The 144,179-nt window shown below is 37.2% G+C and overlaps 2 protein-coding genes across 2 annotated transcripts; one reads left to right on the top strand and one right to left on the bottom strand.

Annotated features, from left to right (window-relative positions):
- Positions 1-29,728: 29,728 nt before the first annotated feature.
- Positions 29,729-59,653, bottom strand: KIF18A (kinesin family member 18A). Its single transcript, XM_066320519.1, has 16 exons — positions 59,278-59,653; positions 58,450-58,607; positions 57,668-57,772; positions 56,588-56,698; positions 53,121-53,318; positions 51,665-51,838; positions 50,700-50,774; positions 50,340-50,449; positions 46,997-47,159; positions 46,275-46,439; positions 45,721-45,842; positions 45,300-45,538; positions 35,429-35,912; positions 34,793-34,897; positions 32,119-32,225; positions 29,729-30,338 (listed from the first exon to the last, which is right to left on the bottom strand). The coding sequence occupies exons 1-16, from the start codon at positions 59,603-59,605 to the stop codon at positions 30,190-30,192; spliced, it is 2,793 nt and encodes a 930-aa protein (XP_066176616.1). The 5' UTR covers positions 59,606-59,653; the 3' UTR covers positions 29,729-30,189.
- A 2,507-nt stretch (positions 59,654-62,160) lies between these two features.
- Positions 62,161-138,597, top strand: METTL15 (methyltransferase 15, mitochondrial 12S rRNA N4-cytidine). The gene is made up of 4 exons (XM_066320518.1): positions 62,161-62,605; positions 98,172-98,308; positions 135,610-135,801; positions 137,843-138,597. The coding sequence occupies exons 1-4, from the start codon at positions 62,342-62,344 to the stop codon at positions 138,033-138,035; spliced, it is 786 nt and encodes a 261-aa protein (XP_066176615.1). The 5' UTR covers positions 62,161-62,341; the 3' UTR covers positions 138,036-138,597.
- The last annotated feature ends 5,582 nt before the right edge of the window (positions 138,598-144,179 follow it).

The raw sequence follows: 144,179 nt of genomic DNA, 5'->3' as shown, positions 1-144,179 counted from the left end.
ATGCTCTGGGAAGTAGATTTCTTCAAGCAGGAAGATCTAAAAATGTAAGAGTCCTTTATTAAGTTTGATGAAAAAAAAAAGAGAGATATGTAAGATTTCACAACAAAGGGCAAAAATGCTGTTTAATGAATTATTCTAACAAAATTACCAAGGATTTTCTGCAGCTTTTCAGAAATGAGAAAACACATCATTAGTTACTCATCTTTGACAATTCATGCTACTACAAATCCCAGAGCATCACTTTGTTAGCCCTATCTCCCTTCCTTTTTGACAGATTACAGCAGTGCCTCAGCATGTTGCTAGAAGGTGATGGGATCTTGCAGGAAGCCCAGAAACAGAGTACTATAAAAGATGGGGAAACATATAAATAATTTACAACCAAAATAATGATGAAGAGATTTCTTAAATTAAGATTCAGGAAATTCAAAAGCAATTATTTAAAATATAAAAATTAAACAATAAATGACTTGTTTCCTCTGCCTTTCAGATCCTTTTGTCCTTTCTACATTGCCTTTTGATCCCTCCCACTGTAATAGAACCTTGTTACTAGGGTGAGAGAATTAAGTTTATTCCTGCTTTATGCATAGGAAACTGATTAACCTCTCATTTTAATGGTTGTAAAAGTTGGCATCTCTACTGCCAAGCAGCACTGGACAAGAACAACAGTTTTATTTCTCAGCTCACAGGTAGTCTCTGTTGATGCTACATTGAAATGCTGAACTAGTTTCCATTACTTCAGGACCTTAACCCACCATTTTTTACATGTGAGAACCATCTGAACAACTAAATCTAGCTGTCTCTCATAGGCTTTAGCTTAGTCATTTTGTTGCAAACTGGTCTAGTGAAAGGTATTCCTGCCCAAGGCAGGAAGTTTCAAACCTGTCCTTTCTATGATTCTACCACTCTTAACTTTATTTTGAATCATAGGCACACAAATAATTAATATGAGCATGGCTGGTGAAATCTGAAGCAAGTCCAATGTAAAAGAGAGGAAACCTACATTGTTCCTCTTCGGTCCCCTTGGCAAGTAAGAAAATTCCTGCACCTCTGCAACCACTTCTTTTGCTGAACGAGCCAAGTAAAATAGTTTCTAAACGGTCTTGCTCAAGGCAATGGGTAGGTTTGCTGTAGAGTAGAAGGTTGTGCTCAAAAACATTTTGGCAGATAGCAGGGTTAAGAGAATGCAGCAGGAGAGCCTGTGGAGCTACTGACACTCTGGAGTGCAATGTCAAACACCATGAGTGCAATGGTTATGTTCAACAATGCAGTTTAAAAGATATACCAATGGACTGCAATTTCAGCCCCTGTCATGAGAGGTTAGGGAGCACATGCTGAATACAGAGTCAGATGGAGACACAGTATTAAAGATGGATGTGGTACTGGATTAAGATTGTATTGGATTTATTTAGAGGGAGGTTCAAGCAAGAGATGTGAAGTGTATTAAAAAGAAAGAAGAGATGTTTAAGAAAGTAAACCCATAACCTTTGAGGGCATGCAATCACAAGCAGCTTTCCTGAGGTTGAGAAGTTAGTTTACATAACTCAAGCCATGTCTACACTGCCCAGTAAAGATGAACCCTTAACTAGAGTCAGTTGAGTAAATACCCTGGCAAAGACAAGGCGTCTAAAATTTCCCTGTGAATCATCAAGCAGAAGTGGAGTTTCTTATGATGTGAGCTTTTGACTCAACCTGGTAAATCACACAAAAATTACATCATGCTTCATTGTCCATAGGTTGTCTACCTGATGTTAAAACCCATACGTTGGGGGTTAGGTTTTGTTCCTTTTTACTCTAAAGAACTTTTTCCCCATAAGTTACCAAGGAGACTAAATGTCGTACTTAAGACTATTTAACAAAACAAAGAGATGGTCAAAGCTCGGAGGGGGGGTGGGGGTTTTGGGGCAGAAAAAAGGACAGAGTTTCAGGTAGCCAGGTGGTCTGGTTTTTGGCATTCGAGGAGAAAAGCACTGGTGCTCCTGCTGGAGGATTTCACTGCAGTTCAGTCTTGGGAAATCTGCCATCATCTGCTCCCCCTGGAACTGGGAGCTTCTCTGCACCCTGCGAGAGCTGGGCCAGCCCTGCCCCGCCGTCATGGTTCTATCAGCTATACTAGTAAAGAACTGTTCTTTCTATTTCTAAAATCTTTTGCCTAAAAGCTTTTAATTGAAAAAATTGTAATTGGAAAAAGGGTGGTGGTGGTGGTGGTTTACATTCTCCATTCCAAGAGAAGCTCCAGCTTTCCCTGGCAGATACCTGTCTTCCCAAACCAAGACACCATAACTTCTCAAAGAGTGAAGATGGAGCTCCATGTAGAAGACAAAGAGGTAGCTTTTGCAGGGATCTAGTTAAGTATTAATCAGTCTCATTTTTAAAATCTGGAGATTAAACCATAAATTCTTAACCAGATTATGAGTGCCCACACAAATATGTAAGTTTTGCATAAGCCTAGCTTTGGAAAAACCTAGGCTTTACTTTTGGTTTTACTGACAGTTCAGTGTGGAATTAATAAGCAGATTAATGAGATAATCAAGTAATTTATAGCTTGATGGTTCATTAAGGGATGGGATTAGGGCACCCACTAAATGCTAGTCAAGCTATTTCTTCAGGTGTACAGTAGCAAAAATATATGGGGAAACACCCTACATTTGCTAGGTATGGAAACAGAACTTTCCTGCTGTGAAGGGCCTTGAGGGGAAGTTGTGTGAAGAGTGGCTGAGGGCACTGGGTTTGTTCAGCCTGGAGGAGACTGAGGGGAAACCTCACTGCAGTTACCAATTCCTCATGAGGGGAAGAAGAGGGGCAGGCACTTATCTCTGCTCTGTGGTGACAGTGACAGGACTCAATGGCCTGAAGCTGAGTCAGGAGAGGTTTAAGCTGGATACCAGGAAAAGATTCTTCACCCAGAGGGAGGCTGGGCACTGGAACAGGCTCCTCAGGTCAAGCACCAGCCTGACAGGGCTCAAGGAATGTTAAGACAATGCTCTTGGGCAATTATGGGATTCTTGAGTTGTCCTGTGAAGGGCCAGGAGTTGGACTTCAGGATCTTCATGGGTCCCTTCCAACTCAGCATAATCTGAGATTCTGTGATACAATGTGTAGCTATGTAGCACAGTATGAAGATGCCAAATATTCTTTTAGGAATTTGTACCTACAAAAATACCAGCATAAAGTAATATTGGGATGCTTGGCTGGAAAGCACTGGTATCCATATGCTGGCCTGCGTAAAACTAAAACTGGCATTGCAGCAGTGCATGTTAGCAAATAAAAGGGCTATATGAACAAGTATGTATATAAACAATGAGAAGAAATGCTAGTCTGCAAGGATTTCTTGAAATGAATACTCTGTGTAACACAGCTTTCAGTAATTTGTCAGAAATAGAAATAAAGGCTAGCAGTCATTTTAGTTCCTCATATCTTTTGTTTACATTCCTCTCTTTCCCTATATACGGATATAAGTGCACATATGCAGACACTCAAGCCTTGCATCTGTATGGCATTATGTTCCCACTCCCATCTAGTCTACATCATCACACCTCTAAGTGGCAGGAGTAAGGCTAAGCTGTTTCAATCAAACCACATCTTTTATCTCTGTTTCCTGAGAGCTTGTGTTGGCACTATTGAAGGTGTTTCACCACAACTGTTTCTCTTGTCATAATATCTTTCCTTACAATGGCTACACTTCTAATCACACAGAGACATTTTCTTCCATCAACACAAGACTTGCAGAGACACTGCTTCCCTAGACTGTTAGTGAAATGATTCCCTCATTTGCCAAATGATGGATTTGTTAGAGGATAAAATATTTTGCAAACAATTTATTCAGTGCCACTGAGCACATGTCAAATCATGGCCCAGACCACTGAAAAAATCCATTACGAGACTTGTAACAGCAAACCCCAAATCTGAAACACATTTGTGTCTGCACAATTTGCCCTAGACAATCACCTAACGATTGAGCTGTACAAGGAACCCTGTCTTGTACTGCTGCTTTCATGTTATATCACCTAAAGTGTTCAGTTATTAGTTTACCAGATCAGGTTTCTCTCACTTTCATTATTTAGAAAGGCTCAAGCTACAAGGGGAAAAAAACCCAACATATAATTTGAGGAATTCAAGGCCTTAACCTGAAAGGGTACAAAGCAGCACCTAATCTGAGGCTGTCTCAATGTCCCTCAGACTCATCCACAAAGTTCTCTAGAAGGCAGACAGAGAGATGCTGGCAGATAATATTTCATTGTTCCTTTGATGTTATACATTTAAGTAAACCATGGCAAATGGTCCAATGGCAGCAGGACTGCAGCCCATGACACTGCAGGCAGGGCTTTTCTTGCTAGCACAGGGAAGGGTGACACAGAGCAGGTTAGTTCAGTGGAATGCTGCCTCAGGATCAGTCCAGCAAGGAGAGCAGCAGGTGCAGTATAAACACATACCTCCTGTCTCATGGATTTATTGTCTCATGATATGGTACAAAGAAAAATAATCACAGGAGCATTTGGAGCACTCCTGTCACCAAGCTACACTGTGCCTGAGAGCAGCAAAAAGCATTTGCTGTTTTGGAATAGGACACCAAGAAGCAGGCATGCCTACCATTGTATGGATAACCAGACCCTCTTCCCAGTTATGGAATGTTGGCTTGCTCTCCTCACACTGGACAAGAGTGACATCTGAAAGCTGGTGAGCAAAGCTATTGCACAACCAAACATGCAGCTTTCACCCACTGCCAAGGCCAACACAGCCTGAAAACACTTGTGTCCTTGTGACTTCAGGCTCCAATTATAGACCCAGCTGAGCTCAGGAACAGGAGGAAGGGAAGTGTGAAGCAGATGGACAGGTTATAGGTCACCTGAAAGTATTAAATGAACTGAATATCTCATTCAAACAAGAGTCTAATGCTGAGAAATACTTCTGCCCTCTGCTTTTGCCCTGTCGTCAAACTCCAACATGGTGATGCTCTGATGTTATGGATCAGTGCTGAATGAAAAATCCTTGACATAAAGTGAGACAGGTCATCAGGAAAACAAACACAATTTTAATGCACATTCTTGCACAGCAGTTACTTAGTGTCAGTGGCTGAAGTTCCCTGATATTTCTCCCTGAGCTGTCATAGACCCTGTGCATGCTTCCTAGACGCACAGAAGCTCCTGCTTCTCCCCTGCCCACAGAGGCTAAATCAAGCCTATCCCAGTGCTGTTTTTCATCATTTTCCCTCAGGACAATAAAGATAACTTGGGCAGAAACCCTTGCACTTCATGACAATTAGGAATAGAGGTCTTCCTCGAGGCCACCAGGGAGATCATTTTTCTGAGGCCAACCAAGCATACAGCAGGTGCCATCAGAACTGCTGTGACACCAGCAGAGAGCCCATCTGTTGGCATTGAGAAACTGGTCTTCACACGAAAGGGCGTTTGTGGTGGGGAAAAGTGTTTACTGGACAAACGAAATGCACAAAATCTCCGCATTAACATCGTTTCAGTATTATTTTGCTCATTACCTTCTGAAAGATTCCTCTCTGCCTCTCCTCTTGCTGGTTAGAACACCTTCACCTTGTCTGCATTAAAACAGAAAGTAAATTTACTGTTGAATACTAACCCAAAAAGAATGGAGATAATGCCTCTAGCCATGTTAAGAATAGCAGATGCTAAGCTATTGTAACTCACAACTAATACCTGTTACAAGAGTGAAACTAAATCCACTAACCTAAATCTGATCAATTATTTTTCAATATGTATTAACAAAAAGCAAAATTTGAATACCCTAAAACAGCATTTAGGCATGAACCATTGCTCTTAGCATAATGGTTTTATAAAATAAGTATGTTTGCAAAGTAAGGCAAAATCTTGGATGACTTTTGAGGGATATGAACTTACATATATATATATGCGTATATATACACATATGTATGTATATGTCTATATACACATACCTACACACTCTTCATTAGTTCTAGCAAGCCTGTTCAAAAAATTCCCATCTGCAAGGATCAATTTTTTCTTATCCATGTCAAAGCACCAGAAAAGAATGAGAAGGGTGACATGGTATTAGAAACAAGGTCTTGTGATTTCAACATTAACAATTTAACTTGCATTTTGAATGTTGCCTGATCTACTCTGAGTCTTTAGCCACGGCATGTTATACTCCAGCTTGTTGCTGTGCATGAGTTTTTGCATCTTCAAAAGAGAAAAAATACATCCCTAACTTATGTGGCATTTCTTTCTCATTCCACAAGGGAAAGCTTTGAGGTCCAAACTAAATTCAAACTGAGAGACAGAAAAATATTTTCAATGAGAGTAAAAACCATCAAAGTCTACATAGACACTACTTTTCCCTTAAAAATAATCAAGCAGAAACAACATGAGAAGGAGGCTTACTGTGCAGAATGAAACTCATTAAATCTTACTCTTTCTTGGATGTCCTGAAGCTGTCCTCAGAAGTTTAGTTATTGCATCCCTTGGTGGAAATCTTTTGCCTCTATTACATCTTCATGGCTTTCTGAAAAAAATGGCCTTGCAAGCTAGAACTCCTTCTCACAACTGACATGTCAGTACATTCACTTGGGAGCACCATGAAGCAGGTGGGGTTTAGTTGAGGTGTCAGTTCAGATCCACAGCCATGCAGTTGTCTGCCAGCTCGGCAATCACAAGTTTTTCCTTTACTCTCTTCCTTCTCTGGATAACAGCAGAATCAGTCAGCTATCCTGGCAAGGGAGGAAGGGACAAGTCTGCTGGCCACTGAGTCACTGAAAGATGCTGGGTAAAGACCATTAAGTATTTTCACATATGCCATGTCACTGCCATCGTTTAGTCGTGATATTATGCCCTCTAACAATATCAAGCTGTGACCTGTGGAAGGATCAGACTTCTACCCTTAGACATCACTGTACTAAAAAGCCACTGAAACGATTAATGTTGACACAAATACTTATGGCCAGATATTCAGGTGTGTATAGTGACCTGATGCACCTTTCATGTAACATTAGAAATCTGTACATGGGTCTAAGTTTAAATAACAAAATGTGTTAGACATCAATCACCCAGAGAAGTGATGATCACCTGTGTTGTGGTTTGAAAACAAACCAAGTGAGAGGCTCTAAGTCAGAAATACAATTTAATGAGAAGAATAGGAAAATAAAACAAATGCTGACAGAGTCAGAATATAACCTGATCAGGGTGATGGAAGCAGTCCAGGTGAGGTGGTCTTCCTGAAGCAGTGATCTCGTAGAAAGGTCTGGGAACTCTGGTCCTCTGGAAATCCAATGGGTGAGGGCTGCTTCTACTGTCCCAAATCCCAGCTTATATCCAGGTGAGAATGCTTGGCTCCTCCCCGTGGGCGGAGCATCTCACAATGGGATGATGAGTCATCCAGGAGGTCCTTGATGGCCCATTAAAGAGAGATAACTCCTGGAGGGAGTTCTCTATGAGTCATGCACAAGGCATTGATGGGCCATGAAGATGGTGATAGAATACATCCTAAACTACAACCCAGGACAAGAAGTGATGATCACCTGCATCCTCCTGCGGCGATCAGAAAGGCCTGTCCTCAGGCCTTAGGAAAAGTCAACTCTTGAAAATAAGTGCCAGTTATTTCTGCAATAGCACATGGCCAGTCTAAGCATTAAAAATGCAAAATAACAGCAATAAAAAATAATCTTTAGTTACACCTGTTCATTACAGAATAGTATCATCTTACACAAAGAAACTAACAAAGTAAATGGCTTAACAAAAGATGTCACTTACAGTTAGCAATGTCAAATAGGACAGTTTGCATTGGTTAACTTTTAGTAGGAATGTATTCAGTAATTGAAAGTCACAAAGGATTTATTTTGCTAATGGTTATGCATTCATTTTCCTCTGTTTCACAGGCTGTTAATCACTTGTGCATGGTTACAACTGGCACATGCCAGTTAGTACTTTAAACCTCTGTTGCTCATTCTGCTGGCAAGCAAAGACCTTCGAATGCTGCAGTGGTATTTCCTTTGGCCATTTAGTGACAGAAGATAAAATGAATGACCTAGCATTCCAGTGTCCAAATGAGGGAGCCAGGAAATCCTCAACAGCTTTTATTTGGCTGTTGAATTGAAGTTAACAGTAAACATGTAATATACTGGATTAGCACTTCAGCAGATTACTTTATTATTAATTGAGATACTGGAAATTAAGGGTCATCTGTATTATGCTCCCACACATGTTACTTGAGACTAAGACTTGGGTTTTACACGTGTCTATGATGCATGATAAATTTGAGGGAAAGCAGGCACGTTTTAGCTGTCTTACAGAGGTTAGAAAGACTGGATTTATGTCTCATGGCCAAACCCTAAGCTATGTTTACCTCTCCCAGCATTAAAAAGGCATCCAAAACAGAAAAAAAGGAGATTTCCCTCAGCTCAGATGTTTCTCATTCTTGAGTCCTAATTGTCAGTTTAAAGATGCAGTAGTTTTTACTTTTATTCTGAAAAGAATTACAGGCTGTGAATACATGTGTAGAATATTTGCCTAAATAAGGGGGGAAACAAAGAAAAATAGGCATGCAACAGCTAGGCAGAGTAAGTTGAGTTCTGATTAACACCAAATTGCAAAGATGGCCAGTACAGTTGTTCAGGTATCTGTCCACTAAGTTGTCACTATTTACAGATAATAGATAGTTTAAAATCCAAATTTATACATTTGGTGCTCTGTAATATATATTAAATTGGAGTATGAATAAAGTGAATACTGTGGCAAAAGACATGATGAAAGCATTGCCTAGAAAGCCTATCCTCCCACCAGGATTTCATTACATCTTTTGAAATACAGGAATTCTTGATAGAAATTCTTTCAAATTCTATCAATTGAAAAATTGATAGAATTCTGTCTATCAAGTATCTGTTTTCCCCTTAATGCATCCCAAATTCCTACCTTGGCCATACACAAGATAATACCAAAAGCCACATATATTTGGGCCATTCGTGGAGATCTCCTTCTTGCAGAGCTTTTCCTGCTTCTGGGAGACAAGGACAGGTACTTATAAGAAATTAGGAAAATGCATTGTGGGTACATTGTGGATGGTCTGGTCTTCTCCAGAATTTGCTAGCTTAGCCAAGCAATGTTTCACCTCCAGAAATAACAGGTATATACAATTTCACTTACATTAATAAGGTCTCCACATATGAAAAACAAACTCTTACTTCATTTTAGTAAGAAGTTTGTGGAACAGAATATACTTTGAGGTGTAGAATACATCAGCCTCAGAAACAGGCAGTCAATGCTCTCCTCCTCTTCCTCCAAATAAAAAAGCCAAACACAGAGGCAGAAACCCACTAGGGAAAGTATGGCAAAAGCAAGTGCTGTTGTTTGTCCCAAAGTTACAGTCAAAGAAGAGATGGAAAGAGAATACAGAGAGATCACAGCTGGTGCTGACCAAATCATCAAACCATTAAAAACTTTTAAACTTAAAAACTGGTTTCTTAGCAAAATAGAATCATTTGCATAATCACAGGAGTTCACAGATTATAGCAGTCTATCATGTAGTTATTTCAACAAAGGGAAATTGCTCAGGAAAGAGTGCATGTGCTGTATCCCTCTGACAAGAACAAAGGGTCAAGTCAACATCATCAACTGCTCATCTACCAGCAAAACCAGCAGTTATAAATCCCTTTTTATTCTTGAATTGAGTCTGGAATCCCACACACAAGTTAAAAATAACTAGGGCTTACCCAATACGCTGTTAAATGTTGGTGTTTATCTATATGAATATTTATTACACTACAGATAAAGGGAGGTGTCAGTCTTATTGACACATTATCAAGAATTTATTCATGATTATCAAACATTCTGATTAAAGAAGACAAAGAATGCTATTAGACTGCACAGAAGCATCATACTTTAACAGTATTGGCCACTTACAAGCATACCAAGATCCCAAACTAACAGCCAAGACAAGAAATCGGCCCCTTTTTCTGTTCTAAGAGGAAACCAAAACACACAGTATAATAACATGGTAAAATTCCAGACAAACTGTGTTTGTATAGGGAATGAAGATGAGAAAATTGGAGTATCCTCTGAAATACTTCCCAGTATGAGACAAGAAGACAAGAAAGAAGTCAAGTAGTCCTCATTGAAAAGATTTAATTACATTAAAACTTAACAACTATTTAGCTGTTTTTTAAAGTTTTTTTTTTTTCATTGGGGCCAAATAACGAGATTTCAGTACTAACAAAAATTAATTTTGATATTTAAGAAGATTTTAAAAGAAATATGTATTTTTATATTGACAGACATAAGATGACCCGTTTTATGATGGCTTTGTTAATAACAGTGAAAAATACTTTCTTTATAAGAAAACCAGGTGAACAAACCCAAGACGGGACCATACACATGTTGAATTTCTGAAAATTTTTCTGAGTTTGTGTTGTGGTTTTGAAAACAAACCAAGTGAGAGGCTCTAAATCAGAAATAAAATTTAATGAGAAGAAAAGGAAAATAAAATAGAATAAAATAAAAAAAATACAAAAAGAAAAACCACTGACAGAGTCAGAATACAACCTGATCAGGGTGATGGAAACAGTCCAGACGAGGTGGTCTTCTTGAAACAGAAATCTTGTAGAAAGGTCTGGTAGCTCCGGTCCTCTGGGAATCCAGTGGGTGAGGGCTGCTTCTACTGTCCCAAATCCCAGCTTATATCCAGGTGAGAATGCTTGGCTCTTCCCCATGGGCGGAGCATCTCACAATGGGATGATGAGTCATGGAAGAGAGCCTTAATGGCCCATTAAAGAGAGAGATAACTCCCGGAGGGAGTTATCTCTGAGTCATGCAAAAGGCATTGATGGGCCATTAACTCAAGATGGTGATAGAATACACCCTAAACTACAACCCAGGACAATCCACCCCTTATTCTATTACCATCTACAACATGCCTAAATCAATACATTCTTACAGATGAATGCATATATACATACAGAATGAAACCTTACACACTGCTCTCACTTAAAATTAAGTCTCCCTGTGGTACACAACGGGTTTCTCCATCTTTCTGCATTACCCACCAAGTGTAGCCAGGTCCTTGAGCAAAGACAATCCCATGGATGGGTCTGCCTTTGCCTGAAGTGGGATTAATCCAAACGCTCTTTCCTAAAATGCCCTTCATGTGTACCACAGGTACTTTGTCTCCATCCACTGTGTGTAAGGGTTCAGACTGGGCAGGACCACCTCGATTGATAGACCCTCGGGTGTTAACTATCCATGTGGCTTTGGCTAAGTTTAGTTCCCAATTCTTGAAGGTTCCCCCACCAAGTGCCTTCAGGGCAGTCTTTAATAGTCCGTTGCACCGTTCAACTTTCCCGGCAGCTGGTCCATGATAGGGAATGTGGTATATCCATTCAATACCATGTTCTCTAGCCCAGGTGTTTATAAGGTTGTTCTTGAAATGGGTCCCATTGTCCGACTCAATTCTCTCAGGGGTGCCGTGTCTCTACAGGATTTGTTTTTCAAGGCCCAGGATGGTGTTCCGGGCAGTGGCATGAGGCACAGGATGGGTTTCCAGCCATCCAGTGGTGACTTCCACCATGGTCAGCACGTACCGCTTTCCTTGGCGTGTTTGGGGAAGGGTAATATAGTCAATTTGCCAGGCTTCCCCGTACCTGTCCTTCAGCCATCGTCCACCATACCACAGAGGCTTCATTCGCTTGGCCTGTTTGATTGCAGCGCAGGTCTCACAGTTGTGGATGACCTGTGAGATGCTGTCCATAGTGAGGTCCACCCCTCGGTCACGGGCCCATCAATATGTTGCATCTCTTCCCTGATGACCAGAGGCATCGTGGGCCCAACGAGCTAGGAATAATTCTCCCTTGTGCTGCCAATCTAGATCCACTTGTGATACTTTCACCTTGGCAGCTTTGTCTACCTGCTCATTGTTGCGATGCTCCTCATTAGCCCGGCTTTTGGGTATATGCGCATCCACATGTCGAACCTTCACGGTCAGCCTCTCTACTCGGGCGGCAATGTCTTGCCAAATGTCAGCGGCCCAGATGGGTTTTCCTCTGCGCTGCCAATTGGCCTTTTTCCAGCGATTCAGCCATCTCCACAGAGCATTAGCTACCATCCATGAGTCAGTGTAGAGATAAAGCCTCGGCCACTTTTCTCGTTCAGCAATTTCCAAAGCCAGCTGGACAGCTTTAAGCTCTGCAACTTGACTCGATCCACCTTGTCCCTCGGTAGCTTGTGCAACTTGTCGTGTGGGGCTCCATGCTGCAGCTTTCCATTTCCGGTTAGCTCCTACAATTCGGCAGGAGCCATCAGTGAACAGAGCATATCGTCTTTCAGTCTCCGGTAGCTCATTATATGGTGGGGCCTCCTCAGCGCGTGTTACTTGCTTTTCTTCTTCTTCAGACGATAATCCAAAAGTTTCACCTTCCGGCCAGTTCGTTATAACTTCCAGAATCCCAGGGCGATTTGGGTTTCCAATGCGGGCGCGCTGTGTAATGAGGGCAATCCATTTGCTCCATGTGGTATTGGTGGCATGATGTGTGGAAGGAACCTTTCCCTTAAACATCCACCCCAGCACTGGCAGTCGGGGTGCCAAAGCAGCTGTGTTTCAGTGCCAATCACTTCTGAGGCGGCTTGAACTCCTTCATAGGCGGCCAAGATCTCCTTCTCTGTGGGAGTGTAGTTGGCCTCGGAGCCTCTGTAACTTCTGCTCCAGAATCCCAATGGTCGGCCTCGAGTCTCCCCAGGCACCTTCTGCCAAAGGCTCCAAGACAAACCATTGTTTCCAGCTGCGGAGTAAAGCACATTCCTCACATCTGGTCCTGTCCTGACTGGGCCCAGGGCTACTGCATGAGCAATCTCTTGCTTGATCTGAACAAAAGCTTGTTGCTGTTCAGGCCCCCAGTGGAAATCGTTCTTCTTGCGGGTCACCAAGTAGAGAGGGCTCACGATCTGACTGTACTCAGGAATGTGCATCCTCCAAAAGCCTATGGCACCTAGGAAAGCTTGTGTTTCCTTTTTGTTGGTAGGTGCGGACATGGCTGTGATCTTGTTGATTATCTCTGTGGGGATTTGGCGACGACCATCTTGCCATTTGACCCCCAAGAACTGAATTTCTTGAGCTGGTCCCTTAACCTTTCTTCTTTTAATGGCAAAACCAGCTTTCAGCAGAATTTGGATGATTTCCTCTCCTTTCTTGAAGACCTCCTCTGGTGTATTCCCCCATATGATGATGTCGTCAATGTACTGCAGATGCTCTGGAGCCTCACCCTTTTCCAGTGCAGATTGGATCAGTCCATGGCAGATGGTGGGGCTGTGTTTCCACCCCTGGGGCAGTCGGTTCCAGGTGTACTGCACGCCCCTCCAGGTGAAGGCAAACTGAGGTCTGCACTCCGCTGCCAAAGGAATGGAGAAGAAGGCATTGGCGATATCAATGGTTGCATACCACTTTGCTGCTTTGGACTCCAGCTCGTACTGAAGCTCTAACATGTCTGGCACAGCAGCGCTCAGTGGTGGCGTGACTTCATTCAGACCACGATAATCCACCGTCAGCCTCCATTCTCCACTGGACTTACGCACCGGCCAAATCGGGCTGTTGAATGGTGAACGGGCCTTACTGACCACCCCTTGACTTTCAGTTTACGGATCATCTCATGTAGGGGATCACAGAGTCTCTGTCTGTGCGGTATTGCCGACGGTGTACTGTTGCTGTGGCAATTGGTACTTGTTGTTCTTCTACTTTCAGCAGTCCACAGCAGAGGGGTCATCTGAGAGACCAGGCAAGGTATTCAATGTCTGATGTCTTCTTTCATCACTGCGGCTATCCCAAAAGCCCAACGATATCCTTTGGATCTTTGAAATATCCATTCCTGAGATAGTCTATGCCGAGGATGCATGGGGCCTCTGGGCCAGTTGCGATAGGGTGTTTCTGCCACTCGTTCCCAGTTAAACTCACTTCGGCCTCTAATACAGACAGTTCCTGGGACCCTCCTGTTACTCCTGTAATAGAAATGGATTCTGTTCCTACATACCTTGATGGCATCATGGTACATTGGGCCCCAGTGTCAACCAATGCCGTATATTTTTGTGGGTCAGATGTGCCAGGCCATCGGATCCACACAGTCCAGTAGATCCGATTGTCCCTTTCCTCTTCCTGGCTAGAGGCAGGGCCCCCCTATTCCTGGTCATCGCATACGTTGTTCTCTTCCTGTAAATGAGTTGCTGAGGTTCCTTCAAGAGGATCAGTCATATCATCATTCCTGTAACGTCTGGAGTTCTGTGCACGAGAGACTGGAGCAACACTGATTTTAGATGAGCTTTTTGTGGTAGGCATTTCTCTTTTCAGTTCACGTACCCGGGCTGCTAAGGAGGAGGTAGGTTTTCCATCCCACTTCTTCATATCTTCTCCATGCTCCCGAAGAAAAGACCAAAGGTTACCTCGGGGTGTGTATCCTCTCTCCCTGGCTGGGGGACGCCTGCTCCTAATCGCAGAGACTCTCGTCGGCTCTGGTGAAATATCGTAAATTTCTTCCTTAAGTTCTTTTTTCAGTTTCTGATGGCCTTCTTCAATTAAGTTCCTGACTTGCTCAGCCAGTCTTGTTTCCACAGATGAGACATGGGCACGAACTGGGGCGGTGACAGTGTCCTCGTAAATCCTTAGTTTATTAGCCAGGACACCCACCTTGTCCTCACCTTCTCTCCATTGCAGTGTTGCCAGGTAACGTGAGTACATCTCTGGTCCAAGCCGTGCAAATCTCAACCACATCCGTGATGTGCACTGGACATCATCTGGGCTCTTAGGAAATCTCTCATCTTCTGCAAAAATGATCTCCAGCACAGCCAATTCCCTTAGGCATCGGATACCTTGTCTATTGTGTTCCATTTTCCTTGGTGCACTAGGAGGTCTTCTTTACAAAGGTATCTGTCTTTCACACTTGTTAGCAGTCGCTGCCAGAGGCTGAGAGTTTCTTGGGTTTTTCCAATTCCCTGGTCAATGACCACATCCCGGGACAGTGATCCCAGTTGCCTGGCCTCAGTTCCATCCAGAATGGTGTCATTGGCTGCAGCATCCCAGATGCGGAGCAGCCAGGTGAGGATGGACTCGTTGGTCTGACGGGTGAATTCCTTTCGCAGGTCACGCAGCTCACCCAGATAGAGAGCGGGTGATGATCTCTGTCTCTGTCTCTTCAGCTGAGTGCGAAGGTCCTGCTCCATCCTCGTCAGTCGCTATGCGGACTGATTTGCTCCTTGATTTCTTCTTCTGAGTGGTGGCAACTGCTACTGGTTTAGGCTGTTCTGGTTCAGTGACGGTTTGTGTGGAGATGCTGACAGCACTTTTGGTTCCTTTCTCCTCTGTAACAGTCTGTGTAGTCGTCGATGCTGTTACTTTGCTTCTTTTTACCTCTTCTACTTCTTTAAGAACATGCTCCAACACACCATGTAGTGTTTTGATTCTAAGCATGGTGCAGAGAAAACAAAGCAGGACTAACAAGAACATTATGCTGTCCTTGGCATCCAGAGGGTACTCAATGTTTTCAAAAACTGCTGTGTCCTTCCTGAAAAGCTGGAAAAAATCATTCTTTACTCCTCCCCACAGGGGCTGGGTGAGATTGTTGAGGCTCCAGACGTAGCATCCTAGACTAGAACAAGAATACAAAACTGGGTATATATTCTGAATAATGTTCATTGCCTCAGATTTTATCAAGCAATGGACATAATAGACCAGTAAAGCAATTTTAGTACCATATCCTGGTCTACGCAGGAGTATTAATGCCGGCAGATAGTGCCCCACGTTTGGAAAAATATAGAGAGATAGGTATAAGACACATGTAAGCATGTTGGGCATCATAACAGACAGGTGTCTTCAATAAAATTGTAATTTCTGACTTTCTTATTGCCTCTGCCGCACGTTGGGCGCCAAAAATATGTTGTGGTTAAAAACAACCAAGTAAGAGGCTCTAAGTCAGAAATAAAATTTAATGAGAAGAAAAGGAAAAAATAAAATAGAATAAAATAAAATAAATACAAAAAAAGAAAAACCAGTGACAAAGTCAGAATACAACCCGATCAGGGTGATGGAAACAGTCCAGACGAGGTGGTCTTCTTGAAACAGAAATCTTGTAGAAAGGTCTGGTAGCTCCGGTCCTCTGGGAATCCAGTGGGTGAGGGCTGCTTCTACTGTCCCAAATCCCAGCTTATATCCAGGTGAGAATGCTTGGCTCTTCCCCATGGGCGGAGCATCTCACAATGGGATGATGAGTCATGGAAGAGAGCCTTAATGGCCCATTAAGGAGAGAGATAACTCCCGGAGGGAGTTATCTCTGAGTCATGCAAAAGGCATTGATGGGCCATTAACTCAAAATGGTGATAGAATACACCCTAAACTACAACCCAGGACAGTTTGCTTTAATTCTGCTCACTGCAGTTATTCCACACAATCAAAATAATTGCTCCAGTTGAGACTGGACACTATTTTCTCTATTTAAAATAATGAGACAAAAAAGGCCATAGAAGTTTCAAGTGGAGTAGGATGAGCCGTTGGCTCAGAAATTAATGTTATCACATAGTTAATTTACAAGAAGATAATCCTGCACAGCGATGTAGAGATGTTGTTAACATGGAGACAAACAGTTTTACCTTTACAACACTGGAAACATCAGTCCAGATGGAGCTGAGCTTCAGCCAGCTCAGTTTGCCATGGTTTCCACTCTGCAGCAGTTAACATTTGCCCTTCTTCCACAGGTTATGCTTCCTGCTTAACTTATCCTAGTTTTTCTGCTGTGCATTGCAAGGCACAGTTCTGAATTTTTAAAGAATTATAAGTTTTAACTGAGGGTTTTCCTTCAAGAATCTTCTATTCACCACAAATGAAATAAGTGTAGTCCTTTTAATAAGTGCTAATGAATTAACGTTCTGCCGATGATGTCAGTTGTAATATTTCAAGTGTATGATGTGTATGATATCTTCAAACGATTTACACATTGCTAATGACCAAAAACATATAACTCAGTTCATTATTTCAGAAAAAAAATAGACCCTAAATGTCTATAACACAGTTCTTCTAATAGAATTTGGTATACCAAAAGCAGAAAAATTCAGTAAAAGATTAAAAGACTATTAGTATCAATACCTAAGTTTTACTGCAGCATTCTTTCCTAAAGCTGAATGAAAGGTATTCATGCCTACCTGCTCAAGATGAAACACTTTCTTGCCTCTAAACGTAATCCAAAATGTAAATATTGTTTCATATGTTTTTTAGCGATATATCCTATCAGCAAATTCATGTCAATGGATGCCCTATTAATCATAGGGAATATTTCATCCAGCATAAATACTTCTGTTGACTGAAATGCTATTAGTAGAGTTGCAGACATCAAAAAGGTTCCTGTCTTTAAGCACATGATTATGGTAAGTGCTATGGGAAATGCACAGCGCATTTTCTTTTACACAGGTACACTAAGAACTGATCAAAAACTCCTCAAAAATTAATTTCTGAAAAAGTATTTAAATGCAAAGGATCAGAAATTTTTGCATTCTCTTCTGTTGTTGCCTTAATTTTGCGTCTTTTAAATCTACATATGTGTTTATGAATATTATAAAATATTTTTGTAGACTTCGGCATATTGAAAATGTGCTTTTTGGCAAATTAATTTTTAAATTATTTTAATTTTAGAAAAAATTCAGAAATTAATACTTGAAATACGGAGAAACTATAATTTTACCTTCATAGAAAAAAATGGAAATGGAGGCTATTAATCTATACCCCCTCCTTTTGTTATACTTTTTTCAATAGGTCCATATATTATTTAATGGGTTTTGTAGAGATACACTTACATGAGTTCTATATCACATTACAGCTGATGAATGCCCAACACACAGGTATGTTATGAAAGGTCATCAGCTACAAGGGAAACTGCATAATGTATGCCTACTGAATACATTTGCAAGTTCTCTACACGGACTCTGTATCCACTTTAGCAACAGCAAGAAGGGAATCTTGGAGCATGAGTGACCCACAACATTGTTTAACTTCAGGGGGCTACTGGGAGGTCTCTTGACTCAGAGGTTTCATTCAGCACAGGCAGGGTTAGGTCCAGTGGGCATCTGGGCTCCTCTAAAGAAGAGCCAATGAAAATGAACCCCAAAGTACTCTAATGCTACATCCTAAAAAGAGCACTAGAGAAATTCCCAAAGATATCCATAATCATTTCAAAAATTTCCCAACTCCTAAATTTTTCAGCTTTTCTTATTATAGAAAGAACCAAGGAACCATTCTGCATATAGATGGGAATGAAATGACCATGACTTCTGCTGTCTTGCTGTAATTTCATTCTGCAGCAATTTTTTGTCCCCTGATTATAAGAACTCCTTGTAGCTTATTCCTGACATGAGGGATGTGCTCTCTTTTGCTGTCCAATTCTGTTAAGAACAAAAAGCAATTTCCTGCACTCTCTCCCCTGCTTCTTGCCACTGTTAGCACTCATACAAACATTTTCCAGTCTGACCTACTGTTTCAAGGAACCCTTGAAGCATAAAAGGGTAGCCTCAGGGAGCTACAGTCACTCTTGCGTTAGTTGGAAGGATTTCCAACATGCCAAGAGGCATAAAAATAGCAAAGTAAACAAATGCTCCATCATCATTAGAAGATCATGTCTGCACACAGTATTTAAAAATTGGAATTTGATTCTGAAAAAAAAACCCCTGTATTCTGGAGAATTTTGGATGAGATTGAACTATCGTATAAAATTCTCTTGATTGTGTTCAGTCAACATGCTTGTGCAACCCCCACAGAGCTGAGCCTTGAGCGCCCAAATCAGGTCAAGTGAGGCTGAGACACGTGAGAGAAGGTGAGGTTAAAAGCAAAGCCCCCGGACTGCCAATTGCTCATCTTACCGTGAAATCCACCAGCCAGGAGGGTGCAATGCTAGTTGCTCTTTTTTCCAGCCTCTTGTAGGCATCAATCCCATTAGACTGTGAAAGTCTGCTTCATTATCCAGACATCTATTCATTATGAATATCTGTCTAGACCGTAGCAGAGATCAGAGTACAGCATCACTCATGGTCCACCACACAGCAAAAAGCTGTGCAGTGGCCTGAGCTAACTTCTGCCAGCTCCTGCCTGCAGAGAAAAACAAGGAGCAGCAGAGCAGCTGAGGACTCCTCATTGCTTGCATGAAGAATCTTCCTCCCCAGAACTGAAATGAAGAGTTGGCAGTATGTCTTTGGCATACTCTCATACCAGTGAGAGCAGAATTTAGAATGTTTTCTCCCTGTAACAATTGATGTGCTTTCAAAGAAGAAAAAATTAAAGTCTAATTAAAGAAGAAAGCAGATTTTGTTGCCGTAATATGTCAGTTTCCTATGGATTTCTGAAGGATAAAGAGGAAGAAACACGGGTTAATAGTTTAGCATATGTCTGAAAGCATTAACACCTTCTCAGAGTAATATCTGTCAACAGCAGTAACATTGTTAGTGGCAGGGTACACAGTGCAGCTGTAGGAACAGTTGTGCATTTTATCACCTTCATTCCCCCCAGAAGCCCAGTCCAACAGTTTGTTTCTTTCTTTGTTTTACTACACAGACTTCTTAAAAACTGTGTGTTGAGAAAAAAAATAAAATCTTGTAATACTCTGATAGCCTTTTCCTAATCTTTGCTTCATTGCCTTGTGAACATAATTGAATCAAGTAATTATAAATTTACTTTTTTCACCTACAGATTTTAGAAGCAAATTTTCATTGTTACAAGTCTACTCTTAAAATTATATATAAACACTTCCAAAAAATGTCTAGCCATGGATATGCACACATTAAAGAACACAAATTAATTTTCCCTTTGTTAACTTTTACTACCAATTAAATTAACTTAAAAATATTAATTTATTTGGTATTATATTTTGATGCTTGTTTGCTAATGAGTGTGACACTTTACATAACTCATGTAAAGGCCACCTAAAAATACTTTCTGGGTAACTGAGATTGTCTAGTGTGCAAAAACAAACACTAAAACACTTTTAGAAAATAACGATGATGATGCTGAGAGCAAAAAGACTAATTGCACAGGAATCTATAGGGGCAGTGCCTTACATGATCTAATTCTCTTCCTAAAAGTGAATGGCATCTAGAAAGTCTGTTCCCTTTTCTGCTTCAGGTTCCCCTTAGGAACTGAAAAAGTTGAGCCTTTTTTGGACTAATCTTTTTATAACATAGTTTAGTAAAACTTAAATAAAAATTTAAGCCCCCGAAGAGAAAATTAAATTAGGACACTTGGACTCTCAATTTTACTCTTTCAGCCCTGGATACAGTGGTATCTTTTGGCAGGGATGCATTCTACAGCTATTATTCTTGTTGAGTGTACAATTTAAAGGAGCAAATGTTTTGTCTTCACAAGAAAAAAACTTGAAATAAATATTGCAACAAAACCCCTTGGTTTCAAATTTGTCTTTTCCCTTCCCCTCTTATTTTTTTGACATCTGTATTACCAAAAATTGACAGGTGAAAATACCATTCTTCACAATTCTTAGTGCCTGCCTTACAGATGAAAAATCTGCTTGCTCTGCCACAACATAGCATCTTCTTCCTTCTGATACCTGGCAGTGCTCACAAACACACAGCAGACCTTGAACCTCTTAGAATTTGCCCAGTAAATATATATTTATTAAATTCTCAAGTCAATTTTGAGCATCTAATTGGCTAGATTGCTTAATGAAATAGTTCAAGAAATTGCCCTAAATTTCTACATGAATGTCTGTTTTGACATCTTTATATAATTGCCAAATGATTTTGTGTTTTGTGAGGAGTTTTTTTTGGCTTATTTTCTTATTTTATTTGTTTGGCTGGGCTTTTTTTTTAGCTTTATTGTCAGTGTCTGTACTGTCTTGTCTTTACCTACCCGTAGTCCAGAATGTCCCCATATAGGCCAGTTATTGTAGCACACATTTGATCATCTGACTTTCCACTAATAAACATGCTTTCTTAACAGCTCTCAACTTGCTGGACAGTTGTCATCATTGGCCTGAACATCTCATGCCTCCGCCAGAAGGTCATGTTCCCCCACCTCCCCTTCCTGCCTCTACTTTGCTCATCCAGACTGAGCTCCCATAGCATCAGCTTCTGCAGCCCTTGGTCCTTCAGCTGAGCAATGTGCTGACCATATGGATTAATAACACCTACAGGTTCCACTGATTTTAATGTTTTCTTCCATTCTTCATTCTTTAAATGTACACATTAAAAGGAGATGTTGAATAAAGTTCTGGAAACTGTGCGAACAGTTCTAGATTTCTGTCAGCCTCCTGATTTAATCTTCTGTTATAGCAGCTGGACAGGAATCAGCACAGTGCTTAACTGGAGTTTCTGCTTAAATGTTTACACCTTTTACAGCTCTGAATAGTTTGAACAACTCCAAGTGGCTTGTTTATTTTTACTCCATGAAACAAAGAACTTTGGTTTTGCCACATCTATAAATCCCCAGATTATCTGCTATAACGGGATCCTTGGGTTCATGACACACAATTTTAATGCATTTCTCAAGTTGTTTCTAGAAATCTTCATTTCTTGCAATCACTGTGTGCTGTGTAAAGCTCTCTGACAGGTACTTGAAATACAATGTGTGAAGTTCAAAAAGTGTAGGGTTGCTTTTAAACTGCATTTACCAAATTCTCTCAGTGGATGATTAAACAAATGCATCCCAGTTACTTGAAAACATATTAACAGCAGTAGCTAAATTTTTATACAAACAGAATATTTGACCATCAAATCAAAACCACATTTTTAAGGGTGCCTGTGCAATGTGAATGTGTCTCTGAGTCCCCATTCCCACAGTGTAGATGCCTTTCTCCATAGCTTCAATATTGCTTTCGGTACTGCTCCTTACACACAGAGTGCCTTGAGTGGACAGCACTTGCAGAAGGGAAGACCACTTTCCAAAAAAAAAATATTTTGACAACCCTCTCATGCAGTATATAATCTTATGTGTTATTGATTTACCATAACCCAAAGACTACAATGAATACAGAATTATCAATTTCCTTACGGGATTTTGTATGGTGATTTCACTACAGCATCTGAATTCTTTGAAAACATTAATGAACTGATCTTCCCAACATTCTTTTGAAGTTAGAGGATATTTTTATCACTATTTCACACAAGGGAATGGAATATTTAAGATAAAAGCCAAAATGTTCAGAGTGTCAGCTAATTTTGCTTGCCAATTTTTAAAGTCTAAGGTTCTGAGTTTTCCAAAAGCTAAGCGATTTTTTTAAGCCTTTTGACATGTTCAGAGCAAAGAGCCTGATTCCACAAGTTGCTGCTGTGAATGTAAAATATTGCATATGTTCAACATTTTTTGATAGCAAGCTTCAATTGTCTCAAAACAAGCACCCCAAACAGAGGAACTTGAAAAAGTTTGTTGTGAATGGTAAGCCCATTTCCTTAAAGGAACCATCATCACTTTGGCCAAAAACCAAAGTAGCATTCTTGACCTTCCCTTGAGTCTTTCACAAGATTACTTCCATCTTACACAATAAATGAGATTTTGTATAGAGCTCTATCCACTTCACTGAATGACTCCAGATCATGACCAAAGCAATTCTATCAAAGGGGCTCGATATTGAAGAAAAAAAATCCATCTTATCTGTTTAAACTGGAGACTAGGTAAGATGCCTGTGTGCAAATGGGAAGACATAGAGAGACAGAAATTATCCAGGGACTGAGGAACGGGAATTGATTCATTCTATAATTTCAGCATATTTTATCATATTCAGTACATATTTCTGTGAGTTTCCATAGCACCTTTAAATTCTGGATGCATGAATTGTGTGAAGGCAATAGAGCTTTTAGAGATTTCTAGTAGAACCTTCAGTGCTTAAAAATTTCTTAATCTTTGACGTTTCTATGAGTCTCAAATGAAATGTCCTAAAGCAATCACAAAATTAACTGTATCTTTCAGAATGTTCAACATATATTTTCTGTTCTATGTGTAAAAGAACAGAGGAGTGTCATAGAATGTTAGGAAGGCTAGGAAATGCATGACTTAAAGGTCAGCTGAAGGGAAGACAAACTGAACCAGATGAAAAAGCAAAGCCAGGCTATACAATAAGATTATGATGCAAGATGAAAAGATGCAAATCACTATTTTCAAGTTTCATAGTTACATTAGAATATATGTAGATTTTGGTTTTTTTTGTTGTTTTGGTTTGTTGTAGCTTTGTTCTGTCACTCTCCAAAACGGGAATTCCTAATTTACATTAATGCATTACCCTGCTGAGATCAGAAACTAGCACTTGGTGGCCATTATTGTTCCCAAACCTCTTAATCTCAACTAGGGTAGACTCTGAGAGAACATTTCTAATCTCAGAAAGATGCTCCAAGCAGGCTAAAAAGGTCAGAAACTTTAATCTATTCTTCTTTAAGGTGCATTATTATTTATTTGCAGAGTATATGGAGAGTAAACATAAAATTCATTTGGAAGGAGATATCTGGGATGCCAAACCCGAAGGTCCTCTAGGAAGAAGACTTAACTGCCAGGTGAGTGTGTTGCCAAAAGAATCCAAGCCAACTTCCCATTCTGAACTGCCGTCTGGAGGAGAGCTTCTTTTTCTCTGTTGACTACACAGGATGCCAAGAAGACTGCCCTCTTGGTATTAAGCAGTTAAGATACTAAAGAAAAACCCAGAATAGGTATAAATCCAGTAAGCCCTGTCTGCTCTCTTTACTAACATCCCTTAGCAGATACTAAAGGAAATACCAGAACCAAAGATAAGAATGACACTGAGCAAACCCTCCTGCCTCCTTCTTGGTTCACTGCTTTGAGCACCTGCACAACCAGTCTCTCTCTATTAAACAACTCTCCATACCCATTTCTTCCACAGATTTGAGTAACCCAGTTTTGAGCTCAACTCTTTTAACATCCATCACATGTTAAATTCCAGACTTTGTCATCAATTATGCTATTTAGGGAAGAAATGCTATGTGTTTTGAACCTACCATTAGCTCTCATACAGTAAGAAAGAGTGAATAATGGTTGCTTAGTGCCTTTTTCCATGACTCGTTATTTCATATACCTGGAACATAACTCCTCTCTTCCAGGGTGAAGTGCCCCTAAACTACATTACTTGTATTCAGGCTGTTCACTACTTTAATTGCTCCTCTCATCCATTTTTATACCCTTTGTAATTCAACTGCATTTATTTGAAATGTGTAGGACAACACGAAGATTCAGGCAAGGAATTTACACAATGGTTTGTTCTCCATCCATTTTTGTGCTATTTTGACCACAGAGACGATGTTTTCATTGCATTTTACAATAACTCCAAGGTCTCTTTCCTGAGTAATAATATCTATTTAAAAACTCATTGCCACGTACATTTAGGGCTGTTTTCCTTATTGTGCAATATTTTGCATTCATTGACATTGAGTTTCATTTGTTATTTTATTGCCCAGTCCTTCATCAACTGACATGCTTCTCCACCTCTTCATAGTTAGCTTTTGTTTCAGCTAACTGAATAATTCAATTTCAATATTTTTTGTCAGTTTATCTCAAAACCTCTTTTTGAAATAATCTGCAGATATATTAAAGCCTATGGATCTAGTATGCTTACCTGGACTGCACCAGCATTCTTTCCTCTGTTCTAAAAAGTGAACATGTATTCCTACCCTTTGGATTTGACTTCTAATTCGACAAATTAACTTTACATGGATTCCCCCTCGCCTTTTCCCCAAAGTAGCATCATTTTCTTAATAGTTACCATGAGCTATCTTCTGGCAGAGTTTGAAAATATAAGTGTGACTACACTGTGCAGTTACATCTCAATTATAAGCTCAGAGTCTGTGAAGCAATTTAATAGATTTGTGAGACCTGAATTCCCTCTAATGAAAGGCTAGACTTTAGACATGTTTTCTAATAGATTTCTTATCATATTCTTTATTTCTTGTATAGAATGCTACACCTTCTAAAAAGCCCAACCAACAAACCAAACTAAATGAACAATATTGCCTATTTACAAGTCATTGATACTAAGAACAACTGAAGCAATAGGTTTTATATCATAGTTATTCAGCTATCCTAAATTTGACCTTTAGTGCTTTTGGCTGGTGAGAACTGTATTAGTATTCCTTCCAAAAATTGTCTATAAAAATGTCTTTCATTTGATCTTCAGTCTGAGAATTCTTTCCTTCCTTTGAATAATAGAATGATTCAAGTTGGAAGAAGATTATAAGGTTCATCCAGGTCAGCCTAAAAGTTTTTCAATGCACAAAGCAGGGCCAACCCTAAGTCCCACAGGCTTTTGTCCAGTTCTTTGTTGACACCTCGAAGAACAGAGATTTGACAGACAGGCAACTTGTTCCAGTTATCTTTACCATTAGAAATACCTCCAGTTCAATTTAGGACCACCCCTTGATCTTCCACCATGCCCTGCAGCAGAGCATCACCCTGTCTTCTCAGACCCCTCTGATCTACAAACCAAAATCAAACCCTGCTCCCTCAGCCTTTGTCTTGTACTCCAGCCCTGCACCACAATGGTTACAAAGGTTCCTGCTGGTTATTTCCTTTAGCTCCAAATAGCAGTCCTGCTCTTGAGCTGCAGCTCTGACCCACCCCTTATCTTGGTGACCCCTGCCAAACTGACAAAGGTGCTTTTGATATTTGCAGCCTCAAATGACAAATTTACCAGTCTCTTGCCAAAAGAAGTTCTGACGAGTCTCATTTAACATATCTCAAGATTTCCTTTCAGATTTCTACCTCCTTTAAGATCTCTATCATGGCCTTTTTTATTTGACTACTTTATAACTCAACCACTATGCACCTGCTCCTCGGTGACTTATTTAATTAGTAGCTTTCACTTCCGGCAAATGATTCAAAAATTTTATTTAAAATTAATTTCTTTTCCCCTCTACAAAATACAGATTCCTTGTTTTTATTTCCATATTGAAAGACTCAGATTTTGACTTCTAACTATCTCCTTGTCTTTAAAGTATTTGTTCCCTTCTCATCCCACAAGATTGATTTGATAGATCTTCAGGTAAATAGCTTCAGCATTTATCTGCCCCTCATAGGTTATTTTAAAATATCATTAGTCTTAGTTTCCCCTCCCCTTCCCAGGTTAAATACTCAAGTGGTTTTTCTAGGCTTCCTTCCCCACTGACCCCAGGTTAGAAAAGCTGCTGCAATGTGAACATACTAAGAGAGTGATATATAAACTTTAAGACATCACCTATGTGCTGCTCAGGCAGCTTTTGGTGTCTAGAAGTGTAGTCTGCATCATAGTGTCAGGAGGGACTATCGGATCTACACATGATTAAGCATCTAATTACAATGGTGTCTTCTCATTTTTAAAGACTGTTTTCTCTTATGTCACTGTCTTGATGCAGTTTGGGATGAACAACAGGAATTTAGCTACTAACTTTCAATACAAATATGTTTCATGCTAATCGTACAGTTAACTCAATCACTGGTTTCTCAGTCTCCTTCAGAATACAGAAGTACTATTATACCTAAAGTTAGTCTAGCTGAATATCTTTTTGAGGACATCTTTAAGTAAATGAACCAACTGCTTCACTGAAATGCAAGGTGTCCATAGGCTAGCTACTGGTGAAAACAGCATTTTCATCATCTTACCATAATATTTTGTGAACTATAACTACAATTATGCAGTTAAAATAATGCCAGTGGTGTCGCAGACTAAAATTCAAACATGAAATGAAAATAATTTCAATTAAACTCTTTTAAAGCATAATTTATTCTACTGTTAGATTCAATCACTTGCTTGTAGATCTTAGATGTCCAATAGTCATGCTACATAAAACCTTTAGACGTGATGCAAATAGCATAATTAAATTTGAAACAACTGGGAAATCAGGAATAATTTTTCCAAGAGCACTACATAGTAGAAAAATTAAACAGGCCATTTACCATTGCATCTATTCTTTATTAATTCAGCTCTCGGAATTTCCTGCAGGGAATACTACATATTTCACACCTCCAATGGATGAATTTTCTGAAAATGTTTACTTTCTCTTATTGTTAAAACTAATTTCCTTATGCCTGTTTAGAGACTCACATTTTCAAAAATCCAATCAAAGTGAAAGAAAACTAATGAGAAGTCCAGATTATTTCCATGGTGGTCCACTTTGCTAACATAAATCTATTTCTGCATTATGTTGTCAGGCTTCCAAATAGTACCTGCTGTCTTCTGCAGCCAAAGGACCAAACTTACAAGTACAAGACACTCACTTGTCTCAGCAGAGGATATCCCAAAACGTTTCTTCCAATGAGCAGATGCCTCATTACCTTCAGACTGCTACAGAAATTTCTACCACCATGAACGACTTTTTCTAATAATCTGATCAAATTCTTGTTCTTTGTCAGTTTGACAGGACAGCAGATATAATTATTCTGAATGATCTTAACCTTATTACTCTGTGATCTTAATCACAGAGCATTCTGAGTTGGAAGCAAGCCATAGCAATGAGCAAATTTCAGCTCGTGGCCCTGCACAGTGCGACCTCAAGAACCACACCATTTCCAAGAGCCTGTTGTCAGAAAGATGGATGCCTCGAGACATGTTGGGATGCATGTGGGTGGGTAGGGCACAGGCCAGGCTTTGCCACGGTGAGGCAGTGAACTGCTCCACAGCCCCCAGCCCTCCAGCCTCGAGCCCAGCCTGGCAGTGGTGCCAAGCACAGGCACCCTGGAGGCAATGCTCCTCTCTGCCCCAACCCAGCTCCTGAGTGGCTGAATGACCAGAAGTCTCACCTGGGGGAAAGGCACGGGGGTATTTAAGGCCAAACATGAGGCAAAATTTTTGTCTTGACCTACCTTTATCGTGGCATTTCTACCTGAACAGGGCTGGAACCCAGAAACGGGCAGTTACATGTGTGCTTTTCTATCCTTCTTCTAATCCCCTCTCCTTGGAATTTCTTGAGTAACTAAAAAGCAAATTGGTTTAAAGTTTGCTAAGTTGAATGAGTCAAGTTAATGCTCTGAGAAGCATTTTATGTTGATTGAATGTTGTTATAAGTAAGTAAACGAGTAATTGTACAAACTAGACCCTGCAGCCTTTGTGTGTTTTCATAAGAATTTACCAGTGAGACAAGATCTTCAACACCCTTTTCACACTTGCAACATTAACACAATTTAACTCTGCATGGTACAACAGTGAAATCGACGAATTGTGTGCTTCAGATAGATGCTATTACTTCAACTAGTTTGTAAAGACAACCCAGCAGGTAGCAAAGTAGATTCATTTTGTTGCCAAATGGGCTATATAATTCCTCCACTGCTTCCCAAATACACTTTGCTTTCTACCTAACTGGAAATCTGACAAAAAAAATTATTAGGCAATGAAAAGTTATGAAAAGTTTTGTGCCAGGAATATGTGTTCAACGTGTTGCAAAGGACTTTCTGCTTATGAAGTCTAGATACGTTCACAGTATGTAAGAAAACAAATGTATGTACAATTAATAGTGCAGAGTATTAATAGCAAAATCCCGTGTCAATCTGCTATAGCTCTGGAACCACTTAATTTACACTAGTTATAAATGGTAAAAACGTACCTAGCTAACAAATCTATAATCAACTTCTGATTGAATCACTTCTCATGTCAGTTTTTAATTTTCTCAATAATTTTCTTTTAGTCCTTGCAAGTGTTGCAGTTGAACCAATTCCACTCAAGGGCATGCAAGTGACACTAAGAAAACATGAGATTCATCAGTGTTATGTTGTGAAAGCATGCACAAGCTTGTCTAAAAGCTTTTCAGGATTGCTATGGGCATCTATGTGAAAGTCTTACATGCCACAAGAGAAATGAAAGTTACAACTATATTTATAAGCAAAACCCAACATGCCTCTTGTACACGATATCAACAAAAGAAGCTCTCTGTGTACATTTTACATGAAAAACTGAGAATATGAAAAAATCCCATAAATAAAAAATGGTCTTTACCACTTCAGCTCTATCAGCTGCCAAAATCATAAATTAAAATTAATTCCAAAATCTTGTTGTTTATCATGACAGGGAAATATTAAAGTGACCTTTCCTCTTCATTCTACTGAAATTACATCACCTTGCTATGTGGACATCCAAAATTCTAGATTTAGGCTTCACACAAGCCTTTTCCATGGCCAATATTTTCTCGGTTTTATTACACTGTAAGATCTCAGGCTCACCACAACTATATCACACATATTCCTTTTAGAATGCAACTAGGAGAATTTAATTTCTTTCATCCTAGTATTTTTAACAAGTAATGCTTATTTCTTAAGAAATTATTTCTTCCTCTTTGAACTTCCCCAATGAAGACTGCTTCTGCAACACTGTCTGCTCCTTCCATGAGCAGTCCTGAAAGCTTTTGTGAGCAGCTCCCATTTCTTTCTTCACAAGCTTCTGAAAAATGCTCCTTCAATGTATCAAGAATAAATTCTGCAGCATACTTCATCTTACTGAACTGATCAGGTTGGAAGCTCCTTCAGACAGTTGTCTGACACCACTGAAACTACTTACTGGACTTCTTCCTCTGGCTTTCACTAGACTGGAGAAATTCACATGTCTGCATTTGCACAGACCAAACACATTAGAATGACATTCTGCAGGCTGGGCAGGCTGTCAAGGTTATAGTACAACTAGACAGAAATTGCTCTGTCTCTGAATAGGCAAAATTTGCTAGAAGACATTATAAACAACATGTACTGATAACAGTATTTGCAAAAATTGATTTAGACACTTTTCATAAGAGAAGAAAGGACCATTTTTGCTAGAAATACATTTCACGTATTGCTGTTAATAATATTAAAATTTATTTGAAGCCATTAAAAAACCCTCCATATTTACAGGTGAATTAAATTGAAAAAACAGAACAGGAACATTTACAACCAAGTAACAGACTAAAAACCAGAAAGACAGAAAAAAAAAAAAGAAAAAAAAAACTTTTGGAAATATTTTTCTGTCTCTTGGAACTCCATATGTCATTAACAGATGCTAACAATCTAAGAAGATCTAAGCCATTATAATGCTAGGCATGAACATGTTCTAATATTAGCATCTGCTTAACTTGCTTCCAAATGAAAAATTATTTTAACACAAGGAAGCTACTCCAATGAAAATAATTTAGGGGGTAAAAATAATTTTTCTAGGATTCCCATTACTAAACTCTCAAAAACTATTTACAAGAGGAAATCACAGTTCACCCTATTCTTATTTGCTATCCATCAATCCCACTTGAAATATGGATGAACTCAGAACTAAATCCTATTTTTTTTCTTGGAAACACGAAGTAAAAGACTTTTTGATGTCCTTGATTTAACATCCAGTGGGACATTTCCTTGAGAAAGGCTTCTAACGAAATTTCTCGACATATTCTGTTCTTGCTTCCTGCTCTTCATTTTAACTCCTAGTGAAGAAAAATGTTATTAGAAATAGGGAGACACTCATTCAGTAAACAAATAGAATTTAGCCTCCTTTTCAGAATATGTCTAAGAATTTTTACACACTTCTTTCTTTTACTGAAAGCCTATTTTTTAGTATGCAAAAATGTAATCAATCACTCTCAAAGTAATCCAGTGTTTTAATTGTCTAGAAAGTTCTATGATTAGACCCTCATCTGACATGTTATTAAAAAGGCACAATGAGATGTTATTAAAAAGCCACTATGGTCTATAAAAAAAGTAGAAATATGTAAAAAATGTTACGATTTCTTTTATTATAGAATATATTGAAAAATGAACACTATGTCAATTATAGAAAGGTTTGTCTTTTTAATCCAAAAACAACTCTTCCTCTTAGCTATTTGGTTAAGGTCTGTTCTGCTCTTGTAATGCACACTCTTGAAAATAAAATCTATTTCATATTCAGTTAAATATTGAAGAATCAAAAATTTATTCTTATTTCAAAACATGCTTCTGAATTACATAGTTTCTTAAATTCAGAGTAGCAACTGAATAGTGGTAGCTTCATAACTTGGGCTGTTGTAGCAGACACTGATATGGATATAACCATGTAGGCAATTTGCCAAATAAGTAACTTGGTTAGACAGAGTTTAGCCTCAGATATTCAGTTTCCACGAAGCTTCTCCTAATACAACCTCACCATTTCTCATGAATACAGAACACGACATTTTCCTATGTACTTGCTCCCTTCACAGCAATATTTACTTAAAAACATGTATGTGCTGTAAAACTGGTGTATTGCCCATACCACTGGAAAAAGCTACACAATGGAAATGTGTTCTCATGTTGCTTCTCTATCTCATAAGAAAAGCAGACTAAAATTTTAAAACTAATATTGGATCTCCTCTAAATAGGCCAAGATGATAGTTAAGTGTATCTCTGAAAATAGAGAGGAAAAGGAGGCAATTGGGTAGAGATGAAGGAAAATTGTACAGCTCTAGGATATTAAAATCTGTTGCAGGTGCCTAGCAACTTAGTGCCATGCACTAGAAAAGGCAGAGGTTTTTATAAAATTGTGAAGCATTTGTAAATATTGGCTGAAAAAATTAACTGATTTTATAACAGAAAACACTTATGCCCCTCAGAGAGAAGGCATATATAATTGAGGCAAACTTTCACACAATAGAACTTGCTAATATTATCAGCACTATGTTAGAAGCAAAATAATTTTTCCTCATTTATTGTTTTTGCCCAAAAGAGCGCCAAATTTTAGGACCGATAAAACTCTGAAAAACCTGTTATCTATTAAAACAAATCAGTGTGGTGCTGATGAAGCATAGAATTTAAAATAAAGCATAGCTTTAAAAACAGGTATGGAAACTATTAGAGAATCTTATATCTTGATAAACCACACTTAAGCAAAGACAAAATTGGTAATAAAGTTCACCAAATTTCTCAACAAGTACATAAACTTTTAGGCGGAAAACCTTGGCTCTTGGAGAAAAAGGTTTTCCCAACAACCTTGTAATAATATTGAATTTTGCTTAGATATTACCTATACAACTGACATGCTGATTTTTTTTTTTTTTTTTTAATAAAGGGATGTACTCTTCAAACCAGTGGCTTAGTACACTATCACAGCAACACATGCTGTTAAATTGACAAAAACTGAGCAGTAAATCTTGATTTCGCATTTGCGGTGCAATCACTGCTCCCAAGGCAGGGTCCCCCCCCCACCTGTGGGGAAAGCTGTGACACAAAGCCACACAAAGCTGTGACACTCACCAGCCTCCTGGGGAACTCTCAAGGCTGTGTGGCTCAACAGGACGTCCTGGCGAATGCGCTTGGCAGAAACTGGGTTCTGCAGGCTGCAGTCAGTGTTGGATGTAGAGCTGCAAAAGTGGCCAGGAAGGTGGTTTGCTTTCAGTACAACCCATAAACGATAGTGTAGACCTCGCAATATAAAAATACTTTCAATATTATCTGGTGGTCATAGAATCAGAACAGAATGAGAAGAATAAACTAATTTATTATGTATATCTGCGGGTGCTAGTCCCTTTTTTCCTTTTTAAAAATTTACAAGAATGCTTCAACTGTGAAAATAAGAACTAATGCTGGCACTTGTATTAAAAGGCAGGACAATATGGCACAAGTTTTTTTGAAACCACAGAAGCCGGTTTGGTGGCCATCACATACAAATTATACTAAGAAACATTCTTAAGGCATGTTACAAAATCCTTGAAATGGCCAAGCTGTGTTTATTGAACAAACCACATTTTTTATTGCTACAATAACTTTTCTACAGCCTCCAACACACTTGGAGGGGGTGGCTTCATAGCAGACAATACTTTTTAACTAAGCGGCAAGAAAACTGCTACAGTTTCAAATTTATTAAAACTAAACCACTATATTTTATCCATAGTACTTTATGTGATGGACTTAAGGTCTATAGCAAAAATTATGAACCTATCTGATCTCACCCTTTTGCAGTTGCCTCGCAAACTTCCTCAGTTCAACTCTGCAAGACAGCCTCATAAACAAGATAATTGTATTTATGTCCCAAGTTCCTATGCTTGTCCTATCCTGTAATAAATATTGTATTATTTCCACTTTATAGTCCCCTAACTCACATTTTCTTAATAATAATTTTCTGCCTAAATGAAAATATATAGCAAGCAGCAAAGACTAAGACTTTCCTTGTGCCAGTCCTAAAGATCTACTCATGCATGCTTTAGCAAGAGAACTCATGCCAATAAGAATGCAACATTATTTGGTAAAATAGTCTCTCTTATGACTGACTTGCCTCTAATCCCTTATACTCAAAATACAACTGTTCAAATTACACTTCTACAAATGCTAGAATAAAAAAAATGACCACATTAGGAGATGAATGACTGGAGTGAGCCACTTCAATCAGGGAAAGCATGGGAAAGAAAAGAGGGAAAAAGTAAATAAGAGAATGGAACAAAGGCACTCTGAAAAATAAAAAACATATTCCTTTTCTCCTTCACAACTGTGTTTTCATTCCTTCTCTATCATCAACTGCTAGACAAAACCATAAAGAATTTCAGTCTAGAAAAAGTCACTGAGGCAGAATGATCTCTATAAAAGGGATAGAAGTTGTGGGAGTTTTCTGTAGTGTATTGGGAAATACGTTTGAGAAACAAAAGAAACAAGGTGAGCAGAAAGAGCTAGTCTTTTGGGAAGAAATAAGCATATATATGTCTTAGAATTATTACACAGTCATTACAAAAAAAGTACTTTAAAAGCCTGCCAGAGAACTTTAAGACTAGATAAATCAGGCTCCAAGGTTCCCATCCTTCTCCCTAGAGAGAAGGTAGAAAAAACTAGCTTGGTTTCAGAGAACAGGTGATTTATTTTGCTAAATTCATAATCAGCTATTTGAAAATGTGAACAGTACCTCTTCTCAGCCTAGAGAAAGAGTTTATTCCTCATCCTAGCAAGAACAGTTTAGAACAGTAATTGATAACAATCAGAACAGCAACATGAAAACTAGTTGTGACCAGATGAATCTGATCTTCTAGGATAATTCTCCATTTTAAAGATGCTAATAAACAAAAAGGCACTTAAGTTTCTTCCATGTCCTGTGATCTATCTATAGACTTCTCCCAATAGTCTTGAGATAATTCTTCATAAGACCTGTGTGGTGGTACTCCACTTACTGTCTAGCAACAGGTGACTTGTAACATGATTTTAAAAAAGGTAGTATCAACTTCTGCTTTTTGAAAAAAAGGGAAAAAAGTCTGTTTCATAGCTAATCAGGTTTTAAATACATTAAAAAGCCCTCAAAATCAACCAATGAAAGAAACACACACATAAAAAATTAAAATTCAACTTATTGTCTATTCAGTTTCAGCTTTTCTGGTGCTTCTACTAACAAGCCTCTTTTAGGCCCACAAACCAGAAGCGATGATACAAAAGCTCTTCCTACACCAGATCGCAAAAAATAAATCACAATATATGAGACTGAAAATGAATTATCAGAAAATCAAAAGTTGATCATGAAATATTGCATGATAAAATAACAAATTTTTTTTTCCTGCTATCTATTTTGGTATTTTCTAATATGGTGCAGCAGAGGCAGAGTATTTTCAAAAAACTTAGTTTTTTTAACTTATGATGAAATTTCTCTTTTCAAAATTATGTGCCATCTTTCTATACTGAGTAGACCGCAGCTGCACAAGACACAGTATTAGTTTGTAATTATTAAAACAGAAGTTTTTAAACCAAGACTAAAGAAAAAAATATACTAAAGTTACCTGGAAAAAACAACAAAAAAATTAAAGAGATTTCAATAATATTGGAATCAGAACATGGCATATGCAGGTCCAAATTACTTCTATAAGGTGCTGTCAGAATTGAAATAGAATAACAAAACTGAAGTAAGAACATAAGAAATGCAAATTCATTTTGTATAGAAGGGTTAGTTTAATCTTACCTTAATATCTTTCTTTTTCTCTGAGCAGCTGAAGTCATTGCCATATATGAGGGCTTCTCAAATACTGGGGCAGAATTTTTGTTTCTTAAGGAAGAAAGATCAAGTCTGAAACAAAAGAATTACATTTTTGTAAAACACAGTCTTGGTAAAAGTCAAGTCAACTTGTTCTTAGCCCTAAACAAATATAAGGTAAATTGAAAACCAAAACTGGAAATTAATTTTATTAATGTTATTTGATGTAGATTTGCAGACTTCAGACATTCACAGCACCTTTAAGCATGGCATTTCACAGTGTGGAGAAATTAAGTATCCATCTTACAGACAGAAAACATAAGGCTTAGAGAAAGTAACTTGTCTGAGTTACAAGTCACAATCAATTTTAAAAATGCTGTATTTTCTTTTTGGTACATATCTTATAAAACAGGATAAACTTTCAACTTCACTTGTTGTCACTAACATACTACTGTTTTCAAATAATGGCAGAATTGAATTTGGTGTTGATCAAAACTGAGGGTTTGGATTTTCAAAACTGTGGGTTTTCTTATAAACCAGATATAAATGGAAAAAACCCAGCTGTAAAGACAGACAGGATTAAATTACTTGGCAATATTTCTCGCCCATATAAAAGGAAAATACCTTTGCACAGTGCTATTGCTGCATGACTGTGACTCCTTCACAGACGAGTAAGCAGACATTTCAGTCGTCTCATCTGTACCTTCATAAAGAATTATTGTTGAGTTCATGACAGCTTCATTGCACTCTGGGATGACATCACATGTAGTGTCCATAATACTGGCCTTTTGGACTGGCATATCTGTGCTACATGCACTGATTTCCCCTAGGCCTGCAAGGTGCAAATCCTCCTTCACCACAGTCTGAGTACAGAAGCTTGGCACTGGCTTTCTGCAAGACTCTGGTGTATAGACTATGGGGTAGACATCCTTGGCAAGAGAATCCTCCAGCTGCTGGAAGTTGCCCTGGTTGGAGGCAGGTGGACTTGGAGCTAGCACAGGAGAGTCCATTAGCTTCCTCCTAGTTCTCTTCTGTGGTGGTTCTGTATATTCTAATTCTTGTTGTGTATTTTTATTAATTTCTTGGGATGGCATGCCAAAAGAGGTGCCTGTGAAACATAAGTAACAGTGATTAGCACATCTAATTGCACATACCTCTTAAATCTTGCTTTTTCCTTCCTCTCCCTTACTGAGATATTAACAAAAATAATTACAAATATTATTTATTTCACTTACATATCAACTTGATCATATAACTGAAATTATTTCTAGTGCTGCATTGTCTAAGATGGTATTTGCTGTGACAGTCAAAGTGTTATAAACATGCATAGGTTGGCAGAGTTGATATCAGAGGCTATAGAAATAATCACAACTAAGATCTGACACATGACAAGAGGGGAATGGAAGAGTACTGAAAATTACTGCAATACCATGACAAAACTCATATTTTAAGGTGGTACAATCACAGCAATCTAGAGCTGAGTCCTGATCACAGCCATTTTTTCCCCCCAGCAAGTACCATGCAGAATAATGTGAGACTGTTGAAAAAGGAATGACACAGAACCATTCAGAAGGACAAAATTCTCTGACACTGCACTAGAGAAAGCAGGAAACAAAGAAGTTACTAGGATTCTGTCACTCTACTATAACAACTGTGATGAGCAAAGCTCTTGACTAACAACTTCCTCCACCCTCAAAAATAAAGCAAACAATATAGTGTAATTGGCCATCCTCATTCATCCTGATTTAAACTATTTTTCTTGAAGTGTCATGTTTTTATTTTCAAGCAAGTGGCAACAAAGGCAATCTCCAAAGTAAGACAGAAGAGGTCTTTCTTTAACTCAAACATTCAGTGAAGGAGAATTATTTTGAGACACAGTTCACTGTTCAAATGGTGACTTACAGAGTTAATAAAAAAACAATGGAATTTCTTCTTTAAACAAATCTAGAACTGGAGAGGGCTGTCAAAACCCCAAGTTCTTCTATATTTAAGTTCCAGTACAAATTTAAGAAATGAAGCCTAGTATCCTTAAAATGTCTGTGGATTGGATCTCCCTCAGCTGGCAGCCACAGATTCATACTTCTCCTGTCTGCATTACCACTTCATGCTTATGAGCAACCGAACTGCAAAAAGAACTCCTGCCTTTTAAATTGATGCAACTTACTCAGGAATTAGCTAGGTATTCCTAGAACAGCGTTGATAAATATTTATTTCTTCTAAATTTCATTCTATTTTTGCCTCAGACTAAGAAAACTAGTTTGAACTCCTCAGTCTGAATGCTTTTGTTCAAAAAACATTCTTTGAACAGGACAGAGATTGCTTAAAAACAGGTATGTACCATATTATTGCATCTCCACAAGCTTGATTTGTAACAGAAAGCAAGGCTTAAATAGCTGTAGCTTTTTCTCTGCTTACCATTTCTCCAGCTCTATTTCATTTTGACCTTGTCCAGTTGCAACCCAATTTGCCAAGATGCTTTAAAAAAGCCAATTCTCCAAGTACCCTCAGAAATCAGATATATTTGGGGAAAAGGCCCAGGTAAGATTCACATTGAAGAAAAGCCAATGAGGGATGATCTCAGCACTCTTTTTGCCTACACACTTTGGTACTAGACATGCCATATGATTGGATACCCAGCTACATGAGCTGATGCCCAATTAGAAGATACAAAATAGAGCTGTAAGAGACAGCCAAGGACTTAATGATCATAATGAGACCTAGACCTGCCCCAGGAGGATAGAACAGGTAGTATCAAAGTGTGGACAAGTAGCGAGTAAATCAGATGGTTAGACAGGCCACAGGTCCATTCTATGTTGCCACAACAAAATTCAGAAATGAAACCACTGAAAAAATAAAGCAAACATTTATTCCTCATTCAGGGGCTCAGTGTCAGAATGAACACTGTTTAAATTGCTTATGGGAAAAAGTATTGTGGACAACTACATGAATGATTACAATTCTATAACATTGCTTCCAGCTTTGAAGAAACACATGGAAAACCTAAGCCTGCATGCACTACTTGACATGAAATAACTGAATTGTGCATTTTTCTATGTGTGCACCTATGCACAGCTCACTTTATATATGTAAAGGACCATTTTCTTTATTAAAATGCAAAACGTGATTATTTTATACCGCATCTTATTCACAGCCAGTTTTCACCAGGTGAAAAGCAGCAGGTTGCTGAGATGAAGTGCCTTGACTGTAATGTAAACACTAGGCTAATTCAGGCTATTACCCAAAAAGTAGTGGAATGGAAACAGTAGTAAAAGAGGGCCTGAGTGTTCCCCAAATAATCTTTACCCAAAATAAAATAGGCCCACTGTGATAAAGACTTATTTCTCCAAGACTTGGTTTGATTTAGTAACAAACAAGAAATTTACTTATGAACAATTTAAAACATCTACTCCCTGACACCATTAACAATGCTATGCTTCATTATGGACTCGCTCTTTAATTTTATTTTAATAAGTAGAATACATACCTAAGTGTAATAGACCAACAAATCTTGAAAAAAATTCTAGTCATCCCAATCAAAAATTGAATCCAGACCTTTTTAAAAAAAGATTTGATATCTTGCATTCTTAAATACAGGAATAAGGTTTATATAATCTAGTGTCTGAAATAACTATCCATTAAATGCCTCAGGACACATTTTTAATTTTTTTTTATTTTTACTCCTACTTATATGCATCTGAATGTTTGTTTCAGGAAAAATAATGGTTAGAATTCTATTAGTCCATTGTTACATTAGGACAGGGAGGTTTCAGTTTCATAAAGTTTGCTTACTGTAAGACACTGAGGTTTTGCTAATGTCCTAAAGTTACTAGAAGGAAGTCTGATGGAGAAACATTTTAGTGGGAGTGCCAAGGTTTAGAAGCTTCTACAGGCCTAAATATTGGAAGCATTTTAAAATTAACTGTAAATACTAGGATTTAAATCATTAACTAAATACGTAAAGAACACAAAAGTACTGCCAACATAAATAATTTGAAGAATTCCATCATAATGGAGAGCACTTTGTACTGTAATACAAGTAAACTAATAACGATAGTTGCAGGAATTCTATATAAAGCAAATACAAGCTCTTAGTAAAATCAAAGACCTATTTTAAAAATCTATTTATTTCTGGAATAAAACTAATTGTAAAACTAAGTTAGAACATAACAAGCTTTTCTTTTCATTAAAGTGTCAAAAATAAAATAAAATACTTAAGATATGTCCCTTCCCATAGCTTTTTAGGAAAATATTAAGTTGCTTCTAACACAGTAAACAGATAAACAAACATCACCAGCAGTATTGCATTTAACTTGGCCTCACTAAATAACATAAACCAAATATGATATGACAAAAACAACTCCAGAACCCTAACTCCACTTTAGCTAGTTGTTCTGCTGTATATAGCTCCGAGCAGTTATGATCTCAGGTAAATAAAAACACAGGTAGAAAAATATCTGGACCCACAAAATAAAGAATTGCCAATGTTTCTATTTCCATCTTATCAAGGAAGCAAGATAGTGAAGCTAGTGGCTAACTTCCTTGGAAGTGCTTTTAATAGCTACTATTAAGAAGTTTATGTAAAAGGGACTCAGACAACAGAAATTGCTACAGAAACTCTACTACTTTCATGAATTTCTAAATACGTGGTACTGAAGATGATACAGTGGAGAACCTATTTATATTTCCTTGAGGAACAAATCCAAGTAGTTACTGAATGGATATCTAATGATAATCATTAAGTACTGTCATTATTTTCCTACTGAAAGATAAACAACATGCCCCAACTATAAAAAAAAAAAGAAATTATCAAACATGTTCCATAATAAGGCAGGGAAATTATGCTTATAGTCTATATTTGCTTCATGTTTAATAGCTACTACAATCTTTTGCACTAATATAGTCATCATAATTCAGTAATATTTTTTATTTCATATACAAAAATGAATCACTTAGATACGTCATAGAAATGCTGCAATTAACTTGATGAAGTGGTTTAAAAGAAAAATTTGGAAGTTTTATTTCCTTAACTAGTACTTTCAGCTACAATGCATTTCTTTAAAAATAAACATTATTCCAAATATATCTTAGCGAAGAGATCACATATTTGCTGATCCCTAATTTCATAATTAAAAAAAGATGATTAAAAAAAGATAATTGTCAAAATTCTTTAAGACACTCTTTAGGAGATTCACTCAGAAATGAAACATAAAGCCATCATCCACTGATCAACCACACCTGCCTGGTGACACGAGGTGATTTTGGTCCTTCATATCATTTGTCCCAAAAGACTACTCAGAAGTACTGATTTATCTGACAAGAAACAGAGCAGTATCAGATATTTACAGCCCTGTGCAGTAATACGAGAAGCAGAATGCACCATGTGTGAAACATGAGTCACAGGAAAAGCGAGCAGAGCTCATGGCAAAACAACTCTGATGAATTAAGTTAGTTCTAATTGACATTAGGGACAAAATAATGGCCAAGACTTGTCTTCTTCTGGAACTCATGCTAATACATGCATAAGGGGATTATTTCTGGAAACTGTGCTAAATTAAGTCTACCAGGTTGTTCTGCTAAAGTGAAATTAAGTATTAATGTAGTCATTTCAATAAACATTTCTGGGCTACCACTGATTGATCAAATTACAATTCTAATCATACATTTTCATTCTTTTAACAACTGACTCATGGAATTCCAAATTGCAAATGAAGTCTAGTCAATGCATTTCAATTATTTAATATTCCTGTGACCCAAAGGCATCATCACTGTGATGGCAAGTTTCACAACAGGTTCACAAACAACAGCTGCGAACTGAAAAAGGCTCAAATCCAGGCTGCATTCTTGCAAGTCCCAGTGATCAGGTATACTGTTTTACACAGCATGAGAAGAAATACTTAGAAGTCACATAAGGCAGTATGAAAGAGCTGTTTAAGATAAATCTTTTCTACTTAAGACGTACATTTTTCCTACTTTTAATCAATTTTTTTGCTATGTACAACGATATCCAAATTTTTCCTGCCATACAAAAAAAAAAAAATTACTTTTCAAGTCAGAATGTTTGTGCCAAGGGGAGGCAATGGATGCCTTTTTTTTTTTTTTTTCCCTATAAATCAATTCCATTCTCTCAGTGGTAACATACACTAAGGCTTCTGGAAATGGGATGCTTGAAACAGTGCCAAGAACTTCCCCATTCAAAGAAATACTTGCAAGTACCAGTCAGACCTCTCCACCCATCAGTCTGAATTTTGAATGCTGTATGGCTCCGCATTAATGAACACTTAAGAATGGGCACCAAAATATATTTTGAAGTGAACTTGCTTCCACAGCTTGAGCTTTCTTTGAGGTGAACAGTTAAATTGTTCATGACATTGCACATTTATGGTTACATTATGCATATACAAGCTTAATCTAATTTTTTAATGTATGTGCTAAAAAAAAGGAAAAGATATTGGAAAGCCAGCATTTTCTGTAAAAAACAACAAATTTAACTTATAATTAAGGTCAGAATCTAACAAAAGGGGTTTAAAGATTTCAAAGGCTAAAGGAAAAACAAGATATAAGGTCAGCTCCTGTAGTGAAGCTCTACATGTGCTTTGGCAAAGCATATGAACTTTAATTAGCTTTCACTAGAAATCAAGAGTTGATTCACAAGAATTGACTTCCCTTATAATTTGACCACAGAAACAGACATTGAATGGATGTCCAGAAAACATCTTTATCTTTTCCTCCCATACTATCACTTTATACTATTTAATATATAAAAGACCCTTTCCTAGGAAGAAATCTTCATTAGAAATAAAGACTTAGGCATTATTGCTAATCTGCTGAAATTCTTCACTATTTTGAATTATAGGAAGAAGGACCTTATATCAAGATAATATCAAAATCATTTAATATAATAAAGTAAGAACACTTAGAATTATATTCCAAGAACTTATTTCTGTAGAAGACTTTTAAGAAAACCTAGAATAAATCCTGCTACCCTTTCACCTTTGCTCTCCTTCTCTTCACATTTTTTAGATGCTTTTTCCACATCAATTGACTTTCTTCTTCAGGAGCAGTTACCAATTGTAGTTAATTCCAAAGAAACACACAAGACGTTAAGGTCCCACTTTCATAGTTTTAGCCATTCTGCAGAAATTATGTAGCTGCTTTGACCTTTTGGAGACAGTGCTTGTAATCAGAGAAGTTATTTATGTGACTTAAAATACTTTAATTTTTATGTGAAAACACCCACTAACAATTTATTTGCATTTGAACATTGTTATGTTCAAAGAACAGCAGACAAATTTGTGCCATTAAAAAAAGTTCCTTCAATGATTATTGCCTCATGTTCTGCCACACACAGAATTCAGCACTGTCTTGAAATACAGATGGTTTTCTGCATCACTACCAATTTAAACACATAGTAACTAAAGAGAGACCTGTAGTTCATTAATGACAGAAACTTCCAAATATGGATAAGAGATGGATACTGCATGCATCCCTAGATACTTCTGAGTTCAACAAAAGTGATGCAATTATTTATTTTGTAAGCCTACACTGAAGAGAAATTAATGTTTTTCTCATAGTGCTTTGTGTTTTATACAGGAGTGCTCTCTTATCGTTGCAGAGGGCTTTTACCTCAAAAATGGTTTTTCTAATTTGTTAACATAGGTTCAAAGCAATACCTAAGATTTGTTACCAGCAGGTCTAGTACATTCTCTTTCTCAATCTAAATGCTCCAGACCTACATGCAAAGGAATCATTGCAGTGCTATAACTTTTTTACCTTCTCCCCTAAATTATTTAGAGAAGAAATTTTCAAACCAAGGCAACATACATTTATATTAAATGGGAGATTAAAAAAATTACGCTTCTCAAAATAAAAATAAGAGCCAAATCACAAGAACTGAAATGCACTGTTCATTCTTTTGTTTTTTCCAAGCAAAACACTGCTTCCTTCCTAACACCTTGAACAAATTATAGATAGTAAAACATCAATGAATCAAAGGTGCAAGGAGTTTGTTTAAAACTCTCTTTTTTAATTTTTTCACTAAGTTCTTAGGTTAGCTGTTGCTAACATTTAGCAAGCATACTTCCGAGATAACTTTAGGAAGCAGGAATTGGATTCTTAAATAATTTATTTCATCTTCAAAACAACAACAAAAAATTACCACATCCTTCCCATTTCTGGTTGGGATGCTGCCCTTGAACTACTTCATATTCTCCCATGCTAATGTATCTTTTCTGATTTATGATTTTTACTTATTAGTATGTTGCATACATTCTGCACAATAGAAACGGATTTCCATAACACAGTGTCATTTAATAGTCCAATTATTTTAAATGTGAATTCAAACAAACAATTTAAGAGGAGCTATTTAGTTGTGTTTGTGTGATGAACAGAAAAAAAAATCAAGCACTAGTAGATGGATTTCTTTTCTCCTCCCCACTTGTAGTGAAGGCAGTCACTTTTATTGAAGTGATTGTGTAGAAGTTGCAAAATTTGGAGAACAGCTGTTTCTGTTTTATCTGTTTCTATGTTTTATCCTGCATCTAATGAAAAGGGGAAAGAAGTGACAGCAATGCCTCCTATTTCCTCTTCCAAAGACCATAACACAAAAAAAGACCATAAAAATACAACAAAATATTTTTGTGCTAATCTTCAGGCAAAGATATCATTTACAACTTGGAAAAAGAGGCTGTCTTAGCTGAAAATTGAAAAGAGCACCCATTTGCTTACTTCTACATAAAGTTCAACAACATATAGGATAAGAGAATAATTGGAAGACCTACAAGTAAGGTTTTCAAGAAAATCCCTTAAATAATGTCTAATGATTTTAATAAAATGAAATGTTCATGTTTTAGTACCTCATGTGGAATTTAAAAAATAGTAATTTTAGTATTCATTTCACTAAGAACCAATCAGGCCTCTTACAACACAAAGCTTCAAGAAAGGTAGAAAATAAGTAGATTAATCAAGAATTCTAACAAAGCTTACTAGGATCAGAAACTGAAATTCACAATGATAACCTACATATGACGAGACAGAATCATTACAATCAATATTTCATTACAAAGGATATTACAGAGCTTCTGGATTAGTGTCCCTACCTATTCTGTCAGAAAAAAAAAAAAAAGTACCTCTACACACCCCCCCCAGTATCTAAAAACAGGCTTATGATTTAAAATAAATACCAGCTTTCAACATTGCTGAATGAATCCCTGACTAACATGGGCAGAATAAGAAGAGTAAGCATGTAAATCTGCTAACTTTCTTTTCCTTCTCTCTGTAGAAACAAAAGGAAACACACACTAAAAAGAAAAACCAACCCAAACTAAAATCAAACCAAAACACTCATGAAAAAAGCCCCAAACCAACCAAATAAACAAACTAAACAAAACCACTCTAGGTCACTACCAACACACTCTGAACTTCACATTGTAGACAGTGAAACACTATGTATCAACTATTTGGTATCAACACAAACATACACAAAAAACCTCTTTATGAGAAGAGGGGCAATACACAGTTTTGATAAAATAATTCTCAAGCTGTAGAGAAGAAGAAAGCTGCCAAAAAGGAGGGAAATCATTTCACAGTTTGCTAGAGGTCAACGCTCTTTTTGGAACTAGCAGGTTTTGAGAAGCTGAAAAACTTTTTGAAGTGGTATTTATCTCTTTTTCCCTTGTTACCTATGGATGTCTGTCAGTTACAGATGACTAGCAGTAATGAGATATCCTCAGGGTGTCGAGTGCTCCCTATCCACAGCACAAAACACAAGCATGGGCCCCACAGCAGTCGCACTGTCAGGATGAAATTTTGCATGTAATCCATAAGAACAGTATTGTCTATGAGGATTCGTCATCCCTTTTCACCCAAACTATGCTCCAGGGCAACTCACTTCTAAAGCTAAAGAAGAAAAGCAAGCTATATAGAATTACGGCAGAAAATGGGGTCACCAGGATACAGCAAAACAGTCAGTTCTATGGCAGAGATGGTGAATCCTTTGATTCTTGGAAAAAAACTTCCAAAATATTGTAGTAAATTGATTCCAAGTGAACGTGTAATTAATAGTAAATCCTATATCCTTTAAGGCTTTTATTAGAAACTACACAAAAACTATACCTGCTTAACATTTCAAGTCCCTTTAAGAGAATTATAACCAACTAACACTATGATTCCTTTCCCATCAATGTCACATGAAAGATTCAAATGCATGTTTTAATAGCACTCACAGGATCTATGAACATTGATCCATGGGGTATGTTAGAAGAAGAGGAGGATGAGTTCATCTGTTGCAGTGCTTATCTAGCCATTGAAAATGTAAATTTCTTTCCTATATCCAATTAAGAACAGTGTAAAATTTAAAGAAAGCAGGTCTGAGACTCAATTTTACATTTGGCTTCAGTATCTGCAGAAGTGCACATCTGCGTTTATAGATGATAGCTGACTGTGCCAGGAGATATTTAAAAGTATTTCCAACAGAGAAAAAAATTAATGATATCCTTACGGCACGGGGTGTTTGGTCTGCTCACAAGCTGTGGGAATGAAAAGATAGCCAACATTTCTACTTCATGGTTTTGATTTTGATTCTTTTCTTCAGTCTGGTCAGCCCAAGCTACCGATTTTGGTCTTTGAATCAGCTGCTCAACCTCTGCATATTCAGTCTCACTTAAGCCATTTGTCAACCCAGCTTCTTTCAAAATCAGGTACTGCTTGCGAAGAACTGGAAGGGCAGTATTTAGTACTCTGTAAAACAGCAAGAGGCAAGACAAGTTTGCTTCAGAAAACACAATTTTAACCCAGAAAACAGAAGGCTTGAGAAAAATCTTGCTTCAGTTTCAATTAAAACTAAATTTTCTAAATAGGTCTTCTCAAGTTACAAGTGTCAGAAAGTAGTCCTAACCCACCTGCCATGAAACCATACTTACTTTTCTGTTTGCTTATTATACTGATCTTGAAGGGACACCAGAGACAACATGTGTTCAATCTGAGCTTTAAGGGACTGAACTTCTAGGTTTAAATGGCAATACTGCAGATCTTGACAAAGTTCCTTTGGGAAATTAGGGATAAAAACAAAAATCAAACAGCTGTACATCAAACTGGTAGGAAGAAATTAAAACTTAAACTAAAAATACTATTAGATCAGCCTATATTGAAAAGTAAAGATGAACTGTAGATCTATTATAATTATAAAGTTAATAGTAGAAAAGTATGAATTATTTGATTTTTATTTACATGCATAAATATAATTTTGTAGATGCCTTTGACCAATAGTGTGTGTGCTGCAATTAGCATTAACAATCCAGCAGGCACACATGGATGCATATCTATGAACACCCAAACTTGTTTTCCTCTTTCTGTATACTCTCTCCATATATTTTACTTTATTTCAATTACTAAGCTGTTTTTAACTGAGAGATCTTCACCCTTTTTCCAGTTCTCCTCCCCATCCCCAACCATGACAAAGTGAAAGGCAATTTACTTTTGGAATACATCCATCCTGACCCAGAAGGCGCATTTCATTTTCAACACGGTGCAGCCATTTGGTGTTTTCCTCAAAAAGATTGGTCTGCTCTTCTTTTTTCTTCTGCATGCGTACACAGTGGCTATTAAGTGCTGAAAGCCTCAGATCCCGTTTGCAAGTGGCCTAAAAAAAAATCCCCCCACAAATAATCAGTATTTAAGGTGGAAACTTGCAAATTATGTTCACCAAATTCTCTTTATATATAAAGATTTTTTTTCATTAATTTAATATAACATAACCAAATAATTCATAGTAACTCAAGAATGAATAAGAAGCAATATTTGTTTTCTCTATGCAGTATGTCCTACAAAAAGCCTGCCAAAAGCTAAAGCATTGAGTAAAAGGAAAATCCTTTAGCTTTAAACATTGAACTCTTCTGATGGTTGTACTGTTTCTGAAATATAACAACTAAAAGGCACAAAACCAGCAACAGCAAGATGGATATAAGTAAAGCAGCGTCCTAACAGTGTCCTCTTTCCTATTTAGAAGATAACTATATCCTACTGTTTACCTCAAAAATTAGGTCACTACATCAATAGTCACAGAGGAGTGATAGCCTGTGTACCCTAGTTTAATTAAATATGTATGCATTAGTTCATTACATAATTACTTAAGCAAAATTTACACAGTTAAACCAAAATGAAGACATGTTACTCTGCACTACATTACAGAAAACTCACCTTTTCTACTCTTTCTTCAGAACATATCAGTTGAATTTGTTCATGACATTGATTCTGGTAATATTTCTTTAGTGTATTTTCTTTCAGTTTCTTTTCCACCTTGAGGTATTCTTTTCTGATTTCCTCACGGTTTGCAAAAACATTTTTAAGTATTTCTTTATATCTAAAACCAAAGGATAATATTTATTGAAGACTTTTTATGACCATCTCCTTTGGTAGGGGAATTTTAAATTCCAAATTAATAAAATAAATAAATTAAAAGGAAAAGAGTAAAGCCTATTATAGATAGACACTAAAAAAAAAAGTCAGTACATTGGTAAGAATTTTATGTATTTGAACTGAAAATGGTATGTGAATTTTTTAAGGAGTCACTAAAAATAATCTTGTCATAATTATGAAGATAATGCTGGGATTTAAAAGATTTATGTGAAGAAGCTTCAGACACCTTTCTCTAACTCCAAAAGATAAATACTAAATACCTATGTTCTCCACTTCTTACATCAATTTATTAAACAGATCAGACTACTGTTGCCATAGACACACAAGGTGTTCAAAAACCTGCTAACTATCCTCAAAAAAAAAAAAAAAAAGGAAAAGCACAAAGGTCTTCAGATGCTCACTTTCCCTAAAGTAGCTGTAAAATTTTCATCACTTATAGATGACAAAAATCAGAACATTTATCATGTTTTAACACATACTAGGCTAGGGGGGGAAACCAAACTAGTGGTAGATGGCACTCAAGGAGTTATTGAGTAACCAGTTCTCTGGCTACCTCTAGTCTGCAACAGAAGTCAGAATATCAAGAATAAGAAGACATGGAAGTATTGCCATACTGCAATATAACTGGTGGTACTTTTTCACTTCACCCATGAATACTGAAAATGCTTCAGTACAGAATGGCCAAAAAGATACTGTATATCTCAATAATAACCAGACTCATATACAAAGTATTTAATTACATCCTATGTTGTTAGAACTTTACATAAAAATAAAAGCACAGTTTAACATGCAAGTGTTCTAAAGACATGCAACATTTGAGGTTATAAAGTTTTTACTATTAAAAAACCCATAAAATTAAAATGGTAAAGAGACCCCCAGGTTCAACTCCAGAACAAGCTGAAGAGACATTCTTGTCATGTAATTGATTTCTTGACAGTGTTTCAGAAGTAGCAATTCTATTTCACAGTCTGAGGTTTGACGAACTGAGTCTTTTATTCTATTCTAAGGGTTTTATTACTTGCCTTTTAGAAAGAAACAGAATTAAGAAAATAATTGTGTACTAAAACATCACAATTTATAAGCATTATTTCTAGAAGGAACAATGATGGGAGTCTACAATCTTTGAGGTCTTCACTAACCTAAGAGATTCTACAATAATGAAACAGTCAACTGTAGAGTATCAGAGTTCTTACCCTATGCTGCTCCTATCTATACAACTACACTATTGATTGCATGCTGCTTGGAGTTTTGTTCTCCATAGCATCCATGGAAACAGTTTCTCCCAGCTGCTTGGGAAACACAGCAATAAGGAATCAAAGTGAATCCTCTCGGTTTCCATCACAGTAAAAAGCTGGGTATGATTCAGATGAGGGTGGAGATTCTGACTTTAAGTATCCTCCTTATAAGGAGCCATTACTGGTAAATCAACTTTTTGTGTACTTATATTCCCCACTGTTCCAAATACAGCATAAAGTATAAAACTCTTAGTGTTTTTTTCAATAGGCACATTTCTGTTCTTATGGAGTTAGCTTTACCCTCTGGTCTTCTCTTGAAAAATTACCAAATATCCAAGGTATGAACTCCCATACTACCTTAGTGTCCAAGAGCTCAAGGACCTGCTGGTTGTAGTTCTTGAGCAAGTGTTTACTGTCTACCCTCAACAGTAGACTTCAGTACCCTCAAGACTTCAAGGGCTGGAGGACAACACATCTCCAAGGTTTAGCAGAAGGAGAAATAACTTTTAGGTTTGAAGAAGCAAGTGGTGCACTCAGTGAGTCTCTTTCAGACAACAGTGACACAAAAATCATGGGTAGTTGGACCAAAATCCAAGACTGTGGATAAGGCTCTCTTCCCTGTCCAAACTAAAAGAGCAAAGGCAGCACAATATTTTCAAAACTTGTAAATGAATGGGAGAAATCAACTCATTACCCACACCACACCAGCATGATGAACCTGGCAGGACATCCATGAGAAGGAAGACTACGAGACATCCGTATCCTTTCTGACAGCCAGAGGGACTGAGATAGGTTTGCATATTGTCCTTTGGATTCTCCGTAACAATGAAATGCAGACAAACATTCTCTGGCCAGCAAATCTTGGCATAGAATATGTCCAGACTTTCGAAAAGATATTTTAGAGACCTTGCCCTTGACTGACTCTTCCCACACACAAAGAATGAAATAAAGGGCAAATCACAGGAAATTAAATCAATCTTAAAGACATACAGTGCAAAAATATGCAGGAAAACTGTCAGAACTATCAACATGACATAAAAGCCCACACTTCTTTTGAAAATTAAACTTAAATAACCTGAATGAAAGGGTTTATTGGAATGTCTGGAATGCCACTAAAAGCGCAGTTAGAGAACATCTTGCTTTGAATGGTTTTTTACTATACCTCAAAGTTTTGCAGGTTAAAAAAATTGCACATTCAAAGTACCAAAGAAAAGGTTAGCTAAATCAATGTAGGTGAGTAATTGTCAGAAATATGAGGTGAGATCTGCAGAGACACATCCAGAAAGTCTTCAGCTACAAAACCTACCCTCTTCACGGAATACTATGCCTTCTGCAACAAATTGATACTTCACATTTTAGCTTGTTACATTTTGTGTTTTCTCATGAGACTGTCACATGAGAAAAGGTAGACAGGAACACCACCAAGAAGAAAAAGAGGCCAAGAAATATTAAAGCAATAGAAAATAAGAAATCTACAAATATAAAGTAAACTCTTTGTAGAAAAACTTCCAGGTTTTGTCTCTGTTAAACCTTGCAGGAAAGATACAACTTGAATTAGTGTCTGCCAACAGTCACAGGAGCTGCTGTCATTTATGCAAACTACATTCTGCCTGCCCACAAACACAGCCTGTTAAGAAGCTTTGTTGGAAGCCAGCATTCATATGCTCCTTCCTGTCACATGTAATTTCCTACAGCCCCCCCTTTCATTTTAAAACCACCACCAAGTTGTTCTAAAAAGAAACAACATGTCAGGCAAAGCCATACCTAGACCTAAGTATAGCAATGGTAAAATTAGGAAACCAATACTGAAAAGAGGTTTGTTTTACAAATGCTTTTACAATTTTGACAAACTCCAGCTCGGAAGCAAGCTCACGATGTGATTCATTTACCTTTCTATTTCCACTCGCTGGTTGTTTGAAAGTTCTGCAGTATTATAATTTTCAGAAATGCTTGCTTGCTTTTCTTCATATTCTCTCAGTTTCTCCTTCAACATTAGGATCTAAACCAAAAGAAGTATCTTTTAAGTGAAATACGTTTTTTTTTCTTTTTTTCCAAAAATGATAATTTTGTGCTGATATTGAACAACTTAAAAATGGCAGCAGGTGCTATTCCTCTCAGAAGACAAAATTTTCTTACTTCAAAGTTCATTAGAACCATATTACTTTCTGGATTCAATCCCATAAACTATTTTTTATATTCAAAGTTAGCAGTTAACCTTTCAACCTCTTATGAACAGATTTTTTACATACCTCTTTCTTTTGTTCATTGCAAATTTTAGCATACTGGCTTATGTGACTGTCCAAACTAACAACGTTGCTCTTCAACTGTAAGGAAACAAGTTAGAATTTAAAGGCAGCTCCTTCAGGTTTCCATGCACAATAAACATACCATGTATACGTACTACACAGTTACACATAACTATATTATGAGGAAAGAGATTAATAAAATTCTGACTTGCAAAACGAGAATAGGACTGTCAGCTTTTGCACATTTTGTCATTGTTGCACACCCATGGCTAGGACATTCCCCCAACAAACCAAGAAAAATTACATTTACATATGCAAGCACGTTTTGCATTTATTCAATTAGTTTTACTATTTAAATGTCTTATCTTGTGCATTTTATTATAAAAGCTTCCTCTAAGCACGCAACAAATGGAAACGACAGTGAACCCTGTATTACAGAAAAAGAATTAGGAGGTGCAATAAAAAAAGATTATGAAAAATAAAATTAAACAATAGAGAGCAGAAACAGGATATTCCAGCTTTTCATTTATCAAGACAATCTCACTGAGCTTCTTGACTCCAGCTGAATTCTACCAGTACAAACCTGGACTGGTTCCTGTACAACTGGTCAGAATTTTTTTTAATATACTTTACAGTTCTCTGAAAAAGTAATAGCAAGATACTAAAAAAGGATGTGAATTCTGCCAGCTGAGGATTATTTCAAAATTTCATGCTCACAAGACAAACTGTTTCAAACTGCCAGCATCATCTCATTAATGAAGCTATGTTGCTTTTAGGCCAGATCCAGGATTTACTATGTATCTACCACACCTATCAGTCAGATAAAGGAAGAGTTGACTGTAAAGAAGACCAAACAAAATTTTGAGACAGAAGTGAAAGAAAATAAGATATTCCAAAAGCAATTATTTTTCTTTGACTACTACATTATTGTATTTCAACAGGAGACCAACAAATACCAATATACTCACAGAAGACTTGATGTCCTTTGCTCGGTTTGCATACTTAAGAGTATTATAGGTATCATCATAAAACAAAGAGGATGGGCTAATAGCAGCTATCATTATTGTTCGGCAATTTCCTCCAAGAGAATCTTTCAATAAACGAGTAAGCTTGCTGTTTCGATAAGGAATGTGCTTCTTACTCTAAAAAGAGTGATATATATATATGTATTTATGGTCTAATTAATTGTACTTTAAATAAAAGTCTGCTTAGGATTTCAACAGTAACACAAAATGTAACTAACAGCCATGAAACGTCTCTTTGACATAAGTAATTTTTCTTTGAAGTATCTATCTCAACTTAAACAGTTGAAGTTTTTTTTTTTAAGAAACTGTCCAATACCTTTACAACACATATTAGCTAAGTTACTTTCTGATGCCTGGATATGTGACTCCTATTTTTGAGATGGGACAACTAACAGAAAGAGTGAACTACATTAGACTACTTTCAGTTTACAGAATCATCCAGATTGGGAAGGACCTCTAAAATACCTCTAGTTCAATCCCTCTGCTCAAAGCAGGGTCAGCTAGGTGAGATGGCAAGGAGTATGCTCAATAGGGTTTTGATTACCTCCAAGGATGGAGATTTCACAACTTTGCAGGCAACACACACTCTACTTTGTGAAGCTACAAAATTTTCATTTCATGAAAATTTCATTTAATTTCAACTAAGTTTGGTCACTAGGAACCCAATCCCACATCAAATAAATCAACATGATTCTTCTATTTGTCCATGGTACAGATTTTGAGCTCCATGTTCCCCTCCAACAAGATGCTGATGAGGGCTTACAGCATCAGGAAGTGAAATTAAATCTGATTTTCTCCTGGCATATTTGAAGGAGGAATTTGCTAGTCGGGCAGAAGGAGAAAAAGAGGGTTATGGTAGACAATGGGCTTGACTTATGCAAAAGATCATGAGATTTTGTCATTGTCCTACACAATTTGTACCTATTCCTTGCCTTGAGTTGGTGAGCCAGATCAGGAGACTGACACTGCTTTGAGCAGGGATGTGCATGTGTACAGATGTACGTGAGATCCCAAAAGAATTTGTTGACCTATTACTTGGAAGAGGTGCTGTTTTAGCCTATAAAAGCTGTTTCCCCCTAAGATTAAAGGTTAATTGTAAGGTTATTCTTGCATGTACTCATGCAGGCTACTCTATATATGTCTGATTTCAAAGAAGGTAGGTAAGAAAAGCAGGTACCATTCATCTTTGACACTATCCTTAGGCAGCTGCACATAATTTTTGAGAACTTTCTCTCATAGGGACCATCTTTCAGCTATCACAGGTATGATGGTAGAAATGATGATGTGAGCAGCATCAACAATGTAAACAACATTATTCAATCAGCTTAGCACTTTTTAATTTTTTTTTTTTTTTTCAGAACACCAGGAGGTAAAGAGTGCATGGGAAAGGAGCACATACCTTTGGATCTGCCAATGCATTAATGACATTTCCAAGAGCAAGCAGGGACCGGTTAATATTTGTTCCTTCTATAAAACGAGCCCCCTTGGCTCTTGTTGCATTGGCACGTTCAGATCCTGCCAGGTCAATGAGAGACATTTTGGCAATACGAATATCTTGATTAATACTAGCTGTTTTATCTTGCTGCCGTAGATAAATCTACAATTAAAAGAAAAAAAAAAAAAAGGAAAACAATTGAAAAGTAATCATCAATTGGTCTAAGCATTAATTTCAGAGTTTAATAACCATTTTAAGACATTTGTGTTTGAATCCTTCTTATAATCCAAGTAAAACCTTTCAGTACATATCTAATGCGAACAGTTTGGTTTAATGGAAGATAGTGAATCCATTTCTGATACATTTTCAAGTCCCTTGTTTCATGTATCACTAAGGAAAGAAGCAGAGTATAGTTGCAGTGAGTTTGACTGAGGTGGAGTTAATTTTCTGCGCAGCAGCCCACGTGTTGTTTCCTAGATTTGTGACCCAAACAGTGGTGATTAGCTTTTGCTGAGCAGCAGTTGTATGGTGCCAAGGTACTGGGCAAGAGCTTGCAAGCAAACAGCTGATCCCAGCTGACTGAAAGTTGCTCTGAGTAGTCATTGTGTGATAAGTAGCTGGGCACTGGTCTGATGGTGGCAAGCAATTGCCTCCTCTGCCACTTTCCCTTCACTTAAGTGAACCACAAGGTACCTCCTTCTCTTGCTTTGGATTCTCTCTTGTCCTGCTGCAGAGGAGTAAGTGACCAACTGGCTCAGGCTCACAAAGCAGCAAAGCAAGTGAGTTTTTTACAGGGAGAATGAATTTCACAGCTCTTGATTTTTCTGCACTAAAAATGCCTATCATACTCCTGAACTTTAAATTGAAAGAGGTGTTCCTTTTTCAAATGCACATTTAGGACTACACCATAAAGAGATGCATAGGGATAAACCAGGGAAAAGGCTGACCTTTCAGTGATTTAGATTTAATTGTATCTTCCATTAATAGGAAACAATACTCATTTACTGCTGTGAAAATACACTCCATGATCTTTTCAAATGTGATGCCTCCTGAAGCCACTTGTTCCCCTTCATCCCACTTTCCTGAAATCTTCACAGTATAAAGATGTACAAAGAACTAAATGCTTCTGCTTCCTTCTGCTGTTGAAGGTATTCTTTCTTCAGGTTTACAAGGAAGTAGACAAAGCATGAATATATGATCAGTAAGAAGAACCAAAGTTATCCTTAGATGGCTTTATACCTCTTCAGTATATATCCCCCCTTCTTTTGTGTTGGATGCTTTGCCATTTGTTAATATGGGTAATGGTTACTGACACATTCATGAATGCCCTTCTAGACAGTGAATTAGGAAAGAGATGCCATGAATATAATGTGACTGAATGGCAAAGACAGCATCTCACTACTTCTGTAGCTTCAAGCTTTGTGCATAAGAAATGCAGTCTTGTAACAGAAAACAGATTGACAAGTATTGTGAATAAATAAAAATCCTTATGACTTGCCATGAGATGTAAGTCTATTTCAAATAGATATGTTTTTACATCAAACAGGCCAACTAAGTTCAGTTGGACTGTTTCCAGTAAAATAGACAAAAAGAACCTCAGGCTGGGAACACACTACCAGAACAACACAGTAACTATCATTAATGAAGCAGGGAAAGGTAGAATGACAGCCCAACTATGTTGTATGACTCAAGCTTTTGTAAAAACTCAAAAGATACAGGAAATGCCCCAAAGCAGAACACTCTCAATAGAACAGTGAAGCAATTCACATTTTCCCTTCAGATGCAGTAATTGCCTAACCCAGATAGATATTTCAATCCTAAGACATGTGGTACAGTAAGGCAAAACTTACATCTCTAAAATCAGCTTAGAATGTCCTGGGCAAAGACTTACTAATTTCCGAGTCAGTTTCAGAAAATATCCTGCTCCCATAAAGTTAACAAGAAAAGCCAAAAATAACCTCTCTCTATAAAAAAGCAACCCTTAAAATAATAGAAACATTAAAAATAAAGAGCAATCACGACAGCACTGGGGATTTCTCATCACTTACATCTCTGGAAATAAAGACAAAATTCAGTTATGCAGAATGTCACAGGTTTGTGGAAATATATGAGAAATGGAAGTGATTTATTTAACTGCTTGGCCCTTTTAGAAATGTACAGAGGAAAAAGCCTGCCAGATAATAAAATCCAGAGCTTTTTCCTAAGTAAAGGTGAGGGAGAGAAGACATCCCAGCACAGCAAGTAAACAACCAGAAATCAGCAGTTTGCTCTGGTCTGTCTGTAGCACTGTACCTTGAGCCTTTCTAAAAGGAGCACATATACACCACAATGCACCTCTCAACCCAAACAACTCCAAAAGAAGTCTTTGTGCAATCATGTACAATTTCCTCAGGGGAAATTAAAAATAGGAAGGGCAATTTCAAACATAAGTTTAAGGTATACAGGAAAACTTGGCAGTGACTTTTGGTCTGTTCCATATTTAGAAGCTGGTGTTTTTTAACTTCGCTGTAGTTATTTAGCATCGTCCAAGTCTGCAGATACTGTTAAGACCTCCCCAACAGTTGAGTGCTTTAATGCAAAGACCAGAATCAAATGTATTTTAATATTTTTCAACCCAGGGTGCAAAAAATAAATAATTCAAGATACTGCTTTGCAGTATGTAATAGCAAACAGAAAAAAAAAAAAATAGACATTGTTGATAACAGGACTAGTGTTTAAATATCACAGGTTGTATTTAAAAAGAGAAGCCAGAAGAATAAGGCAGTGTAGCCAACACCAAAAATCTTTGGAGAAGTCTTAAGTTTTAGCATGCTTGCACAGCCCATTTAAAACTCATTTCTGAAAACTAAGAACCATCATTTCAATTTTCTAAAACTTGATCCATACCAGGATATTAGGAAATCACATTATTGTAAAAAATAATATTAACTAATAAAGAAAGTACTACTTGAGATTCTTAGTTTAAAGTCAGACATAACTGCATTCCGTAAATTATTTTTCCCAGAGAAATGCTAAGCAACATCATGAAAACAGAAAGCATTAAAAAAAAAAAAATCAACAACTTTCAGATTATAAGATTAAAATATGGAAGAATATTCAAGCTTTAAATTACCATTTTACGTAAGTTATTTCTCCTGAGGAATACAAATTAAGAAGGTCTAAGTACACATTTTATACATAATAAATTCAAACAATTGGAATTAGAGATCTTTTCATGGAATTCATTTTTTTCAACATAAACACTAAGAACCATTACATAATTCCAAAGAATAAGGAGTTAACAAGAGGAGTAGACTGAAAAACTTCAATCTCCTCTTCCCCAAACTAAGGTTCAACACAGTTTAAAAGTAAAAGCTTCCATTGTATCCAACTTTTAAACAAAAACTGCAACTCACAGTAATGATCACTGCCTACTGGCCATGTCATCTTACCTGAAAGACAGCATGGGACCGGGAAGAGGAGGCATTCACATCTGTGGGATGTTGTGTTCTATTTCTATTTCCATAATCCAACATCTGAAGGATTTCCTCTGCTGATTTAGGCTTTAAGAGTAGAGCACAAGACAAATACAGGTTTCTTTTCTTTGCCATCAACTATAGGAATATTCTAAGATGCATTTATACTAACATTCAGCTATTCAGCTTCAAAAAAAAAATTAAATAAACTTCAAATTTTAGTTCCCTATAAGTAAGAGAAACTTCCTGTTTTGAAATTCAGGTACTTCAAACAAATATTCTCAGTAAAAAGCAGTAAGGCATGAAGAGTAAGCCCTTCAGTGCAGCAACTAAAATCAGAAAATATTTTTAGTAAAAAATTTAAACAAATCTGAAAAATTCTCCATGGTTAGAATCTGCCTCTTTTAAGAATGCTTGGACTTAAACTAGTATATTGCTATTTAATGCCTTAGTACAAGAAAAGTTTTTTCCCCACAAGACTCAAGGTTTGGGAACAAGCATGTTCACAAAGCTAGCCAAACTTAGACTATTGTTTCCTGTCAGAGTATGTAACATACACCAGAAAGCTGCAAGAAAATAGGTCCCCAGGAATAGATTTTCAGATTGGAAAACTAAGTTCTATCACTGACCTTACCAAAAAATCACTGTGCTGGCATGGAAAAGTAATTTAATATTGAACTTTCCAAACATGGTTATTGACAAACAAAAGCAACCTTTAGACTTCACAGTGGTGTAAAGCACCCCAAGACAGTAATGAAGGCAATGCCAAGATATTTTAGCCAAAAAGGAGATCTTCCAAAATCTGCTGGATAAGCATCAAGCCAATGGTACCCTTTAACAAGGACTGAATACTTCTGTTTTTGCATTCTATAGGACTGGCAGTTTTTTTCCCACAAAGTGCTTTTAACTAATTAATTAAGATTTGCAAGTTACTGGTGCTTATGGCCAGAAGAAAGTCCACTAGGAAATGACCAAATTCCATATAACTTTCAGAACACAGGGAATATTTCTCAAATATCTCAAGCACATTTTAAGTTTCTATAGATATTTACATACCTGATGCAATGTCAGACCTTGAACTACCACCCCTTGCTGGCCATCTTCACGAACAGCCAGAGGTCCAGATTTGACCAGCAGATCATGTATCTGTTCATTGTAAACCTTTGTAGAGAATTTAAAAGAATTTATTAAATATCCTCCCACAGTTGACAGAATTAAATAAGAGAAACCAAACTTTTTAATACTCTTTTAAGACAAAGTAGAGAACTCATGCTATAATTTTTTAAATTTTTCCTATACCGAGCTTAAAATATTCGAATCACATGATTTCTTTTTAGATTTTAGAAGTGAGTAATTCTTTCTAGTAAATAATCTTCGGTTTTTTATTGAAAAAAATTACCTTTTTTTACAAAGCCCAGTTTTGCAACAAGCATGAATCCAAGGCATTAATTTTCCTCCATTGTTCATCACAATCCCTACTTCAGCAATATTTCTTAGTTCAAACCTACCTCTGTTAAAATTTTTAAATGCCTGATTTCTTGGTCTATGAAAGCATATGGCAATGCAAACTTTCCCCATCTCCTCCTAGACCTCCCAAATACCACCTAGAATCCATTAAGACTTTGAGGGAGCCAAAAAGATAACCATTTTACTAGCAATGCTCAGCAGTGATGCCAAAACATTTACTGGTAAAAACAGAACATGGCACAATACAGTTCCACTCTTGGAAGGACACATTTTCTCAAGCCCCAGAAAGGACCAGAGGAAAGCAAAACCAGCTTGTCTTTATTTCTAAATTATGACTTATTAAAAACAACATACCAAATGCAGGAACTCACCTCTAAATAAGAGACAGCAACATCACATGTTTTATCTTCTTTTATTTGATCCATACGTTTATAAAGGGCCATCATTGTTAAATACATGACTCCAGGATCTTCAGGAGAACCCAACATTGTATGAGTCTTTCCAGCTCCTGTTGCACCATATGCAAGCACTGAATTTTCCCCCCAAAAAACAACAAATCAAAAATACGTAATGTAGTTGTAAGCTAATCAGGAACACGAAAGTCAAAAGAACATTCACAGACTTCTGTCATTCTGCACAACTGTCTCATAAATAGATCAAGTTTCTTATTAAGTTTTACCTTTCACATCTGTGATTAAAGAGAGACATTTCAAAATAACATTTTTGAATTTTCAGTTCAAAATTTATTCACTGATACGTTACATGAAAATACTAACTTACTCTCATAACTCTAAGCCATCAACTTATTACTGATAGGCTTTTCATTTCCTCACCACATTCCAGTACCCAATTAAAAACCACCAAGATCTCAAAGACTTCATAAAGCAGGTTACCACACACAGTGACACTGCTGCTTCTGTTCAAATAACTCGAGAGGACTCCCATTCGCACATATATTTCAGATAAAATCCCCAAGTCTACTACAACCTTAACACAAACTTATTTTTAAAATAGAATAGAGCTATCCGAACCTCCAAATACTAAAAAGTCAGCCTTTCATGTCTGTGAATTAAACCAGAATGGTTCATTTCTATCTCAGGCTTTTTTAATGCCTCTGCAGGCGTTGAATAGAACGGTAGAAACTTTGAGAAATCCATGGAAGCTTTTAATTAAAAAAAGAAGAAAAATGGCAACCTTACCTGTACAATTATATCCATTTAATAAGCCGTCAATTAGACTTTTGGTAGTATGCTCAAAAACTTCCAGCTGGGATGAACTGTCATCAAAAACGGCATCAAACATGAATTTAAGATCTTTTTTTTGCCTTTTGTTAATATCCCTATGGGTCACTCTCTTCCTGTTAAAGAAGCTAACTTCTTCCTCCTTTGGATCAAAGACCAATACATGCTGGTCAATAACACGGACAACCCTGCTAAAGCTGCCGTGTTTTTCCTTTTCGGTCTCTGGACGGACACGGACTACCACTTTCACATGGCTGCAGACATCTTCTTCCTTAGCAGGCGTCATCCCTCCTCGCCCTCAGCTTCACTTCCAACACTCTTCCAGAGAACAGCTGAATCGTTTCTGCAATTGATAAATCGGGGTTATTGGTAATATAATGCTTTTCACTCTTTCAAACAGTTCACACATTTGTTCAGGCACCTGTACGGGATCCACCCATTGGTGAGACTTTGGGAAACACTGTAACTTGGCCTCAAAAGACGACTTAATTCAGCACGGCTTTCAGAAAGCCAACTAGCACTTCCTCAGTAAATTCTTAAGTTTATCTCAGAATTTAAACTCCTAAGTGACCTACAGGCTTTCCTTTATAAGGACCAAGCTTCCAGATGAGATATCACGTTTCTGTAGACTAAAGTGAGTAGTTCTTTTGTTCTTCAGCAAAGAGGTGCTGCCTATGTTACTGTCCCTGGATTATTGATACAGTCATGATACACGTAGATTTAAAGAGTTAAAGCGGGATTTACGTTAACGTGCCTTCGCATGGGACACAGTAAGCGATACCAAAACACCATTTCCTTCAGACAGCGGGCTGTTCATTCACCCTTTAAAGCGGACAGTAACCTACACGGTAAAGGCTATCAGCGACGCTTTGCCACTCCAAGGCCAGCTCTTCCTCTCCCTCATCCTTACGCCCCCGCAGACGGCTCTTCCACGGGGCACGCCTCCAGACCAGCCGTACGTCCAGAGCACTCCCTCCGTGCCCGCCGCAGAGACGCCTGCCCTGGAGCTCACCCTCCGGGTCGTCCCGTCTCCGGTCTGCCCCGGGCCGTGCCCGTCTCGTCTCCCGCCCTCATCCCCCGGGCCGTGCCCGGCTCCAGTCACCCGCCCTCACCCCCCGGGCCGTGCCCGGCTCCAGTCTCCCGCACTCGGTCTCCGTTCTCCCCGGGCCGTGCCTGGCTCCAGTCTCCCGCACTCGGTCTCCGTTCTCCCCGGGCCGTGCCCGGCTCCAGTCTCCCGCACTCGGTCTCCGTTCTCCCCGGGCCGTGCCCGGCTCCAGTCTCCCGCACTCACCCGCGGGCCGCGGCCGCACCAACCGCCATACACCGGCCGCCGAATTCAAACTGTAGGCGGCCGCCCTCCTCGCCTCCTCATTGGCTGCCCCCGTGACGTCATCAGAGCGACGGCGCCAGCGGTGAGTGCGGGAGGCGGGCGCAGGGCCGCGCGGGGGACGGTGCGGGCCGCGGCCGGGTGTGACGGGCGGCCTTGGGCTCCGCGTGTCCCGCTGGCCCTGCTTGGGCTCCGTTGTCCCGTCTTGGGCTCCGTTGTCCCGTCTTGGGCTCCGCGTGTCCCGCTGGCCCTGCTTGGGCTCCGTTGTCCCGTCTTGGGCTCCGCGTGTCCCGCTGGCCCTGCTTGGGCTCCGTTGTCCCGTCTTGGGCTCCGCGTGTCCCGCTGGCCCTGCTTGGGCTCCGTTGTCCCGTCTTGGGCTCCGCGTGTCCCGCTGGCCCTGCTTGGGCTCCGTTGTCCCGTCTTGGGCTCCGCGTGTCCCGCTGGCCCTGCTTGGGCGGTGACAGCCTCCAGCCTCTCCTTCCCGCACCCCGCCGCGGGGCCTGGCGCGGGCAGGGCTGCGCGCTGCTGACGGTCGCCTCTGATGAGGAGGAGTGGGATTTTTGTCTTCGCTGCCTTTACCTTATGCTTTAGTACAAATCCCGATCTTGAGGCGGTACCCTGCGCTTGTGCTCCTTTAGACGTGCGCTATTAGAAGATACAGTTTCTGCTCACTTTTTAAGCAGAAGTCTGTAGTTGTGTAGTAGGCGCGTGGCTGTCAGCAAAGTGTGTCTCTCCTGTTAACTTCGTGTCTTAGGCTCGTAGCAGTGTGGGTCAGTGTGAGTAGGAGGTTGGCACTCATGGTTTTAACCTCAGCCAGCTGCTCCTGGCTCCCTCACACTGGGACTGGGGAGAGAAGGGGAATGGTGAAAAGGTGGAAAACTCGGGGGCTGAGATAAAGATAATTTAATAGGTAATTCAAAAGCTGTGCAAAACAAGGAGTAAACAAACTACTTCCCATGGGGAGGCAGGAGTTCAGCCATCTCCAAGGAGAGCAGGGCCCCTTCACAGGTAATGGTTACTTGGGAAGACAAATGTCATCACTCCAAGCATCCTCTCCCCTCGGCTTCTGTATGGAGCATGATGTCATTTAGTCTGGAATATCCCTTCAGTGCATTTGGGTCACCTGCCCCGGCTCTGTCTCCTCCCTGCTGTGTTCAGCAGAAATCCAAAACACAGCCCCTTATTAGCCACTGTAAAGAAAATTAACTCCACCCCAGGCAAAACCAACACAGCATACCATGGTAATACATATGTTTTCTGTAGACACACTATGGTTTGTTGCAAAACCTCACATCTGTCACGGTTAGAGTGATATGCATTTTGGGATTTAAAGTGGAGGAATTACTGCCCAGCTGAAGCCTAAATTATCAAGAGAGTAACTTTCTCGGTATATTCTTATGCAAGCAAAATATAGTCATAGCCTCTGGCAAGCTAAATTCAAGAAAAGCATGTATTAAAATCTGATGGTGAAAAGAATCTGCTTATTTCTTGAACATGATTGATTCCTAGATAATCTTGAAATTTCTGAAAATATTTTGCTGACGTGACATGCTTATAAAGCTCCCAACTTCGAATGCATGTAACTTTGCCTATAGCATTTCTGCTTTGTTATTTAAACAAAATACACTATTTCAAATATTTGTTTGAAAGTAATTCCCTACATCTGCTGCCCTTCTAGGTTGATCAGCGGCCATAATGTTATCTCAAAATCTGTGCCGAGTTTGCAGATGTTTGTTTCTGCATAACTTGAAACTGAATTCAGTAAATGTGGCTGGCTTGGCAAGAAGGATCCATTCTTCATCAAAAAAGCTTTCTGACTCAGAGTTGAAGGAGCAAACTGTCCAGAAATGTGAAACTGAAGAGTTACCTCAAAATACAGAAAACAGTGGTTTTGGAGGATTGCACATACCAGTGATGCTGGAGGAGGTTGTTAATTGTTTATCTCCTCAGCCAGGTCAGGTGAGTTAAATGATTAATTAACGTTTGTGACCCATTAACAGTCCGGCAGAAAAATTTGTGGAGTGTAGGGATAACTTTTGTTTAGAGGAATAAAGAAATGCTCTTAATCAGTTGTTCCTTTTAAAGGTTCTAAATTGTTCTGTAGTTCAAGGTAAAACTTTATATTCAAACTAATAAAATTCTGGTGCTTGTGTGCCTGAATCCTCATGTAGGTGGTATTTATCAAAACTGTAATATTTGACTATTCTGTTGCTTTTATGCTTGTGTTTCTGAATTGCACTTGTGTAGTCTTAAGGTTATGTTAATTACTTACAGTAGTGGGGAGTTCTCATGTATGGTTATCTCATCAGTTTCTGAAGAGCCCTCTTCCTCTTATGTAAGAGTTAATAAGTGTGTAGATTTAAAAAATTGTTTGGCTTCATTAGCATGGGGCTAATTCAAGCCTTCTTATTTTGGTATGGTACTGGAAACAGTTTGCTTTTGATATCTGGGGTAGTTCAGGTCTCTGCAGAGCTGTGTTGATATATCTACACTGAATGTAGACTCCAGGTATGTGGTTACACACGTCCTTGAAAAAAATGATACAAGGTGAGATGTTTTTTGTCTGAGTGGTTTTAGTATTAATTTGAAAGGATTTTTTAAATAATGTAAATTCTTAAATAATGTTCGCATTTCAGAGGCTTTCATCTGTGATTTTAATCCTTATGTTATCTTCATAGAATCTTACTAATTCAGGCTTATCAATGTGTAGTTTTGCTACAAAGACTGAAGCAATAGGTAAAGAAGTAGGAAGGTCAGTGTGTGCGTATGTTTTTATTTCTATTTGAAAACAGCATGATCCAGCAGTGGTGAAGTGATGTAGCAAGTTTGAAGTGGACTCAGTGTTCAAAAATTTGCAGTCAAATATTGTTGCCTTGTGTATCATTTTAAGTCTTTGAAGGAGCAGTGAAAATTGGAATAGTGTTGATGCACATTAGCGTACAGATTGCTCTTGCATGTCCTACTGTTGAAGAGAGCTGAATTAAAGAAATACATGAGGAACTTTGTGTTCTGGTTTTTTCTGATGTCAGAACTATGATGACATTTTCGCACGTTAAATGGACATATAAACTCTGATACACTATGTGAAATATTTTTTCCAGTTGTGTAAATTTTTTACTTCGATGAGAAGAGCCTGATGAAGTCAGTGTTCATTAAGCTCTCTCTGTTAATACTGAAAACCTTACTCGGCAACAGAACTTGTAATCAAAACCGTTCAAGGTTATGAACTGTGGAGAGTAACTATTACTGCCCCTGAAGACTTCTTCTAATTTAAATATTTATGGATATAAAATAGCTTATTATTGGGGTGGGGTTTTTTTTCAGGTCTGTGTATACATCATTTTTCAGATTCCTGAACTAGTAGTGAACCACTAATGACTGTTCTAAGAGAACCCAAGTGAGTTTACCTCAAACAGAAGCATTTATAATACTGCTAACCTGTTCAGCATGACTGAAACTGGGAACTGTTCAGCACTTCCAGTTTTCTTTTTCTGTATGTATTCGCAGCACTTTCTAAAACCTTGAAAAATAAGTAGTGTGAAAGTGTAAAAGGACGCAATGTGTCAACTGAGTTTTGCTAGTGTAAGTGAAATTTTAAACAGATTGAGACAGTTTCTCACTAAGCCGAGTGGTGGTAATCAGTTTGTATTAACGTGGATGACAACTGGGAGTGTCATATAAATTTGCGTTTTTAAGATTATAGTCGTGACAGGAAGTCTATAAACACTTTATACTAGTGCTCTGGTCTTGAATTTAGTTTTTCTGCTTTATTCTCTCCTACACACATAAAGATTTCCTTTACTCGGCCTTAATAGAGTTATAGTCTTTGTTATAAAATAGCTGAATAGGGCCTTTATTTCTTCTTGTGTCCTAAGACAAGGAGTTAGCAATATAAAGAAAATCTTATTAGAAAGATGATTGTTTTGGTCACTGAATGGGATTTTCATTTTACTTACAGAGGTTCTTATGAAAATAGATGTTACTTAAGAGTGAATCACCACTGAGATAAAGATGTTAGTGCCCTCCCCCTGAATATTCTTGTTGACTGTCTCCTTTGGAGAATCTGTTTCTCAGGAGTTCTAGCAATAATACTTCCATTTATCATTGACTCTTCTTTTATTGCCTGTAGTAGTCTTGTCTTTGAAGCAAAGGCTACTAATTAGTTTTTATTAATCTACCTCATTTCTTAATGAAAAGTCTGTTTTAGTTAGTACACACATAAGTAATTTCCTCCTTAAGTTTACTGTATTATACTATATTTTAATCTCAGTTCATCATCATTGTTTGTAAATGCCTGACCAATGTTTTTGCAGTTGTTTGGACAATTCTCTGTTCTCTTAAAGAACCTAACATATTTTGAATCGATGTTTCAACATCCAGAAGCATGTTTCCCCAGTTTTCAGCCTACTTTTTCCTATTTTTTTTCTTTGTCATGGGCACTTGTCTTTTAACTAGAGATGTTGATCTTTTCCACATACTGTAGCTATAATGTTAAGTAAAAGAATTTCAACAACAGTGAGTTCTAGTATGAATGCCAGAGGATGAAACTGAAATTCTAACTGTTCTTATGAGAATCTTAAAGGTTTTTGAGTTGCAAAGCTCTAGGAAATGGTAGTGCTCTGGCACCAGCAAATACTTCTATATACAGTATAAAATTAATATACCTCTATATATAATATTTAAATTCCAACTAGGAGAAAAGCAAATATGCCCTACTAAGATTATATGGGGAAGGCTGTAATCTGGTGACATCTGTAGTTTTATATGATTGATTTTATCTATGGTTGAGGATGATCTAGAAGAGACTATAAATGGAGATACTATAAGCTCTGCTAGTATTATTAGGTTTATGATAGTTCTAGAAGCTTTTTTAGTATCTGTAAATTAAATGGTAGGTGGTCAAACTTGAGGTGAGAAATAATGAATGAGACATTTCCGTTTTCTCCAGTGTTTAAGTGGTTCATCAGAAGTCATTAATAGTAGATGATTTTTTACCTCATTATGTTGACTTGTGTAAAAAAAGAGAAGGCAGTTAGTTTTCCCCAAAGAGATGTTGTCTGACATCATCTTGAGCTGTCCAGGACTTACTGTGGATATTTCTCTTTTGATTCTCCATGTTATTCAGATTATTTTTGCTACTTGGCATTCATTGAAAGAGGTATCCTCTTTGTCTTGGAAATCATGTGTTATATTTAGTTTCTAGATAGAGACAAGTATTTCCTGAAAACATGCAGCTTTGCCATGAGCTTTCCTTTCGCTCTTTCAGGTACCTGCTGCTTTGTTTTGAGGGTACTTACTATTTCCACACATCCGAACATCAAATGGTTCTTTTTCAGAAGGAATATGAGCATGGACTTCTAAAATAACAGGGAGGAAGTACAAGACATTGCTGACAGTCAGACACTGTTTTGTTGTGAGTGAAGTGCTGTTTGAGCTCTGGCTTGAGCTACTCTGAAGACAGTACCTTTTCACCCCATGGAGATTCTGTTGCTACTGTTGGATGTTGATCTGGAGCATGGTTGTTTCCTTCCTTTTCTGCAGAGCTAGTTAGTCAAGTAATAGATGACACTTGAAGGAAGCTGAGGTGGACTGCTGGTGTGAGAAAGCTTCTCACAGTTCTGAAGTGGTTGTCTTAGTTTCTGTGTATTCTTGCCCATACATCAGTATTCTCTTTCTGCCTTGTACTGAGTATAAATGCTTTAAGGCAAAAATAACCTTTCTCTGTACAGCACCCTGCAGAGGGGACTTCTGTTTTGTGACAAAGGTTTCCAAGTATTGTGGTATATAAATAGTTACACGTTTGTGCTGGTGACCAGGGTGCTTATCATAGTACCGCCAAAGCCATCTGCAAATCATTTATAACTGGAATGACTTGTTTATACTAGAGGTTTTTAAAATTGAGGTTTTCTGCAGCGTGTCCAAAATAGAGAGCAATTGAAAAAAGATCTGGAAAAATTAATTCTGAGTTCTCAAGTTGTATGAGTATTTTGTAAAATGCAACCAAAATACCAAGTTTGGAAGGGCATATTAGTTGCATTGTGAGATAAATGGTGAAATACTAGTTTTGGAAAAGCACTACACACACCTGGACATAGTAAAAGTTTTTATTGTTTTGGCCTGTTTTTCACTGGATTTGTAAAATGAATAAAGTGACATAAAGCGATTGATTTGTGTGATGTTCTTCATTGTAGAAACAATTATTTTTTTGTGGGAAGCATGCTGAAAATATCGTTCCATAGGCAAATTGTATGGCTAATTTTTCTGTCAGCAGCACAGTGAGTTTTGTTGTGATTGTTGTAAAAAAGAAAGGAAAATACAGAAACTGGCAAGAGTCAATAAATTAATATAGAGTAATTTTGAAAATACTCTGGGAATTACAAACACTTTTTTCCTATGGTACTTGAGTGTTACTGGGGCATACTGAGGGTTATTTCAGTTGATCATACACAGTTCCTGTGTATTTTTTTGTCACTCTTATCTTGCCTGATGTCCTGGATACACATGTTGTAAATTTACGAAACAGGCTAGCCAGGTTTCAGATCACAGCTGTGTGTGTGTAAGTGTGTAACAAAATGTGTATTGAATGTGTATATATGCAAAGTTTATTTATTTTTGGATGTATCTACTAGGAAACCAGAAATTAATTCTCATCAGATAGCACTGTTTAAAATACTTGCCTAAAATCATACTGTAAGAGAGAAGTTTTTAGTGACATTAGCGTTTCGAAGTCAGTGCATGAAAATGGAAACATTTTCAAAACAGTTTTGACTGATATGCAAAAGATAGTACTTCAAATATTTATTATTATTTTAAATAATGATTTTTTATGGTTTTACAATAGTAGTGTATACATGCAGATTTGGAAAAGCAGACCCCATTTGCTTATGTTCCTTGACTTGCAACCAATTGTTCTCTGCTCTGACATGCAGTCAAAATAAAATGTAGTAAAGTGAAAGGAGTATTATTTAACTGTGTAATGCCAACAAATGTCATATGTGTTTTACAGTATCTGCATCTGTGTTAGTTCCATCACAAGATGAGAGAGGAAAGAAGGGGACTGGGAAGAAAACAGGATAGGAGGTAATATTCATGAGCAGCTTGCCGGTTGAGGAGGCAAAGTCATGCTCTTCAGTTGCCTTCTTGTTTTGTTGACTTCTGTAGTGGGTCCTCCAAAAATACAGGGATCTTAAATTCCGTATTGACAGATGGCTTAAAGCACATGTGATTTATTTGAGAGCAGTGCATAACTGTTCTCTATTTTGAAGCTAGTACTGCTGAATGATTAGACTGTGATACCAGGAAATGAAAAATATATGTGGATTTCAATCTGATCACAGGATATGAATGAGGCATGGTGAAGAAGTCCATTCAGATTTTACTTTTTTTATCCTTTAAGAATTAAGTCTTTAGAGAGAAAATAACTATAGAGTACTTGAATGAGAGGAGGAATAAGTTGATGGCTACAGCTGCGCAGGAAAGAATCTTCAGGTTGTAGTTCTTGCACGTCTGCCTGACCACCTCATCTTCCCACCTGCATCATGGCTCTTTGAAGGCATATCTAAATGTTACCAGCAGCCACAAGTAGAAGACCTCTTACCAACTCTGTTCTACCTCTTTCTCTATTGCAGTAAAGGAAAGTCTGCAGCTGCTATTTCCAAAGAGACCAGCAAGAGAACAGGGCCTGCTTACTGCAAACGACTCTGCAGATGTGCAGATTTCATTTTATGGTGATACTGGGTTAGTTTGCTGTTGCTGTTCTATCACATAACAAATGACAGCGCTTCAGGAGACTATTTAAGATGCTGTGTTATAATAAAGCAAGATTCAGTGCTTTCGGGTGACTCAGCTTGTAATGACGCTGTATATGCTCTCCTTTTCTGTTGTGACAGCATTAGTCTTTGCACCTCTTGGGGAAAACTAATAAAATTCACCAGAAAGTAATCTAAGCCCTTTAAATTTTAACTTCAGTGAGCCTGTGTTCTCAGAAAGGGTGATAATTAATATATGTAGCTACTCATTTCCTGCTCATCTAGTACTGTGTGTCTTTAGTCAGCCTTTTGGCTAAGCTTTCTTATTAAATATTTGAATTTGAGTTTGCAAACAGAAATGCAGAAATTTTTCTATCACACAAAATATTACTAGAAATTGAAGATCACTGTTGGAGTATGGGAGATATCTGCATGTTTTGTTTTCTTAGTTTGTGTTTTATACTGCTGGAAGTAGTTTTGCAAGAATTAATCTGGGTAAAGAGAGGATTAAAAGGTTGAGCTACTAAATTTGTTGTTTGCACAGGTATCTGAAGTCCTGCAAACATATGGTCTGATTTTTTTAAAAACTATTTTTTCTTTTTCCTGGACTTTCTGGGCATGTTATCTTCATTCCAATGATGTTTGCTGATGCTCAACATCTTGGGAAAATTCTTTTCTAATGACTGTGTTTTAATAAAGGACAAATTCTTCTGTTTTAATAATGTCACTGAAATAAATGGATATTGTTTCAGGCTCACTCTGTATCGAAATGGTATTATTTAATGTCCAAAATGGTATTATTTAATGTCAAATTGCTGTTAGGAACCTGGCAGCCAGGGCTTATCAAAAACATGGCCATGGCTTTTTTGGGGTTGACTAACCATTAATAATAAAGACTTAGATTTCTACTTGAGCCTTTGTAAAATTTTCATTGCATCTTAAATATCTCCTCAGTTATAATCGAGGAAAGAAGTTTTTTCTGAGGTAGGAGAGGAAGTTAGCTTTTTCTTGTTAAGTCTGATGATTAGCTGAAGTCATTCAGACACTGAAATTTTAATTTCCTATGGAAATGTTAATAATGGTGTGCTTGAGTCATAATGTCATTAAATCTAATTCCAGACAACATTACTCTTAGGAAAATGAGTGAAGTAAATAATGCATACTGAAGCAAGGTCTGCCAGTGCTGTCTAAAAGCAGGTGACAAAGGCAGGTGGTGGTGGTGGTTTTTGTTTGCTTCTCTTACCTCTTATGCAAGGAGGAAGGGGTTCATCTGTGTTCTCTGGCATTGAAAAAACTTGCGCTGAGTAATTTTTCTGTGTGTTTCCCTCAGCTCCGTGCAGTGCAGGGTTTCTGCAGGTTTCACACTAGGCAAGGAATGCCCCTGGCATACATGGGAGGGTCTAGGATGTGGCTCCCTTTGCCTCTGCGTGTGTGGGCATTAGAGTGCTTTGCCAGTGACTGGACTTTTGCCAGGCTTCTGAGATGAACCTACAGTTGATGACTGACAAAGATGTTGTGTACTTTAAGATAAATTGTAAATATCTTCAGGTAATGTATTCCAGTATATGCTGTGGAATCAAGACCACAGATTAAGGTATGGAGTACAAAACAAAGCAAAGCAGAGGTAAAATGCCTTTTTATATGTTTTTATACAAAACCTGTTCATTTTTGTTTGTATGTTGTTTTGTATTTAGCTGTAATCAGAAAATTGAACCCTTGTGAAGAAAATACATTGGAAATTATTTTGAGGCATTAAGGGATTATGATTGATGAGTGCTTCAAAATATGTTCATAGCAATCTTTTTCCTCCTGTGTGTGACGTAATGAAGAGATGGTTGATAGTGCAAGTTACTGAAATTCTTGAATATGCAAACTTAGTGATTTCACAGCTGTATACTAGTATAATTTAGTAGCATCCTCTGTTAGCGTACCAATGTGATGAATGCGAAAAATAGGAAATAATGGTTGCATTATGTTGAATTGTTGAATAGACCAATACTGGGAAATCATTTTATATTGTACTTAATATGTGATCTGAGAAGGTTGTTTTCTTACAAAATGCCAACTATTAATTTATATTCTCTTTGTGATGTAGATTGTTAGACTTGGTGTGTAAACAACTTTTTTATCATTTCATATTCTGTCAAAAGTACTTTTGGAAAAAATTAGTCCAGTTATATTTTATCTATCAGTCCTTATTTTTTTATATTGCTAGTGATAACTTTTTATGTAGATATAAGACATGTAGTGTATAGAACTCATAGGAGATATCTTTTGGTTGCAACCAAAATTACTCTCTGCTATGTACTTAATTTTATCTTTTCCTTTCGTTTCCTTTCTTTCCTTTTCAGTAGGTGCCAGAAAAAAAGCAGATTTTATGGTGTAATAAATTGCCATTAGCAGAAATATAGAACTGTAAATTTTCACTTTTTTAGTCAACTTTGTTTTCTGGAAGGTCATGTCATCCTGCATAATACTATTTAATCCCCTTATATTTTCAGTATTTTCACTGACAAGTTCAGCTCTTGAATACGTGACCAAGCTTTGGATGGGAGTTATGCCTGAATAGGTCAGTAGCTGCTCCTAGTTTTCATAGTGGTGTCATCAGTAGCATCTTATTGGTACTGGGTCTATAGATTTGTATTGTAAGCTTGTTAACCTTGTGTAGGTTTAAAACATTTTCAGTTTTACTGCAGAGAAATCTGTAATGAGGCTTTGCTCTACAGGGTAAGCTTAGCCACTTTTTGCCGCAGATGTTTTTATTTTCCAGAAGTTCCTTTTTTATTCCTTTTTATTTTTAAGTAATTTTATATTACAACATGGCAGTATTTTGTTGCTGATTGACATTGACAAGACATCAGAACATACAGTTGTATAGTAAGTCACCTTTAATTTTTAGAGTTCTTACAGAAGTAGCAGAATGCAAATGAAAATTGCAACTTTTCAGGATGGGAGTGCAGCATAGCTAGGTGTCTGTGGACCACGTGTGATTCACTGCATTTGTAATATTATTTTCCCTTCTGTGAGGCAATGATTTTGAAAAGGTGATTAAAAACCAAAATGCTCTATTTTAAAAACAGCTATGTCTGATTAACTTTACAGAACTTGCAAAATATTTTGAATTCTTGTAAGAGAAAGCAAAGGCTATTAGCATGCTAAAGCCTAAATATTGCTTCTTACTAAATTTGAATAGTACAAAAATGCAAGAATACCTTTGTCTCCTTGACCTCTTATTTTCTTAGTTCTAGGATAGTTTTTCTTATTTGCATGTGAATAGCAGCAAACTGTATGTTTTAGTGTTTTCTCCTGAGACTTTGAGTGTGTGTAGTCTCTTAGTTTATTCAAAAAACCAGAACTCTTCCAGCATTTCTCTAAAAGAACATTTCTCTACTAACAAATCTTTGTTGCTGTCTCACAGCAACAACAACTGATATATCATATCTCACAATGCCAGTGGTTTTTAACAATCTGGTTTATTTAATATGATTTTAAAAACCCCACCTGTTGTCAGACATAAAAAAACAAGTATACTGTTTTAATCCTTGTATTTTTAATGGGAATTGAGGATAAATTCTTGGGTTTTTTGCAAAAATGAAAATATAAACCTTTCTCTATGTGGTTGATCAGTGCATGCATTAGGTAGGACATAGTGGTAGGTGCAATAAATAATTTTGGGATAAATTGGAAGGATAGAGGATGCTTACCTATTTTAAGTTGCATCCTGAGTCAATCAAAGAAAATACTTAGAATGGAGAAATGTTATGGAAATTTGGAGATATGTGATTTGGACCTGATCAGGGGTAGGCAGACTTCAACTTTTACGATTTTGTCTGAAGGCCTTGTTAAATTGCTTTGAGAAGCTGCAGATATTTCAGTTTATGTGAGTTATGTTCATTCAATGAAGGTGGCTTCTAGCAGAGGAGAAGAGGGGAAAGTCTCAAGGGAACTTTGTTTTCTCCCATTGGAGATTGAAATGCTAACAAGGAGGAAAAAGATCTCCAATTGCTAAATCTTCTAATCAATATTTTTGTTTTAGCAAAAATTGTTCTAGATTTAAAATAGTTCTAGAAACATGAGCTGATTAAATAGTTTAAGTTTCGATAGATGCCATTATCAAAACCCAGCAATATTGCTATTGTGAGTTTGGAAGTGAGTGTACATAAGTGATATTTTGTTTGAAGAGAGAGGACTTCTCTCTTTTTTTTTTTTTTTTAATGAAGAATTTTTTACATGGGTAATTGTTCAGCAGGATTGAATGCTGACCTCTGCTGGCATTGACATTATAAGCAAACTGTTATCTAGGGATGATATTAAAAAAAAGAAAATGACTTTGGGAAATGATCTGGAGTAAAACCTGCTGGCCTTTGTGCAGAGGCTGGGACAAAATGGTGGTTCTGTCCTTTGAGAATCTCCTTCCCCTGGGCTGTTCAGGTAGATACAGCCAGACAGTGCCAGAGAGATAAACTAAATATTCTGTTTATGGACATGTCTCACATACTGTTTACTATTCAAGCTCTGCTTTGAATTTAGAGTTTTGTCTCTTGAATTATATCCCTGCAACCTTTGAATCATTCACAGATTATCTTTATAGATTAATTAATTCAAATTCATTACATAGAATTTATGTTTACAGCTCTCTTATAAAGTAGCACAATAGTATTGCTTTCACTTTGCAGAATTTAAAGGCAACAATACCGAAATTCTGCTTTGTGTGCCCAAGCAGAAATGCCTCTTTTCTTGGTTTTTTGAAGAGCATTTTGGTTTAGAGCTTTGCAGCACGTTGGAGGGACATCCACTTGCAGCTGTTGAGGTCACAGTGTGTCTGGGAAGCAGATCTAGAGTTTCTGAGTTTTACAGACAGAAAAATGAGAAACAGTGTGACCTTCCTGCTTGTTGCAGTGACCTGAGAATCACAGGAGCTGGGGGGCCAAAGTTCCAGTGTCCATCTGTCAGTTGAGTGCATTTCTTGATTACTGTGTTGGTTTTTGCAATTTCCAGTGTTATCTAATTTTTGGAAAGTAAAATTGATTGGAAGTGATTGATTAGTTCCTTAGGATTTGCTGTAAGAGCCAAGCTGAAGTGTCATGATGCCACTGAAGGGGATGAGTCCAGCATCTCTGCTTCCCCCCTTGTCAGCATCTCCCTAAGCTCCTGTCCCTCCCTGACTTCTGCAAATCAGTTACACACACAAACATGGCAGGAAATAATACAGTGTTTACTTCTGTTTTAGTTTTTTTGGCCAATTTGCTAAGTTTAATTGGCTTTTGGAAGTACACAGTAAACACCTGTGCTGAGATAAATTACCTACGAGAGGGAAAACACACATGAGAAAATAATGCCTAATTACTCCTACACCTAACACTTAGCATCTTGTGCAACTCAGTAGTCTAGATTGGCCAAGTACTCTTAGGTAAGTTGTCACTCTGTCTTCCCTGTGAGAAGATGACATATGCCTATTCTGAATTACAGCTTTTTCACTTGCTAAAAATCAATGGTAAATACTGAAATTTGTAGGTTCTAGTATAGTTCTGGAGAAAACATGCTTTGATTTAAAAATATTTCCTTATTGCAATATTCATGCTCGTTTTGACCCTCAAGAGCCTTACCTATTATTTCCCTTTCCTCCAGGCCTAAAATAAAACTGTTTAAGTTCTTATGCATTAATTGCTTAACACATTGCCAAGAGCACTGGACATGCTGGTCTCTGGATATCCATTCATGCTTCCCCTTGCTCTTCTGGTTGCTGGTTCTGCAGCCACGGATTGAGTTCAATCAGCAAAACTATCCTTTTCCTTGCACCTTGTTTTCAGCTGAATAAGCCAAACCTGTGACCAGTGTGCAGTTAGAGCTGAAGATGATAGTGAGCAGCCATCTGTTTTCAGAAACAATGAGCTGTTTACATCAGCTGGGATATATCAACTGAAGGGCTTCTCAGCAGGTTGTCTGTCTTGAGTCTGGACACTTCTCATCCACTCACCTCTTTGCTTGCACCGTGTTGGCACCATCAGACCAGAAGATGAGAACATAAGAACAATTAACACAGTTTTCCATCTCCAAGATCCTGCACTTACAGCTTTTGCATCATTGCCTGAGCATTCAGAAAGAACAACTGTTGAAATCTAACATGTTTTTGGAAAATATCAATAGAAGAATATTTCAGTCAGGATTATCTTCCTGTTGTTTTCATTGCAAAACTTGAAAATGCAATTACTGCTTAGTGCAGTGGTAGAATTGTTATACTTCAAAAATCTAACCAAAGATTTTTTTTTCCCGAAATGGAAATGGCTGAAGACATTTTGTCACTCTTTCCCACCCCCTGCCATCAGCTGGTGACCTTACTTCTGTCACAGAAAAAAAAAAAATCAGCCTTCTGTTGTTAAAATCAGCCAGGGCCCCTAAGTGACAGAAAACAGGATTTTTTTTTGATGGTAGATATTTTTATTAATAGTAAATAATGCTACTTGAGCAGCTTGTAAAAATCCCCAGATTTAAAATGTGCTACTTCAGCTTCAAACCGTACAAAGCGTGATTTGTATTTTGATGTTTTGAGGTGTTTATCCGAAATGGAGTTAATACAGTGCTCTTGAAAGTCTCCCCTTCAGAAAGCCTACTTGAGCAGTTGTGTCAGTATACACTTTTGGTCATCTAAATTTAAAACAAGACTTTTGTTGGGAAGGTCAATGTAACTACTTTCCTTTTGATCTTGCATCCTTGTGGGTGCCTGGGTAGTTCTGTAGGAAAAGTTTTACTGAATGAGTCAGTGCACTGAGTCATAGCATGAAGCCTGTAGTGCTGTAGACGAACTAATTGGTAACAGTCTCAAATGTAATTAAAGCACAGTTGTCAGCTCTGTGTTACTGATTGACATCCCACTGAAGTATTTTGTTTTTAGCAACTTAGATTAATTGTTCTTTGCTGTTAAAATTTGTATGTTTTAAGATGTCGTTTCTGTTGAATAGACCTGCCATTGCCATTATCTTTTACTGTCTTCTCTGATTTTTATAGTACTCAGTTTGAATTTTTTTCTCTCTGTTAGGTCACATATTCAGTAATTATGCTTTTTACCATGCCTGTGCATTTACAGTTGTTTAGAGTACTTTGAGGACTTTTTAACATTTTCATCATTAAGATCTGGCCTGTTAGTACTGATTAATGTTTTTTCACTGTTCCTAAACTCTTTTAAGCATCATTCAAAGCTTTTTGAAAAATCAAACTTAAAATAAATACATTTTTGTTGTTTTACAGATCATGTTTTCAGTTTTGCTAGTTTTCAGTTCTGGTGTTCATCTTGTGTTGTGCCCTGTTCTATAATAATAAATGGCTTTTCTTTGTCTGAGTTCATGCCCACCATCTCCAGGTAATTAGTACTATTTTCCAATATTATTGGAGCCTTTCTTTTTCCTGTTCTTCACTTCCTTTGTGTGTGTGTTTTTACTATCATGCAGCTTGAGGCAAAGGGCTATATAGGGGACATGGGAGAAGAGGACATGTCTTGAAGCTGTCTCTTTCATTAAGGAAAATAAAATAACCTTGAATTATTGGGAAAAAAGCAAGGTTTGATTTTTTTTTTTTTTTGTCATTTGCATTATTAGAGAAAACAAATCTTGCTGGCTTTGTGCAGGACTCCTGCTTGTTCCCACTGGGAACAGAGCAGTGAATGCATGAATGGATGGCTGCAACTGAGTTTCTATTTCTAAAAACTACTGAGACAGTAATTTTGAACTTTAAGAAAGGTCTATGCTACTTCCATGTGTGATGAATACTGAAGCTGGGATGGTGAACAAAAGTCTTTTTAGAGATTGGAGGAGGTAGAAGATTCTTTGATTATACATTCTTTTTCTCTTGAACAGTTTTTCTTCTCACTGAAGCTCTTTAGATCTAAAGGTACTGCTAATTCACAAGACCACCAGTAATACAGCACTAGTGTGCATCTGGAGTGTACCTGACCAGGTGTCCAGTCTCTGGCACTGCTCAGCTGTAGGGGCTAATGGAAGCCTAAAAGAAGAGGAAGGGAGAGAATGATTATTTTCTACCTTGTAGTACCTTCACCTGACAACAGTAATTGAAGGCCTTCCTTGCAGGGGGAAGGTTGAGGGTTGTATTTGTATAATATCATTGGCATGATGTTTTTTTCAAGTTTGATCTCTCTAAAAAATGTGCTAAATACTAGACCTCTCCCCACAACATTATTCATAGTTTCCATATTTGCATGAAAGGCACTTTTTTATTTGTTCTGACTTGATGCCTGATAATATCATCAAGTTCCCTGAGCTCTTGTATTTTGAGATAAGTGAATCACACCATCTGCTACAGCTGTATAAAAACAATTTTAATAGTTCTCCACAGAAAACTGCTGGAGCCTTCAGATGTTTTATTGGACCAGAGAGATGTGTCCTAAGGGAATCCTTTTCCGTGTTTCCTATTTTCTTTTCCTCATCTAAGCCCAGTTTCATATAAAGCAGCAGTGAGGGAAGGTGTTCTGTTCTCTCCTGAAATGATCAATTGGCTCTGAAATTTGTTCTTTGAATGTGATTTTATTGTTTTTCTGGACTGTAGATTTCCATCATATCAGCTTTCTCCTAGGAATGCAAGGCTTACGGATGCAGTTCTTTTTCAGCCTCCTTCCTTTCTAAAGGATTTCCTCCTTCATGCATTATTTCTTTGTTGTCCTTATCTTGGTTTTATCTGGTTTTGCTCCTTTTCTAACAGTTTTTTATGTTCCCCCAGTTTACTCTTACTCTACATCAAAGTGTTTATTATTTTGGTTTTGCATGTTATCTAAAATTTAAAACCTAAATTTTTAAGTAGGTTTATGGCTGTAATTCTTTCATGTAGGTGTTTGTTCTATTTCATCAGTTTGTGAAGATATTGAGATGTTTTGAAGATGGTCAACAAAATCATATTTATCCTAGAGACTAGCAACAAAATTAGTTCTTAAAGAGTAAAATGCAACATATTTCAAAGCATCTTTTTCAATTTGAAGGAAGCAGTAAAGATTTCAATGAAAGCTTTCACCTGCCTTGCAGTCACTGAGGAAGTTGAGTCACTACTTGGAAGTATTCTGTTTCTAGGTAAAATCACATAAGTTTAGCTGAAATGGAAGATTTTTTTTTTCTTGCTCTGTGCAGAAGATTTAAGAAAATATTTCTGTGGCTGAAACTTGTAGCTTGGATTTTAAACTTAGTAATTTGGGAACTGTTGTATTTTGGTTTGTACAGTAGTACAAGCTGCGGCAGTAGTTTTGGTGATAAAGTTGATTAGTTTGTAAAATATTAGTCGTATAATCCTGGTTATAGAGTTAGAAGTGTGATAGTTTTTTTTATTTGTTCTCATCCCATTTCTCACACACCATTAGCACATATACTTTTTGGGGTTTAGCTCTTCAAAATTCGTTGGACTAGGTTATTGCTTGTCAGAATCTGTCTGTTCTAAGTTGGAGTACTAAAGGTGAAGAAACAAGGTTCCTCACCTTTTAATGGGATTTTTGTATCTCAGTACCAAAGTCTGGAAGGTCTCCCACTCAGTAGTGAGATTGTCATTTGCTTTAGGTAGAGGAACTTTTCAGGAGTGTTTATATAGAGAAATTAAGAAATCATGCTTTTTGAATTGTGTGGGAAAATGCTTTCTTTGTAACACAAGCAAATAATTTATGGTGATAATATACTTAGTAGAACACTTAGGTGTTTAGAGGTTGTCTTCTCTGTACATTAACACTACATGTTACAGTCAGTGGTTTTGCCTTGCAGTGGTAGATGGATTGCTTTTACAAATGTTGCACAAAATTTCTAGTGGATTAGTTTGCTCTTCCAGGCAGGAAAGGAAAAAATTAAAATCACTAGGTTGCTTCAGTACCACCAATCCTGGGAATGTTTGTTAGTCTTTTGTCTGCTGGTAGAGAGAATAATTAGAGTTTCAAGACTTCATTTCAGAAAGGTTATAAAAAATTCTGTCCTGTTGACCTGTCTCTGGGTGGGCATGAGTAAGTTCTCAGAACCTGATGGAGCTGGCATTTGGAAAATCCAGAAGTAAATTTTAATACCTACTAGGGCATGAAAAAATTAAAGTACCAACTTTAGAAACAAGGTACCAACTTTTAGAATAGTTTCAAAGACTGTAATAGTTAAAATAATTTAAATAACAGTCCAGTAAGTACACTTGGAAGCATATTCTTAGTCCTGTGATTCTTATAATTCTGTAAAGCATTTTCCTATGCAGTGTAGGAATTTTATTATTTTTGCTTAGCGAGTCCAGTTGCTAGTTTTCTATTTGAGTAATATACTAAAATATATACATGCTGAAAGCAAAAGAATGGGATACAAGGGTCAAGTTATCAAAACCAACAATTACATTATTTTTAAACAAATACTAAAAGTTGCTTAAAAACAGTGATTATTACTATAAGCAGTGTATACCCTTTTTTTAGGAGCAAGAGCTCACAGTTGCTAGTTACCATATATCAAAGTTTAAAAATAGTGCCCTGGTTCTGGCCAGAAGAGGGTTAATTTCTGTAGTAGCCAGGAAGAAGCATAATTAGGACATGGAAGTTATTGTATACCACCTCACCTCACTTTTGGGGGAGGTGGAAGGGACTTTCTTCTGGGAAGAAGGGATTCCTTTGGGTTGAGAAAGTGTAAGGGAGGGAACTGTCTGGGATTCTCTGTTATCGGGGATGTTTGTCCATGTAAATGATTTCTTTTCTTATACCTTTCATTATTACTATTGTTGCTGTTAATGTTTGTTTTCTTATATTGTTGCTGTTTCCAGTAAATTGTTCTTCACTCGACCTGTGATCTTTGCCTCTTGTGCCTTAATTCTATATTCCATCTTGGCGCAGTAGGGAGGGGAAGAGGGAGTGAGAGAGAAAGCAACGTGTCATTTTGGAGAGTCTCCCTGTGGGTACTGAATATGGGACTACCATTCCTAAACCACACCAGCTGTATTTGGCACCTGGCCTAGGTCATGAAGGGTTGAGCTGACAACAGATCTGCTCAGAGCAGGTTGGAAACAAGTTTGATCTGAGTATTTCTATATTTGGTCTGGTGCCACTGGTCACAATGGTGCTTGGTCTGTTCACATGGTGTGGCACCTAACCCTGTGTATCTTTCCATATGTACATGGTGTGCCCACCATGGTGCTCCTTTCCAAAGCAGGGAGAGGGATCAGGATTGCTTTGCTGTCCTATGGAATATCAGTTTATGACATGGCATCAAGGGCAATGAAGGTATTTTGGGATGTGGATGCAGTGCTGCTCTCCTACCCTTACCTCAGGCACAACCTTTGGGGATCCATTAATAATCATATCCAGTTGATGCAGGGAACAGGGGAGGATGATGTTCCCCAGCCTTTTACCCCTTTTTCCTCCTTCAGGCCTGTTACAACAGCTTTTGAGACTTGAATTCCCTTTGGATGTTAAGGAAAGCAACTTCTTGTTCTTCAGTCTTCCAGGTCTCCTCAGTGGGGTCCACACCATGTTTAGAGTCATGAAAGAGATTTCTAGGGAAATCTGCCCCATGAGTGGCATGGAATGTGGACGAAAATGAATCATCTTTTGAAGGATTATTCTGCTTAAATGGTTTGAAAGTTCACCCCTGAACAACTACAGGATCCTCTTAAAGAGATAAAATATATGAAGCAAAAATTCTTTGTCATTTCCAGAGAGGTGCAAAGTTATGCAAGGTGCTGAGCCCTGGCTACTATTTATCAGACACTGCCTGACAGCATGGGAGGAGGAGAAAAGCAGAGCAACAGGCACTATAGCCATTCAAACTGCTTCGGAACCACGGAAACGACCTCTGCCAGTAGCAGTCACACCTACAGAGACAAATCAAGGACCAAATCAGTTTGCCTAGTGGGGGTTGAAGAGGAAACAAGGCCCTCAGAAAAGGCAAGGCCAAGAATAATTCTGATTCCTATCCCCAGCTGAACTCCAAGATATGCAAAAGTATTTCAGCTGTCAGTCACATGAGATCATGGTGACCTGGCTGCTCCAGTGCTGGCATATTGCAGCCCAAAATATAAAACTAGATGGTAGTCAAGCAACTGGCATCCCTGTCATTGACAGGGGGATTGCGAAGAGGACAGAAGCTCTTAGCCTCTGGAGGTGACTCCTGTCAAGTGTGAAGGAAATGTATCTTTTCAAGGATCATCTATCGATGCACTGAGACAAGTTGAACATGGTGGAGAAGGATATCCAGTACTTGAGAGAATAAGCTGTGCTGGAGGTACTCTGGAAGGATTCAAATAATGAGTAGTCTCCTGTAAATGCAGATGAAGCCCAAACAAATCATGCAGCAGATGTTCCTGTGGAGTGCACCATCATCCTTTGCTGACTGATTGGCAGTCATGTCGTGGACTGAAGAACAACGTGCAGATGATTTGGTTACCAAACTGGCTATATGAAGAATGTCTCTCTTTCCCTCTACAGACCTGTGTCTCATCTGTGGAAAGACTGTCAAAGGACTTCTAGAAATTTCAAGAGTACTCCCGGCAATTTAGAAAAGAGGTGTCCCCTGCCCCACCAGTACAGACCAGAGTCTGCTTTTGGGAGACTCTCCCTGCATGAGAGAGAGGGTACACACCAAGAGGTAACCTGTGGATTTACCTGTCTGACCACGGAGAGGAAGGGAGGTGGAAAACCTTCCTCTGCCCTACCAGCACAGGTATGTGATGGGAGAGGAGGAACAATCACTGCAGGAAATTCTTTAAGGATAAATGCTACTCCAGTTTCCAAGAGGCAAGTCCTCAGGTCCTCAGACAGAATAAAAAGGCTGATGTTACTTCTGATCCTCTTGAAAGGATGTCCAGTTCATATCTGCAAGAAGTGAGCAATGAGTATTATGAGCAGAACTTAGAGAGACCCTGCCCCATCCAGGTGGGCAAAAGGGAAAACAGATCTATTGGACTGTGTGGATTTGATGGTCTGGCAAATCAGGCAGAACAATGTCACAAGATGCCATCCAGATACGTATGGCATGGATGGATTCTGTATGGGCAGAATCCATCTCTATTTCTGGGGTGACAGGGGGATCCCAACAACTGTCTGTATGGGAAGTTGAAGTGATCCTGATTGGTAGTGAATGGCAAAATGCTCCATTGTGACTGGCCCAGAGGCCCCGTGCATCCTTGGCATAGATTATCTGAAGAGAGAATATTTCAAGGACCTAGAAGGGCATTGCTGGGTTTTGGGATAGCTGCTGTTTAGACAGAGGAAATTAGATAACTGAATTAATACTTTGCATGGTGTCTCAGAGGGCCCTTCTGCTGTGAGATTGTTGAGGGTCGAAGAACAACAGGCACCAGTTGCTACCACAGCAGTGCACCATTGACAACACTGCACCTACTGGGACTCTGTAACCCCCACCAGAGATTTTTAATGGAGAGCCAGAGTGGTCAGCAAGACTCTCTCATGCTTTGAAAGTCCTTTACTGCCAGTGCCCAAGTCCAAGTGGAGGGTGGGGACTGACTGTAGACTGTTGTGGCCTGAATGAAGTCACACTATCACTGAGTGCTGATGTGCTGGACATGCTGGAATTTCAGTACAAACTGGGGTTCAAGGAAGGAAAGTGGTGCCACCATTGACACTGTTAATGTGTTCTTCTCCATTCCTCTGGCAGCAGAGTACAAGCTGCAGTTTGCTTTCACCTGGGGAGGTGTCCAGTACAGTGGGAACTGACTGCCCCAGGGGTAGAAACACAACCTGACTGTGTTTTAAAAGTTTAGGAGTCTCTGTGATACTCTCTTTGCAATACTGGTGGCCTGTGTGGTGTTCATGAAACATGTTCTATTTGATTCCTTTTGGTAACAGCCATTAACTGACCAGATTTTCATAGCTGCAGTTGCATTAGAGGAAGCGTTAATGCTGAAAGAACAGAAATACCAAAAATAATATTGCTATTCAGGCAAATTTACTCAGTAAATACATTTTGCTGTCTTTTGTTTCCTTATTTTACTGGTCCCATTCAACACATTCGTCTGCTGAAAAGTTTTGGTGCAAATATCTGATGCATTCAGTGCTTTCAGTGCCTGAATTTTATTTATAATTTGGTGGTAATTAGCATTTGTGTGGTGTGTGGGGTTTTTTTGTGATTCTGCATGTGATGTTTACATTATGTTTAGAGATATCCCTTTTTTACTGTTTATATTCCTAATTTCAAAGGTATAAAACACTCATACATCTTGAACAGAATAGTTGGAGAATGTATTTGTACTTATCTGTTCTTTAAGGGACCTACTGGTCTGTTCCGTAGATGATACTTGCAATGCCTGTGCAAGTGCTGTCTCTTCATCGAAGTGAGGCACGTTTTCTATGTTGCTGTAGTGTGGAAATTTGCAGTCTTTGTTCTTATACAAGTTTCAAAATTAGTTAGTTTCTTCACCAGAGGCTATTTCAAATTGCTTGGATTTTCTAAAGGATCTTTTGTAGGTTCGTATCCTACAATGTGACAAGTTACTTTTTTTTTAGCAGAAGTACGGTACCTGTTGGAGAGAGTAGGGTGAAATTTTCTCTCTTCTGTTTTTGCTGAGCTGTTTTCATGCAAATCCTTGGGAATAAAATTTGTTATCACTGATGCTGTCGGAAGTAATTTACAGAGTCTGGGATGACAAGGGATGTAGAATTGGTCATGGGATGTGATCTCTTAAGAAGAATTGCCAGTAATAATTCCTTGTAGTGTAGATGTATATGTGACACTGACAAGCTTCCCTCCCATATTGCATGTTGTAAGGGATGCCGATAGTGAGACTTGATCCAGTTTTCATACCTGATATCCTCTGGTTTGTTTCATTTTAAACCTGAGCAACTGGAACATAGCAACAGGAAACGGGTCCTCTAGTCTTTATGTCAATTTTTGAATTAAATGTTATTTAATGGTTTCTGGAGAAAATGTCTGTAGTGCAGGCATCATATTAAAATTAACCTTGAAACTATTTTCTGTTGTTAAATTTGTACTTCAGCTAGGAAGCAGAATGGGATTGGGCCTTCTGTTTTTGAAGTAGGTTATTTTAAAATCGAATTTATGAATCTAACACATTTTTTCCAAATGCTTTCAAGAGAAAAATGCTGATTAACAGGGTCAGCTGAAGTTTCAGTAATGTAAGAGTTTCTCCAAGTGGACTCAGTGAAGCATACACTACAGATTCTTGTGGACATAATTCCATTCCTTAATGATATGTACTTATATAAATATATATATATATATAAATATATATATATAATATTTTACTGCCAGGAAGAGTGGACAACATATGCATTGTTATGGAAAATAAGTTTACGGTATGAATTATATATCATGACTGCTGTAGTTGCAAACATAACTGTCTTGCTGTTGCTTTTAGGAAAGCTTAAACTCATCTGAGATATTAGATATTTTTTGTTCTATTAACCTTTATTGAGTTCTAATTTGCCTTTAGATTTGTCCAACTGCACTTAGGTGTTTTTTTGTGACCTCCTTGTCCCTCCTCTCTGATTTGTCAGTAGTACTTGACTGTGCCATTATTTTTCCATGAATTTTGATACAATTTCTGAGCTGTTGGTAATTCCAAGTTGTGCTGTTGCCCTCCTCTGTAGTTCTGGTACGTTGTCATTTTATTACTTGCTGCTGAATAGCATTTGTGAGATAATAAATGATTTATTATGGGCAGAAAAGAAACAATGCTAGGGTTTGCATTAAGGTATTTAATTTTTCCGTATAGTGATTTTCAGGATGATGATATACCTGTGGTATTTAGAGTAGATGTTACTATTCTTGCGTGATTCCACTAATTGAAGGAAAATGGAAGACAGTTCAGATTGGTCAGCATCACCTTTTATGTGCTCTCATTTGTGTGTTGTTTGTATAGGCCAGAGTAACTGGCTGCATCTGTCTGCGTGAGGATGTTATGTGGCTAAATATAGTGTGTATTCAAAACAGAAGAATGCTGCCATCTTAAAATAAGCTTAATAAGATAAGGAATTATGTAAGAGTTCATTAGGAAAAAAATGTATACCATTAACATAAACTTTTAATCCTATATCCTCTTTGAGCTATTAAATGTCTAACATGGATTATGGCACACTTGGTGGCTCAGATTCTGCTTGTTGAAGAGATATTTAAAACTGTAATTGCTTTTTATTATTTCTTTGCTTGTTCAACTAGCTTTTGGATGAAAATACAGGATAAATCTAACAGTTACAAAACTCACAGGCCCATCTAGTTGTGCATGTTGATTCCAAGACAGCTAAGCACTGTAGGTCTGAAGATAAACACGTTTAATTGCTTTGTGCTGAGGGAGATGACTGCTTATCTGTAATTACATGGAATTGGTACTGGTATCTGTATGGTCTTTCCTACTCTGTCATAGTAATTTGTTTGATCTTAAGTTAGACATCAGGTTTGTTTGAAAAGAACTCCATTGTGTGTGTGTACGTATCATAAAGCAAGTTAGTTTTGCTAATGGTAATTCTTTAGTTCTCTAATAAAGGATCACGGCATGCAAGCATCATTATACAAAACTGAGTAAAACAATTTGTTTGCAGGCAATAAATAATAGACAAAGGGGAGCAAGAATGTTTACTGTATTTATACTCTTATAATAAAAGCTGTCTTATTTTCTCTGTATTTCTAGGGATTTTTAAAACAGTTTTTTACAGTAGGATGTCAAGTATCATTGGGTCTGCTTCTTGTGTTTTCAAGCAGTGCTGTGTTGAAGCGGTTGATTAATCTACTGTCTATCTAATCTGAGTAATTAAGATAGACGTAGTTGCTCTGTGCTTCTTTTTTCAGCTGCTAAGAACCAACAGATGTGAGCCAAACCAGCTCCTCCTTGTGTAACATGTTGCCACAGGCAGTGCTTTGTTGGTAAACAGACTGTTACCAGAAAGTGAAGTTTGGAATGTTGCCTCTTTCCAGCTTTTGGTTTATGATAGTATCTAGGTACTGTCATGTTGAAATACAACCAATTAGTTCAACAACTTCAGTGTAAAATGTGATTTATTATGTTCTTAATCCACTTGTTTACTCTTTTTGTAATTAACAGCTGAGCATTTAATTTTTTTAAAAAAATAAAACCTTCTGTCGAAAAATTTGCGTAGTTTAGTTGCGCTATTGTATTCTGTGATTTCCACCACAGCATTCTATATTAAAGTACACTGGTGATAGAATTGAGAATGTTTTTGCCTTAAAATGGAAGTAAAGGGGCCCTTGCTCAGAAGGCAGATTGTGCATGCATGTTCTTTTTCACTGACTTATATCAGCACCTTAAAGATATTTTATTACTATAATTGTATGCTGCTAAGACTTTTTCCACGACTATCAAACCACCTGTGCATTTTCCACAAGAGATTGGGAATTCCTGGTGTTTGATTTTATGCTCTGAAGGGCCAAGTAGGTGCCTTGTCTAATCAATAGATTATATGAAAACTGTATATTGTTTTACAAGGTTTTTATGCTCGTTATTTTTGTCAGGGGTAAATGACAGTTTTTGTTTTGATTGCAGTATTAATGTAATAAAGGGTATAAAAGTAAATTACAAGTTGTGCTGTTCTCACTAGGAGTTTGAACTCATATTTGTGGTGGGAAATTAATCTGGTTTTAATTGCCTGTGAGTCTGAAGCATGTTCCTTTTTGTAAAGCTGATCTCACATAAATATAAATCAGTAACTGCCTGTTCTTTAATTATGTATTAGTGTATTGTATCTGCATACTAGATGAGAATATGAGCATCTCCAGTTACAGTGTATTGGAGGTCATTAAATCTTCTCTGTTTGATGAAGTTTAGTAGCGTTGCATTTCTAAATACTGAAAAATGAACTATGTTGCTAGTTGTTTTAGAGTGTGACTGGGTTTAGCTACAGTTAGAGAGTTACTTTGTCAGTAAAGTTGTAGGGGTTTTTTACAATATGGCAAACAATTGCTTTAAAATACACTATAAAATTGCAAAAATTTTTTTTAAAAAGTCATGAAATTGTTTTGAGATATTTTAATGTAAATTAAAAATATTTTTGGTATTTCATAAATATATTGGTGAATTCTACCATGGTCCAAAATTATTCTATTAGTTTTTTGAAAAGAGGACTAATGTAACCTGCATTTTTGGTAGCAGTGTCTTCTTCTTCTCTTGCCATTTTATACTTGATCTTGCCAAGGAAAAACATCGTTGCCTTTTCTGAATTCATACTATGACAAAGACTTCAATTACATTATAACTTTCTTATAAAAAGGAACTTCTGTTTCATACTTCAAAAAAACCCCATATTTTATGTTGTTTGGGGGCTAATGTTTCCATGTTACTTTGGGTTTCTGCATGTATCATTAAAACTTTCACCTTTGGATGGTGAGATTCAGAAGCCTATTTTTAAAATGTTTGTATATGAGTTACAAAGAATGAAAATAAGTAGAGAGAGAAAATAATTTGCTGAGTTGGTTTCTGGAGAAACAGTTAATAAACTTATTGTATGAATGATGTTAAAACCAAACTGGAGATTATTCCCAGATGATTGCCTTTTGACTTTCTCTTGTAGAAGAATAATGTATTTGAAATTTATTTGAAAATCTGTTGAGGTTTAATCAGTAGGGAATTTTAAGTGAAATAATACTACTAAGAGGAAACTTCTTAAAATGTTTGGGTTAATAGATTTTTTGATATTGAGGGTAAATGACTGTTAACAGCAACTCCTATTAACAATGTAATTGAGTTGATAACTTCGTACAACTTACAATCTTGGATTTACACTTCAGCCAAAGACAAATAATAAAAATGCATAATATTTCAAGGAGAATTTATTCTTCTGGAGAGGGCTGTGGGTGTTGTTAGGTTTTGTGTGTGTTTGTGGTTTTGGTTTTTTTAGTTGGTTGGGGTTTTATTTTTTTACTCTTGTATGCTCAAGATAAATTGAGCGTAAATTAGCATTGTTATTTTCCTGTAAACGTACAATCAGAAGAAAGGACTGCTATTAATAAGTATTATTCATAGTGCTATGAAGATAAGTTTTAGGTATTGACAGGAGAATATTTGTGAGATTTCTCTGCACTGTAGGGTTTTAAGCATGCTAGTCTGATCAGAGTTGTAAGCTGAGTCCAGCCATGAACTTCGGTTGACAGAAAAAAGACTCCATATGTCTTTCAGACGAAAAGTGATCCTACTTCCATTAGTCTCTTTTAAATAGATTGTTTGTTACCATAATAAGATGTTCCAAAGTCAACACTGACCTTTTGGATTGTTCTGTGTAACTGAGCTGGTGTAAATGACTTTACCTGTGTGTGACTTTGCACTGGCAATGCAATTAATAGATTTGGGATTTCTTTTTTTTTTTTTTTTTTTGGTAAATGCTCATTTACTTAAGTTTTTAAAGAAGTGCTTTTAATTTTTACTCTTACATAAATATGTTCATAAATGTGTCATAAATAGTGACCTAAGGGGAATGGTTCAAAGTTCCTTTTGTACTACATTCTTTTATTTGCAGCGCACAGTGACCATCATAGTTTGTTCAGAAATAATTGTGAGCAATTTAAAATGCAAAATGATGTCTCAAAAAGATTCTATGTAAGGATATTTGGAATTATTTCCATTTTATCGCTGACAAAATGATACCTTAAAAATGTCTTTAAAATTATTACACAATTAAAATTTAGCTTCCTTTTGGTTATTATAATTTTCTGGACTTATTCAGAGCATGTGTTAAGAAAAGATAGTTCTAATTTTTTTTTCTAGTGTATTTCTTCATGATCTGTCCAAATTGCTCCAAGACATGTGGCTTCAAAAGTGATGAGCTGCAGAACAAAGATTTTCTGCATATATCTCACATAATAATTTTAGACTCATATGTTTTGCTGTACTTTGCAAGAAATGATACTAAAATTTCTTTGAAAAAGCTCACAGTCCATGTAGGAAAGAAGATAAAATGATGAAATGGTGGTTGTCTGCTTTAGTGGGAAATTATTGACAGAATTATATGTACTGCATATATAGGTCTGTAAGAAATGCAAATGTTGAATACATGGTAGGTGTTTAGGATAATTTTTTTTATTTCTTTAATGTAAAAAACTTGCCTTTTCAATTACTGTTTTCAGCATATCTAAACAATAGTTTTATCATGTTTGTCATGTCAGAGAGCCCTAGGGGATAATCTATAGTGATATAATTTGATTCAAAATCAACAGTTTGTGGAAACCTTGATTATATGCCTTGGAGGTGACCTGGAGAAAGAGGGTAGGAGAAATGTAGTGTTTATTTTGTTGGTGAACAATTTCAGCAGCAAATGTGGTTTATATCAGATATTAGGGTGAACCTGACACTTTAAAGTACTTTGCTACAGAACAGGTTTTCTTCCTTTCATTAAGGTTTTTATGAAAACATCTTCATTAGAGCATAACATCCTCTCAGAATAATTGGATTTTCTGTTAATTAAAAAGCATTTTCTGGAGCATGTGTGTGGTTTTGGTAGTGTGAGAATGCTTTAAATCACGCTGGTCCCAGAAACAGCTTGACTGGCTTATCTTTGTGGAAAATCACACTGTGAAAGGCCAGTGTCCACAAAGGAGACAGAGGAGTCCTTCAAGAATCAACTTCATTTGAACAAAGAGAGAGAGTCCACTAGGCCATATCCCTGTGGGCTCTCTCAAGGTTCAGGAGGACGCAGCCTCCTTTTATCCTAAACTCCTGGCCACATGTTGCCCTCCTCTTTTCCCTGTTGGCTGAGGGACCAGGAAGGTGAAACCTTCCTGAGCTGCCTGCCAGGTATTCCCCCTTGAACATGTATCCTCCACCATTAAAATGAGCTTTCAGCTCACCCTGGGCAGGGAAATTAATATTCATAAGTCTATTAAACCTGTGCACTTTTCCCCTATAGTTCAGAAGTTCAGTGTGCTGGGCTCTGCAACAAACTTGCTTGGCTTGGTGTTCTTGAAGATCCCCACAGCTGCTCTTCCAGGGCCCCATTGGTCCTTTCAGACTGAGTCATTTGTGAAGACATTAACTCCCATTTCGGCTGTCATGTGGAGCTAACACCTTGCCATGGTTAGGCAGTGGGGTGAAGTTGGTTTTAGAGCTCCATGGGACTTGGTTGTCCAGCTTCTGCAGCCTGAATTAATTTTCATTGTATGGCATAAGATGCATATATCCACGTTTTAATGTTAGTGAAAAGCATGAACTTGAGTTTTTGAAGATTATAAATTAATTTGGAGTAAATGGTTCTGTCTACCTTTTCTTTGTTGATACAGAAAGCTAGTTGTATTACATAGTATGTAAAGTTACTGAACGTGGTTTTAGTGTTTGTTGGTATACATGTACTGAATGGAAATACACACACACACACACACACACACACACACACACACACATATATATATATATATAATTTCCTTGTGCATTACAAATAGTATTAAAAAGGAAAATAACCATATTTTTCTGTTCCTAGAATTATCATGTAGTATGTTGCTGCATGCTGCGACGTGGAAAGTATTTTTCTGAAAGCATTTTTGTTTCTCTGTAATTAATTAAAGAAATACCTCAACAATATAGAAATCCTTGTACCTTTTGGCTGTAGCCTAAAGAATGTCAAAAAATCTGTTAGAAAGGCCTGAATGAAATTTTAGTAACTTAATTAAGGTAAATATGGATTTCAAAGCAACAGAACCTTTTTTCCTGTCTTCTGCCGTGTAGACCATTTAGGATGCATTTTAGGATGAAAAATCTTTACTCATCCACTGAAGTTGTAATTGGTCTTCTGTTGATATTCAGAAAACTGGTTGGAATATCATGAGGCATATTATTTGTTGTCATTAATTACTGCTGCTGGCTGGGAAGAAGGAGGCAGCAAATCAGAACACTTCTAGGTTGATAAGTTTGGTTTTTTAAGCACTAACCTTTTCAAATGGTAGTTCTTCCTGCTAGTAAGATTTTGTGTATGCGTGTGAATTAATGTATGCACTAGCTGTGGTCTTATTGATAGTCTGGTGAGGTCAGACTTGGTGTATTTGATCCCTGAGGTTTCCCTTTGTTCTCCATGCATACCAGTCTCAACATTTGTAATTCTACATGGAAGCTGGTTGTGGAGTGAACTGTGATTTTGGGAAGGTTGCCTTCTTAAAGCAGTGTTTGCCATTGTCTCCTAGTAGATGCCTATTTAGGATTTTGAGTATTTTATGTCCTGCCTGTTGGCTGGAATAGGAATGGCTGTCTGTTTATGGATCCCTGTAGTGTAAGTGCTGTTTCACATTGTTTAACAGAATCCCTATATTTAGATGACTGGAAGAAAAGATGACTGAAGTTTGGATGTATTTTTCCTTCCACTTAAAAGGAAAAGATTATAGATTTAGTTTGTCCTTCTGATTTATTTTCTCTCTGTGTTTATTGAAACTATAGGTTCAGTAAGATTTGTTTTAGGAAAGGCCAGCACTGAACATTAATTCTCAGTTTTGAGCTTTGCAGAAGGAAAATAGAATACTGAGGAACTGAGAAGAGATTGCCTTTTCTCACAGTGGACTTTAAAATATGTGGCCAAACAATAGTCTGTGTAGTTTGTTCAGGAAACACTGACAACAGTAACTATTTTTAAAATGTCTCTATTCATGCCTTTGCAGCGATTAGTTGTGAAAGATGTGACAATAAAAGGATAAAGCAGATGAACTATTTCTTGGGGAAAAAAATCACTGCTAGAAAAAGATTCCAATAGAACTTGTTGTCACTGCTCTCCACTTCAATTCAGCTTGTTCTACTTAGTGTATATTAAATAGCTGTGTGTCTTAAAATAGTAAGCTGTAGAAAATTCAAGGTGTTTGTATGAGAGGTCAGATATATTTTACTGAGCTTAGAGTTGATATTTGAAAAATAAAGCAGATTGGAAAACAAGTTGTGTTGTGACAATGAACAATTTCTGTTGTGAGTAAGAAAGAAATTCAGAAAGCAAGTTTAGAGAACATGACTCATCGTAGAAACACCAGAAGAATGAAATAGCAAAAAGCATCTTGCAACATGTTGATTGTTTTGTTTATATTACTTTTCTGTTCTCAGGAATTTTTTTTCAGCAAAGAGATGGAATAGATACAAATAAAATAAGAATGAATACTTTGATGCAGACTAACAGTGCTTGGCAATGCAGTAATAAATATTTATCGTTAGCCTTAACAAACATCCTAGTATTTTGACCTTCTTTGCATTTTCAAGCAAACAGTAGCTCTCATTTCAAGTATGAAAAATATATTATTGTGAAAAATGTTGGCTTGTCATCCCACTGAGAAAGATCTGTAAAAACAGGGGGAAACACTGTGATCTAGCTTTGATTGGCTTGGAATACACTAGTTGATGGTGGCTTTAATATTACAGAAATATTTCAAAACCTATTTCTTGCCCATCATGTAACCATTTATTTTTGTGAACTTGCTTTTGTTAGACTATTCAGTATAATAATACTCCAAGAAAAAACTATTATTACTTTGATGTTTTCATGAATGGCAGTTCCATGAAAGTGTCTTCATTTTATTTTTCTTTCTTCAGGCAGCAGTTTCCAGGTGTTTCCTTTTCTTCTAGCAAGCTAAAAAGTTAGGCAACATAGCTTGGATGCTGGGTGGCTGTTCTTCAGTTTTTCTTTGTAGTATGTTTTAAACAAATCAGTGTTCTGGTTTTGTTTCTCCCAACCCAGTAAAAGTTGGAAAGAGTGCCATTTTCAAAAAAATATGTTATGCAAGTTTCCTGAAAATAATCTAATTTCATAATTGATAAAACTAAAAGTATACTACTTTCATAATTGTCATTCTTTGTAACTCTTCTTTTTTTTCTTCAGGAAGATGAAACATGAATGGTGAGGTTTTGGGGCTGTGTTCTTGGCTGTTGCAGCAGTGTTTGTGGATATATTTCCTTTTCCTTTCTCCCAGAGCAAAGTTCTGTGATTCTAGTTTATAATTTTATAAAGCCCTGTTTTGGGTGGAAAGTCCTCCATTAGGCATGTATCACTGTTAAAACGTTATATGTAGTATTCACATGGTACTGGGAAAGTGTGTGATTTTTGCAAGTTAATTTTTCTTCTGTTCCTTCTTTAAACTTGGCATTCATATTGTTTTCTGTTCTGAAAACAGCATTACTTGTTTTTTTGCAGCTCAGGAAGTATGTCTTTCCCATTAGGTAAAAGAAGTAACTGATTAAGTAGGATTCTTTTTCCTTTTTTTTTTTTTTTTTTTTTTTTTTTTTTTTTTTTTTTTTTTTTTTTGGTATTAAGTAAGTTTTGAGTAACGTTTTTCTGTGAAAACTACACCTGGACTGATTTTGATACATAAGACTGCAAATGGCAAAATTTAATGAGTGTTACATTATGTAGAGATCATGCACCGTAATTTGCGTATAGTGTTAGTTTTGTTCCATGGCATGATAGTTGTCTTCATTACATTCTAAGTTTGGTGAATCTTATGACCATTTCATTTGGGAGGAGTACTGCAAAATCTTCTACTCACTATACTTGAATGGCCATTCAGTGAAACGTTTCTTTAGACAAGAAGGAGAAAAATGCAACAACAGGATACAAGAGTATCAGAGGGGAATAATTGTGAAGTTGTCTCTTCTGTGGTTGTGTATTACATTATTGAAGGAAGTGCAAGACAGGACTGAGGAAGGAACAGCATCTTTCTGGGAATGCTGTTTTGAGGCTGACTTTTATTTTTAATCAGAGAACTTGGAGGTAAGATGGTTTAGGTGATTACACTTGATGAAGGCACACAAGATGGTCATTGACATATAGATTCTTTATGTATTTATTTTTTTAATAGAAAAACTGGGTAAACAGGAATGGGGATTGAACAAATAATTATGCAGTGCAAGGTTACTTTTTGGGGAATAACAGTCTTTCTGTTTTTAGAAGAAATTAATTTTATATGTTGGAAAGAGCCATGGCAAGTGCCTTATCGTAATGTATTAATGATCTTTTGCTGTCATGTGTGCACAAGGTGAGACAGTTTGTCTAGACAAAAAGGCAAATGGCAGGAGTTTGGAAATGTGGCCATGGAATGGAAAAGAGGGGAACTGCTCATGAAGTGCTGATACCCAGGGTAGAAGATAGTTTGGCATAAGATTTGTCCTATATTCTAACTCAGTATGAGTTAGGTATTTTGTACAATTTGCCAAAGTCTCTTGGAGATATTGTCTAATATGTTGAAGTCCTCTTTCAGACACTGTCAGGGTTGTGAGAGGAAGAAAAATCATTTTTTGAAAGATCATCTGACAGAGCACTTGAAATAATTAAAGTTAGTAGGGGAAAATAAAGTTGTACATCTAAAGGATCAAATTACTTAAAAAAGGGTATAAAGCTCTTGCCTTTAAGAAAGAAAAAAGAGGAGAGTGGACAATACTGGAATAGTTAGTTTTTTTAAATTAGTATTATGTAGTTTCAATTTATGTGTCATGTTTGAGTTTCAATTTTGTGTAAGTTCTGCAATCTCATTTTGTTACATAGTGAAGGAACAATAATCACAAAGGCTATTAGGTGTTGTGGAGTAAACTTTATTGCATGTGGAACATAATCATTAGAGGAATTACAGATCAGTCATAGTAAAATGAAATGCTTAAAAGGTGTTTAATAGGAAAGTTTTTCAATAAAAAGTCTTGCATACTAAAATGGAGAACTCAAAACTCTTTGTATCTCTCCAACTATACTAGAGCGAGTTGTAAAATGAAAGCTGTGAAATTTTTGTTTGTTGCTATCTGTATGTCATGAAAGAGCCAAATGGTTTCTAAAATGTACAGTCACAAACTGATTATAAAATTCCCAAGGGGACTCTGATAGGACTATCATAACTTAACAATGGAATGGTGAGTCATTGCAGGAGAAATTCATGTAATCATCTTTTCCAGTATTTATAGGACCAGGAGGATAAAATGTCATTTAATTTTATTTGATTAAAAACTAGTAGGCAAGAGAGAAAGAGATAGAAAAAAAAATGATGCATCTTTTATTTCAGGCATGAAAGATGGATGGAATATATAAGAAGCATATTATGAAGCAGAATATTACAGTGATTAATTTCAAATCTGCTCAATGCTCCAAAATGGTCATGTTAATATTATAATCATTCTATTTGATAGGTTAAGTTGATAGTTTTTTTTTTTTTAGGCTCTGGATGCAAAGTGTAGCCTTAGAGTGGAACAGCTTGATTATGAGGAATTGAATGAGGGTTGGATCAGAGCTGTATCCTCATGTATGTAGTGCTCTCAGGTTAAGGATCATGTCTACTGTTGCTTAAAAGTTTGGTTGGTTTGTGTTGGTTCTTTCAGGAAGGGCAGTGAAATTCAGTGAGCATGTGTTCATTCACAATAGGTGCTTTCATGGATTCTGAACTAAAGCTTTTCAATGCTGTCACAATATTGAGAATATTGTAACTGTGTCAGGATACAATGACCCCTATCCTTTTTCTTCTCTCCTTTGCATTGCTAGTATTTTGTTGTTGTTTATTTTCAAGGTCTTCTGTATGGTTCATTAATAAGCAGCATGTATAAAGGCCTTGTCAAGCTTAAAGTTTATCCAATTTAAGTTTAATGAAAGCAGAAGCAGGTATCTGTGATGAAAGGTGACACTATTAAAATATAAGTATTCTTGAATGAGCTATAAGATCTTCAAAAATTCATCTGGAAATAAAAACCTCAGTGTTACATATTGCTTAGAAAAGCAAAATTGTCTGGAGATTTGGCCAAAAACGTACCTAATTTGTCTTTTCCTATTCTGCTGTTCAAGCATGGCGAAACAAAGGACTTTCTCTGGAGTATTGGTGAAAGAAGTGTTGGTGAAAGAAAGATCTTCTTGAAGTTGTTCAATACTTCCTAGAGATGACCAAAGAGGAGTTACATGTTTAGAAGACAAACAGACATGCAAGAAATAAACCATTACTTAAACATACTAGTGGGAAAAGACTACTTTCTGGAAATTCATGTCACTAGTAATTTCAAGTGGAATAAAATTATTATTCCAAACTATTTTATTTTAAAGATAGAAGTAGGTCTTCTGAAAATTCCTATACCTTCTGTCACTCTTCCTGTCAATACTGCAGGTCTGTTTTAGGAAAGACAATACTAATGTTTTTGAAAATTTTCGTCTGGTTTTTAGCTGTGAAAAATAGTAAGAGTTTTTTTTTTTTTTTAAACAAAACAACAAAATCCAACCATGAAGACGTGACTCATGCTGATTAAACTTTTTTTTTTTTTAAGAGGAATTATGATATAATTTAGATTGGTTTTGATTGTAATGTGTTGCTGCAGAATCAGTGCAATCCTAAATGACACTTGGGATTCCTGTGTTTAAGTTTTTTGAGTGCATTTCTGAGTGGGTTAATCTTATGCAAAAAAAAAAAAAAAAAAAAAAAGGTTTAATTTTCTGTTGCTTCTTCACATATTTCTAAAGGGCTTTTTCTAAATGGATTTCCCTACAGAGCTAGAATATAAAAGTTAGAGGTCTGTTTATTGCTTATGTACATTACTTCTGGTAAGGATTAAATAGAAATAACTTGAGTGGAAGTTAAAACATAACAGATATACCCTGGAAGTTTTTAAAGTAATTTAAGAGGATTTGTATATTTTCTAGAATTCATGTTCATTTTTTCAATTTTCTAAGCTAAATGCAGAATTAAAAATTACATTTTTATAATAATAATTTTCATTGAAGGGAGATAATAAAAAAGTAGCTAATTTAATATTCCATTCAATAGCCAGTATTGGATTTTTGTAGGTGTAGTCGAAGTAAAGTACAATGCAAAGAAAATCCAAACTGATTGGAATCTTTGTCATAAGGGAGCTTCTCTGAATCTTAGTGGTATGTGAGAACTTATAGAGAAAATGCTTGGAATTGTTAGCGTGTGCAAGTATATTTAAAATCTAGCTAAATTCTTATGTTCTGTTGTGTTAAAGAAGCAACCACATTTTTAACTGTTTCAGTTTTGTGTGTATAAATTAGTTTCAATGAGTATACTTTTGTTTTTGTAATGGTAGAAGATAAATCAGAATGCTTAAATAGATTGTGGGAGCATTTATACAGTATGGATGGTATGTCCTGTGTAATGTAAGTTTCTTATAGATACTGCCTACAAAATATTCTGGGTCAGTGCTTTATTTATTCTTATGAGTGATGCAATTTAATATTGGGTGATCACCCAACTCAATTTGGTTTCCTTCATTAACTTTGTAAAATATTGTTGGAAAGTTTGCTTCTAGACCATAAGCTTAGGAAACATGATAGTATAGCACAAAGAAATTGTGGTAAATAATGCAGCTTAATGATCTTAAAGACCATAATTTGCCCTTACTTTCAGCCGCAGTAGACTTATATTATTAGTCTCACAAGTATTTTATTATTATTATTCTTGTTCTTGTTGTGTTGTTGTTGTGTTTTTGTTGTTTTGTGATTTTCATTTTTAAGTCTTCATGTTTTCTAAAACATGTTTCTGGAAAAATGTTTGGGTCTTCATTGCCTTTGAATTTCTCTTCTTATCCAAAGAAATTTTGGTTGAATCTTAGTTCTTTCAAGAGTTAAGTTGGAAAAAAAAAACACTTGAAAGGTGCTTACCCTTGCAGTGTATAATTTGTGAGAATAGGTTTAGTTCATATAAATTTCTATTTTATGTGATCATAGCTGATAAGTAGTCTTCAAAACCCGTTTCACATAAAAAATAATCTGAGAAGTGAGGAAAAAACCCTATGCAGATATTAATATTGAAGTATATGGAGAATTTGTTTTTCAAGTTTAGCTTGAGTTTCATCCTGTCAACAGATGGTCAGTTCAATCAACTGAGAGAAAAGACTTATGGGAGTACCAAGGTGCAGAGAGTAAGTCACATTTCTACTTTGGTTTAGATACATTGTCCTAAGAGCAAAAAAAAAAAAAATTTCTTTCTCTGCTCCAGTGTGCCTTCCCTAGACTATAGAATTAGAGATAGTTACTTAGTAATTTGAAAAGAAAATATTTCCTACAGTCATACAGTCATACAACCACTGCATTGCTAAGTGAAGAGCCAGTTACTTCTGTCAACAAAAATAGTTCTTGACTTTTAATCAGTCAAGTACCAGTGTTGTTAGGTCAAAGGAGGAAGGGGCATTGGGCAGCTTCTAGAAACGCTACTACTCTTTTCTAGGTAAAACAAGACTTAACACAACATTACGTTGTACTAATTTTCTCCCCTTAGTGGACTTGTATAGCTCAACTTGTCCTGGTTCAAGGTGGCTGACTGTGTCCCAAGTCACTGTTCCTTTGGAAGGTCTCAGTAGCAATGCCTCCTGGTCAGCCTGTTGGTCATACACATGCTGACTACAGAAACCTCTCTAGGATGAATCCACAGAAACTGCAGAGCTGTCAGGACAGCAGTGTTCACCTTTCCAGAGTCCTATCTCAGCTGCCTTTCTTCTTCCATCCCTTCTCAAGCTGGGACTAGTTGGAGCCTGCTCACCAGTTCCTTTGTCTCCTGTCTTTCCAGGCAAACTGTTTGCTCCAGACATTCTCTTCCATGATGTGGCTGGCAGTCATCAGCCTTTTCCAGTCACTTTATCTCAATGTGAAGTTTGATGTCATAATCACCCTTCAAGTATGAGATAGAAGGAGGGTTTTTTTGTGTGGTGTTTTTATCTGTATGTTTATGGGTGGGGTTTTTTGGGTTTGTTTTTTTTGTAAAAGGTTATTCTGACATAATTGCAATTCTGACAAATACAAAAATATTTCCAAAACCGCAATGGTATGTTTTCCTCTAGTATGTGAGGGAGATTTTCATTGTAAGTTTTAAATCAACCACCAGTTTTATTGCTGCTGTAAGGAAAAAGTTGTTTGTGTTTTCACTCAACAGCGGTTCCTTGATATGACATTTGGAGCTGGAGGTCACACAACAGCTCTTCTAGAGAAAGCCAGAGACATCACCGTGTATGCACTGGACAGGGATCCCACAGCTTATAAAATAGCTCAGCAGCTTTCAGAAGCCTACCCGTAAGTTGTCTCCTCCTGTCGTATATGTGATTGAGATAAGGTTGATATTTTGGTATTTCACATGTAATTTTTAATGTATTTTTATAGTTTTTAATGTCTTATTGTAGAATAGTGTTCTGTGCTGTATGTACCCTGTTGAATAGGAGATCCAGTTCAATTTGTTTATGAGTATTTCCATGCAGGTTCTTCTTAGGTTTTTGGAGTTAAGTGTGTGTTTTTTTTAAGCATGCATCAAGTAGCTAATTTTATATTTAAAAATAGGTTTAAAATGATTCATGTATTCTGCTTGCCTTGAGATAGATGATTCTGATTGCAAAGGAGTACAAAAACATGTCTTTGTGGTACATATTTCACACAAGTGATGGAATAATGTGTTTAAAAATAATTAGGTCATTTCAATATGGAATATGAATATTTTAATTAAAAAAAACACCAAAATAATTTTAATTCCATATTAGGTTTGCTAAGTATTTTGCCACTGGCTTCAGAAACTACTGAACAATTTAATAAGTTACAATTTCTGTGTATAGCTTATGCTTCAGTTTTCTTTTTAAATAAGAGTGCTGAATTTGCTAAATGAACAATTGCTAAGTGCAAATTTTTACACCTTTTTGAGTGATGCAAAGTTCTTATTCCTTTATTTAATTCAAGAAAGAACCCAGTCAGAACATCAGTGCATTTAGCAAAAGTGTGCAATATATAGAGTTGAATATGAGCTTTTCAGAAAATCAGATTTTCAGATCTGACCAAGAAGTAAAAATTTGTAGATACAAATTTAAATAATATGAAGTAATCAAGACCTAAGAAATTTAGGTAAGGTAGTAAGTAGGGAATACTCACTGTCAGGTTGAAAACATTATTTCAGAAGAGCTTTAACATGAAGAAAAGCAAATGTTTCCAGTAAGAAGAAATCTAGAAGAAGTGGATAAAAGAACCACCTGGTTGTTTAGTCATGTTTTCCCACATAAAAAGAAGTTCTAAGGCAGCAGTAATGTGTCAGCAATGCAGAAGGTGTTTCTCAGCTCCTCTAAGATAAAAGGCCAAACTGTGCATTCCTTTCTTCCCATGAGTTTGACAGAGACCCAGTGGGAGAAATGCAAGCATGTGTCAAGACAGCATAGCAAAGTTTCTAATCATCCTACTCTGTAAGACCACTTACATATATTTATCTAAATTTTCACTTCATTGTGGGCTGAAATGACATGCAGTGTATACTTACGAATTTGTGGAATTCCTCTCTCCACTGTTACTTCTCCAGAGAAAGCTCTTTTCGACAGAATCCTGTGGAGAATATTGTCAGGGAAAGTCCATTTTCATTTAGACTAAGCCTGCAAACATGTTCTGCCAAATGTCATGGGAGTTGTAAAGTCTTCTGTTCTTTGTGTCATAGAAAAAAACCAGTCTTTTTGAAACATTCACACAGCAATGAACAGTCCTCTGACTCAATATAAGTTTATCTGAAGGTATCCTATGCAAACCTGGATGTGAAAAGTTTATTTATCAGATATATTATCAGATGAAGAGATTTTACAAGTGTTGGTTGCTCTTCTGCCCGTATTTGAAATTGGTAATTTTCTGCTTGCGTAGAAAAGATGAACTTTGTATAGCAGTTGATGTAACTTACTATGGTTTAATAGACAAAGGAGGTCGCCTGATTCTTGTTTTTGATCGTGGTGTCTACCTATATGGATGCAAGTTATCTACCCTTTGAATGAAGTGGATTCTTAAATAACATAGTGGTGTTGAAAAATCTCAATCAGTGAAAGATGACTGCATGTTACCTGGATATGTTTTGTAGGATACAGAGCCATAGTCTTATTTGCTCTGATGTTTTCCCTCATACTCTGTCTTTCCTATTAGAAAGAAGAGGTGAGTCCTTTCTCATAAGGCAAATATTATCTTTTCTTATAATAGTTTGTGTTAAAATTTATTGCGAAAGAATGTTCTATATGTGCTAATTATTAATCTGCTTTCCCTGGGAAGTCAGTTGCATAAACCATTGTCAAATTAAAAGGAGAAAGGAAGTATAAGGATTATAATTTATAAGCAGGTAAAGCTAATGTTTTCTTACAAATCAGTTTAGTGTAAAAGATTTACTTCTGAAATATGGGGCTTTTATAAATGGATTTTTTCAGTATTCATTAAAAGATAGTTGGTCTAACATTATGAGATTTTATTGTCTATTTTCTGCGCTGTGTTAGAAAGAAATCTTGTATCAGTTCAATTCAAATCTGTGTGGGCATCAAAAGCTCAGGGAATTCATCCAGTTGACATCTGTATTTGGTCAGGTCTATCTCAGATTAAATAGTTGCCTCCTAAACCCACGTTGGCTGGATCTGATCCCTTGGCTGTCCTGTAGGTGCCTTGTGATGGCACTCAAGATGATCTGTTCCATTATCTTGCCAGGCACTGAGGTCAGACTGACAGGCCTGTAGTTTCCAGATCCTCCTTCTGGCCCTTCTTGTGGATGAAGGAACTCCTCTTGTGGATGACTGGAACTCCCAGTCATGTGGGACCTCCCCAGTCAGCTAGGACTGATGATAAATGATGGGAGTGGCTTCACAAGCTCGTGTGCCAGCTCCCTCATCACCCTAGGGTGCATCTCCTGTGGTCCCATAGATTTGTGAGCCTTTATTAAGAAGAACTTGAATTCCCCTCATCTTCAGGGTTGGGTTGTTATTTTTTGTAGATGGTGTAATCCACCATTTTATTGGTGGATTCTGCACCTGGGACAGGGCAGCCCTGGAATTATGTACAGAGTGGGGAATGAGAGGCTGGAGAGCAGCACTGTAGAAAGGGACCTAGGGGCCTTACTTGATGGCAAGTTGAGGACTTGTTGAAGATGGCAAGCTCAAGACCTGTGCACCCCCATGATCAAGAAATCAAGCAAAGGGGGCAGGAGAGCTGCATGGATGAGCAGGGAGTAGTAAAATCTCAAACGAAAGAGAGAAATGTAGGGAATGTGAAAAAGGACAACAAGAAGTTCTTTTACAAATGCATCAGCAGGAAAACGAAAATTAGGGAAAATGGGAGGCCAGTGCTGAATCAGATGGATGTAACAAGACACAGAAAAGGCAGAAGTACTAAGTGTCTTTCGTGCCTTAGTTTTTACTGCTGAGAATGTCCCTCAGGAATCCCAAACCTCAGAGGTAAGAGAGAAAGGCCAGAGAAAGAAAAACTTCCCCTTGGTCATAGAGGATTGTGTTAGACTAACTTAACACCCATAAATCTGTGTGCCCTGATGGAATGCACCCATGGGTGTTGAGGAGCTGGCAGATATTGCTGCTCTGCCACTCTCCATTGTCTTTGAGCATGAAGAATGGGAGACATGCCTGGTGACTGGAGGAAGGGCAGTGTTTCCTCCTAGATTCAAAAAGGGCAAAAAGGAGAACTTGGGAAACTCTCTGGGAAGGTGATCAGATCATTCTTGAGGCCATCACAAAGCATGCAGAAGAAAAGAAGTTCATCAGGATTAGTAAGTATGGATTCACCAAGGGAAAATTATGCTTGACCAATCTAATAGCCTTTTTATGATGGCATGACAGGATGGGTCAGTGAGGAGAGAGCAGTGATGTTGTCTGCCTTGACTTCAGCAAGGCTTTTGACACTCTCCCACGACACCCTCAGGAAATAGGGGTTAGAGGAACGTACAGTGAGGCACATCAAGACCTGGCTGAGGGGCAGAGCTCAGAGGGTCACAGTCAGTGGAGCAGAATCCAGATGGAGGCCTTTGCCCAGGGATGTTCCCCAGGGATCAGTTCTGGGTCCAGTCAGCCTGTTTATCAACACCTGGATGAAGAGGTAGAATGCCTGAAGGCTGTGCTCCCACCCAGGGGGACCTCCATAGGCTGGAGAGTTGGGCAGAGAGGAGCCTAATGGAGCAAGTGTGGGGGTCTGGAGCATCTGTCATGAGGAAAGACTGTGGGAGCTGCACCTCTTCAGTCTGAGAGGTGAGCTCCTCAATGCACATAAATGTGCAGGTGTGAAGAGAGGGGTGCCAGAATTTTCAGTGGTACCCAGTGACCAGACAGGGAGCAATGGCTAAAACACAATAAACTAAACCACAAAAAGCTCCACCTCAACATGAGGAAGTGCTTCTTTATGTTAAGGGTGGCAGAGCACTGCAACAGGCTGCCCAGGGAAGTTGTGGAGTCTCCCTCTGGAGACATTCAAAATATGTCTGGACGAGTTTCTGTGACACCTGCTTCAGGTGACCCTGTCTTGGCAAGGCAGTCGGACTGGATGGTCTCCAGAGGTCCCTCTAATTCTGTGATTCTGTGAAATATGCCCAAAGGTATTGTGACAGGAGGAGATAAATATGGCTAGATTAAGGGATTTTCCTGTATTCAGAACTTAAAAATGAAATCTCCAGAGATCTCTCCAACCCTAACAATTCCATGATTCTTTGAAATATGCCCAAAGATTGTGACAAGAGGAGATAAATGTGGCTAAATTAAGGGATTTTTTTCTATATTCAGAACGTATAAATGAAATCCTCCATGTATTTAACTGAAAGATAGCTGGAGTAATAAGTCACTGGAGGAGAAAACTGAGGAAAAATATATTTGTTGTTTGTATTTTAAATGTGTCTCTACTTTTTGATAACGCTTTTGTCAGAACTTAAATCTGAAGAGGGTAGAGTTCCAGCTGCAATTCTCACATTCATTTAGTGTTTCTGTTTATTATTTTTATTTTTCTAAATATGTAATGCTGCTTTAATAAGGAGAAAATGGGTCAGGGTCTGTTAGATATTCAGTGTGTGGGTGGGAATCCTTTGACGTGCTTTCTGGGGAAGCCACTAACTTGGGAATTGCTGCTGAGAATCCAGGAGAACAAGATAAAATTCAGTCAGTAGCAATATATATCACAAGTAAACCCTTTCATGCCCACTGAAAGGAAGATGCTACAGAAGTGGCAGAAATCTGGCAATTAACCAATATCATGGAAATTTTTAAAATATGAGAAACTCATGCAAGGCCAATATAGAGGAAAAAAATACATGCTTTGTAGTTCTCTGAGCAGAATAAGAAATTGTGCCCCCAAAGTACAGAGAAATAGTATAGAATTCCTCATACAATTTAAATACCATTTTAATATGGTTTTAAAGTGATTTTGAAGTGTGAGGGTTCTTGTGGGTTTTGCTTTCAGAGTTAGACAAAGTTTGCAGAAAAAATGTGATAGATCAGCTGTGCATAGAATGCTCTGGGGAAAATAGATTTTTTTCCCCAGTTCTAGAAAAAATAGAGCTTTTTTTTTTTTTTTCCAATTTTGATAAGCTTTTTTATATGCTTATGAATTGTAGCTGAGCATTATACATTGATGCTTTTCTTGCTAGATAGTATTTTTATTTAACTTTTAACTGTAGTGCGTAAGAAATACAATTAATGTGCAATCAAGACATATTCACTGTAATGGTGCCTTGACTACATGTAAGTATACTTAATTAGTTACCTGTAAGGTTATTTCTTTCTCCACGTATGTCAAGATATGTCTGTCTCTCAAATGCAAGCAACAAAGATAAGTGAGTTACTTAAATATGAAGTGGAAAAATTCAACTGAGAGTATTAAAAAGATCCTAAAATGCCATTAGTGTTAAAATATTACTTTATTGATATTTATTTTGTTTCCCAAAAGGTTTGAATGGGAAAGCCAAACATATTTCTGTATCTAAACATAAAATTCAAAATTGCCCTGACACAGAAAACACGTACAAGACAAGTGTCTCTATTCACTTTGTTGGATATCTTGTCCCTTTAGTGCTTTCTTAAAACCTTGTCGAGGGAAAGGCTATACCTGTCATTTATCTGGACTTTAGTAAAGCCTTTGACACTGTTCCCACAGAATTCTCCTGGAGAATTTTCTGCTCATGGCTTGCAGAGGTGTATTCTTGTCTGGGTCGAAACTGGCTGGATGGCCGAGCCCAGGGGGTGGTGATGACTGAAGTTAGATTAGCAGGTGCCTGGTTATGAGTTATGTTCCCCAGGGCTCAGTCTTTTGGCCTTTTAATGTCTTTATAGATGATCTGGACAAGGGGCTTGAGGGCACTCTAAGTCAATTAGCAGACAACACCAAGTTGGGTGGGAGTGTTGATCTGCTGGAGAGTAGGGAGATTCTACAGAGGGATTTGGACAGAATGGATTGCTGGGCAAAGGACAGTTGTATGAAGGACAGCAAAATGAATTACTTGGGTCACTACCACTTGCTGCAGTGCTGCAGGGTGGGGGCAGAGTGGAAAGCTTCCCTGCAGAAAAGGACGCAGGAGTGCTGGTCAACAGCACTGAAGATAAGCCAGTGTGTGCCCAGATGGCCTGGCAGGCCAGTGGCATCCTGGCTCCTATCAGAAATTGTGTAGCCAGCAGGACCAGGAAAGTGATTGCCCCCTCCATACTCAGCACTGATAAAGCTGCACCTTAAGACAGTTTTGGGCCCCTCACTATAAGAAAGACATTGAGGTGACGAATCATTTCCAGAGAGGGGAATGGAGCTGGGGAAGGATCTAGGGAGAAAGTCCTGTGAAGAGTGGCTGAGGGAGGTGGGGGTGTTCAGCCTGGAGAAAAGGAGACTCAGAGAGGACCTTACTGCTTTCTAGAACTGTCTGAAAGGAGGTTGTAGACAGGTAAGTGCCAGTCTCTTTTCCCAGGTAATAATCATAGGACAAGTGGAAACAGCCTCAAGTTGCACCAGGAGAGGTTTAGATTGAATACTAGGAAAAGTTTTGTCATGGCAAGGGCTGTCAAACACTGGAATGGGCTGCCCAAGGAGGTGTTGGACTCATCATGCCTGGAGGGATTTAAAGGCTATGTAGATGTTGCACATAGTGATGTGGTTTAGTGGTGGACTTGGCAATGCTGAGCTAATGGTTGGACTCACTCTAAGAGGTTTTTTCCAACCTAACTAATTCTGTGATTTGAGTATTGGGCTTCTCTTACATAGCATAACTGCAGAAATTTCACTACAACATTACATCATCTGAAACTGTATTTAAATAATTTGTACATGCAATTTTTAATTTTATTTTCATTGCAGATGTAATGGATTTTGATTCATTGTATGGGCTGCAGAATTTTTACCTGTAGAGTGTAGTCTAGTAAGTTCAAGTTCAGAAAGTGTTACTGCCACTTTGTGTTGAGATGGCAACAGACCATTTCCAATATTAGTTGAGTTTACATTTCATATACTGGTTGCATAATAGGCAAGTCCTCATTTGCTCTTACAAGAACTTAAAGACTACAGTTGCCTATCTCAAACACTGTCAAAGCCACAAAAAGAACTTGCCATAAGAAAAGCCACCACAGCAGGAACTTGAGATAAGCACAGAAGGGAGGAATTTGTGACAGGAGGGCGTTAATTCCAGGCCTGGTGGAGGTGAGATCTGGTTAGCACATCGTGGTAAATGCATCCAGACAAAAATTTCCACAGTGGCAAACTGGGAAAGGAAGAAACTGCTCATACACATATCACCAGTCAACCAAGGTCACCCCAAGTTATGGGACAGATGGCATCCACCAAAGCACCCCCAGACTAATTTCAGTGGGGCTCCATCAGAGGACTGTGCATGTGTTAAAACTATCCCCCAGGGAAGGTGCTTGAGCATTTCCACCTGAGCCTGAACACATATTAACCTGTTGAACTCCTTGTTTCATGAGCTTGCCCCACCATGACAGCTCAAGACAGCGACCATCACTTCAACCTACAGACATCTGAATTGCAACAATTAAGTTTTATAGCTGGATCCATTAGTGGTGATATCTTTCTTCTCCACCATCTAAAATTTCCTGCCTTCCTGCCTTCCTGCCTTCCTGCCTTCCATCCCTGCTTACCTTCTGTCATTCAGTGTAATTTCCCTCTCCTCCACCCCAGGAATTTAACCTAAATTAGAACCACCTAAGGTTTTACCAAGAACTTTAACTACCCCATCTCAGTGATGGGTTGTATCAGCACTGTTTATATCTAGAAGTAGCAAAGCGCCTTTCATGACCCTGTGCTGGAATATTGCCTTTATATACACAGTGGTGTTAGTTTCAAGGCATGCGGTTATGCTGACATTCCCAGTAAAGCTTTTCTATAGTAGTAGATACATTTGGACAATGATTAAATGCTAATCAGTTCTTCAAGATTCATTGTATTTACAAGATTCTATTAATCTTTTTAATGGTATATATATATTATTTTGACAAAATTATCTGATAGTTATATTATTAGAACAGTTTAGAATTCCATGTCATAAAACAGGGGCTTTGTTTTCATGCATAACATCCCATAGGTCAGTGCTAGATTTAATATAATTTACAGTCAAATGAGTCAGGACATCCCTTTTAGAAGTTACTGGTTTAGGAAAACAAAGTGATGTAGTTTTGATCTGAGTACTCATGAATAAGCTGCTTAATCATATTATTTTAGTAGGAAAATCTAAGAAGAGATATGTTTCATATCAGCGGAAAAATAGAGTTTTGTGGATAACTGATGTTTATCAGTTTTTAATTTAGTTTTCGTTTAAGCAAATTCTCTTACAGTATACCCTGGTTCCAGCCAGGATGGTTAACTTTTGCAGTATCTGGGAGGGGCATGGCCAGGACCTGGTTATTATTCTATACCACCCCATATCATGTGCAGGGGTTGAGGAGGGGAGGAGGTCTTCTCCAGTTGTGCTGGGCATGGATGGGTGGTTGGGATAGCATCAAGTTCCATGTGGTGAGCACTTGTGTGTGAATCACTCGCCTCTCTTGTACACTCTGTTATTCATATTGCTGCCAGTAGTGCTCATTTTCTTATTTTTGCTGTGTCCAGTAAGTTGTTCTTATCTCAACCTCTGATCTCTGTCTCTTGTGCCCTCAGTTCTCCTTTCCATCCCAGTGCAGGGAGAGGGAGTGGCAGAAGAGGAAGTAAGCAAGTGGTGAGTGGTTTGGAACACTAAAGAGGGGAGGACCATTCCCAAACTATGACACAATGTCAAAAACATTGCCATAGGATGTCATCTAGTCCAGCCTCATGCTTCAGACATATCAGGCAGTCAGTTTGATCCATCTACTCATGTATCTGAATTATCTTAGATACCTTTAGACATCCTTAGACAATGGAAGTATAGGTTAAGCAGTTTAATTCCTTTCCGGCTGGAGAAGATACACCTCTTAGATTACAGATGGAGATCAAGAGACAAAGAAATAGTCACTAGGATTTGGTTTTCTTCTTTCACAGTTTTTCATCGGTGTTTCTAGGAACACTCTAAAATGCTAACTCGTTACAGAATGAGAGGACCATCATTTAAGTTGATAGAGAAGGGTAAGAAACTTCTGAAATGATTTCAAATAAATGCAGACCCCTCTATGTTTTGGTTAAAGAGTTGGAGCTGAATGTGGATGATTTGAATTCCTTTTTAATACAAATGTTCAGATCCTTAATTTATTTTTCAGGACCTGCTAGCTCAACTTCATGGAATGCAATGTCAAATGTTACTTTAATCAGTAGTTGTTTCAGACATATTCATTATATTCTTATATTTTTTTTAAATTAATCTACTTCAATGTGGTATAAAAGTGCTCAGAATATCTTTAAAGTTTACTGCTATAGCTTTTAAACAAAGACTATTTCTAAGAACAGTTCTTTGAAGCTTAATTTGGGTTGTAGATTCTTTTTCTAAAAGGAAAAAAATGTTTTCAATACCCATCAAGTAAATAATTATCGTGCTGAAAAAATCTTTGAACTTTTTTAATCTGTAAAGGAGATACAGCTTTTTCTTTCAGCCAATTTTCTTTCATCTTGGTTTTGATGAGAAACTTTCTTATAGGTGATTAGATAACTTAAGGACTTTTATATTGGGTTTGTAATAACATCTCATTACATGTAAAAGACTGTAGAACTTAAATTCTAATTATCAATACTTTATAATGTCTGTTTCAAAGATACTTAGAAATATCTTTTATAAACAGTTAAAGCTTTTTTTTTGTAGATGAACATTTGAATTCTGGGTATGTTTTCATTACAGTAACAAGAGTTTACAGTTTGATTTTTATAAAAATTATCATTGTTTCATAAAGGATATTGATACAGTACTGCTTTCGTATTTTCTAAAATTTAGTTTTTCATAATAGCAAAACTCCTCATGAGAAGAAGGAAGGGAAGATAATAATTTGTAATCAGAAGGGTTTTGTACCTGGTAGCTGGTTCTCTACAGAGTTTTTGTCTTGATAAGAAGATAGTATTTTCATATTCCTTAGCAAGTTTGTACCAGGCTGTATATTTAGATTATTATTGTTCACATTTACAATAGGAGGCATTAAGGTGCTCTGCACAAATCAAGAGGACATAAACTATATTAAAATACTCCTTCTTGTATCAAACAATACAGACAAAAGTTTATTTCATCAGAATATAGACAATAATTGTTGAGAATAGAAGACACCAGCAGTTTCCTGTGAAGATGGCAATTATATAAATGTGTAGACAAAAAGATGCTTGTCACTTACTAAGAGGAGGTCAAGACTTGTTGGTATTTAAGATAAACATATAATTTACTAAGTGGCTAAATTAAACAAAAAAAAGAACTGATAGTCTCTGATAGAAAGGAAAACAGGTGACTAACTGAAAATATTTGTAAACATATTTTTGTGTCAGAGCTGAGCTTCACACTTAACTATGAAATATAAAAAAGTACGGAGAAGTCCAGATTATTTTTCTGGTTGAGTCATTTGGCTTCAAGTACTATTATTCTTAGATGCATTAGGATTGTGCACATAGGTGACATAGACCATAAAAATGAATTACTTTGACTACATATTTTTGGTTTTTTTTCTTGTCATAATAATAAACATAATTTGCATTTTAATTTGATTTTAGTCTTTGTGACTCAGCTGTGCCAAGTATTGTACAGAATATTGAAAGGACTGAAAGTAAAATCAGGCAGTTAATTGTTACTTTGTATTTGGATGCCTGAAAAATACATCAGCTTAGCTTGATCAAGAGGCAAAGATTTGGATAGAGAGATTTCAGAGAATTTCTGTGTAAAACCTCAGTGGAGAAAACATGTAACTTGGAATAGAAGTTGCCTGTGGCCTTGTCACCACTGATGGTGCAAGACCAATATTGACTATTAAGTGGTCTTGACACACACAGATTTATAAGAAAATAAAGGAAATACAAGTGTCATATCTCAACAGCACAAACAATCTGTATTATTGATACTGTTTCTACTGTCAGTCTTACTGTGGTCATGAGAAGTTAGAGGCTGCTGCAATTTAAATATTTAAATATAAATTAGAAAAACAGAACCAATTTCTTTCTGATAATGATATCCAGATTTGCCATTCATCTTCAAGAAGATCTATGCCACCTGCCTGGCGGGGAAAGGAAAGAGGAAGATAAGAAGGACTCCTTTCCCCCAAGTGTTCTCTGGGAAAGCACTTTTTTTATTTTTTTTTTTCCCCCCTGGAAACCAGCATCTTTGCTACTTGAAAAAACTAGAAAGTACTTTAGTACCTTTGCAAAGTGTGGAGACCAGCTGCTAAAGCTCCCAAGTTTTCTGTGTCAGGGCAGGTTTAATCCACTCTTGCATGGCCATTGCCTGCCCTTTTGGATGACATGCACTGCATTATCTTATCTTCTTTCAGTTTAAAGTAGGAGTTTATCCTCATGTCCTTCATGCCTTCTAGCTCTTCCTAGTAAACAGGGTGATTAGCATGGAGAGACAAGTCAAAAATCTTATTCGCCTTGCTGAGTGTTAGAATGAGTTTTGGTTGCTTGCAATATGGTCTAGACTAAGGTTGGAGTGATGTGTGACATACAGCATATAAGTGGATTCAACCCCTTCTACAGTCTGCCTTTAAGTGGATGTTAGCACCTACTGAATACAATATTAAGATAGGACCTTCTGGCATTTAGTAATGTTTAAGCCAAAACCTGATAATGCATGGAATTATGCTAGCGCATTTTCGTATTCTAAAAATAAATAATTAAAATTAGTTTTCTATAGGTAAGTAAAAATTATGTGTCATGACAGAATTGAATGTGTAGTTTGTTACTATTCCAACTAGCAGGACCAAAAATGTGTGCACATTTTGAATAATCAGTACTGTCACCATGTTAAACTTTATGCTGCAACAAAGCTCATTTCACTTAGAGTGAACTGACCATCTTGGATACTGCTTCAAGACTATAAAGGGCAACCTCTTATTTCAAGCTAACAAAATTTGGGTATGTAAGGTGACATTTTCTTATGCAAAAATTTATGTCCTTAAGGTTAATCTATTCTATGCATCAATACCAGGAGCTAAGGAAAGGCTGAATATGAAGGTTAGTGCTAGTGTCGTATTCTTCATCTTGGGAATGAGGGAGAAGCCCACAAATGGGTTTAATTTTAGAGGATGCTTAAGGTAGTATTTTTGTGTTGTGGTATATGGCTTGTGTAGTTCAAATGATCTTATTTCTGCATGTTTGGAAAGCATACTGTGCCATGAAAAATATTTACATTTTGCAAAATTAAACACATAATTAAAATACTTTTATTTTTTGTCTTCAAAGTAATCCATTATAAATATTCAGATAGATTACCAATAATATTAGCTCAAATGGCTGGTAATAATGAGAAGGTACATGACTGGTCATAAAACAAGACTTTGAGCTGGTTGTAATATTTACTGTATAGAACAAAATAGATGAGAGTCATTCTTGTGATAGAGAATTCCACAGACTCACAGAATGGGTGAGGCTGGAAGGCATCACAGGAGGTTTTGTCTAACCGCCCTGCTCAAGCAGGATCATTCCAGAGCACATTGGCAGGATTGTGTCCAGGTGGTTCTTGAATATCTCCAGTGAGGAGACACCACGCCCTCTCTGGACAATCTGTTCCAGTGCATGGCCACCTGCACAGGAACCAAGCTCTTACTCATCCTCTGGTGGAACTTGCTGTGCATCAGCTTCTGCCCATTGCTTTGTGTCCTGTCGCTGGACATCACCTTGCAGAGCCTGTCCCCATCCTCTGACACTCCCCTCAAATGCTGACAGGCACTGCCAGGGTCCCCTCTCAGTCCCCTCTTCTGGAGGCTGGGCAGGCTCCCTCAGTCCCTCCTCAGAAGAGATGCTCCAGTGCCTTCCTCATCTTTGTTACCCTGCACTGGGTCTGCCCCAGGAGCTCCCTGTCTCTCTTGCCCTGGGGAGCCCAGAACAGGGCACAGCCCTCCAGATGTGCCTCAGCAGGGCTGAGCAGAAGGGGCAGGATCCCCAGCCTCGCCCTGCTGGCAATGTTCTCCCCAGTGCACCACAGGATACCTCTGGCCTTCTTGCCCATAGGGCACACTGCTGGCTCATGGACATTTGTCATTCACCAGGACCCCCAGCCCCTTTTCCACAAAGCTGCTTTCCAGCAGGTCACTTGTCAGCCTGTACTGGAGCATGGGTTATTCCTCCCCAGGTGCAGGTGTAATTGTGTTCTTACCTTTGTTGCAATTGAGACAGTTCTTCTCTGTGCATCCCTCCAGCCTGTCGAGGTCCCTCTGATGCACTCTGGGGTCTGGCCATTTCTCCCAGCTTTGTGTCATCAGCAAACTTGCTGAGGGGGCATCTGCCCCTTTGTTCAGGCAATTGATGGGTAAGTTAAACAATACTGGGAGCAGTATTGAAACCTGGGGACACCACCAGTGACAGGCCTCCAACAAGACCCTGTGGCACTGATCACAGCCACTGGGATCTGCTGTTCAGCCATTCCTCAATCCTCTGAAATGTCTGCTCATCCAGTCCAGGCTCCCCGAGTTTGTGAGGATATCAGGAGACAGTGTTGGAAGATTTGCTCAAGTCAAGGTAGACAATATCTACTGCTTATTTCCATCTTGCTGTTCCCAGGTATGTGGATATTATGGGCTAAGGGGAATTTAGCAAAATAGAGCAGTAGACATGGAAGACACTGGTTTTCTTGATCTCATCTGTTTCTTTGTTTTGCATGGTCACATACTTGATGGACAGGGCACCAAAGCTATGTCTGAAGGAAAAAGGAAACCTTGAATTCTGTTTCCTTGCATATTTTGCAGATAAAAAATGGGCTGGAAAAGAAATCTCTGTAGACTTTCGATGCGAATTTGATGTCTATTTTCATAGCTCTTTAGTTGAGATACTAGTTTATTGTAAATTCAGATCTTTTGTAGCAAAAATTGTGAATAAAAAATGTTACTGAATTTAAAAAACCTAAAACTTGATACTCCTTTTTTTGCAATGACTTCATGGCTCAAAGCAAGAACTGAATCTCATTGTATAATCAGGGGAATTTCTTGCTTGAAAAAGAATAAGTTTCCATTTTTAATCATCATAATTAATAAGATATTAAGCATTGAAAAATAGAAGTGTGCAGAACAAAAAATGTCTCGTTCTCTCCTATCTCTAACCATTGCTACAGGAAGAAATGTCAGTATTTGAAATGCCAATCTGGAAGCTTCTCAATGATTCAGTGTTGCACATTTAATAGAAATAGATAAATATATAATAAAGTTATGGTACATAAAAATGTTTATGCATTAATTCTGCATTCAGAGATGCAGTGTAAATCCTTTAATTACTGAATCTTGCTTTTGAGTTATCAGCTCAAAATTGGATTCCTCTGGCAGGTCAGACAGGTTTTTGTCTCTGGAAGGAAGCTGTCTTCTCCTGCTAGGCTTTCAGGTGCAAGTCACACGTTGATCCATTGCACCAATAGCCCTTGAATCCAGCTTTTTGCTCATACATTGTTTGTGGCTCTAATGTTTCCTACCAAGGTAATAGAGGAGAAAACCCAAAAGTTGTACTAAAATAAAATTAAATATACTGTTTACCTGTTATCTACAGAGCCTGATGCTTTGTTTTAGAAATAAATGAGCTTGATGCAGGAGTGTTCTACCTTAAATAAATCTGTCTTGTCTGTTCTCGTCTTGCTCTTCAAGTGCTGAGTAATAGTTTACATGCAGACTTTGTGTGTAAATTCCATAATGATGAAGGAAGGTCTGCCAGCCTGTAGTTCTCTGGAAAAGCCTTGATATTTTTTTGAAGTTATCATGGCACTGACTTTGTCACAGTCATCAGGGAGTTGCCTTAAAGCTGATGGAGGAGCTTCCTGATAACATCAGCCAGCTCTCTTGACACAGAGATGGTATGTGTCATCTTGTCCTGTATCTGTGTACGTGTCCAGCTGCTCCGTGTGACCATCTCACTTCATCCTCCTGTACTGTGGTTGTAGCACATTTCCCTCCTAGGCTCTGAGAGTGGGCACTTGGGGCAGATTTTACCGGTAAATACTTAGGCAAAGGCTTTTATTGCCTCAGCCTTTCAAGTGAAGTTTGTTACTGGGTCATCTGTACCGTTCTTCAGTTTTCCATGTCTTAATGGCATGTCCCTTTCCAGTGTTTGCTTCAGACAGATTTAGGTATTCTTAATTCCAGCCCGGTGCAATCCAGCTCAAGATTTCTCTGGTAGTTTGTCCTGCTTCTTCCTCTTGGCCCTCTTTTCTTTGACAAAGTTGGTATTTCCCTGTTCAACCAAGTTGGCATCTTGCTGTGGCTGCTGTGGCTTTCTGTTTTCATATGGGTATGGATTCCCTTGCACTGTGCAGAAATTGTTCATGTTATTTGACCTGTTGCCCTGAGTTTCCTCTCAGGAGAGCCTCCTGTTTACCCGTTCCCTAAAGTGGTTGAGGTCTCCTGAATCCTGTGATTTCTAGTTCGTTGTCTCCTTTGCTACCATCACCATCATCAGCAATTTTGCCTAAAGACTAAGATTGCAGCATGACACTGTGTAGCTTAGATCAGTCACAACTTGTTATAAGTTTAACATATATCTCAAGCATTTTGGTCTTTGCATATTTTAATCTTGAATGACAATTTCAATAAAAATTTGTATGAAAAAGAATGTATACCCTTTAACCAGAACCAGAATGTTCTTATTGTTTTGCTTTCTGGCGTCTTCCTGCCCCATAATCAACTTCAGGAGGTTCTGCAGATGGTTTGGAGGATTTAATAATTAATAAAGATTTATGTGGCCTTTGTGTCACTTTTTATTTCCAAATCATTTGCTAACAAGTCACCTAAGGGCTTAAAATTGACCAAGACAATAAGCAGCAGGTGCCTGTGGTGCAGTTGATACTGATGAGCAAAGAAAATAAATTATAGAAGTGAAAATGAGTATTACTGGTTGCACTAAATACTATAAAAATTGTTTTCTTTTAAGGACCAAAGAACCAATTTAAATAAATATTTTTTTTTGTTTTAGTAGTTTTATGTAGAATGTAAGCCTCCCTCTTTATATTTAATGCAATGATTATTCAATTTATCAAATGTTACTTCATTGCTTTTGCTCAAGACCATTCACTCAAATGGATGTCAGTATTTTGTAATTTTTTTTCCCTCTTCTTCCTAAGTCACTCTGGAGACTGCCATTACAGCACTTATCTTCAAATATTTCAGGACTAAAAGAGTTCATCCATTTCTATGACCTGCTGAAGGTTTCTGGCTAAAGGGTGGAATTTCTTCTGGTCTTGAAACCTGGTGATCCTTTCAGATGAGAGTAAATCTTTAGCAAACATTTAAGTAATAATAGCTAGTGCCTTTGAAAGCGACAAAACTTCGTGTAATGTGAAACAAGGGGATTTTTTTTTTTCCTTTTACCATACTCCCCTTCAGGTTACCTGACTGCATTCACTTGTGTGTAGGCAAATCTTGTTTTTTTGAACAAGACTTGTGACAAAATTTCCTTTCTCACTCCAAAACTTTTGTCATAGATTTCCTACACTAATACTTACATAACTTGATTATGGATATAGATTGTTGCAGATTGCTGTCACAGTTTACTCCCATTTGTCTACAGGCTCTTATAATTCTTAAATCTTTCCTGCTCAAAGTTTAGATGATCTAGGTAACTTGTAAGTTAAAAATCCCAGCCTTATAAAAGCAGCCTTTTATAAGGGTGGGATTTCATGTATGTGATCTTTGATCTGCAGTGCTGGAAGCTCTTTGAATTTCCTTTATTTTGGAAGCTGTATGTAATGGCATAAATATGTTAAAATTCTTGAACTAAATTCTTGAGCCTATAGGTAAAAATGACAGTTATATCTATTCCTACACTACACAGAAGTTAATGAAATTTCCTCAAACTTCTTTCTAGCCTTCTTCGCTTAAGAGTACTGTCCTTCCCCTTCCCTGTGAATGCAGCCATATTTTCACATCTAAAACTTTTTCTGTGGAGGAAGGATTATAGGATTACTTAGGTTGGAAAAGACCTCTAAGTCTGACTGTTAACCCAGCACTGCCAGGTCTACTGTGTTCCTAAATTCAAGTGTTAAGCAGTATGTGTTCAAGTAAGTTCCTAAATTCAAAGATTCAGCACCATACATGCACCATAGATTTGTCCATCATCTGGGTGGCTGAATCACTGAACCATTAAACCATTAGTTATACAAGCACAGCCCAAGCTTTCATCTTTAACAGAACGATTTGTTTAATCACTGTACTACAGAAGGACTTGGAAGACAAATCTTCTTGCTACTTAATGTGTTTATTCAAGCGGGACTCAGAGATGCATTGTAATGCAGATTTTTAGAACTTGAATTGTAGTGTACTATCTTTTGGGTAAAGGTACTATAAGTATTTTTAAAATGTCACTTCCACTAAAAATTGCTTACTCTGGTTTTGGCCACATGTTTTGAGAAACAAAAGAAAAAATATGTCTGCCTTGTTTTGCCCTCTCAAATCAAAGTAAAATGATATTATGAGGTAGAAAATACTATTTTTGTACCCTCCGTCACCTTTGTTAACATTTTATTAGACATAAATCATGTAGTTCCAGCCTGCATAGTGGCAATATGGTTCACTCTGTGTTCTATTTTTATAACTTTATTTAAAACTGACATGTAACTTGCTGTACCTGAAACCCCAAGTGAGCCAGTTATTGGAGTGTAACAAAGTTTTGACGTCAGAACTGCTATTTATTCCACTGGCAACCATTAGCGATGCATTACCCTTTGGCACTCGTGTTTTCAGAAACATGGTTAAATTTTTATGACTGGGTCTAGGCAATTAGGATTCTTGCTCAAGATAGAAATAAGGGAAGAAATCTTTTTTATAACTTACTAAATGTGGCTTTCCAGAAACAACATAATAAAAATACAGAATATTGCACTCAGAGTTCCCAAAACATTCTATTGAGCCACACCTCGGCTTGCCTGCTTGCTGTACTCGTGTATTTGAGAGGCAGGGGTTAAGCTAGGTTGCCTTGTCAAATGCATGAGCCTTTATTAGAGTTTAATGTGATTACAGCTGAGTCATCCTCTTGGGTCAGTTTGGGAGCTTCAGTGGGATGTTCGAGGGGACAACGACTTAAGGTAGAGAGAATTGAGGAGATAGAGGAGGTGTGGAGGAAAATCAGGTGGAGGGGGTGGGCTTGGCAAAAACAATTGGAGAGCAATTTTAGTAGGGGTTTCTGAAGCTGCCTTTTTCCTCAAAAAGCTAAACTTAGGCAACACTTAAAAGTGCATTATTTGTAGACACTACATATAAGATGGGATGGAGCAGCTGCACGAGAAGGTGCTATAAGATGTGATTCCTGGTTGTTGGTTCACTGTATTTTGGCAATAAGAAATGCCAGTATCTACAGACAGAACCTACAACAGATATGTTTTCCTTCTGTGTGATCAATTTTCAGTGATCTTCTCCTGAGAGCTTGGTAATATGCACTGTGTATTCAGGCGTGACTTTAGAGTTGCCTGTCAACTGAAGTTACAAAACACTTGTTTTTACATGTTACTTTACTAGTGTACTGTAGATTTGTTTTGAAGGGAATGCTCTTCTATATGAGGTTATTATTCCATTCCTCCACTTTCTTAATGGTTTTGTGTTCTTTATATCAGTAGTGAAAATATTGCCAGCTTTTGTCATAGGCTGTTTCCTGCAAAAAATGCTTCTCTTTAAGGCTCTGATCTTTATTGTAATAGGGCAATTTTAGTATGTTACGTAAAAGGTTGTGGCTGCAATCTAAATTTGGCAGTTACATCCTAATTTTCCAAGTAAATAGAAGCTGCTTGATCTTAAAGTATCAGCTATCTGCATTTATGTGTAATTTAGTTATAATATGATTTCCAGGTGAGCAGTGTTTTTTTTGAGCATCCATGTGAGGCTGTTTTGTGGATATTCTGTTTCTAGTTCTAGTATTTCACATGTGTGGAACCTTTGACATCCTTCTCTGCTATTTCCTGTAATTTGGGTGTTTGTTCTGGGTGCAGCACATCAGAGGCTCTGCTGTCTTTTACCAACCTGTTTTAGTGTCCTTACCAGGTTAATGGAGACAAACATTTTCTTTTGTGGAGTAGTGGCTGAGAAAATTGTTGAAGCGTACTAGGTAGAAAAAAGTAGTTATGGGGCCTGAGAAAGAAGGAGTTGTTTGAATGGAAAGATGCCTAGGAAATGACAGAATTTGGAGGCCATTGAAACAAAGAGGAGGAAAGCTATGCTTGATCCTAGAAGAGAAGGAAAACTGCAGGAAGTGTTCCCAGTTTCTTTGGGAAAAACAGGAAGGCAATTAGAGAAGGAGAAAGGATTTCATTACCTAGTAATTTTATGAAGGAGATATTAAGTCTTCCAGAAAGTGAGTGGCCTTGTTGGTTACTCCTGTGTGCACATTTGTTTTGCATCTGTCTGAATCTCCACTCAGAACTGTGCAGTCATTGCCATGGCATGAGAAAGTTTGTCACATCAGAAAACTCAGTTGTCTTTCTGAATGACCCTTTCAATATTTTCTTTAAAGAAATTTTCTGGTGGAGGGACCATTTGCTTATGCTTTTGAGTTTCATGAAGGGGATCATGAACAGCCTTTGCTTCTTAAAATATGCACCTTTTGAAGCTGTTAGCTAGTTGCTTATGGTGTCTAACTGGGAATGTGAATACAAGACTGACTATTTCTGAAAGATGAAAAACAACTTTAAATCTCAGATTTAAGAATTACACTTTAATGTTAATTCAGCTTTAAAATTACAATTAAAATTTTTAGCTGCATTTTCCTGAGTGCTTGCAGATATTTAAGCAATATTTGGAACAGTAATTTTTTGATATCTGAATACATATCTCCTATTCACATGCAAAAATTGAAGATCTGTTGGAGAATGTTTTATAAAAAAGGAAATTAGTGTAATGATTTGTAAAGTTCTGGAGTAGTTGTTCAGAATGAATTCCTATTTAGGCTGTCACAACCTGAAAAAATCTAGATAGCTACAATGTGGATATCCCTAATATGCAAGTTTTTTAAAATTATGAGCTAAGATTCTTGTATGTTATAATACAGGCAACAGTTGTACCGTTTCACTTTAGTTTTAATTCCTGGGGTTTTTTTTCAGCATTCCTTCATTCCTTCCCCCCTCCCCTTCATCCCTAAACAGGTATTTTTATCATAAATGCTAGCTTTTTAGATTAATCTGCTTGATAATATTAATCTCCTTCAATACACTGTATTACCCTTTATAAGAGAATATCTGTAATTTAGACACCCTGCATTCTCATTGTCACAGGAATGAACAAAGTATATAACAGAAGGGCAATATGACAGTGATAATACACAAATTAATTTCAGATGGATTGTATATTCTTAACATTTGCCATTTCATGAGAAATTAGATTAAACTAGACATGCAAGATTCACAAGTGATTATTTTAAGTCCAGTTTGTGAGGTATTGTAGTGGAAAGCTTTTTGGGAAGAACTGAATCATACCTACGAGTCAGTGTTTCAGCCCTCTAATTTGTATTGTTGGTTGGTAAAACTTGGTTTAAGTGTAATGAGCTAAAGAGGTTGATTTTCATTTGTGCAGAACTGTAAAATTTCAGTGATTTCATATCATTTAAATGGGATTTATTTGTAATGAACATGAATATACTCAATTTGATCTCTGTCTATATCAACATAGTGGAGAAGAAACCTGGCTCATAACTATTTGTGTTATACGTTGGTAAATTAGATATAATAACAAGAAATAAGCATCCTAAGTAAAGACAAAATTTCTTACCCCTAGGAAGGAGGAAGAGTTTTCTGTGTGATGTTTTCTGTGATAAACACCTCTTCATAGTTCACAGGCTATGGAAATTATTATGTCGCAAGAATACCTATGGAATTGCCTTGACAGTTGTAGAAAAGCAGTGGGGAAGAATATGGAAGAGAGCAGGAAATGAAGGAATGTGGACAAGTGGGAAAATACAGCAATTGAAGGGCAAAAAGCCAGTCTAGAGCACAAGAGCTATGTGTAAATTCTGATGAGAAAAACTGAGCATCAGAAGAATTCCGAAAAGACGAGTGGTTTGGATAATTAATGGTTGAAGGGAATATTATGAGACAGAGATAAAATGAATGAAAGAGATGCAAATATGGAATGCGACAGGCAAAATACAAAGAACAGAAATTAAATATCAGTTAACCATTCAACAGCAGCACTTAAAATTTATAAGTAAGTCAGGGATAGCCAAAAGAGGGCTTTATATGAACTTCAGGGTACATCATCAGGATATATAGTTCAAGGTGGATGTATTGAGTGAAAGACAGGTTTTGGTCTTTTATATAGAGGGGAAAAAATGAAAATTGTGCATGGTTGTGCATTTCAGCTTAGCTTCATCTTCTACTCCACAAAAGCATATATGGCATGTCTTACAGTTGCCATTGAAAGTACTGTGCTTTCCACCTCTCTGTCCGCTTCAGCATGAAATCAATCAGTGAAAATGCTTCTAAGTGTACGCTGGTCCCTTCAGACTTGACTGGAACTTACCCACTTTTTTGGGTTTTTTTTTGGTAACATCTATGTATGCTCGGCTTTGAGCTAAAATTTTCAATTTCAGAAAGAAATACGGGTTCTGTATGTTTTACCTGTTAAAAAAAAAAAAACAAACCCAAATAATAACTCATAAAATAGTTTTGGTTGGAAGGGAACCTTAAAGTTTGTCTGACTCCAACCCCTCCTCCACAGGCAAGGATACCAACTATCTACATTCTTTCTTGTAATATGTATTTGTTTTATATAAACTGCTGTTTATTTAGAGGGTTACTGGCATTCATGATAATGAAAGATGAAATGTCAAAGATGACTTTTGGACACTGAAGCAGAAGAATTTTTGTAAATCAAAAATCTGCATAGTTAATACAGAATACCATTTTGCAATAGACAGAAAAGAGCCTGCATTATGATCTCTACCTTTAAGAAGTCCTATTTGGGATACTATTGGCTGCAGGGAAAAGAGCATGAAGAGGACTATTCTGCCTTTATTTCTAGTACAAAGAAATAAAGTACTGGTAAGGTAAATAACCCCCCTGATGGTGTTACAGGAGTATCAGGAGATAAAACAGAAGAAAGAACAGAATGATATAGGCAAAAATTTGATCAATCACTTTTCCAAAGACATGAAATCAGATGTTACCAACTTGAAATTTAACTGCATATTCTCTCATCAAACTTAGCAATGAAACAACTTCAATGATTTCCAAAAGAAAACCCAAGTAAAATAAATGATGGAAGTTAGAATCAAAGGATTTAAGCACTCTTAATAAATTGCAGAATTAAAAAATGAAATCTAATGTACTTTTGGAATTACTAAGCAGTGTTTGCCTTTCATCTTCATAGGAACATTCCATAATAACAGGAATTGCATAAATACTATGTCTGGGTGGTTTCTTGTGTTTTATACATGAAGAAATTTTCCCAATGTCTAGCTCAGAGCTCCTTTTCTGCCACTTCAGTCAAGTATTCCTTGATTTGCTCTGGCTTGGCATGCAGACTGCTGAATACTGATGCCTTTTTAATAACTTCTTACAGAGATAACCATCAGATCCCCTCCAGCCTTCTTATTCACAAAGAAAAACAAAACAAAGCACAGCTTTCAGTGTTTCCATATGACTCATGTTTTCTACGCAATTTTTTGTTAGTCTCTGGATCTCTTTCAGCTTACTGACTACTTCTTCTAAAGCACTTGCTGTAAAATTTGGCCCAGTACTTCAGGTGATACCTGACTAGTTCTGTGACGCATTGAATAGTTGACTCTTAATTTTGATTATCAGACTTTTACTAATTATACTGTGAAAACGTTTGCTTTTTTTTCCTAGTGGATGCATCTATAAAGATGCTATGCCAAACCCTTATTGTGCAGAATGTGATTCTGCTCTTTTCTTCATTTCTAACAGACGTTTGTCAGAGCGATCTGCGTATTTTGAGAAGACCCCAGTGTTGTTTGGACACAATTTAAGCCTTTGGTTGAATTGTTTGGCTCAGCTCCTTCTTTGTAACATGCGAGATGCAAAACAGCTACAAAAACGAGAACATGCCTTTTATCCCCCCACCTAATAGTACCAGGACTCTCTGATAATGTTTTTGGCAGACAGTGTCCCCCATAAGGTGTTAATCTGTGTATCAGGTAATGCACTCATTTTGTGGTCAAAATGACTATGATGTCAGAACTGCTTTACGTGACGAAGTCAGCATAAATGCATGAATGTTGAGCAGACTCACAGTGGAAGGTTTCTGCGCGATAGTTTCTGGATTCTTTTTTAAGACAGCTCTGGGATCACTTGAGGATTACTTTTGTAAATCAAATTGAGTCATGCACTTTGTAACAAATCTAATAACCATACTGTGAATATAACACAAAAGTCATTGGCATTGCTCTTGGTGGGTGTGTGGGGATGAAATTTACTGCACCAAGTTCATGGCAGTGCTTTGCAGAACAGAACCAAAGGTTTGCTTGTCCTGACATCAACAACTTCCAGTGGATGGTTCTGTTGAATTCTGTTTGATTTTATTTGATAGTTGGTTATTGGAAACACAGTGTCTTTTAAAGTTCTTTTAAAGAAGTTTTTCACATGGAATTATACTTACTCTTATGGTGTGCCACCTTAGGGAGGAGATACTCTAGGTAAGGCATTATACTGCCAAAATGAAACAGTGAGGTCTTGCTTTAGTACCTCCCATGGGTGATTTGAAATGCTACCAGAGCATGTTGTAGGGACATCAGTGGAGCCATCTACAGTACTTTGAGGAATTTAATGGATTACTCATGGTTTTGCATTGGCAAAGAGATATTTATTCCAAATAAAAGTGGGGTTTTTTTCCACTGGAAGTGCTGGTATTGGTATTTTTAATGATTTCAGTAGCTTTATTTGTGAATGGGAAGACAAATATATTTTTATAGTGATAAAACGGAGACTTTCTTCCAATGAGAGTTATTCTACTTAATAATGATTTTTTTATTAATAGGTATTGTAGCAAATGGAGAGCAATGAAATTCAATTTACTGGCACTTCTAAAGAAAACCATAATAGAACTGAAAAATCAGCTATTTTGTGAGTGTGCAAAAATACTGAGATGTAAACCAGCTTGTGTTTAGAGCTTGATTCTTAAATTTTTCATGTCATCAGGTAACGGGGAGCAATTATTTTATATCCTGCCAAGAATCCAACATCAAAAACTCTTAAGTCATAAATTAGTTGCCTGATATGGAAAATGAGTCTGCTTGTAGTAAATATGTAAATGATTCAGGAGTAACTGTTTAGCTTTCTAGGTGACAAAATACAACTAAGAATGAGTCTTCCAGGGGTTTGTCAAACTGCTCTTGTTTTATAATTTGATTAAATACACAGTTGCTATATCTTAATTTCAAATTTGTTTTGGTAATTCTAGGAAAAAAAAATTAAAACAAGATCAGTGATCTGTTGTATTTTTGAAGACTTAAATAACTGAAAACTCTTTGCCAACTTTATGAACAATTTGCACTAAAGCTTTTTACCTGCCCGAAGGGCTGCCATTGAGCTGGAGTCTTTTGGAGTTTCTGAGACATGAGTTAAAAGGCAGGAAATTCCAATTAGATGTTACAGTGAAAAAAATGGCCATAAGGGTATTGGAAGAGGTTTCCTGAAGAGCTTGTGTCTTTGGAGATGTTCAAGGCTCAACTGGACCTGGCTTTGAGGAACCCATTTAATTAGGTCTGCACTGAGCTTTAGACTAGAACTCTGGAGGTCTCTTTTGCAAATTGTTATCTAGTTCTGTGCTTTCTAGGTAAAAAGATGGTGCTTAAAAAAAAAATCTCTGTAACATTTGTACATCAAATGGATTCTTGTCTAATTCCAGTTTTGGGGAACTTCAGTTTAAATAAATGCTGAAGTAGACTGTAGTTGTTTTCTTAAGGCTGTCAAGATCATGTTGTGTATTTTCTAGTATGTGGAAGGGCATTGATCTTGATCTGTAATTATTTTACTTATATGATCTTAACCTCCAATAAAGCTAGTAACATAACAGAAATTATTTGGCTTATTGAGAAATCAGCTACTATACAAAACAGATGGAAAACTTCTCATAAAGATAGAGAAGTACAGCCTACAAAGTCCCAAGCCATGGAGCAGAAGGTTAAAATGTTCTTACGTGTGCCCATTCTTCTTTAGTCTAGTTGGATAGAATTATACTTAAAAATAGCACTAAAGTAAGTTGGGATTTGTTTGGAGGTTTCTTTTTTATCTCCTTTTATATCACATTAAGTTAATGCCTTTAGACTATTTTATTGCACCTTATGGAAAAGCAGACACCTGACTTTTAAAGTATTGAACTTTTCCTTCAATAACAATTAAAAGTTGTTAATCTTGGGATCCTAATTAACCTTTTGTGTCAGAAAATGGATTTGAAAGTTCCTTTCTCATCTTCTGAATGAAGAAATAAAAAAAACCTACAAGAAGTGTATTTTTTGTTTTCTATCAGAAAATAGCAGTTTCCCCTCAATATCAATGTTATGTTTGGTTAAAAGTTCCCCAGTAACTGCTTTGGGAAAAATGAAGAGAAAGAAGCCTTTTCAATGCCAATGTTGTATTTATGCATTCAGTTTAGGGGTTTCTAAAAATAAAAGGAATCGTTTATAGCTAAGGGGTAAGTTATTCTTAGGTTGGAGTATGTTTATACACGTGTAAAATGTGTAATGTGTATATGTCTTGGTAAGTTTACATAAGCATTTTCAGGGTGAACTTTTCAATGGAGAATTACAAAGACTGTTCGAATATAAACATGCTGTAAGAGACTTCTACATCACTGAATCCAATTGCATGGTATTATAAGCCACTGCATAATTTAATCTCCTTCACTGTACTTTGTCTTAAAAGTAATTAAGAGTTCTTAATGCAGTGCTCCAGCTATTCCAGAGTGTAACTTTTCATTATATGAAACTTTATAAAAATTTCCAGTTAAAGCAGTTACCTAATTTAATTGAAGAAAATTAACTAATTGTTTATTAATATCTGTTAACTCTTTTATCTCCTTGGCATTTAAAATACTCACTGTAGAATATTGACATCTATTCTTGCCTTTCTTTTTTGCATGCAAAACAAGTCTGAGGTTATTTTTAATCTTCTCATCTCATTATCTCTCACTTCTCATCTTGTTCTAGCTTCTCTGCGCCAGTTCCACTTTGAGTTATTCTCTTTTAGACATGGCTCCCATAATGGCATATGACACTCCAGATGAAGTCTTGTCATTAATACTTTTCTATTCCAATTGAGACTTCTGACTTATATATTGTAGGGTTTTGTTTCCCTTTTCACAGCTGTGTTCCCACTGCTGTTTACTGTTTAAATGGTCATATGGTCACATAAAGATCCTGGCCCTTTTCTTCATGGTTATGTCCAGATGATGAGCTTCCAGTTCATGCAAGGGTTTTTTTCAGGCCCTTTAGACCATAATTAGCATAATGGTGCTTTGAACTCATCACATTTCTCTTTGGTAATATTTTAGGAGCTTTGCTATCCTTTACTCGGGTACATGCAACAAGTTTAGCTAGACTGACATGTTAGAAACTTGCTACAATTTTTTTTTTTTTTTTATGGATTTGTAAGGATCATACTTCATGGTAGTTTATATGGAGTTATGCAGCGGCTTCTGTTCTCATAATCTGCCATATTTGTATACTTCCATACTACTTCTTCTGTATGGTGTCTTTTTAACTGTTAATTATGTACCTGCTTCATTAACTTTCGTATTTGTTAGAGCTGACTCAAAGCTTTTTTTTTACCTCAGGATGTTGTCTTGTTTCACAAAGGGTGTGCTTTTTTTGTTCTTCTTTATTTTTTTCCAGTGTTTCCCAATTGAATATATTTGCCCAGTAGAGAGAAACAGAGCAGTAATTTAAAATTGTATGTGTACTTTCAGAAGCAAACATTATTCAATTGAAAGTTCTCTTACTTCTCCAAATACAACTTCAGACTCGGTGTTGTAATCTGCAGTGGCAAGACTGCATGTAAAAATAAAATAAAAATAACATAATAACATTGTTAAGACTAGGGTATTTCAGTAAAAACAATAAATTATTATTTCTGGTATTTACTTGAAAGACAATTTGCACAGTTGCTGGATGTTAATTTTATAGGAGTGAAGTTTATTTGAATTAAGCATTTCATGACTTGTATGAAGTAAAAATGTCAGTACAGGAAATGCTGAATGTGAGAATAGATCATCAGTGGTGAATTGCATTTAAATTTCTCAGCTCACATTGCAAGGTACTTAATAAATGAAGTAACAGAATAATAATTTATTATAGAATTGTCTGTATAGTTCTACATGGATGCTAACTGGTGGTGTCTAAAGAGCAGCAAGATATTCATGGTTCCTGAACAAACTAGTTTTATTTTTATGATTGCTTTCTGAAATTGAAATTTTAAACCAGAAAAACTATTGTGACTAAGTCACTATTGTGACTAAGGTTATCTTAAGGGATATACCTAACTTTACATATGCAGTATTTGGAAATCGTGACTTTCTTGAGGTTTTGATTTGATGAACTACTAAAATACTTCCTTTTAAGTATGCATATACGTGTTATAATCTTTAGTAGGATTATGCACATTACTTTCTTCCCAAGATTGGATTGCAATGTTCTGAGAAACAAATATAGATTTAATTTTGATTTTAAGTGTTTCATAATTTGGAAAAAAATTTCAGAGTTTGTAAATACAGAAGTAACAAGTGCAATTTAACAGGGTAAAGTTATCTAGAGAGTGAGCAGTAGAAGCAAAACAATCTTCTGGTGTGGATTTTCTGCCTGGTTATAGGGGTCACTGATCTCATTTCAAAGCTATGAGCTCACCAGTGCAGTGCCACAAGGATATGTGGGTAGACCATGCAACTTAGTTATTCAGAAATTATCAAAATAAGGCAGTAAATTGGTGGCATGATTGCTGTTGATTTTGGGTTAGGGTATGTTACCTAATACAGCAAAAATGAAGCTTACTGTGCAGAACTGCAGAATCTTACAAAGCAGCAGGTGAAAAGACATGTAGTTAAGCGGTGTGGCAATTAAAGTTAATAAGCATTAGGTTTACTTGTGTAGGCTACAAGCTGACCAGTGACTAATGAAATACTAGGCTTGTTCTTGAAAACTCAATGCGTGGTGTTCACTGATGGTTAGAGAAGCATGTTGAAAACTACTGGGAGAGAAGTAGAGAACAAAATACTGAATATTAGCCTGTCTTTTAAACCCATTATCTGATTGAATTTTTAATTTTATGCAGAGTTCATGTTCTCTTGTCTTGAAAATGGTAAGACCTGGTTTGAGCAAAGGTGCAGAAGAGCAAACTACAACTTGTAGATGAGTGATGCCCTTATTTCACTTTGGTTCTTATTTGCATTCCTCTTGTGTTCTGTTTCTCTTACTTCTCCTTCCCACAATTAGGAGCATATAGGGGGGAGATGTGGTGCTGTCCAAGTGATAGGCAGAGAGTTTATTGCTTGAGGTGAGAGTCAATTGAAATTGTAGGCATGTTCTTCTATGATGTAGCTTAGAAAAGAATGACAGGAAGGAAGAAAAAGTTCCTTGTTTCATTTGTAATAAATTCTTGATGCTAGATGTATTTATCCTCAGTGTTCTAAGGTTTAACTAATGTTTCAAACAAGGAAATGGTTTGTTGAAGAAAGAATAGTTAATTATTGATTTAAGTAAGAGAAACATATTCAGAAACTGAGATGTTGCAGTAGGGGAAAGCAGGTACTGGAGAAGTACACTTTTTTGTGTTCATTTAACAAATGAGATGGAGAGGCAAGTTCTTGTCTTTTTAAATTGTAATATTTTGTGTATGGTATTTTGGTCATTGTACATACCTGATCACAGTTAATCAGTAATTGATCAGTAAAGCTGATTGAATGATAAATCTGGTTTTGTGCCTTGTCTCCAGTCTGGAACACTCAGTACAATTTCAGATTCCTCTGGGACAGCATGCTAACACTGGAAAAAAGTGATCTGCCCCTTTCCTGCATGTTGAAAAAATATCTGTCTACAATAAGATTAGTATTAGTATAAAATACTAATTATATATTAGTATTTTAATATAAAACTGCTAGTATAAATACTACAGATTTTTGTATTCTTATATTCATGGACTGAAACATATTCATATACAGCTTTTATGTTCCTGATGTTAATTTGTACTTTTCAACTTGCTGGTGTATTTTCAAAATTTCTTTCTGTATTATACTGGCATTTGGCAACTGATTTAAACGGAACTTCCTTCTCTGGCCAGTAGCAACATTTCTTTTGAGTTCAATAAAGTCCCATTGTGTCTTTAATGAAAGTGTGAATTTATATGTGAGTTGTTGTGGACTGGAGAGGCAGTTTTTTATCAAGCTATCTTTTAGGATGCTAGTAGAAAAAGAATAACGATGTAATTATTAAGATACATGAACTCTAAGAAAACTTGCTTTGATGTGTTTTCTTACAATGAAAAAATGATCTTAGAACTTGAATGATGAGTTGGACAATTCACCCTTAAAAGTAATTGTGCAAACTGTCAGCAGAAATGTCCAACAAAAATCCAACAAACTTCTTGCAGTGATTGTTAAAGGGATAGTAGTGATTTTCAGGAGAGGTGAGATAACAGGCGGATTCATCTGGTATGTGATACACACATACACACTGGCTGTGGTAGGACAGTTAAAATTGGAAATAAAGCTGAGGGTCCCCAGGAATGTTTGGTAGTCTGGAGGTAATATATTCAGCTCTTCTTGCTCATGGCTACTGATCCTGGTAAGACTAGGCTGTCCTATCTATTGCTGTGAAGGCTAAACTAAGATATACCTCCAGATGAAATCCTCAGATGGGCAATGTAAAGTCAGAAAAACTATGACTTTTCTGAGGGTGATGTGTTACCATCTGAATCGTTATGTCATATGAGTGACAAGCAAATCATTCTGACAGCTTGGCTTTCTTTGTGCATCTGAATGAAGACAGTACATTATGTATTCTACATGTATTATGTTGTAAAGGTGTCACACATAATGATGTTATGTATTTTATAGCAAAGTCTTTAATGGCTAGGTGCAGTTTCATAAGAATTGCTCTTATTATGCAGTAAAATTTTGTGTTACTTAGGAAACAAAAAAATACATTTTTTTGAATTGTGGTGAGACATCTAATTTTGAAATTTGCCTCGATCACTAGTCTTACTCTGTTAGTGTTTTGTTTTCAAAGAAAAAGAAAAAAGAGAAAGAAAAAGGGATAGAGAAAGAGTAAGAAAAAGAGATAAAGAGAAAGACAAAGAAAAAGAGAAAGAAAAAGAAAAATAATTGCTTCCTTAGTGTGTAATTTAGCAGGAAACAATATTCATTAGTGACTTAAATTTTCGTATTTGTTTTAATGAGATTGAGTATACCTGCTATGGAAGATGTCTAATATGGCAAGATTTTGGATGTACTCAGTGAGAACTGCCTTTGATATTTGTGCTTTTGGTTTAAAAATTGTGTCTTTTCTTTTAGTTGAAACAGTGTCTTCCCCAGCAGGTTTTGCTGAAATTGTGTTAGTGGACAGAATAGTGGAGTGCATACTTCATATAAAAATAAAAATGAACATTTAAATAGTGAGCAATCTGTTCTGAGCAGGTATGCTCCAGAGGTTGTTAGAAACAGCTTTGGGGGGCGTGGTGTCAATGACAGAGGAGGAGTAAAGGATTGCATAATTTTACAGAATGTGGCAGAGTAAGAAGAAGAGGAGGTTTTCCTGGAAGCTAGAGGAGAACAACTGAAACATGAAATAACTAGTTTCATGAGCGTTTGTGTAAGAGAGATACACAGCTGACAAGAGGAGGCAGAGAAAGGCACTCTTGGGATGGCATTTCTGACAGTGTAAGATGCTCAGTGTTCTACAAATCAATGCAGAAAGGTGTGTTTTTTTTTTTTTTTTTTTTTTTTTTTTTTTTTTTTAGTTTTTTTTGGTGTGATGTCTTCAGGTTATATGTAGAGATGTAGTTGACTTTTCAGATGTATGCATACCTTTTAAATGTTCTGTGCTCTTAAGTGGGAATAGATAGTAAGTGAAAGTTTACTAATTTAAAATACTTAAAATGACATTTCAGTGATCCTCACACAGAGTACAGTTATTATCGTAGCCTCGAATTTGAAAATCTTAACTTGATTCTATGGAAATTGCTTTTTACATATGCTTCTTCCAGTTTTCAGGTCTTTGTTAATCAGTGGCTGAGATTTGAGTTAGCAATTTTGTTGCACAAGACCCAGCCTAGACTGAGTTGTTAGTTCTCAAGTAGATACTGGGCTTTTCAGAGATCTGTAATTCATTTACTTATAAAACTAGAAGTCTAATGACAGTTTGTTTATAAGGTGGCAGATACCACGATTATTGGTTTTACTTTTTCCCATGGTGTTGTGGGTTGACCCTGGCTGGATGCCAAGCACCCACAAAAGCCCCTCACACCTCTCTGTAGCTCGACAGAGGAAAAAAATTCAATTCATAGATTGAGATAAGAACCAGGAGAAATCACTCATCAAATACCATCAAGGGCAAAAGAGGCTCAACTTAGAGATGTAATGTCAAGTTATTACTAACGAACCAAGAACAGGATAATGAGAAATAAAATAAGCCCATCAAAATGCCTTCTCTCCACCTGTCCCTCCTTCCCAGCTGTACCTCCTACCCCAGCAGAGACAGGGAATATGGTCAGTTCTTCACCTGTGGGTTCTCCCTCTGCTCAGCGAGAGTTGTTCCCATGCTGCACTGAGAGGTCCCTTGCATGGGAGACAGTTCTCCATGAACTTCTCCAGTGGGATCCATCTGACAAACAGCAGCCCTCTGCAAACTGCTGCAATGTGAGTCCCTCCCAGGGGCACAGTCCTCCCAAAGTGCTGCTTTGCTGTGGGTCACTGTCCCACGGGCTGCAGCCCTCCAAGGACACGCTGCTCCAGCCTGGGAGCAGGGCTCTGTCCCCACCTGGAGTGCCCCTGGACCACAGCCTCCTCTGGGTGTCCCCTGCTCTGCCATGGGCACCTTCCCCAGGGGCTGTGGGTGGATCTCTGCATCCCCCGTGGATCCCCAGGGGCTGTGGGTGGATCTCTGCATCCCCCGTGGATCCCCAGGGGCTGTGGGTGATCTTTGCATCCCCCGTGGATCCCCAGGGCCCGCCAACAGGACACTCTGCTTCACCGTGGTCTCCCCACACCCTGCAGAGGAATCTCAGCTCTGGAGCCTGGAGCAGCTCCTGCCCTCCTTCTCCACTGACCCTGGTGTTTCCATGTCGTTCCCCTCACATGTTCTCACCTCCTCCTCCTCTGCCTGGAATGAAAACTGTGCTCCTACCTTTATTTTGGTTTCTTAAATATGTTCTCACAGATGTTTTACCAACCTCTCTCATTGGCCCATCCTTGGCCAGCAGCATGTCCATCCTCAGAGCCATCAGGGATTGGCTCTGCTGGACATGGTGGAAACTTCCAGCAGCTTCTCACAGAAGCCACCTCTGCTGCCAAAAACCAGGCTCTGCAAAACCAATCCACTTGGCAAGCATGAAAACCATGCCAAATTTCCATTTGACAAAGGTAATGTAGAAATTTTCGCAGAATATTCAGATACATTTTTTGAAAGGGATGTTACACTGAGGTGTAGTAACACACAACAGTTTCCAGGTTAGGATACTGAAGGTTCCAGGGATTTATGGCTGGAATACTTCATCATTTGCTCCTAGGTGTGCCTGAAGCAGTGCAGCCAGGAGTGAAAGTTGTGGGTATCTGACAGCTGTGAGTGACCTCAGTGAGGTGAGTCAGTGTCAAACCAGGTCTGTGCCAGTATCCTGATTACAGCTGGTGCTTGCCACCCCTGATGGCAGTCCCAGCAGAGTTACTGGATGAAAGCACCAGGTCGAGCTGCTTGTTTGATGTGCAGTGCCAAGAGTTAGCTGAAAAACTTTGTTTTCTGTTCTCCTGAAGAAACCATTTATTCTGGTTGAGTAAAATGTAGTTTTCACTGCTGACAAGGGATTGTTGTGTGTTTATACATAGAATTTTTAAGTGGAGCAATAGTGAAACATCAAGAGCAAGTATTATTATGTATACATAAAAAAATGCTGAAGCACCATCAAAGCATCATTGTGCATCTCTGTGAAATTACTTGAATGATCGATTCATGTCAGTGCCTGTGACATTCAAGAGAAATTAGATGAGAGAAAAGATTCTATTTATTTTGCTGAAGCTGTGCTAACAGCTTTACTTTTTTTCCTGCATGGAGCCCTCTCAACTGAGTAAAATAAATAAATAAATAATTTTTTTTACAAAGCATTGCAGAATACCAGGGATTAACTGAAACCTGCAGAGCCTGAAATACTTTAGAAGACACTGAACTCTTTCTCATTCTGCTCTTTCATGTAGTTGAGAAGTGTGGATCAAGTCCTGTCTAGCAGAATTAGTGTGCTATGTGTCATAATGTAATAAAATACTGTGTTATGACCTGAACAAAGGACCTGAACCCATGGTTCTGTATTATTTTCCAACTGTGTTATTCCCCAAGAATTCTGCAAGCTTTTGAAGTTGTTGCAGAAGAAAATCTATTAAGGCCCCACAACCTTAGTTTCTGTAAATAGCTTTTTATTATTTCTAAAGTAGGCTATATTGTTCATATTCCCAGTGTTCTTTTAAAATCTTATATACATTTGAGGATTAATAAAGAGAGAGTGAACATGTTGAATATTTTGAGATGTTAGAGATTGCTTGTCTGTAGTAGTTGGGAATTTGTCAAAAAATTACCCTGCTGTTACCCCATAAACCCCCACCTCCAAATGAGACATAATATGACAGGTATTTTCTGCTTTTTTACATCATCAGACCATAGTCTGTGAAATTGTCTTAGCTTTCTATGTGGTATCTTCAAGTCATTAAATATTGAACCCTACAAATCTTGTTTCTTTATTTATAAGAGAGGAGCTAAAAGCTCTTCCTAGTTTTTTTTTTGTGTTTCTAAAATATTCTGAATATATAAAATGCTGTTCAAGTACTAAGTTCAAATATTTTCTCTTAAGCAAGGCAACTTGGCTTAGTCAGATTTTAACCTGCTAAGATTGCCTCAAATGATTACAATGCTCTCTGTGTGACCCTTTGTAGTCTTAGCAGCTTTCAAAGGTACCACCAAGACCTGATGAAAATCCCCATTCAGTCTTGCTATGTAATGTTTTGATAGGCTCTCTCATCCCAGACTTCTTAAAACTATAAGCTTGGCTTTTTTTCTTGGTATTTACAGATGTTCCCTGGTTTACCTTTCCTGCTTTTACCACTAAGCAGTTTTTGCAATCTAATAAGACAGAAAGGGTAATAGATTTTCACACTAGGTATGTATGGTCATAGAACATAAAATCCTCTGTTGTCCAAAGAAAACATTGGAAGGCTGAGAAAGAAAGCAGAGAGAATTCTGCATACCTGGCTTGAGCAGAAGGCACATAACTGTAGGAAATAAAAATTTTCAATGTAGTTTATTATTTAACAGTTCACTTTTAATTATTTATTTGAGATTTTTCTGGAAAGTGAATTTGCAGATCATGTAAATAAAAGCCTGAAGGTAAATTAAGACGATTTTGAGAAATGATATGTGTAACAGGCAGTTTTTATTTTAATATAGGCATAAAGTGTGGTAGACAAGGGAAGAGGTCCTTTATCTTCTAATAAATGTTCTGAATACTTGGTAAAATATTTTATTTTTAATAAATGTGCCATGCTTATAATCTAATAAACTAGTCCTCATCATCATTATAATCATTGTTACTATGCTATCACAAAAGAGTTGATACTTGTATTTCCATTGATAAGCTAGTAAATCACTGTGTACTTGGTTTGATTAATTGAAGTGTATGAGATAGCCAAGATACCTAAAATTGTGTCTTCTGTTCCACAGAGAAACAGGAATTCAGAGAACTGGCCTGAACATTGTAATATAGTCATTATAACCTCATTAAAAATTTGGGTTTTGGTGAGGATTTATATTAAACAATATGCCAATATCCACCATCGGTACACACGAGGCAGTGCATAACAAACACGTTATATACAGAAGCTATAATTTCACACAGCTGAAAGACTGACATGAAATGTCAACCTAATCATTTTTCAGTCTTTTTTTTAAATTTGCAAATAAAAAAATAATTTCTTTTTTACTCCAGAATGTTTTCCAGCTGAGGCATCTCCCTACCAAAGAATAAATTTCTATTTCTTAAAATTTATTTCATTTTTTAATTAACCTTTTCTGATCACAAAAGTTTGGCAGATCTCAAATCAAAAGCTGTCACAAACTTCTTATCTATCCACATATTTATGACTTGTTTAAAGAAATGTAAGAAAATTTCTAGTAATAAGTAAAATACTGTTCAGAGTAATTTTTCAGATTGGTTGGTAGAACACTGCTTCAGAGGCACTGACATGGATTACTGTCTATTGGGGAACTGGACAATGGCAATTTATAGTTTTATCCAGGTCTCATTTATTTTCCTCTCCCACATATGGAATTTTAAAGTTCATTCATTAGTATGAGTCATGAAGGTAGAAACACTGCCTTGTTGGAAAAAGTGGTACATATTTTCAAGAAAGTTCCTCTCATTATATTGAGGAGGAAATAGAATCTCAAAACTATATAGCTTAAATTGGTTTAAGTATCTTTAGCAGATCATTGTGCTTTTTAGGAACTGTCAGTTCTTATTATACTGATATAGTTGTATTCACTTATGGGCTGGACAGAAATCAATTCAAAATTGTGTGTGCAATCATGATATCCTTCTTGGAAATTGTTCATTCACACTGTTTCCCAGGTTTTGTGCTGTATTTAGTAGGTGGATTTGTTCTGCTCTAATGAGTAGAACATTGTGCAGCTAAATGTTCTTCCATGTGGTTGGATTCATAAATGTCTTTCTTTTAATGGAGCTTTTTCTCTCCACATGGAGGCAGTGTCTTCCTGGTATGGGCAGAATTTTTTTTTTTTTTTTTTTTTTTTTTTTAGTACTTGTTTTGCAGGTATTGCTTAAAAACGCAGCAATATGTTGATTTATCTTTTTAAGTCTGTGAAATTCATTGAGATTTTGAGAGACAGATAAAATAAATTGTGTGGGTCACCTTATATATAGACAAACCCCAGAAGTTTAGGATTAGATACCCAAGAAAGCATGGGAAACCTCAGAAATCAGAGAATCATAGGGTAGCCTGATTTGGAACAGACCAGTCAGGATGCTTGAGTCCAACTCCTGGCAGGACACCCCAAGAATTCCATCCTGTGCCAGAGAACATTGTCCAAACACTTCTTGAGCTCTGTCAAGGTGAGCTCTGTGTGCTTGGACACTAGAACCTGTAGAGAAAAAAAGATGTGTTATTTTCCTTATTAGTATATGGGAATATTGAGAAACAACCACTTTAAATCTAAGGAAGAGCAGTAAGCACAAATGTGCATGTTAAACTACTCTCTCCAGTGATCAGGTGCCTAAATCCAAAATACACTGAGTGTTTTACCTACTTGTGATTCAGTGCACCTTATTCTCCCAGTTATTTTTAAAATGACAAATGCCACTAAAAACATGTTTGGTTCCATGGCAGAAACTTGGAATTCTTTTTCTGGTGAGTAAATATTAACTGCAAGGTTGTGGACTCCTGTTCCATTTTGTCTGCTTCTCTAGGTCCAAGATCTATTCTTTCTTTTCTGCACCTTGACCTTGTTTGACTAAGGGCCCTGCTAAGCAGGGTAGGTACCTCAGTAGTCAGGAAATTCCTGCTGAAGGTGTCACATTGAGTTCTGAATAAATGTATTCTGAAAAAACATTCAGTCAGTTTTCCATTTCTGTAAGATCGAGCAGGAAGGGAGCAAAGAGTTAAAGCTGAAGTAGCCACTGAGAGGTACTTTGGACCAGTTTTCAATGTTGGCATGTGAAAATACATAAACTATTACTTTGGGAATAGCCCTATTGCTTCTGAGACAAGTTGAGTGCTTGTATCTAACTCTTGCTATGCAAGGGGGAGAGATGGCATTATTATAATTAAACTTGAGGCTATTTATTTGTTACTTTCTTGCAGGAAACAGATTCAACCTCTTCTAGGACAGTTTAGCCAGTCAGAGGCTTTATTAATCTCATCTGGGGTTGAGCCAGGAACTCTGGATGGCGTTCTCCTGGATGCTGGCTGTTCTTCTATGCAATTTGATACACCCGAAAGAGGTTTTTCCCTGCAGAAGGATGGACCTTTGGACATGAGGATGGATAGTGACAGGTACATTATAATAGAGTAGTTCTTCTTGAATGTCAAAAAACTCTCTGCTCTGCAACCCCTGTGCATTTCCTTTCCTCTTAAAATGAAGGACTCTTGTCATCAAACCATATCTAATTTTGCATGAGGATCCTGTCTTTCTTTTGTCGAAAAGCTTTTTTCAGTGCTCAGCCCTGTTTATTGTCTTTGCCTTCTTTGAAATTAATGTTTTATTAACTGTACCTTTTATTTGTAATGTATTTGGAATGTACGGTATACAGTCACATGAACATCTCTCTCTCAGAGGCCTATTATTTCCACAGTTTCTCTACATGTACATGATCTGCAGGCTCACAACTTCTTACTGCAGTCCCTTTCCTTTTCTGCCACACTTTGCTATTTGTGGAAACTTCACTTGAGCAGGTTCAGTTGCTCCCTCAAGAATTGAGAAGCGTCCTTCTTTTGTGCAATGACCATCTGATCCAGCTGCTTCTCTGTAAAGGGAACATAATATAAATAAATAAATAAATTCCTATCCATTATATCTGCTAGTTTAAATCAGATAGTTACACTGCTTTTAACATACTAGTATGGTGTTGTCTTCCATCCCCATATATTTGTTTAACTTAGCAAAATTATAAGCTTCCTTTCTCTTTGTGTAGGAGGCACATCAGGCTTACTCAATTGTCAAATTAATGGTTGCTGAGTAAAACACCTGTATTTAAATTTGGATTGGTGTTTAGTACTTTCAAGAGCATGAAAATCAGTCGTGGAATGATAATTCCCACTTGCGCAGCGTTTTTCATCTTCAGACAACCTGATGTAATTCTGCAGCTTTCTGCTTTTTGCACGAGCAACCGAAGATGTGTCTTGTATGGGTGATGGCTGTAATTGCATGACACATTGCATGACAGAGAATGACTTTTTTTTCTCAGTGTTTTGATGAATGCAGTGTCTTAAGAAATGCCATTTGTTCTTTCATTGCTCACAAGAGCCAGTGGGAAGCCTCAATTTCTAAGGAATTAGCTTACCATATTAATATTATGTCTCAACACAGCAAATTTCATGATACTTGCTTTTTCTGTTTTTGTGCAAATGCTCCTGTGATTCTCCTGGGATTCAGTGTTCAGATTTCAAGAATCTGAACTCCAGGCTTAAATATAAGTCTGATGCATCATGAGAAAACAAACACAGAGCAGGAGCATAAGAACAAAGGGTACCTGAGGCATAACAAAAGCCTTACACTTCTTACACTATGGTTGTTGCTATGATACTACTTGCCTCTAAGTTTGTTATCTGGTGTAAGATACTGCAGGGGAGTAAAAAATGCCTGAAAGAGAAAAGAGAATTTAGAAGAGAATTTATTAAGTAGTTTGTGTGTTTTGTCTGATTAGTAAACCCATAGATGATATTCATAAAATACCTTGAACTCTTTCAGTAGCAAAGGGATAGAGATACGGATATATAGATTGAAGGCTTACACTGTTTAAATTGTAGTAGGTCCTGTAATTTTTATGGCTAGGTCATTTCTATTATCTCAGGAGAGTATTTATATAAAAATTCTTATGCCTTTTAGTGAAAAGTAATGTTTCATTATCTTCATTAGCAATTATTTTCATAGCAGGAGATGGAAAGAAAAGATCCTTGAAATCACTTCTGGCTAGAAAACAACATATGATGCAAGGTGGCTAAAATGAATCCATAAGAGGCAAGTTTATATTCTAAAGCTGGCTGAATAAAAAGGTCACACATAATTTCCATCTTAGCAGGATAATGGAATGTATTTATTCTTGTCACCCTACTAAGCGTAGTTTATGATAATACCTGGAAGTTAAAACTGCTCTAACTGAAGTTAAGGAACAAACTCCATGTCGACCAGCAAGAAAAAAAAGGGATTTAAAAGGTGCGAGCTGTTTTCACAGGGTTACCATCCCCTACCTGAACACCTCAAAGGCACTTGTGCGCAGCGTGCGCGTGTTTGACTTTGTGCCTCAACGCTCTGAGGCTTCACCCCTTGTCAATGAAGGCTGACGTCAGTGCACTAATTGTCTCCCCTCGTGCGTAGGTGCCCTGACATGCCCACCGCTGCTGATGTTGTGAATGCTTTGGATCAACAGGCGCTTGCGTCCGTGCTCAGGGCGTATGGCGAGGAGAGGCACGCCAGGAAAATCGCTGCAGCCATCGTCCAGGCACGCAGCGTGTACCCCATCACCAGAACCCAGCAGCTCGCCAGTATTGTTGCAGGTAGCCCTCGTTAATTCTTCACAGCGGCTGCTGAGGAGGAGGGGGGGGAAAAAAAAAAATTAATCCCCAAAGTCCCGGAGGGATCTATTTGTACTTGAAATCGTGCAGGATCTAATCCTGCCCTGTTTTGCTCTGATGTCAGATCTCTTCTTCTTTTTTTTTTTTTTTTTCTTAAGCTCCTGGTCTTTTTGTATTGTATTTGACAATTAGTTTAATAATAGATCTAAAATGAAGTGATTTATCATTTTATCAACCTAGTTGAACCACAGAATGACAGCAGCCTTGGGTATTCTTTATCGTGGCTATTGATCCTGGCTACTTTCAAATATCAGATATGTCATATCTGTCTTAGTTTTAAATTTCTATATTTTAAGGGGAGGTACCATGGCAGTTTCCAATTAGGAGTAAAATCCAATAATTTCTGTCTTTTTAAAGAATCAGGAACCACATGGCTTGCTTCACCTTGTGCATGCCAACTAGATCAGCCTGAAGAGACTATTGAAACACTTCATCTTCCTTGCTCCTCACTGTAAACAACTTGAAGAAAACACAGTTAGGCAGGAACTGTGTTTGCATCAAGAACCTTTATGTTTGTGTTCTCAAGTAAAAAATTCAAGGAAAAATGTGAGACACGAATCCTGTTCATTAACATAATATATACATAGCATCAGGAGGTTTTTATTTTTTTAACCAAATGATGAAAATCACTACATTTTGTCACAAATAAGTCTAAATTGCTGACTTTGAATATTGACCTTCAAAATTCTAATCCAAGTTTAACATTTGCTGAACAATAATATTTTATCAGTATCCTGAAGAGTATTAAAAAGTTTATGGTATTCTTAAAAATTTGTATTACTTAAAATGGAAGTCTAAGGCACTTAAATTTAATGCTGGAGAAATTAAAAGGTGTGGATTTGTAGAAGTCAGAATCATACTTTAGTAAAATGTCCAGTCAACCAAGACCCAAAGTTTAGCTGATATGATAAAAGGACCTGAAGACACTGCTTGGTGTTGTAAGCCTCTACTGTAAATATTGTGAATATAAGCTATCATAAAAAAAAAAAAAAAAAAAAAAAAAAAAAAAAAAAAAAAAGAGAGAGAAAGAACTATGTTACTTTTATAAGCCTTGCATTTTTAATGCCATCATTAGCAATGTCCTGAAATAATAATTTTGGGCTTTGTCATATATATATATATATATCATGCTTTTTGAAAAACTGTTGTAACTTTTTGAAAAACTGAGAGTACCACTACTGAGTTTAACACAGTGATATGGTTTCTTCAAAGATATAACGTTATGTACTGTAGACAACCAACTCAGTAATTCTGAAATAATTTTGTGCCATAGCTTAAACTAAGGAAATGAAAATACTAGTTTATAAAAAATAGTGATGGAAGATCCCTTCATGGTTAATATGCTGCATGTGAATCATCAGTTAATGGTCACATTGAGAAGAATTTTTTTTGTTCTCACTTTAAATTTTCTGCTATGTTTGAAGAGCTTCTTGATCTACGAGTCAGATATGCATTAGGTAGTGTATATGCCAAAAACAATGAGTCCAGCACACATCTGGCAAGACCATAAATATGTATATTTTGTCTGCTTTTTTTTGAGTTTACAAGTATTTATAACAATTTTAGTGCTGTTACACCAATCCCTGTTTGCATAAAACTTCTTCCAATTTTAAATTGATTCACCCAGTAAGGAAGCACTATGGCGGACCCTACAGGTTTTTGAACTGATTAAGAAAACCTTAAGGAAATTTTTCATAATTGTGATATATTTTGATTCATTTATCATCTATCATTAATACATATTCTTACATGAAATTATATTGGTGAAGTTTCTGGGTTAAGCCGCAGCTAAAGTTCCAGAGACCACAGCTACAGGAACCTCTTGATGGCACAGCCCAAACCCACACTGATTAATTCAGAACTTAACCAGAGTAAGATTTATGACCTGTTAGTTAAATGTTATGTCCTTTAAAAATAAAATATTAATTAGAATAATAAAATCTTGCATTTTAGATTTTGCAGATTCTTTACAAGCCTGATTATCTTCCAGGACATTATTCTGGGTCATTATTTTTGCTTAGTATGGGAACCAGAACGCAAGCAAAATAATCTAGCCAATGAAGCTGGGTGTCAGTAAGAGAAACTGAGAATTTGTGTAGTGTCTGTATTTCTTTCTTTCTCCTCTTAGAAAGAGATTTTCTAGAGCTCCCAGGTTTTATCTTAAGGTCCAGCTGATAATCAGAATCACAGTGAATCTAGATTTGGACTAACTTGAACTTGGAAAATTTAATTTCTTTTTATAGAATGCTAGACTTTCCTACCACTACCCAAAGGGTTAGAACATGTATTGCAGTTCCCAATTGATTAGGAGATAAAATTGAAGGATCTAGTTTAGAAAAACCTCAAGGAAACAAAACAGCATGAAAAAAATTATTTTCTGTTTGTTTTTACAAATGTTATCCAAAAGGCTTCTGATCTGTTTAAATAAGATTTCTATGAGCTGTGGAATCTGCAGTAGGAGGAGTTTTCACTTAAGTCAGAACAGCATCTCTTCCTGCAGCACAGGCAAACTCTTCTCACTGTTTATAATTTTCATGGAGCTATTTGCAACTTTGAATGCTCTGTAAATACTAAAATTCAGTAGTTCTCAAATCTAGGGTTGTGAATTGATGTGTGAAAGCTGATTAAGAAGCACTTCCTAATGTCTTTTGTTGTACCTCACTGAGTTGTTTGGAAACAATATGTCTTACTGCATGTGCAGGAAAACTCATTAAAAATGGTGAAATTTTTAGAATGTAATTTTCATATGCTTTTCCTCTGCAACTAATGGTCTATTTTGATTTCTTTTCAGGGGGCAATATACCTTTTAATGTATTAATTTTTGTTCAAAATTTATTTTTTCTCAGCATTATTTAGATACAATCTATTAACAGACAGTTTTGAGAACATGTAATCATTTGGCTTTAACTTGGAAGGAATTGAGGATGACATGTTAAAGAAATTTAAAAAGTTTAAAAAGAACTTCAATAGGTCAAGTCAGTTTCTTTCAGACTGGTTCACTTTTATAGACTTAATTATCAGTTTGGAATTTGTAATATTGCCTGAATTTCAGATGGGTGAGAATTAACACTGTACTGAGGGAGCCTAGACAAAAGGACATTAGTTGCGTCACAGAAACTTACTAAATGCAGTGCTAATTCAACAGACCAATTCCTGCAAACAGGTGCATGATCTGAATTAATTTTTAAACTCTCCCACTCTCCAACACTCCAGGGACTTTAGTAGTTCATATTGACAGGCACAGCACATTGCTAATTTCATTCACAAGCTTTTAAAATTTCAATACATTTCAACATGTGAACCTATTAGATTTTTTTTAAATGTAAGTATCACCAGGGCATCCTAAAACTAAAAATGGTTATTTCTCTCACTGGGATTTCAAACCATTCATCTAGCCAGAAGTGTGGTGCTTTTATGAATGAAATTCATTTTACAAGCTTCCCATACAGAGTTTTTTAAAAATGTTTTTGTACATTGAACAGCCAGTTACCAGGAAGGATTTTTTTAAAGTGTCTTGGTAACTGGAGGGGCCTGGGTGAGAAGTGATGTGCCTGAGCAGAAAGCTCAAATAGATTTTTTTTTTTTTTTAACTAAACTAGAGGATTTAGTGATAGGAGAATTTTTCACCCATGGAACATAGATCAGAATCTATTGCTGTTACTAAAAAGCTGAAAGCCAGATAGACAGAAATAACTACCAGAGATTATTAGTTAATCGTTAGTTAATAATTAATAATTAGTTAATAATTAGTTAATTACGTTTATTAGTTAATCCCAGTTTGACAATAGACCAGTAAGTCTTTGAACATGTAAACAATTTGATTTTTTTTTCAGTCTGGGAGGTTTTGGTTGCATAAAACTGCAAAGTGGTTGCATTTCTTTACCAATTTCCTGAATATTAGTATTCTGTGCTTTATTATAGAACCTGCAGTGTTCTTTGTGCGTGTTCAACTGAGGCATGTTAGGTTGTATCATACTTGCAGAATCTATCTGGGCTTTTAACTAATTTTTTCTTCAGTGTGTGATAAATTATTCATAGTAATAAATTAATGTCACAGTTAATTGTCATAGAAGGTTGTTGTAGGAAGAAACTGCACTCAAAAGCCATGGCAGGATAAGTGAAAGGACCTTCCAAACCCCTGTTACTGTCCCAGTCATGCTAATAGCCTTAGTGTCATTGTTCTTTTATTTATCTATTCAGTATTGCAATTGCAAAATATTGGTGTTCATGATCAGACCAATGAAAATCTGCCCAGATATCAGCATACCATGTCCCATTTAGATTTTTTGAAAGCCTTTTGAAGTTGAATTAGATTCAGAGAATGGTTTGGGGTTGAAGGGACTTTAAAGACCATCCAGTTCCAGCTGCCCTGCTATGGACAGGGACAACCTTCCACGAGACCAAGTTGCTGGAAGCCTTGTCCACCTGGCCTTGAACATTTGCAGGAATGGGGAACCTACAGCTTCTCTGACACCTGTTCCAGTGCCTCACCACCCTCAAAGGGGAAGAATTTCCTTCTAACCGCTAATCTAATTCATTCAATAGTTCTGCGCATTCTACTATGTTTGTAGTTGTTACTTGACCTTTAAAGAAAGATGTGTTTATTTTGCCTAGCACAACCATTCCTTTATGTTATGGATTAAGAGACAGTTTTCATCACACACACTGGCACTCAGGTGTGTGTTCTAAGGGTTCCTTTCATAGGATCTATTTAGAGGTATGTAGAAGATATATGGAAAACAGATACCATGCCAGTTAGTACAAGCTTGATGTCAGTTTCTTGGGATACCTTATGTTCCGGGATTTTTAGTTCTTTAATTGAGGTCTCTTATCAAATAGGGAATTTGTGACGTCTAACAGTGAGAGTATACATTCTTTTATGATTCATAGTAAATAAGAAGGTTATATTCTCAAGGACAGAAATTATATTTACTAGCTAGCTTGACTTTTTCTAGAGTATTGGAAATGATGGAGAAGCCTAGCCCCTGCAGGCTGCATCTATTTACCTCTGTTTGGCAGTTCACAGCCTTAAGCCACTAATTCTCATGCAGTCGTTTGTTGGAGAAGTCAATCCTGTTGGGCCACTTTCCTCTCTTGAAGGATTCAGATTATAAGGATTGGAAGCAGCCACAGCTCCAATGGGGTCTCTTGAATGAATTTAGGAGCTATCAGCTTTGGAGATCAGAGGAGGTAGGGAAGTCATTAGGAAAATCATTAGAGCAGAAACATATCTTAGGGACATAGCATACATGTTAACAGCTTTGTTAATAATGGTTGAATTTTAAAATTCCATTATTTTCCTCTATCTTTGCTGAATGCTGAGATTGCTTCTGTGTTTGTGAACACTTAGGCTTTTTGACAAAAGTAAAATCTTACCTTTAAAACTCTCAAAGATTCTACTAATAATTTTTTTGCATGAGCATAAGTATAGGTCAGAATATCTCCATTAATTTATGTTCAATCATCCATGCAAATTTGAGTTTACACAACTAGTTTCAGAGGTACAGTATTCCCCTCTTTTACTTTAACTTTAAGTTACCTGATTATGAACTGCATTTACTTCCAACTCTCTGCTTCATTATGTTGGAGCTTAGTGCTGACATGGAATTAGGGCATTCTAATACATAAATACCAATTGTATTGCCTCTTGTTTAGAAAAATAAATGTCCAGTTATGTGCTAGCGTTTATTATTCAATGTATCTTTACCAGACTCCTGTGGTCACTTACATAATAGATTATAAATTCACTCAGGTTTCACAGATCTTACATAATTCTTGTACTTTAGAGTCCCTCTCATCCATCAAATCAGGCTTCTCTAGCTTTTTGGTCTGTACCCATGGTAATGAAATTTCAAGCCTAAATACATTAAATATTGATATATTAAAATTTCTATCTAAATTTTAGTCTCTACAAAGCTTGTTTGACTCGTAAGAATTTGGAGAAAATGAAGAGGGAGTTTTGTGCATCTAATAAAAAAAGTATTTAATCTGGTGTATTTTAGGTCTGACAAACCTTGACACATTCTGCTGTGTAGGTGAAAACACAACAGTATCAGCTGCATTTTCTGAACTTCTCAAGG

The sequence above is a fragment of the Sylvia atricapilla genome, chromosome 6 (assembly GCF_009819655.1).
Source record: "Sylvia atricapilla isolate bSylAtr1 chromosome 6, bSylAtr1.pri, whole genome shotgun sequence".
In the NCBI taxonomy this organism is placed as follows: domain Eukaryota; kingdom Metazoa; phylum Chordata; class Aves; order Passeriformes; family Sylviidae; genus Sylvia; species Sylvia atricapilla.
The sequence above is the reverse complement of the archived record's forward strand: the minus strand, read 5'-3'. Positions and strand labels throughout refer to the sequence as shown.

Coding starts and splice junctions, on each gene's coding strand:
- KIF18A (XM_066320519.1), bottom strand. CDS start 59,605: ATGACGCCTGCTAAGGAAGAAGATGTCTGCAGCCATGTGAAAGTGGTA. Junction 45,843..46,274: donor AGGATGGATGTATTCCAAAA/GTAAATTGCCTT, acceptor AATTTCCCAAAG/GAACTTTGTCAAGATCTGCA. Junction 45,539..45,720: donor TATAATAAGCAAACAGAAAA/GTAAGTATGGTT, acceptor GCTGTTTTACAG/AGTACTAAATACTGCCCTTC.
- METTL15 (XM_066320518.1), top strand. CDS start 62,342: ATGTTATCTCAAAATCTGTGCCGAGTTTGCAGATGTTTGTTTCTGCAT. Junction 62,606..98,171: donor TATCTCCTCAGCCAGGTCAG/GTGAGTTAAATG, acceptor TTCACTCAACAG/CGGTTCCTTGATATGACATT. Junction 135,802..137,842: donor ATGAGGATGGATAGTGACAG/GTACATTATAAT, acceptor CCTCGTGCGTAG/GTGCCCTGACATGCCCACCG.